The sequence below is a fragment of the Amblyomma mixtum genome, chromosome 4, assembly GCF_055824585.1.
Source record: "Amblyomma mixtum isolate Tamu chromosome 4, ASM5582458v1, whole genome shotgun sequence".
Classification (NCBI taxonomy): domain Eukaryota; kingdom Metazoa; phylum Arthropoda; class Arachnida; order Ixodida; family Ixodidae; genus Amblyomma; species Amblyomma mixtum.
Genome location: NC_143015.1, coordinates 36484126 through 36610577, shown reverse-complemented (window position 1 = coordinate 36610577; position 126452 = coordinate 36484126). Strand labels below are relative to the sequence as shown.

At 49.1% G+C, this 126452-nt stretch overlaps 8 protein-coding genes, 20 non-coding genes and 4 pseudogenes across 28 annotated transcripts; 30 read left to right on the top strand and 2 right to left on the bottom strand.

Annotated features, from left to right (window-relative positions):
- Window positions 1–3433: 3433 nt before the first annotated feature.
- LOC149346164 (uncharacterized) lies at window positions 3434–4945 on the bottom strand (annotated as a pseudogene).
- Window positions 4946–5510: 565 nt separating this feature from the next.
- Window positions 5511–6749, top strand: LOC149346163 (uncharacterized). The gene has a single exon (XM_089586004.1). The coding sequence runs from the start codon at window positions 5511–5513 to the stop codon at window positions 6747–6749; it is 1239 nt and encodes a 412-aa protein (XP_089442130.1).
- Window positions 6750–11689: 4940 nt separating this feature from the next.
- TRNAI-AAU (transfer RNA isoleucine (anticodon AAU)) lies at window positions 11690–11763 on the top strand. The gene has a single exon. It is a non-coding gene; the product is annotated as a tRNA-Ile (tRNA).
- Window positions 11764–16809: 5046 nt separating this feature from the next.
- TRNAI-AAU (transfer RNA isoleucine (anticodon AAU)) lies at window positions 16810–16883 on the top strand. The gene has a single exon. It is a non-coding gene; the product is annotated as a tRNA-Ile (tRNA).
- A 3914-nt stretch (window positions 16884–20797) lies between these two features.
- LOC149346160 (uncharacterized) lies at window positions 20798–21929 on the top strand. The gene has a single exon (XM_089585356.1). The coding sequence runs from the start codon at window positions 20813–20815 to the stop codon at window positions 21860–21862; it is 1050 nt and encodes a 349-aa protein (XP_089441482.1). The 5' UTR covers window positions 20798–20812; the 3' UTR covers window positions 21863–21929.
- Window positions 21930–22032: 103 nt separating this feature from the next.
- Window positions 22033–22106, top strand: TRNAI-AAU (transfer RNA isoleucine (anticodon AAU)). Its single transcript has one exon. It is a non-coding gene; the product is annotated as a tRNA-Ile (tRNA).
- A 3697-nt stretch (window positions 22107–25803) lies between these two features.
- Window positions 25804–27061, bottom strand: LOC149346158 (uncharacterized). The gene has a single exon (XM_089586003.1). It carries the CDS (start codon window positions 27040–27042, stop codon window positions 25804–25806), a length of 1239 nt encoding a protein of 412 aa, XP_089442129.1. The 5' UTR covers window positions 27043–27061.
- Window positions 27062–27213: 152 nt separating this feature from the next.
- LOC149346157 (uncharacterized) lies at window positions 27214–28890 on the top strand. Its single transcript, XM_089585355.1, has one exon. The coding sequence runs from the start codon at window positions 27234–27236 to the stop codon at window positions 28416–28418; it is 1185 nt and encodes a 394-aa protein (XP_089441481.1). The 5' UTR covers window positions 27214–27233; the 3' UTR covers window positions 28419–28890.
- A 3488-nt stretch (window positions 28891–32378) lies between these two features.
- TRNAI-AAU (transfer RNA isoleucine (anticodon AAU)) lies at window positions 32379–32452 on the top strand. Its single transcript has one exon. It is a non-coding gene; the product is annotated as a tRNA-Ile (tRNA).
- Window positions 32453–32600: 148 nt separating this feature from the next.
- TRNAI-AAU (transfer RNA isoleucine (anticodon AAU)) lies at window positions 32601–32674 on the top strand. Its single transcript has one exon. It is a non-coding gene; the product is annotated as a tRNA-Ile (tRNA).
- A 4998-nt stretch (window positions 32675–37672) lies between these two features.
- TRNAI-AAU (transfer RNA isoleucine (anticodon AAU)) lies at window positions 37673–37746 on the top strand. Its single transcript has one exon. It is a non-coding gene; the product is annotated as a tRNA-Ile (tRNA).
- Window positions 37747–37894: 148 nt separating this feature from the next.
- TRNAI-AAU (transfer RNA isoleucine (anticodon AAU)) lies at window positions 37895–37968 on the top strand. Its single transcript has one exon. It is a non-coding gene; the product is annotated as a tRNA-Ile (tRNA).
- A 148-nt stretch (window positions 37969–38116) lies between these two features.
- TRNAI-AAU (transfer RNA isoleucine (anticodon AAU)) lies at window positions 38117–38190 on the top strand. Its single transcript has one exon. It is a non-coding gene; the product is annotated as a tRNA-Ile (tRNA).
- Window positions 38191–38337: 147 nt separating this feature from the next.
- On the top strand, window positions 38338–38411 carry TRNAI-AAU (transfer RNA isoleucine (anticodon AAU)). The gene has a single exon. It is a non-coding gene; the product is annotated as a tRNA-Ile (tRNA).
- Window positions 38412–38559: 148 nt separating this feature from the next.
- TRNAI-AAU (transfer RNA isoleucine (anticodon AAU)) lies at window positions 38560–38633 on the top strand. The gene has a single exon. It is a non-coding gene; the product is annotated as a tRNA-Ile (tRNA).
- Window positions 38634–38781: 148 nt separating this feature from the next.
- TRNAI-AAU (transfer RNA isoleucine (anticodon AAU)) lies at window positions 38782–38855 on the top strand. Its single transcript has one exon. It is a non-coding gene; the product is annotated as a tRNA-Ile (tRNA).
- Window positions 38856–39003: 148 nt separating this feature from the next.
- TRNAI-AAU (transfer RNA isoleucine (anticodon AAU)) lies at window positions 39004–39077 on the top strand. The gene has a single exon. It is a non-coding gene; the product is annotated as a tRNA-Ile (tRNA).
- Window positions 39078–39225: 148 nt separating this feature from the next.
- Window positions 39226–39299, top strand: TRNAI-AAU (transfer RNA isoleucine (anticodon AAU)). The gene has a single exon. It is a non-coding gene; the product is annotated as a tRNA-Ile (tRNA).
- A 7940-nt stretch (window positions 39300–47239) lies between these two features.
- On the top strand, window positions 47240–47313 carry TRNAI-AAU (transfer RNA isoleucine (anticodon AAU)). The gene has a single exon. It is a non-coding gene; the product is annotated as a tRNA-Ile (tRNA).
- Window positions 47314–47800: 487 nt separating this feature from the next.
- Window positions 47801–49188, top strand: LOC149346145 (uncharacterized). The gene has a single exon (XM_089585354.1). The coding sequence runs from the start codon at window positions 47970–47972 to the stop codon at window positions 49131–49133; it is 1164 nt and encodes a 387-aa protein (XP_089441480.1). The 5' UTR covers window positions 47801–47969; the 3' UTR covers window positions 49134–49188.
- Window positions 49189–55561: 6373 nt separating this feature from the next.
- On the top strand, window positions 55562–56893 carry LOC149346144 (uncharacterized). The gene has a single exon (XM_089586002.1). It carries the CDS (start codon window positions 55562–55564, stop codon window positions 56741–56743), a length of 1182 nt encoding a protein of 393 aa, XP_089442128.1. The 3' UTR covers window positions 56744–56893.
- A 2030-nt stretch (window positions 56894–58923) lies between these two features.
- Window positions 58924–60417, top strand: LOC149346143 (uncharacterized). Its single transcript, XM_089585353.1, has one exon. The coding sequence runs from the start codon at window positions 59222–59224 to the stop codon at window positions 60359–60361; it is 1140 nt and encodes a 379-aa protein (XP_089441479.1). The 5' UTR covers window positions 58924–59221; the 3' UTR covers window positions 60362–60417.
- Window positions 60418–61201: 784 nt separating this feature from the next.
- Window positions 61202–62518, top strand: LOC149346142 (uncharacterized; annotated as a pseudogene).
- A 3454-nt stretch (window positions 62519–65972) lies between these two features.
- TRNAI-AAU (transfer RNA isoleucine (anticodon AAU)) lies at window positions 65973–66046 on the top strand. The gene has a single exon. It is a non-coding gene; the product is annotated as a tRNA-Ile (tRNA).
- A 6270-nt stretch (window positions 66047–72316) lies between these two features.
- On the top strand, window positions 72317–74498 carry LOC149346140 (uncharacterized; annotated as a pseudogene).
- A 358-nt stretch (window positions 74499–74856) lies between these two features.
- LOC149346139 (uncharacterized) lies at window positions 74857–76105 on the top strand (annotated as a pseudogene).
- A 5049-nt stretch (window positions 76106–81154) lies between these two features.
- On the top strand, window positions 81155–81228 carry TRNAI-AAU (transfer RNA isoleucine (anticodon AAU)). Its single transcript has one exon. It is a non-coding gene; the product is annotated as a tRNA-Ile (tRNA).
- A 184-nt stretch (window positions 81229–81412) lies between these two features.
- Window positions 81413–83076, top strand: LOC149346137 (uncharacterized). Its single transcript, XM_089585352.1, has one exon. It carries the CDS (start codon window positions 81433–81435, stop codon window positions 82615–82617), a length of 1185 nt encoding a protein of 394 aa, XP_089441478.1. The 5' UTR covers window positions 81413–81432; the 3' UTR covers window positions 82618–83076.
- Window positions 83077–86354: 3278 nt separating this feature from the next.
- On the top strand, window positions 86355–86428 carry TRNAI-AAU (transfer RNA isoleucine (anticodon AAU)). The gene has a single exon. It is a non-coding gene; the product is annotated as a tRNA-Ile (tRNA).
- Window positions 86429–86577: 149 nt separating this feature from the next.
- On the top strand, window positions 86578–86651 carry TRNAI-AAU (transfer RNA isoleucine (anticodon AAU)). The gene has a single exon. It is a non-coding gene; the product is annotated as a tRNA-Ile (tRNA).
- Window positions 86652–91688: 5037 nt separating this feature from the next.
- Window positions 91689–91762, top strand: TRNAI-AAU (transfer RNA isoleucine (anticodon AAU)). Its single transcript has one exon. It is a non-coding gene; the product is annotated as a tRNA-Ile (tRNA).
- Window positions 91763–91911: 149 nt separating this feature from the next.
- On the top strand, window positions 91912–91985 carry TRNAI-AAU (transfer RNA isoleucine (anticodon AAU)). The gene has a single exon. It is a non-coding gene; the product is annotated as a tRNA-Ile (tRNA).
- The last annotated feature ends 34467 nt before the right edge of the window (window positions 91986–126452 follow it).

Genomic DNA, 126452 nt, shown 5'->3' with positions numbered 1-126452 from the left:
GAAAAATGCTAAGGACACCTTCTTTAACAGTACTTTGCCTGCCTTGCTGATTAATAACCCTAGACAGTTTTGGAACACTGTGAACAAGAAAGATAGTTCGTCAATACTACTTACATCTTCTGACAGCGTTGCATTTTCACCTCATGAATGCGCTAGTGTTCTTAACAGTGTTTTTGTTGCTGCTTTTTCTGGCAATGTTTCCCTTACCAATCAGGAGTGTCCGGTATTGGATGCTTTTCCCATGGATCCAATTCTTTTTGAGACAACTGGCATCCTGAGGATAATTGAAAACCTTAAGATTTCTTCCTCCTGTGGCGTCGATAACATTAATTCGAAATTTCTAGTTAACACAAAGATGTACAGTTCCATGATCCTCACCAAACTGTTTGACCAGTCTCTGGAAACAGGCTGTATTCCTAATGACTGGAAGGTTGGGAGGGTGATTCCGCTGCATAAGTCTGGCGATAAACATTGCCCTGATAACTTTCGCCCTGTGTCGCTCACCAGCATTCCATGTAAAATCATGGAACATGTCATCTACACTCATCTTGTCAACTTTTTAGAATCCAATTGCTTTTTCACTAATGCCCAACACGGCTTCCGTAAATCATTTTCATGCGAAACGCAACTCATATGTTTCACAAATGACCTGCATTGCATTCTGGATCGTGGGTCCCATGCTGATTCTGTATTTATGGATCTTTCTAAAGCATTTGACAAGGTTTCACATGAGCTTCTTTTTCTTAAACTAAACAGCCTTAACATTGATTCCACATTGCTTGCATGGCTGCATTTTTTTCTTTCAAACCGAAGTCAGTTCGTAACAGCAAATAACGTCAATTCAGATTCCTCTCCTGTTTGCTCTGGCGTGCCTCAGGGGTCCGTTCTTGGGCCCCTCCTCTTTCTCATTTATATAAACGACTTACCAACTAATATATCGTCTTCCATTTGTCTTTTTGCCGATGACTGTGTTATTTACCGCGAAATTAATGATGATAATGATGTATGTGTTCTTCAGTCAGATATTAACAAGGTACTGGATTGGTGTAACCTGTGGAATATGAAGCTAAACATTACTAAATGCAAGCATTTGCCCATTTCTCGTCTATCTAATACACCCTCTACCTACTGCATCAATGGCATCACTCTTGAAACTGTGTCGTCTTATAAATATCTGGGTGTTCACGTCTCTTCTAACCTGTCTTGGAAAACTCATGTTGACTACATTACAAATAACGCCAATCGCATGCTTGGATACCTTCGCAGAAATTTTTCATGTGCACCGAGTTCATTAAAACTATTACTTTACAAAACATTGGTCCGCTCTAAATTGGAATATGCTTCATCGGTGTGGAACCCTGGGGTTGAATCTCTCATTTCTGACTTAGAATCTATTCAAAACCGCGGTTGTCGCTTCATACTTTCCAACTATCATCGTACTAGTAGTGTAACTGCCATGAAAACTAACCTTTCTCTACAGCTTCTTTCCCATCGCAGGTCAATAGCTTCATTATGTACTTTTCACAAAATTTATCATAATCCTTATCTTAAAGAGAAGTTACTAAAAAGACCACCCTATATTTCCGCACGCATTGATCACCGTCACAAAGTTTGGATCCCTCCTTGTCGTACAAGATGTTTTCACGATTCATTCATACCCAGAACTTGTGTCAGCTGGAACCACCTTCCCCAGAATATTGCTGTAATTACGGATACTTCTGCATTTCGTAACGCTGTTATTAATTTTATATAAGTATGTGTCTATAACTTTGTTAATTTATTAGCTGCTGCTTTCTTTTGTGTTTTGTTTTGTGTAATGCTGCCTTTTGTTAATTCTGTTATTGATTTTATACCAGTGTGTGCTGTAACTATATTCAATTTTTCTAGCTGCTGTTTTGTTTTTTATACTTGCATGTTATTCCCACTCCCCTCTGTAACGCCTAACGGCCCTGAGGGTAAATAAATAAATAAATAAATAAATCTGTAAACTTACATGAATGTGAAATTTTGTATCTAGATTCTTAACTTTCTTTTGCGTGCTTTTTGCGGGAAGCGCAGGCGCTTTGGGTTGTCAGATGTGTGCATATATTCTGTGTTTTTTCAAATAAATTTTCAGTTGTTAGTAGCGCTTGTCCTTGTCTTCCTTCTCTGTTTCTTGTTCCTAGTCGCAGCGCTGGTGAAATTTGAAAGCTCTTAAATGATTTGTAAAACGCCGCGCTCAACCCGTCTGGTCCTGGTGACCTCCCAGAATTTAAATTGTCTATTGCCATTTCTACCTCTGATTCGGTTATTGCCAGCTCTAAAACGTCTTTCTGCTCGTCGCTGAGTCGCGGCAGTGCTCCAAGAAACCTGTTCTTAAACGTATTTATGTCTGCATCCTGTAATGCGAAGAGCGCCTCATAGTACTCAAAAAACGCACGCTGTATATGTTCGCTTTCGTCTGATAAGATGCCACCCCATTCTATGCTATCAATGTGATTTCGCCGAGCATGAGCCTTTTCAATTCCCAACGCTCGTTTCGACGGCGTCTCCCCTGCTGCTATATCTTCCGCTCTGGCCCGCACCAATGCTCCACGATAACGGTCCTCTTCTATTAGTTGAATTTTCTGCTTTATTTTCCTAATGTCATCGACCCATTTACCTGGCGCCTCAATTTCCTTTTCTAGCAGTTTTGCAAGCATACATCTTAGATTGCGTTCGTTTAGATTCTCTTCGTACGCAATGGCACCAGATCGTTCGACTGCTTTAATTTTAACCTGTTCTTTGCAAAGTTCCCACTGTTGCCATATTCTCAGTTCACTACTAGGCTCTATTTTGCTTATTTCTTCAATTACTGCACAGCTAAATTCATCGTCCTCAATTAGCTTGTTATTTATTTTCCACATATCCCAACTAAAAGCACTGCCCCGTTTTTTCAATCCTATCCCACATACTACTAAACAGTGGTCCGAAAAAGCCACCGGCACTACATGGTAACTGTTACATTTTGGAATCACATCCAGCGATACATAAATGCGGTCAAGCCGAGCATGGCTTGTCCTCTGAAAGTGTGTGTACTTCACGCCGCGCGCGCCTTGCAAACACTCTGCCACATCCTCAAGGTTCCATTTATCTATGATTTGCGACAGTATCTTCGTACTCGCGTCCCTGAACACCCTTGCACTGGTCTTATCGCAGCCACTTAGGACGCAGTTGAAGTCGCCCATGATGATAAGCTGTTTCTCGGAACAAAGACGCTGTTCAACACTTTGAAAAAACGCAGCCCTTTCGTCCGTAACATTTGGTGCGTACACACAGACAATTCGCCACTCAATGTTCTTCAATGTAAAATCGATAGCGACACAGCGACCTGACGGACATGAGAAATGAGCTTGCACGACAAGACCCGGCAACTTCTTTACAAAAAGGACGCTGCCAGCAGATGTACCTATCGCATGACTCACTACAGCGTAGAATCTAGACGTGAAACGTCGCACCATGCTCCCGGTCTCTTCTTCCCCTTCTACTTTTGTCTCCTGCACGGCCAGTAAGTCAATATCGTGCTCTGTTAAAAGCCGGTAAACTTGGCTTTGCTTTTTCTTTCCTGCCAAGCCCCTAACATTGAGTGTGGCTACTTTCAACGGGGTTACAGAAGCCATTGTCGCAAATAGTGAAGAGGCCAAGAGCATGGTGCTTACCCCACCCGTCTAGCACATGGCTAGACGCCGTCGTTGCCACCGGAGCCATCCGGTGCAGGCCCCTGACCTTGCCGCGGGGCTGCCTTATCGCCGGCACGCTTGTCCGCCAAAACGTTGGGTTTCGGTCTGAAAGATGACCGTCGGGATTGAGCAGTTTTTGCTGGCGGCTCCTCACCACTGAGAGCTGCCGCCTTGTCCCCTTCGTTGTCGGTCAGGCCATGAGGGCGCTTGGCTGGGGCGGTGCCACTCACTGAACGGGCGGAGCTCTGGTCCTGCTGTTCCTCGTTGATCATTGGCTCGGCGTCCTTAGTTGCCAAGACGTTCTCCCCGTCTGCCGACGTGCTCGCCTGACTAGAAGGTAATTCTTCCTCTTCGAGTGGCTTCCTTTGGTTGCCGGGTCCACTAATGTCTCCGCTGGGAGGCCCTGATGCGTCGGTCGTCCCGGCAGCCTTGCCAACTTCCACTGCTCCTTTCGCCGCCTCCTCCGCCTCGACGACGTCCATCAGAAGCTCTGCCGTGTCGTCTCTCGATACCGCACCGGTAGCCACCACGTATGTGCGAACACACTCGCTGTCACCATGGCCATAACGCCTGCCTTTGGAGCACCGGGGTACCTTGCATTCACGTCGAACGTGACCCGTGCCGCGGCACCGTAAGCACTGCATAGGCCGCCCAGGCACCACAACAAGGGCCAGCTCGCCGGCGACGCGTAACTGGTGTGGCAGGTCGTCAACCTTCATACCGGGTTTCAGCTTGAGGAGAACCGTCCTGGTTGTAGACCCCTTCTCCTTGACGCCTGAAACACGCCAACGCTCCCGGGTCACCTCCGTTACATTCCCAAAACCCGCAAGAGCCGTCCGAATGTCGTCGTCGGCTACACCGTGCAGCATCCAGTGCAGCCGTAGTTTCACCTGTTGGTCGGCAGGATCGATGATAATGCAGCGCCGTCCTTTGACATCCAGTTCCTTTAACGCTGCCAACTTCTTCGTTGCCTCGGTGCTGTTGAGCGTAACCGCCCAAACGTGGTTTACCTGATACGCCCCCAACGCCACAACGTCGGGGAGCGCACCAGCGTTGGCGAGGGCGTCGCGGAAATCCTCGACCCTGTACGGCCTAACTCGCACGTCGCCGTGCAAAAACACGGTGTTTAGAACAACACGACCGGTAGGCAACGTAGGCAAAACGATTTCGTACTCCTGTCCTTCCTTATCTTCAATCCTGTTTCCGCGGCCATCGACGGCCGCTATCACCGCTCCGTGGGAGCTCATGATCCTGCGTCCGTACACGCCAGTGGCCGGAAGTAGAATGAGAGACAATCGATCATGTATTCTTGCACTGCTGGGAAGGCGTCTACTTCTGGGACGTCTTGCAAAGAACGCTGAAGAAAGACTTGCCTCTAGACACGTATGGAATACGGTATCTCCCTCTACAGAACGAAGAGGGAGTGCCTTATGATGCAATACTGCTGCTGGGCCTCCACGCTATTTGGCGCTCACGAATGGCTGGATGCCACTGTGAACCGGATGCGAGGCCTGCACGAATTTACTTGCGCGAGAGTGTGCACTGGTTTGTCGAAATACAGAAAACGGCTGCTCACGTTCCTGAGTGGCTCTCGAGGGTAGAGCCTTTGGTGTCCTTAAAGGACTTTTAGCATGACGATGCCTGCAGCAGACGGTTGAGTGTGAGTACCACCTGAAAGGGGTACAATGTAAATTTCCTTTAGTGTTTGTGTACCGTGTCGGAGCCCGGCAATAAAGAAAAAAAAAATGGCCTGCTAGCTCAGTTGGTTGGTGATTCCACTTCCGGTCGCGATAGCGAACGGACGCGTGTGAAATGGGCTCCGTTGGAGCGGTATCAGCGGCCGTGTTCGGCCGCGGTAACAGGTTTTCTTCTGCATCGGATGATGAGTATCGTGTTGTTTTGCCTAGTCTTCCTTCAGGGCGTTTGGTTTTGAATACCGTTTTTATGCATGCGGACGTGAGTGCACGGCCCTACCGAGTAGAAGACTTCAGGGATACGCTGGTGAATTTGAATCTGCTCCCCGAGGTTACGGCCTTGGGGGCGTATCAAATGAATCACGTGTGGGCAGTTACCTTCAAGTGTGACGCAGGTGTGCAAAGACTGCTCGCCAACAACGAAGTGCAAGTGAAGAACCATCGCTGCGTTCTCATCGACCCGTCTCACCAGGACCTACGGTTGAAACTGCACTGGCTGCTGCCCACCGTCCCCGACGACGACGTGCGGGCGGCTCTGCTAGTGTACGGGAAAGCGACAGATGTGGTCAAGGAGCGTTGGAGGGTGAATGGTGTGTCTCACAAGAGCTCGACAACCCGGACAGTGACTTTGAAGCTCAAGGCCGGTGTGAAGCCGGAAGATATACCGCATCAGCTTAGGACTGCTGGTGAGCTGGCCCTTGTCGTGGTGCCGGGCAGGGCACCCCTCTGCTTGCGATGCCAGAGCACAGGCCACATACGTCGTGACTGCAAGGTACCGCGCTGTGTGCTATGTCGTCGCTTTGGCCACGACGAGACCGAGTGCGTGCGTACCTACGCCAGCGTCGCAGGGCCCGCGAGGAGTGACGATAACTGGGAGCTCCTAATGGATGAAGCTGATGCTGAAGCAGCAGCCAAGGCGGAGTCGGAAGACAAAGCTACGGCTGGAAATGGGCCGGCTGAGCAAGCCTCGGGCGAAACAGTACGCCAAGGCACTCCGAACCTCGAAGAAAATGGCACACCTGAGAGAACAGAAGACCCATCGACGGCGAGGTCGGTTCAGGACGAGAAGATAAACGCGACCTCAATGGGAAGCGCCAGCGAGGGGGAGCAGAACATGGACACATCAAACGAGGGCACCGCCGCCGCGGCGACTAAACGCTCGCGCGAAGTCGTCGAGGAAGATGACACATCTTCTGGCCCGCCCGTCAACGGAGAGCCACCGTCAAAAGCAGCTCCCGTGCGTCGGTCGACGTTGCGACCTCGGCCGAACAACCCTCCAGACCGGAGGACGACGACGAGGGCGACGACGCCGCCGCCGACGCCGCCGACGCAGCCGCCGCCGCCGGCGGCCTCGTAGTTGTAAGTTCTGGGACTGGACGAGCGCTTGTTCTGGCGCTGAGGATGCTTCTTGTCAACGGTAAGCACCATCCTCTTGGTCTCCTTCCATACTACAATGGCGCTGCCAGATAGAGCTTTGCGATTCGCCACAATCAATGTCCGAGGGCTATGTGCGAGGAGGAGGCAACGGCAGTTATATAGGTTGTCAACGGAAAAAGATTTAGATATTATTGCCGTACAAGAGACGAAAATTGAAGGAGATGTTGAGACCGAGAGTATGATGCTCCCTTTCATGTCACATTACTACGCGTGTGTGAGCCATGCGGTTGGGAGATCCGCAGGCTGTGTTCTTTTTGTGCGCCAACATTTGGGGCTTGAGGTGCAGGCCGTACGGTCGGACATTGCAGGACGTATGGTTCTTTGCGATTTTAGTTTTGGTTCAGTGCTATGGCGGGTGATATGCTTGTATGCTCCTAATGTACTCGAGGAAAGACGACAGATTTTTGAGGGACTCAAAAATTATTGCGATGTCGATCGGAAACTAGTACTGATGGGAGACTTTAATTGTGTTTTAGCGGCGCGAGATAAAGCGAACGATACACCGTACAGAGACGCCAGCACGGCAGAACTTCGAAGCTTAATCGATGAATTTGGGCTCGAAGACGTAGCGGAATGCTTGGAAGACGACCACTGCGTTCGCTTTACGCATTTCCAAGGAGCCAGTCACGCCCGGCTTGATAGAATGTACGTTTCGGCCGAATTGACAGCGCTTTGGCGAGAGTACCATGTGCAGTCTGTGTCATTCAGCGACCACTGTCTTGTCTGGTTTGATAGTAAGAACAAGAAAGAAAATAAAAATAAATTCACATGGGAGTTATGGAAGTTTAACGCGAAGATTTTAGATGACGACGTTTTCAAGGAACAAGTGTCAAGTATGCTTGAAGAAATTAAGGATGATACAGCCACAGTGGTTTGCGAACAATGGGAGACTTTCAAGCAAAAAACTAAAATGAAAGCGTTGGAACGAGCTAACGCTATAAAGTACGAGAATGATAAGTATGAGACGAACTTACGAAAGAGCCTGCAAATGCTAATAAATCAAGAAAACTCAGCTCCAGGCACGTTCAAGGCTGACATCCGTTCGCTCAAACATAAGCTCGAACAGTTTGATATCGACCGATACCGCGGTGCGCTTGTACGAGCCAGAGCCGATAAAGAGATAACCGGTGAGGCACCAACTAAAAGAGCACTGGCAAGGGAAAGAAAATGCGCCCGCAAGAATGTGATTTCCGAAGTTGAACAAGACGGCATTATTTTGAACGAACAGAACGACATCGAAAATGCTTTCACCCTGTTTTACAAAGGTCTATTTGCGCTTAGAGCGGTAGACTTAGAAATCTTCAGGACAGAATTCCTGGCTTTAGTGCCTAAGATTAATGACAACTGAAAAGAGGTGTTAGAGCGCCCGATTTCTGTCGCTGAAATAGAGTTGGCTATCGATGACTTAAAACGAGGGAGGTCACCAGGACCAGATGGATTAGGCGCCGAATTCTACAAGACTTTCAAGAATGAATTAGCCCCTATAATAGCCCACCTTTTAGAAGACGCATATGAACGGAAGCGCCTACCGCCTTCTTTCCTGGCCACGCATACAGTTCTCATCCCCAAAACAGAGGATCCAATCGCTTTAAGGCAAGTAAAGTCCTATCGTCCAATCAGCTTAACGAACGTCGACTACAAGATCTATATGAAAGTACTGGCTAAAAGACTTCAAACGGTTATAAAAGAGATTGTTGGACCACACCAGACTTGCGGTATAAGGGATCGGTCAATATTCACTAACATTCACACGGCGAGATGCGTGCTGGAGTGCTGCGATGCACTAAACATGAACGTCGCAATGCTCCAGCTCGATTTGGAGAAAGCGTTCGATCGTGTACCACATGAAATCTTGTTTACACTTTTGCAACACGTCAACGTGGGAGCAGTTATCACAGAGGGTGTCGCAATGGCTTACAGGGGATGCACAACGCGCCTAGTAATCAACAAATCGGTAGGAGCACCGATCGAGGTGCAACGATCCGTGCGACAGGGTTGCCCCCTCTCACCATTACTTTTTGCCTTATATATCGAACCCTTCTGCCTTAGTATAATAGACACCAGCTACTTAAAAGGCTTTAAATTACAGCTACCCGAAGTGAAACTGTTGGCATACGCGGATGATGTGGCGGTTTTCTGCGTTGACAATGAGAGCATCTTGAAAACGTTGGAAATGGTTAAGCGTTTCTGTGATGCCAGCGGCAGCGCTGTTAACTGGGGCAAGTGCCTTGGATTCTGGCACGGTTCTTGGGCGACGAAACCAGGCACTTTCGCCAACATGCAATGGGCTGATAAACCAGCGAGGTACCTAGGTGCTCCTTTAGAGTTTTACCGCGACAGTGAGCCCTACTGGCGGAGCCAAGTTGCAGAAGTGCGTGAAAGAACGGAGAAGGTTAAAGGAGGGGACTTGTCTATTTTTGCTCGCAGCACTGTGTGCAATGTGTTTTTTGTTACCAAACTGTGGTATGTGCTAAGTGCTTTGCACTGCTCACGCGCCAATGTACAAAAGTTGCACCGTGTATTGGCCATCTTTGTGTGGGGGTCGGTATGGGAGAGGACAAGCCGTACCAACCTCTTCCGGAGAGTTAGTGAAGGAGGCCTGGGCTTGTCGCATTTATTCCTGAGGCAAGTGGTCAACCGTTTTTGTTTCCTTCGAGATGTGAAGGACCCGTTTTTGCGTACTGTAGTACAGATCAGATTGAGCAGACTTTTACCGGATTTTGTGGTATATACCGAGTGTATACCAGGAGGTGTTTTTGGATTCCTGAAGGAGGTTGCGGTTTCCTGTAACTTCCTCAGCGCACGATTTTCCTACCAATATCTCGCAAAAGTAAAACGCATACAGCTATACAAGCACCTTACAGACCTGGTTTTTCCTGTGCCACTGTATCGAACAATGTACAGCACCCATCCAGGCAGCGATGTTTTAAAGCGCGTGAAGCGAATGTACGTAGCTCCGGGAGCCAAGTCCTTTTTCTTCAGGCTGCACACCGGAACTTTGGAGGTAAAAACTTGGATGGCAGAGAAAGGATTGTATGTTCCATGGGGTGATCATTGCTTTATATGTAGAAAGCCAGAAACTATCGAGCTTGTTTTTTCGGACTGCTGGGGAGGAGTGTTCTTTTGGGACATTCTTCAAAGAACATTGAAAAAATTCAGAGGGCACTTTGACTGTCTAAAGTGGGTAGAGGCGGAAGCGTTTTCCGCACCACCTTCGCTGTTTCTGTGGCACCGGTGGCGTCACATATGATTGAGTACTAATTACTAAGTGATGACAAATCACTAATCAATGGTTAATTACTGATTAATGCCTGAATACTAATTAACTGCTAATTAATGAGGCTTAAGCTTCGCCTTTAGGAATGGAACACGACAGCGCGTTGTAGCGCTGCCAGGGAGTCCACGGAACACCACCCGTTCAGCGCGATGCCTTGCCCTTTGAACGCAACGCTTTTTGAGGAAAGGAAATGGCGCAGTAATTCTCTGTCATCTCGGTGGACACCTGAACCGCACCGTAGAGGAAGGGAGGAAGTGGGAGTGAAAGAAGATAGATAAAGAGGAGCCGTAATGAAGAAAATGAAAATTGTATTTGAGGAAAGGAAATTACGCAGTAACTGTCTCACAAAATTCAGGGGGGCACTTTTTTGACCTAAAGTGTGGTCACTGATGCCCCTAAGAGTGGAACGCGACAGCGTCTTGCAACGCTGCCAAGGAGTCCATAGAACGCCATCGCCAATTCGGATCTACGCCTCGCTCGTGAGTAAATTGGTTTTTGAGGAAAGGAAATCTATCTGTCTCTCATTTGTCGGTGGAAACCTAAACCTCGCGGGAAGGGAATGGAGGAGGATGAGAGTGAGTGAACACACCGTATTCACTAGACGCGCCTTTGTTCATTCCAAACCATCGAGCAGGCATGGCGGAGTGGGTAGCATGCTCGTCTCTCACGCCGAAGACCGGGGTTCGATTCCTGAGCTCGACCAATTTCTTAATCGGTTGTATTTATTTATATGGCCTGACTAGTAAAGCTAATTAGGCTAATTAGGTAATTAAGCAATTAAATAAGCTCAGTCCCACTCACTTGGAGCATCACTATACGATCCCTTCAATTGGTTGCATGGTTACTAGCCAAAGTACAATTGGCCCGGTTTGAAATTCGCGCACTGTGACGTCACGACCGTTTCCACCAATTGAAAAGCGTGACATTTTCTGTCGACAACTGCTGCTTACAACGATGAGACATTAAAGGCTTCCGCCTTAAAAAGATCTGCCCCTTGACCCCCGTGGGATTCGTTTCCTAGCAGTGGAAAATGAAGGTGTACCGTTCGACGCAGTAATGCTCATGGGATTGCACTGTATTTGGAAGGCCTGCATGGCGGCCCGACATGCTGACATCGATGCAAGGCCGGCGCAGGAGTACTTTCGCGAGTCTGTAGGCAGATTCTTGGAAACCTACAAAACTTTGAAACAAGTGCCTGAATGGGTACCGAGAATTGAGCCTCTTGTACATATGAAACGCTTTTAGCGCCTTACGTCAGCCAAGGTGTGGTTGATGGTTTTAGCCCATACCGACGCCATGTACCATTAAGTGTGTGTATACTTCTCTTGTTTTCTTGTGATGTATGTGTCTAAGCAGGCAATAAAAAAAAAAAGCTCAGTTGGTTAGAGCGTCGTGCTAATAACGCGAAGGTCGTAGGTTCAATCCCTGCGCAGGCCACGTTGTATTTTTTTATATTGCTCTCAACGCAGTTTAACGTCGATGGTGCAGGCACTTCCACTTTTACCTAGTGGTCCACGCAGCCGTAGTGTGTGCATAGCAGAAACACGAATGGCATGGGTTACCTTGATTTCTGAAGTAGTTCTGGCCTGCTAGCTCAGTTGGTTAGAGCGTCGTGCTAATAACGCGAAGGTCGTAGGTTCAATCCCTGCGCAGGTTACGTTGTATTTTTTTTCTATTGCTGTCAACGCAGTTTAACGTCGATGGTGCAGGCACTTCCACTTTTACCTGAGTGGTCCACGCAGCCGTACTGTGTGCATAGCAGAAACACGAATAGCATAGGTTACCTTGATTTCTGAAATAGTTCTGGCCTGCTAGCTCAGGGGGATTCTACTTCCGGCCACCGAGCGTGACGGACGTGTGTATCATGGGCTCCCAAGGAGCGGATTTAGCGGCCCAGCCGGGCCGCGGTATCAGGAGTACGATCAAACCGAACGAGGACTACCAGCTGATTTTGCCGCATTTGCCAACAGGTTCGAGCGTTTTGCATACTGTTTTTTTGCATGGCGACGTCCAAGCCAGGCCATACCGTGTTGAAAACTTTCGTGACGCTCTTGAGCGTCTGTCATTGCTGCCGGAAGTGATTGCCCTCGGGGCATATCAGATGAATCATGTTTGGGCCGTGACATTCTGCAATGAAGAAGGAAAAAACAAAATGCTACAGGCGGAGGCGTTCAACGTCAAGGACCACCGCTGTGTGGTCATTGACCCATGCAACCAGGGCGTCAGGCTGAAGCTGTTCTGGCTGCTACACGGCGTGAAAGATGACGACGTGAAGGCAGCTCTGGCGGCTTTTGGAAAAGTGACCGACATAACTCGGGACAAGTGGAGAGTCAAAGGCTGCGTCGACAAGTCGTCTACTACGCGCTCAGTGACATTGAAGCTGAAGGTGGGCGTTACCATCGAGGACTTACCGCACCAGCTGCGTGTTGGAGAGGACGTCGCACTCGTCCACGTTCCTGGCAGAGCTCCGCTCTGCCTCCGGTGCCGCGGCACCGGACACATACGTCGGGAGTGCCGTGTGCCACGTTGCGGGCTCTGTCGTCGCTTCGGCCACGACGACGCCCAGTGCGTGCGAACATATGCTACCGTAGCTGGTCCTGGTCGTAGGGATACTACTGAGGAGCACATTATGGACGAAGTCGACGCAGTAGAGGCGACCCGTGAGTGTCGGGAAGACGCAGTACCGAAAAGCATAGCCTCAGAAAAAGCAACGCTTCCCACGGAACATGAGGCTGCCAACTCAGAAGAACCGCCTGTGCCTGACACCAGAACTGAGGCGGACGCGGGAAAAGCAGATGATGCTGCGGTAGGTGCAGCCGAGACGGTTTTGGAATCGACCGACGAGAAGGACGTTGACACGGAGATGCCCGCGGCGTCAACTTTGCCAGCGAAGAGGACGCACGACGAAGCTGATGACAAGGCGACGAGCTACGACGGGACGCACCATGAGGAACCTCTTCCCAAAGCGCCTCCTGTTCGACGTGCGGCCTACAAGCCCAAGCCGAACATCCCTCCTGATCGTAGGACTTCGTCAGGTGTCCCTCCGCCTTAGCGGAGGTGCCTTGCAGGGTCTTCGTGTTGGTAACCCGGTCTTCGATCGGGTTCAGTGCTGACACCGCCGTACTTTGGAAGCTGGAAGGATTTTTGATGAGGTGAGCTGCAAACCGATGTCACTTTGAGAGCGGCGAATCCCAACCATTTAGATGGCGCCTCAACTAACATCTAGCTTGCGTATTGCCACACTGAACGTGAGAGGTTTTTCTGCGCGAAGAAGGCAAAATCAGCTTAAACGTCTCTTGTTCGAAAACGAAATCGATCTGTTGGCTGTTCAAGAGACAATAATTGAAAGCGAAGAGTTGACAGATGAGATGGCAGAAATTTACCGTGCACAGTTCAGTGTTTGCGTGTGCCATGCAAAAGGAAAGTCGGGAGGGTGTCTGATTTTAACTCGAAACGGCAAAGTCGCTGTGGAAACTGTGTTTTCCTGTGAAAGTGGCCGGATTGTAGCATGCGATTTTTACTTTTCTGGTGTAGAGTGGAGAGATGTGTGTGTATATACACCTAATAGAATTCCCAAACGAGATGCCTTTTTTCGCCGTGTTCAACCTTTCCTGCTGACAGAAAAGCGTGTACTATTGCTTGGAGATTTCAACTGCGTGTGTAGACCTGAAGATAGAACAACGAACAAAACCCTGCAGGACACGAGTGCCGAGCTACTGTCTGAGATGATTAATGAAGCAGAATTGGAAGATATTGGCATTATAATGCAAGGTTCAGAACAAGCACAGTACACGCATTTCCAAGGCGTTAGTCACGCAAGGCTGGACAGAATTTATGTTCCTTCTGAAGTTGTGCCCTTGTGTTCCCAGTACCAGACCGTGCACGTCAGCTTCAGTGATCATTCTTTAGTCGTGATCTCACTTGGGGAGAGGAAAAGGACTGTCAAGTTTAGTTGGGAATTATGGAAATTTAATGACTCATTGTTGGAGGATGACGAGTTTAGCAAGAAACTAAAAGACTCAGTCAAAAGCTTGTTAGAAAAAGAGACAGACTTTATACAAACATGGGAACAATTTAAATGCGACGTGAAAGTGGCCGCTATAGAAAGAGCATGTGTTTTAAAGCGTAAAGAAAAACATCAAGAAAAGGAACTTCGTACCGAGCTTGATTTCATGCTCAGCATGGAAGGCATCAAGCCGGGGTTCTACAGACAAGAAATAAAAGAGACCAAAACTAAGCTTGAACTAATAGATGAAACGAAATATCGAGGTGCTGTGATAAGGGCACGCAGCGAAAGATTTTGGCTTGGGGAGACGCCCACAAAAAGGGCGCTCAGCGACGAAAAACAGTATGCAGTCTCGAAAGAGATAAAGGAAATTTGTTATCGCAATGACGTAACTTCCGAATCTGAGGTGATTGAAAGGGCGTTTCTGGAATATTACCAAAACTTGTACAGCCTTAAAACGCCTGATGTTGAACATTACAAAACTGCATTCCTGTCGCTAATGCCAAGAGTCGAGGAGGACCTGGCGCAGGTACTTGAGGAGCCCATAACGGCAGCAGAAATCGAAGCTGCAATACAGCAGCTGAGCTTGAACAAGTCGCCTGGGCCGGACGGCCTCGGTGCCGCACTTTACAAGGCTTTGAAAACAGAAATGGCAATAGCATTACAGCGCGTAATAAGCGAGTTTTACGAAAGAAAGTTAACTCCGCCGTCTTTTCGAACTTCCCACGTGGTGTTGATCCCAAAATCGGACGACCCGAGTAGGTTGCAGTCAGTTGAGTGTTACCGCCCAATAAGCTTAACTAACGGAGACTACAAAATTTATATGAAAATTCTAGCCGGACGACTCCAAACAGTAATTAAAACCCTTGTTGGCCCACACCAGACCTGCGGCATAAAAGAAAGATCCATTTTTACTAACATACACGTAGCTAGAAGTGTCCTTGAATGCTGTGATGCAACGGAGGGTCGTGTCGCCATGATGCAACTGGACCTGCATAAGGCGTTTGATAAAGTTGTGCATGATATTTTGTTCGTGCTTTTGGAACATGTGAATGTAGGATGTATCATCACTGATGGCGTGAAAATGGTTTATGATGGCTGTACATCAAGGTTCATAATTAATAACCGCCTGAGTAATAGTATTCCTGTCTTGTCGTCAGTGAGGCAGGGTTGCCCTCTTTCTCCACTGCTTTTTGCACTTTACCTGGAGCCCTTTTGTTTAAAGCTGTTAACTACGCAAAACATTCGAGGTTACGCCTTTTGTCATAATGAAGTGAAGGTATTGGCATATGCAGATGATATAGCAGTGTTCTGCAGAGACCAGGAAAGCGTGCAAGAAGTGGTGAGAGAAGCCGTAAATTTTTGTGATGCAAGTGGCTGCGCGATAAGCTGGCAGAAATGTTTTGGTTTTTGGCATGGAAAGTGGCAGGCCACGCCAGAAGTATTCTGTCGAATGAAGTGGGTAGACACGCCAGGAAAGTACCTCGGCGTGCCGCTAACCAACTACAGAGAAAGCAAAGAATATTGGGCCCATGAAACCGAACGAGTCAAAGCTCAGACAAGCAAATGGGGCGGTCACAACTTTTCCATGTTCGCAAGAGCTACGGTGTGCAACATGTTTTTAGTAGCGAGGATTTTTTACGTTCTGCAAGCTTTAACTTTGCCAAGGACTTCAGTGCAAAGGTTGCACAGAGTGTTTGCAACATTTATTTGGGCGTCAACATGGGAGCGTACCAGCCGATGCAATCTGTTCCACAAGGTGCGGAACGGGGGGCTAGGGTTGTCAAATTTATTTCTGAGACTGATAGTCACTAGATTCTTTTTCTTGTGTCATGATAATGATTTTCTGCGAACTGTTATACAAGTGCGATTGTCAGAATCACTGCCTGATTATGTTGTGTCATCTATGTCTGCAGGGCGGAGTGGGTTAAGTGCTTTTTTGCAAGAAGTTGTTGCAGCAGTCCGTATTCTTCGGTCAAAATTTTCCGATGAGTATCAAACCATTGTAACAAGGAAAAAGATGTACAAGGACCTGCTTGATGTGTTTCTGCCAGTGCCTGTTTATCGTAGTGCTTATCTTCTGGGTCCCGAAAGGGATGTGCTAAAAAGAGTCAAAAGAATGCCGGTGAAGCCTTCAGTGCGTTCTTTCTTTTTTCAATTGCATACTGGAACCCTCCCAGTGAAGCCATGGTTGCAAAGCAAAGGCCTTTTTGTACCTTGGTCAGTAGAGTGTCTTATTTGCAAGAAAGTGGAAACTATAGAACATATCTTTCTCGACTGTCATGACGCTGTTTTTCTTTGGGATGTGTTGAAGCGCACACTGAAAAAAGATTTCCCCCTGACTCCTTTTGGAATACGCTTCCTACCATGTGCAGAGCCAGGTGAAGTGCCTTGCGACCTGCTAATGTTGCTCTGCATGCACAGCCTATGGCGTACGCGAATGGATGTCAGGCATGAACATGTTGTTGTGAATCCGGCTCATCAGTATTTCATTGAGAGCATCATGTATACTCAGGAAGTTTTCGGACAGCAAGCTCCTCAGCTTGAGTGGCTGCCTGTCCTGGACCAACTAAAATCATTTAACCCATTTTATCATCGTGCACTAGCTAGAAACTGACCTGTGCTTTTATTGTCATGTCATTATATTTTTGTTTTGTTTGCCCGGCCAAGTCGGTAATAAAGAAAAAGAAAAAAAAAGGCCTGCTAGCTCAGTTGGTTAGAGCGTCGTGCTAATAACGCGAAGGTCGTAGGTTCGGTCCCTGCGCAGGCCACGTTGTATTTTTTCTATTGCTCTGAACGCAGTTTAACGTCGATGGTGCAGGCACTTCCACTTTTACCAGAGTGGTCCACGCAGCCGTAGTGTGTGCATAGCAGAAACACGAATGGCATGGTTTACCACGATTCCTGGAATAGTTCTGGCCTGCTAGCTCAGTTGGATTCCATTTCCGGACGCCGAGGCGAACGGACGTGTGTGTCAGGGGCTCCGTAGGAACGGCTTCAGCGGCCCAGCAGGGCCGCGGTAACAGGATTTCTGGCTCTGATGACCGGAATTATCAAGTGCTTTTGCCTCAGCTACCTACAGGGTGAGTTGTTTCAAACACTCTTTTTTTGCATGCCGATGTGCGTGAAAGGCCATATCGTGTGGAAGACTTCCGTGACACACTGGCTAGCCTAGGCCTGCTGTCTGAAGTTATCGCCCGGGGGGCGTATCAGATGAGTCTTGTATGGGCCGTAACCTTCCAAAACGGAGACGACGTGCAAAAGCTTTTGGCTTTGAAGGAATTGCTTGTGAAGGAAAGGCGGTGCGTTGTGATAGACCCTAACAACCAAGCCTTGCGTATCAAGCTTCACTGGATGCTTCACAACGTACTGGCTGGATGATGACATACGTGCGGCGCTCTTGCCGTACGGAGGAGTGACGGACGTCTCCCGGGAACGGTGGCGTGCTCAAGTTGTGCAAGACAAGGCGTCCTCGACGCGCTTGGTGGCCTTAAATTTGAAGACGGGCGTGACGGTGGACGACTTGCCACATCAGATCCGTGTTGCAGGTGAACTGGCGCTTGTGGTGGTGCCCGGCCGGGCCCCGCTATGCTTGCGCTGTCGCAATACCGGCCACATTTGACGTGACTGCCACGTGCCACGCTGCGCACTATGCCACCGATACGGCCACGGAGAAGAGCAGTACGAGAAGACGTATGCCTCTGTCACGCAGAAAGCTACGAGGGAATTGGACGTCAACGACCTGTTGATGGATGAAGCCGAAGTTGAGGAATCTTTGAAATGAGCAGAGGAGAAGAGTGGCGAGGACGCGAAGTCTCCAGAACAGAAGTCCGGTGATGACCACAAGGCCAAGGCCAGTGATTCTGCGTCTCCCACTACTTCTAAACCGGAGCACGCTACGTCGAACGCGTCTACGGGTGCAAGTTCTCTAAGCTCGCACGGCGGAACAATTCCAACAGACGATGCTGAGGCAATGGACGCGAGCGAGAAAGGCACAAGTGTGGTGGTGAAGAGAACTCATGATGAGTTAGCTACCCAGGATGGACAACCAAACGAGCCGAATAACGATGAACCCCCGCCAAAGTCGCCGGGGCTGCGACGGGCGACGCTACGCCCGAAACCGAACATCCCACCGGATAGAAGTTCGGCGGTGACGCCCACTTAGCGGACAAGCTTGGTGCCGTCGAAGGTGCCGGACTTCTTCTGATTCGAAATGGAAGAAACAACGGAAACTTCGAGCAACACATTTGAGGTACGGTTGAAGACTTCACTGCTCTTGGTTATGCTGTGTCATTTTGTAATTTTCACCTTAGAATTGATAGAACAGTGTCAAACATGTTTGTAATGACACCATTCGTATCTTTCTGCTTGATTTACTTGATTCATAATGGCGAATGACTTAAATTCTTCCCTACGCATAGCGACAATTAATGTCAGAGGCTTGGCTGCAAGACAACGGCAATACCAGCTTAGCCGCCTTTGCATGGAAACCGAGCTAGATCTAATTGCAGTACAAGAAACAAAGGTGGAAGAACAAGAGCAGACTGATCGTATGGTGTCACCTTTCACAACGTGTTATAATGTCTGTGTATGCCATGCCGTAGGAAGATCTGCCGGCTGTGCTGTATTGATACGCAAAAGTGTGGGGATTATTGAGGAAATGATTACTGTGTCTGAAAATGGTCGCCTCATCGTCTTGGACTTTTCGTTGACGGGGGAAAAGTGGCGTCTGGTTTGTGTATGCCCCCAACAATGTCAATGAGAGATGTATTTTCTTTGAACAACTTAATCAGTATCTGCCTTGTGAAATAAATGTTATTCTGCTGGGAGACTAATTGGGTTTGCTTTTCGGAGTATAGATCGAAAGTGGCCTACGTACATGATCGAAGCGCCGACTTACTTAGGTCCTTGGTGGATGACTATAACTTGGAGGATGTAGGTCACACAATAACAAGCGGCGGGCGGCCACAATTCACTCACGCCCAGCAAGGTAGTCAAACAAGGCTTGACAGAGTTTACGTGTCCCTAGCTCTAATCCCCCCTGCAATAGCTACCTGTTTCATTCTCTGATCACAGCCTCGTAAATTTCGTCATTGGCAATAAGCAAAAGCAGCCACGATTTAACTGGCACCTGTGGAAGTTGAACACTAAATTGCTCAATGATGAACTCTTTGTTAAAGGAGTTGAAGGAAAATTAGGGCGGCTAGTGAATTCTGAGCCCTAAAATTACTCGGCTGCCTGGGAACAATTTAAAAATGAACTAAATATGGCAGCGATTGAAAGAGCAAGCATCAAGCTTCGAAATGAGATAAAGAAAGAGAAAGCTCTGCAGCGTCAGCCAGAATACTTTTAAACGCTGTGAGTTTGGAGCCTGGAAAAGTGGCAGACGAAATAAGAATAACTAAAAGTGAACTTGAGGTGATAGACAATGAAAGATATAAGGCAGCTATGATTAGTGCACGAGGCGAACGATTATGGCTTGGGGAAGCACCGAATAAACGCACTCTTACTGACGAGAAAAGGTATGCATCAAAAAATTCAAACAAACAGATCCGCTATAAGAACGAGGTGACGGGTGAGCAGAAAAAGATAGTGCAGGCGTTCGTGGAATATTATCGCGAGTTGTTTAGCAACGTTAATCGTGTCAGTGACACTTTCATCACAGAATTCATGACTGGTATGCCAAAGATAGCTGATGACGTCAGAGACAGTCTTGAGGAAGAGATAAGTGTCCGCGAAATCAGGGCCGCTATCGGCGAACTGCCGGCAGGAAAGTACCCTGGACCAGATGGCTTAGGAGCCACATTTTACAAAGCGTTCGCCCATCAACTAGCATATGTGTTGCATCGCGTTATGAATGAGGCGTATAAAACAAGGCGGGTGCCACCGTCCTTCAGAGCTGCTCATATCTTCTTGATTCCTAAGACGGATGATCGTGACATGCTGCTGTCAGTAGGTTCATACAGGCCTATCAGCCTTACGAACACCGATTACAAAGTGTTTATGAAAGTGCTCGCGAAGCGGGTGCAAGGTGTGATCAAGCACTTAGTTGGGCCGCATCAAACATGCGGCATCAAAGGTCGAACAATCTTCACGAACACTCACGTAGCCAGAAATGTGTTAGAATGCTGCGACGACATGGACGGCCAAGTTGCCATGTTGCAACTCGATTTGGCGAAAGCTTTTGACAGGGTGTCACACGAGGTCCTTTTCTGCATATTGAAGCATGCAAATGTAGGCAGCACAATTTTAGACGGTGTAATGATGGCCTATCGCGATTGTTGTACCCAGCTCATATTAAATAAGTCACTAACGGAAAGGGTTCCAGTGCAATCTTCAGTAAGACAGGGATGTCCACTGTCTCCTCTCCTGTTTGCTATATATGTCGAACCCTTTTGTGTAGCAGTAATTCATAAAACAGCAATACGAGGTTTCAGAATGCATTCTACTGGGGTAAAACTGTTGGCGCACGCTGACGGCATAGCCGTATTCTGTCAAGATCGCGAGAGTGTGTTGGAAGTGGTCAACCTCGCTAAGGCTTTCTGTAAGCTGACGGGCTCAGAGATGACACGGTAACTGGGACATTAAGCCAGAAAGGTTTGCTTGTACGACATGGACAGGCACACCTACGACGTATCTTGGTGTGCCATTCGAGCAATATCAGCAACCCGCAAGGTACTGGAATGATGCAACGGAGAGAATGAAGGAAAAGACGGGAAACTGGCAGGGTCGCGGCCTTTCAATGTTTGCGCGTGCCTCTGCTTGCAATTTGTTCTTGATAGCCAAAGTTTGGTATGTGTTGCAAGTGCTGTGTATGACCCGCGCAAATGTGCAGAAAATGCATCGGGTTTTTGCTGTGTTCATATGGGGCTCAACTTGGGAGAGGGTGAGTCGTACCAACCTTTTCCGCTCAGTCCGCGATGGAGGCCTGCGTCTTTCTCATTTGTTTATTAGGCAGATTGTGTCACGTTTCTTTTTTCTGCGCGACCAAAGCGACAGTTTCTTGCGCACAGTCATACAAGTTCGACTTGCGAAAGCGCTTCCTGAATTTATTGTGACTACAAGTGATATAAGATGTCGCCGTGTGTCTGGTTACTTCCATGAAATTGTTGCTTCCCTTCGCATGTTGCATTCAAGGTTTTCAATGGACTACCTCTGCTCTGTTACAAAAAAGCAACTGTATGCAGACTTAATTGAAAATCTACTGCCGACACCAATCTACAGGTCTGTTTACTGTGGGGGCCCAGGAAAGGACGTTTTAAAACGGGTTAAAAAAATGCCCGTAAGACCTTCAGTCAAATCCTTTTTCTTTAAGCTGCACACGAACACACTACCCGTAAAAGCATGGCTAGATCAGAAAGGGATATTTGTACCCTGGACAATTAACTGCTTACTCTGCAAAAAACCAGAAACTATTGAACACGTTTTTATTGACTGTTGGGACCCTATATTCCATTGGGACATACTGCAGCGAACTCTAAAGAAACAACTTCCAATAACGCCATACGGGATCCGGTTTCTCCCAGTCAAGTGTGATGAAGGCATTCCCTTTGATATGTTCATGCTACTGGGCCTCCACAGTCTGTGGCAAACCAGAATGGCAGTCCGCCATGCAGATGTTAATGTTCGGTCTGTACGCGAAAATTTCATTCAGCATATGGTCTACATGAGAGAAGTCTATCAGGCGTTACCCGAACCCCCTGAGTGGATTAATGTATTTGATGGAATGGTGTGTCTGAAGAAATTTTGACTGTATTCCGCCAACCGAAGTCAGGCTGGTGTGTTTTGTCTGTATATTGAGTGTCATGATACCGGTAATAAAGAAAAAAAAAACTTTTACCTGAGTGGTCCACGCAGCCGTAATGTGTGCATAGCAGAAACACGAATGGCATGGGTTACCTTGACTCCTGGAATAGTTCTGGCCTGCTAGCTCAGTTGGTTAGAGCGTCGTGCTAATAACGCGAAGGTCATAGGTTCAATCCCTGCGCAGGCCACGTTGTATTTTTTTTCTCCTGCTCTCAACGCAGTTTAACGTCGATGGTGCAGGCACTGCCACTTTTATTTTTTTTTTTTTTTTATTGCCTGCTTAGACACATACATCACAAGAAAACAAGAGAAGTATACACACACTCAATGGTACATGGCGTCGGTATGGGCTAAAACCATCAACCACACCTTGGCTGACGTAGGGCGCTAAAAGCGTTTCATATGGACTAGAGGCTCAATTCTCGGTATCCATTCAGGCACTTGTTTCAAAGTTTTGTAGGTTTCCAAGAATCTGCCTACAGACTCGCGAAAGTACTCCTGCGCCGGCCTTGCATCGATGTCAGCATGTCGGGCCGCCATGCAGGCCTTCCAAATACAGTGCAATCCCATGAGCATTACTGCGTCAAACGGTACACCTTCTTCATTTTCCACTGCTAGGAAACGAATCCCACGGGGGTCAAGGGGCAGATCTTTTTTCAATGTTCTTTGAAGAATGTCCCAAAAGAACACTCCTCCCCAGCAGTCCAAAAAAACATGCTCGATAGTTTCTGGCTTTCTACATATAAAGCAATGATCACCCCATGGAGCATACAATCCTTTCTCTGCCATCCAAGTTTTTACCTCCAACGTTCCGGTGTGCAGCCTGAAGAAAAAGGACTTGGCTCCCGGAGCTACATACATTCGCTTCACACGCTTTAAAACATCGCTGCCTGGATGGGTGCTGTACATTGTTCGATACAGTGGCACAGGAAAAACCAGGTCTGTAAGGTCCTTGTATAGCTGTATGCGTTTTACTTTTGCAAGATATTGGTAGGAAAATCGTGCGCTGAGGAAGTTGCAGGAAACCGCAACCTCCTTCAGGAATCCAAAAACACCTCCTGGTATACACTCGGTAGATACCACAAAATCCGGTAAAAGTCTGCTCAATCTGATCTGTACTACAGTACGCAAAAACGGGTCCTTCACATCTCGAAGGAAACAAAAACGGTTGACCACTTGCCTCAGGAATAAATGCGACAAGCCCAGGCCTCCTTGACTAACTCTCCGGAAGAGGTTGGTACGGCTTGTCCTCTCCCATACCGACCCCCACACAAAGATGGCCAATACACGGTGCAGCTTTTGTACATTGGCGCGTGAGCAGTGCAAAACACTTAGCACATACCACAGTTTGGTAACAAAAAACACATTGCACACAGTGCTGCGCGCAAACATAGACAAGTCCCCTCCTTTAACCTTCTCCGTTCTTTCACGCACTTCTGCAACTTGGCTCCGCCAGTAGGGCTCACTGTCGCGGTAAAACTCTAAAGGAGCACCTAGGTACCTCGCTGGTGTATCAGCCCATTGCATGATGGCGAAAGTGCCTGGTTTCGTCGCCCAAGAACCGTGCCAAAATCCAAGGCACTTGCCCCAGTTTACAGCGCTGCCGCTGGCATCACAGAAACGCTTAACAATTTCCACCGTTTTCAAGATGCTCTCATTGTCAACGCAGAAAACCGCCACATCATCCGCGTATGCCAACAGTTTCACTTCGGTTAGCTGTAATTTAAAGCCTTTTACGTAGCTGGTGTCTATTATACTAAGGCAGAAGGGTTCGATATATAAGGCAAAAAGTAATGGTGAGAGGGGGCAACCCTGTCGCACGGATCGTTGCACCTCGATCGGTGCTCCTACCGATTTGTTGATTACTAGGCGCGTTGTGCATCCCCTGTAAGCCATCGCGACACCCTCTGTGATAACTGCTCCCACGTTGACGTGTTGCAAAAGTGTAAACAAGATTTCATGTGGTACACGATCGAACGCTTTCTCCAAATCGAGCTGGAGCATTGCGACGTTCATGTTTAGTGCATCGCAGCACTCCAGCACGCATCTCGCCGTGTGAATGTTAGTGAATATTGACCGATCCCTTATACCGCAAGTCTGGTGTGGTCCAACAATCTCTTTTATAACCGTTTGAAGTCTTTTAGCCAGTACTTTCATATAGATCTTGTAGTCGACGTTCGTTAAGCTGATTGGACGATAGGACTTTACTTGCCTTAAAGCGATTGGATCCTCTGTTTTGGGGATGAGAACTGTATGCGTGGCCAGGAAAGAAGGCGGTAGGCGCTTCCGTTCATATGCGTCTTCTAAAAGGTGGGCTATTATAGGGGCTAATTCATTCTTGAAAGTCTTGTAGAATTCAGTGCCTAATCCATCTGGTCCTGGTGACTTCCCTCGTTTTAAGTCATCAATAGCCAACTCTATTTCAGCGACAGTAATCGGGCGCTCTAACACCTCTTTTGAGTTGTCATTAATCCTAGGCATTAAAGCCAAGAATTCTGTCCTGAAGCTTTCTAAGTCTACCACTCTACGCGCAAATAGACCTTTGTAAAACAGGGTGAAAGCATTTTCGATGTCGTTCTGTTCGTTCAAAATAATGCCGTCTTGTTCAACTTCGGAAATCACATTCTTGCGGGCCCATTTTCTTTCCCTTGCCAGTGCTCTTTTAGTTGGTGCCTCACCGGTTATCTCTTTATCGGCTCTGGCTCGTACAAGCGCACCGCGGTATCGGTCGATATCAAACTGTTCGAGCTTATGTTTGAGCGAACAGATGTCAGCCTTGAACGTGCCTGGAGCTGAGTTTTCTTGATTTATTAGCATTTGCAGGCTCTTTCGTAAGTTCGTCTCATACTTATCATTCTCGTACTTTATAGCGCTAGCTCGTTCCAACGCTTTCATTTTAGTTTTTTGCTTGAAAGTCTCCCATTGTTCGCAAACCACTGTGGCTGTATCATCCTTAATTTCTTCAAGCATACTTGACACTTGTTCCTTGAAAACGTCGTCATCTAAAATCTTCGCGTTAAACTTCCATAACTCCCATGTGAATTTGTTTTTATTTTCTTTCTTGTTCTTAATATCAAACCAGACAAGACAGTGGTCGCTGAATGACACAGACTGCACATGGTACTCTCGGCAAAGCGCTGTCAATTCGGCCGAAACGTACATTCTATCAAGCCGGGCGTGACTGGCTCCTTGGAAATGCGTAAAGCGAACGCAGTGGTCGTCTTCCAAGCATTCCGCTACGTCTTCGAGCCCAAATTCATCGATTAAGCTTCGAAGTTCTGCCGTGCTGGCGTCTCTGTACGGTGTATCGTTCGCTTTATCTCGCGCCGCTAAAACACAATTAAAGTCTCCCATCAGTACTAGTTTCCGATCGACATCGCAATAATTTTTGAGTCCCTCAAACATCTGTCGTCTTTCCTCGAGTACATTAGGAGCATACAAGCATATCACCCGCCATAGCACTGAACCAAAACTAAAATCGCAAAGAACCATACGTCCTGCAATATCCGACCGTACGGCCTGCACCTCAAGCCCCAAATGTTGGCGCACAAAAAGAACACAGCCTGCGGATCTCCCAACCGCATGGCTCACACACGCGTAGTAATGTGACATGAAAGGCAGCACCATACTCTCGGTCTCAACATCTCCTTCAATTTTCGTCTCTTGTACGGCAATAATATCTAAATTTTTTTCCGTTGACAACCTATATAACTGCCCTTGCCTCCTCCTCGCACATAGCCCTCGGACATTGATTGTGGCGAATCGCAAAGCTCTATCTGGCAGCGCCATTGTAGTATGGAAGGAGACCAAGAGGATGGTGCTTACCGTTGACAAGAAGCATCCTCAGCGCCAGAACAAGCGCTCGTCCAGTCCCAAAACTTACAACTACGAGGCCGCCGTCGGCGGCGGCTGCGTCGGCGGCGTCGGCGGCGGCGTCGTCGCCCTCGTCGTCGTCCTCCGGTCTGGAGGGATGTTCGGCCGAGGTCGCAACGTCGACCGACGCACGGGAGCTGCTTTTGACGGTGGCTCTCCGTTGACGGGCGGGCCAGAAGATGTGTCATCTTCCTCGACGACTTCGTGCGAGCGTTTAGTCGCCGCGGCGGCGGTGCCCTCGTTTGATGTGTCCATGTTCTGCTCCCCCTCGCTGGCGCTTCCCATCGAGGTCGCGTTTATCTTCTCGTCCTGAACCAACCTCGCTGTCGATGGGTCTTCTGTTCTCTCAGGTGTGCCATTTTCTTCGAGGTTCGGAGTGCCTTGGCGTACTGTTTCGCCCGAGGCTTGCTCAGCCGGCTCATTTCCAGCCGTAGCTTTGTCTTCCGACTCCGCCTTGGCTGCTGCTTCAGCATCAGCTTCATCCATTAGGAGCTCCGAGTTATCGTCACTCCTCGCGGGCCCTGCGACGCTGGCGTAGGTACGCACGCACTCGGTCTCGTCGTGGCCAAAGCGACGACATAGCACACAGCGCGGTACCTTGCAGTCACGCCGTATGTGGCCTGTGCTCTGGCATCGCAAGCAGAGGGGTGCCCTGCCCGGCACCACGACAAGGGCCAGCTCACCAGCAATCCTAAGCTGATGCGGTATATCTTCCGGCTTCACACCGGCCTTGAGCTTCAAAGTCACTGTCCGGGTCGTCGAGCTCTTGTCAGACACACCATTCACCCTCCAACGCTCCTTGACCACATCTGTCGCTTTCCCGTACACTAGCAAAGCCGCCCGCACGTCGTCGTCGGGGACGGTGGGCAGCAGCCAGTGCAGTTTCAACCGTAGGTCCTGGTGAGACGGGTCGATGAGAACGCAGCGATGGTTCTTCACTTGCACTTCGTTGTTGGCGAGCAGTCTTTGCACACCTGCGTCACACTTGAAGGTAACTGCCCACACGTGATTCATTTGATACGCCCCCAAGGCCGTAACCTCGGGGAGCAGATTCAAATTCGCCAGCGTATCCCTGAAGTCTTCTACTCGGTAGGGCCGTGCTCTCACGTCCGCATGCATAAAAACGGTATTCAAAACCAAACGCCCTGAAGGCAGACTAGGCAAAACAACACGATACTCATCATCCGATGCAGAAGAAAACCTGTTACCGCGGCCGGACACGGCCGCTGATACCGCTCCAACGGAGCCCATTTCACACGCGTCCGTTCGCTATCGCGGCCGGAAGTGGAATCGCACTGCCACTTTTACCTGAGTGGTCCACGCAGCCGTAGTGTGTGCATAGCAGAAACACGAATGGCATGGGTTACCTTGATTCCTGGAATAGTTCTGGCCTGCTAGCTCAGTTGATTTTCCGGCCACCGAGCGTGACGGACGTGTGTGTCATGGGCTCCGTAGGAGCGGCTTCAGCGGCCCAGCAGGGCCGCGGTAACAGGAATATTGCTTCAGACAATGAGTACCAAGTTGTTTTGCCTAGTTTGCCAACAGGGCGTTTTGTTTTGAACACCGTTTTTCTACACTGTGATGTTAGGGCCCGCCCGTATCGGGCAGAAGATTTTCGCGATGCGCTCGCCGAGTTATCGCTCCTGCCGGAAGTGATTGCCCTCGGAGCCTACCGCATGAGCCATGTGTGGGCGGTGACTTTCAAGGACGAAGATGCGGTGAAAAAGATTGTCGGCATGGGTGAGCTGCTGGTGAAAAAGTGCCGCTGTATCGTAATTGATCCTGCCAACCAGGACGTTCGCATGAAAGTGCATTGGTTGCTGCACAGCGTGCCCGACGACGACGTACGGTTTGCCTTCGAGCCGTACGGGAAGGTCACAGACGTCGGCCGAGAGCGGTGGCGGGTGCACGGCCTAGCAGATAAGGGCTCAACTACCAGACTGGTCACCTTGAAGTTGAAGCCGGGCGTAAAGTTGGACGACCTGCCGCACCAGGTGAGCGTCGCCGGAGAGTTGGCCCTCGTGGTCGTGCCAGGCAGGGCTCCGCTCTGCCTTCGGTGCCGTGGCACGGGCCACATTCGTCGCGACTGCCGCATCCCCAAGTGCAGTGCGTGCCGACGCTTCGGTCATGAGAGCAGCCAGTGCGAGCGGACGTATGCCAGCGTAACAGGACTGACAACCACCGACGACGCCTCAAACCTGCTCATGGACGAGGCGGACATGGACGATGCAGCATCGGTGGCAAGTGCAAGAACGGAGGTTGCCGAAAATACGGTGATTCCACTGCCGCAGCAGGAGCAACCCGGAACCGAAGCGGTTACTGCAGAGCAGCATCAACCGCCTTCGCAGAATTCTTCGACAGCTCCGAGCGCCGAGCTGAAAACCTCAGTTGATTATGAAGCGGCTCCCAGCACCTCAGAACCCGAGGTTATGGACATCCTTAGCGCTTCAGCCAGCCTGCTGGCGGGGAAACGACCACACGACAAGATCCTTAGCGTTGGGACGAAGGAGGACGGCGGGGGCGGAGACGAGCCACCCACCAAAGCCCCAGGTATGCGGAGGTCTACCTTGAAGCCGCGACCGAACATTCCGGTCGATTCGCGGCAGGCGGGTAAACCGCCCCCGTAAATTTAGTTTGTCTAGCTAAGGTGGGTTGGGAGGGGTTTCCGTAAACGCCATGGCCCTCATCATGAGCGGTTCGTTTTTCGTGTTCGGGCTTGGAAAGAGGTGCCAAGTTTACTTGGACTGTCCTTTTTTGTTGGTTAGAGTTTTATTTTTTTTTCCTGGCCTTCGACGCGCTTATCGCCACAGTATGATGACCACAGACCCTTGGGCTATTGTAATGGGCACCATTCTACCGTGTAGCCATGGCGGTTAATATCGAAAGAGCGCTACGGGTAGCGACGTTAAACGTACGGGGCCTTGGAGCAAGACGACGACAATGTCAGCTTAGTCGCCTTCTCTTAGATAATGACTTACATATAGTGGGAATCCAAGAGACAAAAATTGAGAGCCAGGAGCTCACCGACCGAATGGTGTCCAATTTTCGTGCTCATTTCGATGTGTGTATTTCTCACGCGATTGGTGGATCAGGTGGTTGCGCCATATTCATACGCAACAACTTTGGAATCTGCGTGCAGTCAGTATTTTCATGTGACAGTGGACGCCTCTTAATTGCTGATATCGTCTTTGGCGAATTGGAGTGTCGCGTCATCTGTGTATACGCGCCGAATATTGACATGGAACGGCGGGCATTCTTTGAAAGGCTTGAGGCGTACCTAAACTGTCAGAAAGTGATAATACTGCTAGGCGATTTTAACTGTGTTTGCAATGTTGATGACCGCGCAAAACATTCGCGTGTTCGTGACAAGAGTGCAGAATTTCTTAATACACTTGTGCACGAATATGACCTTGAAGACATTGGTAGCGTTTTCGCCAGCGGTACTCGTCCGCAGTTTACACACTTCCAGCAAGACAGCCATGCAAGGTTAGACAGATTATATGTCTCTGCCGAATTGATACCAATGTGTAGCGAGTACGAAGTGAAACCCATCGCATACAGCGATCACTGCTTGGTAACGGCCGCCTTTGGAAAGACGCAGAGGAAACGAATCTTTAGCTGGGACTTGTGGAAAATGAATGCGCAGCTGTTGGATGACGAAGCTTTTGTCGACGCTGTAACGAAAGAACTGAAAAATTTGACTGCAAGCGAGCCAGAATGTTACGCCATTCGTTGGGAAGATTTTAAGCAGAAAGTAAAAACAATGGCTATTGAAAGAAGTAGTGCAATTCGACGCAATCAGAAAGAAGCAGAGACAAAGCTTCGCCAGCAACTGCAGTTTTTTGTTAGTATGGAGAATGTCGAACCTGGTCTGTGTGTTAGAGGAATAAAGGAAGTGAAAACTGAACTTGAACGGATAGATTCGGAGAAGTACAAGGCGGCAGTAGTGAGATCAAGGTCCGAGAAGCTGTGGGCGGGAGAAATGCCAACCAAGCGGGCTCTCTCAGATGAAAAAAGATACGCATGTCAAAAAGAAATCCGCCAACTAGCTATAGGTGAAAACGTCACGTCTAACAGAAATGAAATTAAGCATGCGATTGCCGAGCACTTTAAAGAAATTCTAAGCCATCCACGGGACCTTAAAGATTGTTTCCAAAAAGAATTCCTTCCGTTGATGCCAAAGCTTGACGAAGAAGTAAGGACACAGCTAGAACAACCAATCACACCAAGTGAGATAGAATGCGCAATAAATGAGCTGGCAGTCGGGAAAGCACCTGGGCCGGATGGCTTAGGGGCCATTTTCTATAAAACCTTCCGGTCTGAGGTTGCCCAAGTTCTTTATCACGTTGTTAGCGAAGCGTATGACCAGAAAAGACTACCCTTGTCCTTCACAACCTCGCATATCGTGCTAATCCCGAAGAGTGATGATGCTCAGAAACGTTTGTTGCCAGGCTCATATCGCCCAATAACTCTTGCTAACGTCGACTATAAAATATTCACCAAAGTTCTAGCAAAGCGACTGCAAGGTGTTATTAACAAGTTGGTTGGACCACACCAGACTTGTGGCATTAAAGGCCGCACTATCGCGACGAATGTGCACGTGGCTCGAAGCGTGCTCGAGTGTTGCGATGCGCTGGGCGATCACGTCGCGATGATGCAGCTTGACCTGGCAAAAGCCTTCGACCGTGTCTCGCACAAGGCATTGCTCTGCATACTTGAACACACGAATGTGGGCAGTGTGATTACGGAAGGCGTCACGATGGCGTACAAAAAATGTACAACGCGTATTATTGTTAACGGTGAGCTCACTGATAGCTTGTGCGTGCTCTCGTCGGTGAGGCAGGGATGCCCCCTTTCACCACTGCTGTTTGCCGCTTATCTTGAGCCACTCTGTCTGGCGATGGAACATAATGCGCTCATAACAGGTTACAGACTACAGGCTGCCGAAGTCAAAATTCTGGCGTACGCGGATGACATCGCGGTGTTCTGCGCCAGCAAAGATAGCATTAGAGAGGCAACTAATGTCGTCGAGAAGTTTTGTGATGCGAGTGGAGCCCAGATAAACTGGGATAAAAGTCATGGCTTCTGGCATGGCGATTGGGTGGACACACCAGAAGCCTTTTGTCGGCTCACCTGGTCAATGGTGCCAACGCAGTACCTTGGTGTGCCTCTCGGAAATTATCGCGACCCTGAACCGTACTGGAGGGATCAAGCCTTGATGGCTAAAGAAAAGGCGAACGGGTGGCAAGGCAAGCAACTGTCGATGTTTTCTAGAGCCACTGTCTGCAACCTTTTTTTGATATCAAAAATCTGGTACGTCATGAATGTGTTGTGTGCGGCGAGGATGAGCATTCAAAAAATGCATCGGGTTTTTGCTATTTTTATTTGGGCCTCGACTTGGGAGCGGTCCAGTCGAACGAATTTGTTTTTGCCTGTAAAGAAAGGAGGTCTTGGCCTGGCTCACTTGTTTCTGCGACAAATTGTGGCACGCTTTGTTTTTTTACGAGATCAGAATGATATCTTCCTGCGCACAGTTATACAAGTAAGACTGTATAGACTTCTGCCTGGATTCGTAGTCTCGTCTGTGCAAAATATGTGCGGAAGGGTGACTGGATACCTGCATGAAGTTGTTTTATCGTATAGGCTGTTGAATGTACGTTTTTCCCAGCAGTACCTGTCAACCGTTACAAAGAAAAAACTCTACAGAGACCTTGTAGATGTCATGCTCCCTGTACCTTTGTACCGTTCTCCACATCGCGGTGGCCCAGGACAGGACGTCCTAAAAAGAGTGAAGAAAATGCCTATACTACCCTCCGCCAAATCGTTCTTTTTCAAGTTACATACAAACACCCTCCCAGTTAAGACCTGGCTTCACGATAAAGGACTCTTCATTCCCTGGAACACTGACTGCTTTTTATGCAAGAAACCCGAAACAATAGAACACGTATTTCTAGACTGCTGGGACCCGATCTTTCATTGGGATGTACTCCAAAGAACTTTAAAAAAACAGTTACCCCTGGATCCGTACGGCATACGTTTCTTGCCTGTGAATCCCTCAGAGGAAATACCTTATGACCTCATTATGGTCCTGGGCCTCCACGCGGTGTGGAAAACACGAATGTAGTTTGAACACGCGGACTTGGTTGTTCGCCCGGTTCGCGAACATTTCATTGAGAGCGTTGTGCGCTTAAGAAATGTGTACAACGCACTGCCTGATCCACCACAATGGATAACTGTACTAGATGGATTAATGTCGCTCAAAAAATTTTAAAGTCGTGTCGGCCGAAGTGTGGCCGCCATGTTTTATTTCTTGTAACCTCTTGATTTGTACGTCAAAATCGGCAATAAAGAAAAAAAAAAAAAAAAAGCCTGCTAGCTCAGTTGGTTAGAGCGTCGTGCTAATAACGTGAAGGTCATAGGTTCAATTCCTGCGTAGGCCACGTTGTATTTTTTTTCTCCTGCTCTCGACGCATTTTAACATCAATGGTGCAGGCACTGCCACTTTTATCTGAGTGGTCCACGCAGCCGAGTGTGTGCATAGCAGAAACACGAATGGTATGGGTTACCTTGACTCCTGGAATAGTTCTGGCCTGCTAGCTCAGTTGGTTAGAGCGTCGTGCTAATAACGCGAAGGTCATAGGTTCAATCCCTGCGCAGGTCACGTTGTATTTTTTTTCTCCTGCTCTCAACGTAGTTTAACGTCGATGGTGCAGGCACTGCCACTTTTACCTGAGTGGTCCACGGAGCCGTAGTGTGTGCATAGCAGAAACCCGGATGGCATGGGTTACCTTGATTCCTGGAATAGTTCTGGCCTGCTAGCTCAGTTGGTTAGAGCGTCGTGCTAATAACGCGAAGGTCATAGGTTCAATCCCTGCGCAGGCCACGTTGTATTTTTTTTCTCCTGCTCTCGACGCATTTTAACATCAATGGTGCAGGCACTGCCACTTTTACCTGAGTGGTCCACGGAGCCGTAGTGTGTGCATAGCAGAAACACGAATGGTATGGGTTACCTTGATTCCTGGAATAGTTCTGGCCTGCTAGCTCAGCATTCTACTTCCGGCCACCGAGCGTGACGGACGCAGGATCATGAGCTCCAGCGGAGCGGCGATAGCGGCCCTTTCCAGCCGCGGAAACAGGCTCGAGGACAATGAAGATAGCGACTATCAGATTATTCTGCCAACTTTGCCCACCGGACGCGTTGTTTTTAACACGCTTTTTTTGCACGGCGATGTGCGGGTTAGGCCATACAGGGTCGAGGATTTCCGCGACGCCCTTGCCAACGTTGGTGCGCTCCCCGACGTGTTTGCGTTGGGGGCGTATCAGATCAACCATGTGTGGGCTGTCACCTTAACCAGCACAGAAGCAACAAAGAAGCTGGCGGCGTTCAAGGAACTGGAAGTTAAAGGTCGCCGCTGCCTCATCATCGATCCTGAAGACCAACAAGTGAAGCTGCGACTCCACTGGATGTTGCACGGCGTGGCAGATGATGACATCCGGACGGCCTTTGCGGCTTTTGGGAACGTGACCGAAGTGACCCGGGAGAGGCGGCGAGTTCAAGGCGTCAAGGAGAAGGGGTCCACCACGAGGGCGGTGCTCCTGAAATTGAAGCCGGGCATCAAGGTAGATGACTTACCGCACCAGCTGCGAGTCGCCGGGGAATTAGCCCTTGTCGTTGTGCCTGGGCGGGCGATGCAGTGCTTACGCTGTCGAGGCACGGGACACGTCCGCCGCGAATGTAAGGTGCCCCGATGTTCGAAATGTAGGCGCTACGGACATGAGGAGGCTGACTGTGTGCTCACGTACGCTTCGGCCGCGGGACCTGGAACGAGGGAGCGGTCGGCAGAGCTCACTATGGACGTAGTCGAGGCAGAGGAGGCGGCAAAGGGAACCGGAGAAGAGCGTACGCAGGCACAGGAGACAGACTCGTCGGGAGACTCCCCTCGAGACATCAATGCTGCCAGCGGTGCGGGGAGGAGTGACGCTACACCTGACCTCCCTAGGTCAGAGGAAGAGACGTCACCTCAGCCGGCAGACGACATGGAGCAGGATAACGGTGAGGAGCACCCGGACACCAGCGGTACTCGTTCGCCAAGCGTCACAGCCCCAGCCAAGCGACCCCACACACAGACCGATCTCGAAGGTGACAAGGCAACAGTCCCCGGTGTCGACGAGCCGCCAGCAAAAACAGTCCAACCCCGACGGTCCACACTACGTCCGCGGCCAAACCTTTCTTCGGAGAGGCGTGCAGCGGACAAAGCGCCCCCGCTGCCAGTTCAGCCGCTCGCACCAGACGGAGGCGGTTCCAACGACGGCGTCTAGCCGCGCGCTAGACGAGGAAGGTAAGCACCATGCTCTCGGTCTTTTCACCCTTTATGAAAATGGCGCCTGAAACCCCTTTGAGTGTAGCCACGTTAAATGTCAGGGGACTGGCAGCCAAAAAGAAGCAGAGCCAAGTACACCGCCTGCTAAGTGACCATGATATCGACGTGCTTGCCGTACAAGAAACAAAGGTTAATGGGGAGGAAGAGACCGGGAGCATGGTGCAGCGTTTCACGGCTAGATTTTACGCCATTGTGAGCCACGCGGTAGGGACATCGGCTGGGTGTGTATTGTTTGTTAAAAAGCTGCCCGGACTGATTGTACAGGCTCACTACTCATGTCTGTCAGGACGGTGTGTTGTAGCCGATTTTGCATATTCCAATGCTGAGTGGCGCATTATTTGTGTGTATGCCCCTAACATTGTTGAGGAAAGAGCAGTGTTTTTCGAGAATGTTATGCAGCAGTTAAGTACGGAGAGGCAGGTTCTAATGCTGGGCGATTTCAACTGTGTACTGAATGCTCGGGACAAAACCAGCACACGCGGCTTCAGAGACAAGAGTACTGATGTGTTGTGCCAGTTAACAAGCGAGTGGAATATGGAAGATGTGGCTGAGTACCTGGGGGGAGCGCGCGCCGTACAGTACACGCACTTCCAAGGTGCGAGCCACGCGCGCCTTGACAGAATTTATGTGTCGCTGGATTTGATTCCCGTATGTAATGAATACCAAGTTGTGCCCATGACATTCACGGATCACTGCTTAGTGAAATGCGTATTCGGCACCAGAAAACGAAGGAATGCATTTAGCTGGGAGTTATGGAAATTTAACAACAAATTGCTCAGTGATGAAGCCTTTAGACAGGTTGTACTAAATGAACTCATTAAAGTAAGGCCGGGCACATTGTACGAAATCTGGAAGCAATGGGAGATGTGCAAAGAACAGATTAAAATAAAGGCCATTGATAGGTCCAGTTGCCTGCGGTATCAGGAGAAAATTAAAGAAACCCAGCTAAAGGCTTTGCTGGAAAAACTACATGAGCAAGAATGTAAGGCACCCGGCAAATGGATAGAAGATATTAGGAAAATAAAAGAACAGCTTGCGTTGATGGAAGAAGACAGATACCAAGGAGCGTTAGTGAGGGCAAGGGCGGAAAGCTGGAGCATGGGCGAGACGCCCTCGAAAAGAGCACTGGCATTAGAAAAGGCTCATGCAGAGAAAAATCATATTGATAAGATTGCATGGGGTGGCATGCTATCGTCAGATGACGAACATATCAGACAAGGCTTCTTCCAATATTATCAGCAGCTTTTTAACAAACAGGACGTCGACATAAACTTGTTCAAAGAAAAGTTTCTTAAGGCTATGCCACGACTAGACGAGGACACGAAGAAAAGATTAGAGATGCCAATCACAGAACTCGAGGTCGAAAGAGCAATCGATAGTTTAAATATGGGAAAGTCGCCTGGGCCAGACGGCTTAAGTGCAGCTTTCTATAAGGGGTTTAAGAACGAAATAGCGCCAATATTGACTGCGTTGTTCCAAGAAGCCTACGAAATAAACAGATTGCCGCTGTCATACGGGTTATCTCACACTATTCTAATTCCCAAGACAAATAACGAGGAAAAGCTCCAGCAGGTCACAGCTTACAGGCCAATTTCCTTGACTAATGTCGATTATAAAATTTTAATGAAAGTGCTAGCAAGGAGGCTGCAGTCAGTAATTCAGGATATTGTCGGCCCTCATCAAACGTGCGGGATAAAGGGGAGATCAATTATGACTAACATACACACGGCAAGATCGGTTCTGGAGTGTTGTGATCTGACTAATGAATGTGTGGCCATCCTCCAACTAGACCTCGAAAAAGCATTTGACTGTGTCGCCCACGAAATTTTGCTCAGTATTCTGGACCACGCGAATGTAGGTTCCGTAATTCGAGAGGGCGTGGCCATGGCGTACCGCAGCTGCACTACGAGATTAATTATAAACAAGAGTCTGGGGGCCCCCATTCGGGTGCAACGTTCGGTACGCCAGGGCTGCCCCCTCAGTCCACTTTTGTTTGCCATTTACATAGAGACACTATGTTTGAACATTATTAAGAACGAGGCTGTTCAAGGTTTTAGGTTGCAGGCAGCTGAAGTCAAGTTGCTTGCGTACGCGGATGACCTAGCGGTGTTTGCTGTGAATCAGCAGAGCATACGGGAGGCTGTTGTGTCAGTTGACAGTTTCAGGAAGGCAACCGGAAGTAAAGTGAACTGGGCAAAGTGCCAGGGACTTTGGCATGGGGGTTGGCCATCAACCCCAGATCTTTTTGCAAATGTGACCTGGGTAACTATCCCCCCAAAATACCTAGGAGTGCCACTAAATTGCTACCGGGACAGTGATGCATATTGGAAAGAACAAGCGAACGAACTACGGGAAAAATCAGATAGATGGAGGGGGGCACATTTATCAATCTTTGCGAGAGCGACGGTGTGTAACTTGTTCTTTTTAAGCAAACTGTGGTACGTCATGCAAGTGTTGCACTGTTCCCGGGCAAATGTACAGAAGATACATCGCATTTTAGCTGTTTTTGTTTGGTCCTCGACCTGGGAACGGTGCAGACGGACGAATTTGTTTAGACGTGTGAAAGATGGTGGCCTTGGGCTAGGACATCTGTTTCTGCGCCAGCTTGTAAACAGGTTTTTCTTTTTTCGAGATGTGCGTGACCCTTTTTTGAGAACTATGTGTCAACTGAGGTTGACCCGTGTTTTGCCTGATTTTGTTGTGGGAACAAATTATTTTTCCGGAAGAACTTTAGGTTACTTCAGAGAAGTTGCTGATAGCGTTAAATTTCTTGTTGTGCGTTTTTCGAGAGAATATTTAAGTGACGTGAAGCGGAAAAAGCTATACGCAGATCTGTGTGATGTTGTTTTTCCAGTGCCCATGTACAGAGCTTTGTACGATGGAGGCCACGGAGGGGATGTTCTGAAAAGAGTAAAAAGAATGCAAGTACAGCCAGGAACCAAAACTTTCTTCTTCAAGTTGCATACCGAGACACTATCAGTTAAAGGGTTTTTGGAGGGAAGAGGTTTATTCCTACCGTGGGGTTCGCATTGCCTAATATGCAAGTGCCCCGAAACAATAGACCATGTGTTTCTTCACTGTTGGGAGGGTGTGTTTTTTTGGGACGTTTTGCAACGAACACTTAAAAGAGAACTGCCGCTTCATCCCCACGGTATCAGATATTTGGCAATTGAAAACCTGGACGGGTTCCCGTTTGATCAGGTAATGCTCTGGGGCCTCCATAGTATATGGCGCTCCAGAATGGCGGGGTATTACTGCGACTCTGACGCTAGACCAGCCCGCATGTATTTTCGGGAAAACGTACGTAGATTTGTGGAAGTGATGAAACTGCAAGCATGTGTACCCGATTGGCTACCCAGGATGGAAAATTTGACTCTGTTGAGAGAATTTTAAACTTGACATGGCCAGCCAGGAAGATCTGGCAGGTTGCTGGTTTTCAAAGTTTGGTGTCTGTATTTTTGTGTTGTTTTCTTGAAGGCAATAAAGAAAAAAAAAAAAAAGGCCTGCTAGCTCAGTTGGTTAGAGCGTCGTGCTAATAACGCGAAGGTCATAGGTTCAATCCCTGCGCAGGCCACGTTGTATTTTTTTTCTCCTGCTCTCAACGTAGTTTAACGTCGATGGTGCAGGCACTGCCACTTTTACCTGAGTGGTCCACGGAGCCGTAGTGTGTGCATAGCAGAAACCCGGATGGCATGGGTTACCTTGATTCCTGGAATAGTTCTGGCCTGCTAGCTCAGTTGGTTAGAGCGTCGTGCTAATAACGCGAAGGTCATAGGTTCAATCCCTGCGCAGGCCACGTTGTATTTTTTTTCTCCTGCTCTCAACGTAGTTTAACGTCGATGGTGCAGGCACTGCCACTTTTACCTGAGTGGTCCACGGAGCCGTAGTGTGTGCATAGCAGAAACCCGGATGGCATGGGTTACCTTGATTCCTGGAATAGTTCTGGCCTGCTAGCTCAGTTGGTTAGAGCGTCGTGCTAATAACGCGAAGGTCATAGGTTCAATCCCTGCGCAGGCCACGTTGTATTTTTTTTCTCCTGCTCTCGACGCATTTTAACATCAATGGTGCAGGCACTGCCACTTTTACCTGAGTGGTCCACGCAGCCGAGTGTGTGCATAGCAGAAACACGAATGGTATGGGTTACCTTGACTCCTGGAATAGTTCTGGCCTGCTAGCTCAGTTGGTTAGAGCGTCGTGCTAATAACGCGAAGGTCATAGGTTCAATCCCTGCGCAGGTCACGTTGTATTTTTTTTCTCCTGCTCTCAACGTAGTTTAACGTCGATGGTGCAGGCACTGCCACTTTTACCTGAGTGGTCCACGGAGCCGTAGTGTGTGCATAGCAGAAACCCGGATGGCATGGGTTACCTTGATTCCTGGAATAGTTCTGGCCTGCTAGCTCAGTTGGTTAGAGCGTCGTGCTAATAACGCGAAGGTCATAGGTTCAATCCCTGCGCAGGCCACGTTGTATTTTTTTTCTCCTGCTCTCAACGCAGTTTAACGTCGATGGTGCAGGCACTGCCACTTTTACCTGAGTGGTCCACGGAGCCGTAGTGTGTGCATAGCAGAAACCCGGATGGCATGGGTTACCTTGATTCCTGGAATAGTTCTGGCCTGCTAGCTCAGTTGGTTAGAGCGTCGTGCTAATAACGCGAAGGTCGTAGGTTCAATCCCTGCGCAGGCCACGTTGTATTTTTTTTCTCCTGCTCTCAACGCAGTTTAACGTCGATGGTGCAGGCACTGCCACTTTTACCTGAGTGGTCCACGGAGCCGTAGTGTGTGCATAGCAGAAACCCGGATGGCATGGGTTACCTTGATTCCTGGAATAGTTCTGGCCTGCTAGCTCAGTTGGTTAGAGCGTCGTGCTAATAACGCGAAGGTCATAGGTTCAATCCCTGCGCAGGCCACGTTGTATTTTTTTTCTCCTGCTCTCAACGCAGTTTAACGTCGATGGTGCAGGCACTGCCACTTTTACCTGAGTGGTCCACGGAGCCGTAGTGTGTGCATAGCAGAAACCCGGATGGCATGGGTTACCTTGATTCCTGGAATAGTTCTGGCCTGCTAGCTCAGTTGGTTAGAGCGTCGTGCTAATAACGCGAAGGTCGTAGGTTCAATCCCTGCGCAGGCCACGTTGTATTTTTTTTCTCCTGCTCTCAACGCAGTTTAACGTCGATGGTGCAGGCACTGCCACTTTTACCTGAGTGGTCCACGCAGCCGTAGTGTGTGCATTAGTGCACTGCACGGGCCCGGCCCGGCCCGCGGGCCGGGCCGGGCCGGGACATGATTTGTTTTGCCGGGCCTGGGCCGGGCCCGGGCCTGAAGTTGCGGGCCCGGGCCGGGCTCGGGCTTAAACCTGCGGACCCGAGCCGGGCTTCGGTCCGTATAGAAACGGCTGGTGTCCGACTATTTATTCACTATTGCAGAGTGAAGTACACAATTGCGGCATTGGAGCAGCGGCACAGGTGAGCTATGGGTTATAGTACGCGCTGAGAAAAGAACTAAGCTTTATTGATTGACTTATTTATTTCCTTGTTTCCGCACCGCGGTGGCTTAGTGGATAAGATGTTGATTACTGAGCCGGGGAACCAGGATTTGCTCCTAGCCTCGGCGGCCGCATTTCTATTTAGGAGGCAAGCATGACAGCCATGTACTTTGTATTATCATTGCTATTTGAAGAAACCTATTTGGTCGAAATGATCCGGAGCTCTCTGCTTCGCTGTCTCTCACAGCCTGACTCCCCTTGGGCCCTTAAGCCCCAAAAACATCGCTTTCATTTTATAGCTATATTTTTCTCGTGTGAGAAAATTCACAAACTAAAGCGCGTTTGGTTTTCTTTTTGATCAGCTGACCGGAACGTCTCGTAAATGAAATAGTCACAAAAGCTCGCGAGAGTTTGTAAATCTCATCTGATAACCACATCTATCCCTCCTTGCTTCTTCAGCCTGGTTGACATGAAAAGTGTTTTGCCCTGTAAGTTATCACGTGGTTCGCGCGTTATTTTCTGCTCCACCAACGAGAGTAAAATTTAACCGGTCTTAATCGCCCATTGATCGTTCGTCATCCCAAAACATACCTATACACTATTAGAATTGCATTCGGGAAGGACATATTAGTTTAGGACGCTTATAGTCTTCAAAACACACACCGTGAAATACTCAAGCGTTTTAGCTTTTCGTTTCTGCTGAAAAGCGACTAGTTCGGCTAAGAGTTAAACCTGTGAGATCGCGTTCACTAAAAAAATGTCACCCCACTGCTGGCTAGGCAGCTTTAATGTTTATACTTCGCGGGCGGCAAAATATAACTGATTAAAATCATAGGGGAATGCAAAGTAGTCTATTACGCGCGTATGCAGCCCTTTTTATTTGGTTCTCGGAACTTCCGAGTTTACCTTTGCGCACGTACACGAGATCAGTGTCCAGAAGAGGGCCTGGCGAGCACTACTCTTAATCACTTCCTTCTGGGTCAAAAAGAACCAAGTTTCTGCAAGCCAAACTCAGAACCTTTGTCGGCCAGTTTCTTATCGGTCTAGTACCAGTCTACTTGCTCAGAGTGAGCAGTATACCTCAAGCGGTACTGTGAAGCGCGCCGGGCCGGGCCCGGGCTGGGCTTCACTCCGGGATTCACGGGCCGGGCCGGGCTCACTAGAGCGATAATTTAGCGGGCCTGGGCCGGGCCCGGGCTTGAAGCCGCGGGCCTGGGCCGGGCTCGGGCTTCAGGTCGCGGGCCCGGGCCGGGCTCGGGCCTCAAATTCAGGCCCGTGCAGTGCTCTAGTGTGCATAGCAGAAACACGAATGGCATGGGTTACCTTGATTCCTGGAATAGTTCTGGCCTGCTAGCTCTGTCATTCTACTTCCGGCCACCGGCGTGTACGGACGAGGAATCATGAGCTCCGACGGAGCGGCGATAGCGGCCCAGGCTGGCCGCGGTAAGAGGCTTGAAGCAAACGATGATAAGGAATATCAGATCATTGTGCCGAACCTGCCCACCGGACGTGTTGTTTTGAACACTGTTTTTTTGCACGGAGACGTATGTGTGCGACCTTTTAGGGTTGAAGATTTCCGGGACGCCTTGGCGAAGACTGGTACGCTCCCAGACGTGGTGGCTCTGGGGGCGTATCAAATAAACCACGTGTGAGCCGTGACTTTGAGCAACGTCGAAGCATCCGAGCGGCTGCTTGCCGTCAAAGATCTTCTGGTGAAAGGGCGCCGGTGCATCATCATCGACCCTGAGGATCAACAGGTGAAGCTCCGGCTTCATTGGATGTTTGCATGGAGTTGCCGATGAAGACATCCGAACTGCGTTGGCGGCTTTCGGTCAGGTGACCGAAGTTACCCGTGAGAGGTGGCGCGTCCAAGGCGTTCACGAAAAGGGTTCAACTACGAGGACCGTGCTCCTAAAGTTGAAGCCTGGGATGAAGATAGAGGACCTGCCCCACCAGATAAGAGTTGCAGGAGAGCTGGCGCTCGTGGTTGCGCCTGGTCGGCCAATGCAGTGCCTGCGCTGCCACGGGACCGGTCATGTACGCCGGGAATGTAAGATTCCGCGCTGCTCGATATGTAAGCGGTTCGGCCACGTTGGGTCTGAATGCGTACGAACCTACGCGGTGGCTACAGGAACTTCAGCGAGGGAGGCCTCGGCGGAGCACCAAATGGATGTCGCTGAGACTTAAGAAGCAGCAAGTGGCGTTGGTGAAGCGGGAAAGCCAGCTGTAACTACGGGCAAGCAAGTGCTTCCGGGGGGTGGGAACGAGGCACCCTGTCTGTCAGGTAAGGGAGCCACAACACCTGGCAACGAAGATTCGGGGGAAGGCATGGAGAGCGAGGCTGAGCGCTTTCCAAACGCTGAGGTAACGGAGTCAACGAGTGAGCTGGAACCTCTTGAGAAGAGTGGCGGCCGAGCGACCAGCGTGCCCGGACCGGCGAAGCGAGCCCACGACGAGAGCGGCAGCGAAAAGGAAAAGGCGGAGGCAGCTAGCATCGAGGAGCCGCCAGCGAAAGCGCCACTAGGGAGGAGACCGACTTTCAAACCCAAACCGAATGTCCCGACGGACAAGAGAGCCGTCGAAAAACCGCCCCCAACGCAAGGTCCGCCAGTCCAAGGGCATTGCTCTGGCACCAACGAAGACGTCTAGCTTTATGCTAGACGTGAAAGGTAAGCACCATGCTCTCGGCCTTTTTTCTCTGTAACAAAATGGCTTCTGCACAGTCGCTAAAAATTGCCACATTTAACGTACGGGGTTTAGCCACGAAAAGGAAGCAGAACAAAGTGTTGCGCCTCTTAAATGACTACGACATCGATATTCTAGGTGTTCAAGAGACGAAGGTCGAGGGCGAGAGAAAGACCGAGAGCATGGTGCAGCGTTTCACATCCCGGTTTTATGCAGTTGTGAGTCACGCGGTTGGCACTTCGGGAGGGTGTGTCTTGTTCGTCAGAAAGCTGCCAGGTCTTGTTTTACAAGCGCACGCGTCTTTTCTGTCGGGTAGGGGAGTGGTCCTCGATTTTAGTCTCTGGTCTACCCAATGGCGTGTTGTATGTGTATATGCATATACTTTTCTCGATGAAAGGGCAGCTCTGTTTGATTTAGTGCAGCAGTACGTAAACACGGACAAGCAACTTGTCTTTATGGGTGACTTCAATTGCGTTTTGAGCTCCGCTGATAAAACTAGCCCGCGTGCTTTTAGAGATAAGAGCACAGAAATTTTGTCTCGCACGATTGACGAGTTTAGCGGTCTAGTCACGCCCGCCTTGACAGGATTTACATATCTGCAGAACTGGTACCAAAGTGCCAATGTTATGAAGTTCCGCCCGCAACATATTCGGATCACTGCGTGGTTCAGTGTACGATTGGAACCAGAAAGAGAGGCGGTTGTTTTCAGTGGGGCCTTTGGAAGATGAACAATAAACTTTTAGAGGATGAACAGTTTAGTAGACTCGTAGAAGTGGAAATTAATAACGTTGCTCTGGATACCGAGCAAGAACTGGGTCAAGAATGGGAACTTTGCAAACAACAAATTAAGATAAAAGCTATTGAACAATCCAGCTGTATACGGTATAAAGAAATACAAAATGAAATGATTTTAAAGACACTCCTTGAGAAATTGCTAGCTCTGGAGTGTAATGCGCCGGGTTTGTACATGGACGATGTCAGAAAAATAAAACAAAAGCTTCAGCTGATTGACGAAGACCGTTATCGCGGGGCACTTGTGAGCGCGAGAGCGGAGAAACTGGCCATGGGCGAGACGCCAACAAAAAGATCTTTTGGAATTGAAAAGGCGAACGCAAGACGTAATCACGTGGGAGAGATTGAATGGGCGGGCGGCACAGAAACAGATAACGAAGGAATCGCGAAAGCTTTCTTTGAACACTACCAACAGCTCTTTTCTTGCCACAGTGTCAAGTTGGATCGATTTAAAGAATCCTTTCTTGAGGCGATGCCAAAAATTGACGACGAGCTAAAAGCCTACCTTGAGCGGCCAATAAGTGAACAAGAAGTGCAGCAGGCAATTAATAACTTAAATCCTGGAAAATCACCCGGGCCCGATGGCCTGAGTGCAGCTTTCTACAAAGCATTCAAGGAACAGTTATCACCATTGTTGTGTGCCTTATTTAATGAGGCCTATGAACTGAAGTCGTTGCCAGCATCGTTCGGGCCGTCGCATACTGTGCTTATCCCAAAAACTGACCAACCATATAAGCTGAAGTAGGTGTCGTCATACAGGCCCATTGCTCTGACGAACGTTGATAATAAGATTTATATGAAGGTGCTTGCTGGCAGGCTACAAACAGGTATAGCCGAAATAGTTGGCCCCCACCAAACGTGTGGGATCAAAGGACGATCTTTGTTTCAGAACATCCATAAAGCAAGATGTGTGCTCGAATGCTGTGATGCTACACGCGAACGTGTTGCATTACTGCAGTTGGACTTGGAAAAGGCTTTCGATTGCGTGTCACATAACATTCTGTTTAGTATCTTAGACTACATTAATGTTGGTACAGTTATTCGAGAGGGAGTGGCTTTGGCGTACCGTAACTGTACTACGAGATTAATTGTCAATAAGTCATTGGGGGCCCCCATCAACGTACTACGTTCGGTGCGCCAAGGTTGCCCCCTCAGCCCTCTTTTGTTCTGTATTTATATTGAAGCTTTGTGTTTAAGCATTCTACAAAACAGAGGCATTGATGGTTTCCGACTGCAGTCTACTGAAATTAAACTACTTGCCTACGCAGATGATGTCGCGGTATTTTGTGTAAATGAGGAAAGTATAGAGACGACAGTCGATACTGTGAAGCATTTTAGTGAAGTCACAGGAAGCCAAGTTAACTGGGGTAAGTTTCTGGGGTTTTGGCATGGAGAATGGCCGTCAACCCTCGAGACATTTGCTAATATGTCATGGGCTACAACGCCTGTCAAATACCTGAGTGCCTTTAGAGTTTTATAAGGATACCGAGCCATACTGGACACAGCAGATCCAAGAAACCCGCGAGAAAGTGGAGAAATGGAAAAACGCCCTCTTGTCAATATTTGCAAGATCAACAGTTTGTAGCCTTTTTTTAAGAAGCAAGTTATGGTATGTGATGCAAGTGTTGCATTGTTCTCGTGTTAATGTGCAAAAACTGCACCGAATTTTTGCCGTGTTCATTTGGGCCTCCACTTGGGAGAGGTGCAGGAGGACAAATTTGTTTAGGCAGGAGAAGTATGGCGGGCTTCGGTTAGGCCATTTATTTTTACGCCAGATCGGGAACCGGTTTATTTTTTTTAGGGATGTAATAGACCCACTCCTGCGAGCTTTTTGCCAACAAAGGCTAGGTTGAGCGTTGCCTGATGTTGTGGTTCACACCGGATGGTATGCCTGGCCGTATTTTTGGATTCTTTAGAGAGATTGTTCTAAGTGTGAAATTCCTTAGCGTACGTTTTTCGATGAAGTATTTAAGTAAAGTTGACAAGAAAACATTATACAAGAATCTTTGTGATGTAGTGTTCCCGGTGCCCTTGTACAGGGCCTTATACTCTGGAGGCAAAGGCAGTAATATGTTGAAACGTGTAAAGAAAATGAAAGTGTCAGCTGGAGCAAAAACATTTTTCTTCATGTTACACACCGGAATATTGACGGTAAAATCCTTTCTGGAGAAAAAGGGCTTGTTCCTTCCGTGGGGCGCCCACTGTCTCATTTGTAAACAGCCGGAGACAATAGATCATGTGTTTCTTCATTGCTGGGAGGGGGTGTATTTGTGGGATGTGCTTCAAAGGAAACTCAAAAGAGTTGCCACTCGATGCTCATGGCATTATATACTTGCCATCGGATAACCAGGATGACGTCCCATTAGACCAAGTAATGCTAATGTGCCTCCACAGTATATGGCGCTCTCGAATGGCCGGTTATCACTGCGATTCAGATGCAAGACCGGCACGCATGTACGAGGTCTGTTAGAAAAGTATCCAACTTTATTTTTTTTGCGAACACCTGATGGATATGAAACAAGCGCGCTTGCATCAGGCGACCTTGAACCTTCATGCGCATGCATGAATTTTTTCCCCCTGCCGATAGCGTCAGTCGCTGGGAAGCAGCGTTTGAGTGAGGCAGTGCGCAGTGCTCCCGTCGATTTTTTATTGCAAGGAAAATGGCGGAGTGAAAGAAGCAGCGCTACTGCATCAAATTTTGCCATAAACTGGGCGACAGCCAAGTGGAAACCATTCGAAATATTCAGTTCGGCAATGACCTGGTCATTGCCGAACTGAACGCTATGGTGATGCGGGACCGTCGCGTGACTATCCGAGAAATTTAGAAAGAGGTGGACATGAGCAATTTCTCCGCACGTTCCATTATCACCGAAGATTTGGCCATGGAGAGAGTTGCGACGAAATTCGTGCCGAAGCTGCTCACGGTGGAGCAAAATCAGCTCGTGTTGAAGTCTCACAGGACATGCTGGATTCCGCAAACAGTGACCCCGACTTCATCAACATCATAATCACTGGTGACGAGCCTTGGGTGTACAGGTACGACCCGGAAACCAGATCCCAGTCGTCACAGTGCAAACATTCCACGTCACCAAGACTTAAGAAGGCCCGCCAAGTGCGCAGCAATGTGAAAGTGATGCTGACTGCTTTCTTTGACCCCCTCTGTGTGGCAGACCACGAGTACGCACTCCACAGGGTCAAACAATGACCAAAGAGTACTACAGGGATGTCCTCTGTTGCCTACGTGATGCTGTGGGGCGCAAGAATCTGGAGCTGAGGTCAACAGGAAATTGGCGCACCAATCGCGACAATGCTCCTGCACATTCCTCGCACTCCATTCAGATTTTTTGGCGAAAACCCAGACTCCTGTAGTTCAACAGATTCCTTACTGTCCTGATATGGCCCCTGCGACTCCTGGCTGGTTCCCAAAATTAAAAGGCCATTGAAAGGAGCGCGATTTCAGACAAGGAAGAACATTATGGCTGCAACGACAGCTGAGCTAAACTCCATTCCGAAAAGGGCCTTTTCGGAATACTTCGCACAATGGCAGCACCGCTGGGAGAAGTGCGTGGAGTCCCAAGTAGACTACTTTGAAGGTGACTAGGTTTGCAACGCTCCAGTTATGCAAGTTTTTTTTCTACGGATAAAGGTCGGATACTTTTCTAACAGACCTCATATTTCCGAGAAAGCGTACAGATATGGCTGGAGACGGCGAAATTACAAACTTGTGTTCCCGAGTGGCTGTCAAGGCTGGAGCCCTTGACGGTACTCAAGGAATTTTAACATGACAATGCCTGCCCCTTGTGGGTACAGGCTATTTGAACGCTGTGTATATATGTTCGCGTGTGTTACTGTTATTTTTGTGTCTAAGCCAGGAAATAAAGAAAAAAAAAGGCCTGCTAGCTCAGTTGATTAGAACGTCGTGCTAATAACGCGAAGGTCGTAGGTTCAATCCCTGCGCCGGCAACGTTGTATTTTTTCTCCTGCTCTCAACGCAGTTTAACGTCCATGGTGCAGGCACTGCCACTTTTACCTGAGTGGTGAACGAAGCCGTAGTGTGTGCATAGCAGAAACACGAATGGCATGGGTTACCACGATTCCTGCAACAGTTCTGGCCTGCTAGCTCAGTTGGTTAGAGCGTCGTGCTAATAACGCGAAGGTCGTAGGTTCAATCCCTGCGCAGGCCACGTTGTAGTTTTTTTTCTCCTGCTCTCAACTCATTTTAACGTCCATGGTGCAGCCACTGCCACTTTTACCTGAGTGGTGAACGAAGCCGTAGTGTGGCATAGCAGAAACACGAATGGCATGGGTTACCACGATTCCTGGAACAGTTCTGGCCTGCTATACCGTGCTGGAATGTTGCGATGTGCTCGGGGACCGCATCGCTATGATGCAGCTAGATCTGGCGAAAGCCTTCGATCGCGTTTCCCATGATGTCATTTTCAGCATTTTGGAGCACGCTAATGTAGGCCGTATTATTGCAGAAGGTGTTAAGATGGCATATGCAAACTGCACCACGCGCATTATTGTTAATGGTGACCTCACAGACAGGATAGCAGTTCATTCGTCAGTAAGGCAGGGATGCCCGCTATCGCCTCTGCTGTTTGCGGCCTACTTGGAGCCACTGTGCTTAGCTATGATCAAAAGTGAGAGCATCACGGGCTTTCGATTGCAGTCGACTCACGTCAAAATCCTTGCTTATGCGGACGATATTGCGGTATTCTGTTCAGACAGAGGCAGCATTACTGAGGTGATCAGCACGGTGGATAAATTCTGCAAACAAACGGGGTGTCTCATAAACTGGGACAAAAGCTCTGGCTTTTGGCATGGCGACTGGGAAGCGATGCCTGAACACTTTTCCAGGATGCGATGGTCGTCTTTGCCGACGCAATATCTCGGCGTCCCCCTAGTGCATTATCGCGATGCAAGTGAACACTGGAATGAAGATACGTCAAGGGCGAGGGAGAAAGCAGATGCCTGGAAAGGGAGGCAGTTATCAATGTTTGCGCGAGCCTCCGTCTGCAATCTTTTCCTTGTATCCAAAATATGGTATTTGATGAATGTGCTGTGCGCATCTCGGGCCAGTATTCAAAAGATGCATCGAGTGTTTGCTGTTTTTATTTGGTCGTCAAACTGGGAGAGAACCAGCCGTACCAATTTGTTTCTTTCAGTGAAAAAAGGAGGCCTCGGCCTTGTGCATTTTTTTCTGCGTCAAGTTGTTTCGCGTTTTTTCTTTCTACGAAATCAAAGGGATAATTTTCTTATGACTGTTATCCAAGTGCGGTTGCAGAGACTTCTTCCTGAATTTGTCGTCTCATCTTGTGCGAATATGTGTGGCACTGTCAATGGGTACATGCGAGAAGCTGTACTCTCTTTTAGGCTGCTCCATGTGCGATTTTCCCTTGAGTACTTATCTAAAGTATCAAAGCAAAAGCTGTATAAGGATCTGGTGGACACCATGTTACCGACCCCAATCTACCGGTTACCTTATCGTGGAGGCCCAGGGCACGATGTATTAAAGAGAGTTAAAAATATGCCTGTGAACCCATCTACGAAATCTTTTTTCTTTAAATTGCACTCGAATACACTTCCTGTTAAAACGTGGCTGCACGAAAAGGGGATTTTTGTCCCATGGACCACAAACTGTCTCTTATGCAAAAAACCTGAGACAGTAGAACATGTATTTCTGGACTGTTGGGACCCCATTTTCTATTGGGATGTGCTACAACGAACAGTCAAAAAAGATTTTCCCCTGGACCCCTACGGCATCAGATTCCTGCCAATTCAGAATGAAGCAGGAGTACCGTATGATTTAATCATGCTTCTGGGCCTCCACAGCATTTGGAGGACACGGATGCAAGTGCGACACGCGGATGTTAACGTTCGCTCGGTGCGCGAAAACTTTATTGAAAGTGTTGCGAGCTTGAGAGAAATGTACCGAGCACAAGCTGACCCACCTGAATGGATTACTGTATTTGATGAACTGGTCGCATTGAGAAGATTTTAAGCCCTGATACGTCAGCCGAATTAGGCTGATGTTTTTATCATTTGTACATTTTTGTTTTCATGTCACAGACGGCAATAAAGAAAAAAAAATTCTGGCCTGCTAGCTCAGTGGTGGCCGTGTGATTCCACTTCCGGCTTCCGTGGGAGACGGTCGTGTGATGGGAAGCTCTGAGCGCGCTTCGTTATCGGTCATGTCTGGCCGAGGTTTCGGTGAGCGACGCCCACCAGTTGGCTATCGCTTAGTTTTGCCTACGCTGCCTTCGGGAGACGCAATGAAGACAGCGGTTTTCCTTCACTGCGATATTGCCGGGCGGCCTTATCGCATACAGGATTTTCGTGAGCCTTTGGAAACTGCCGGTGTTCTACCTTTCGTGGCTGGCATTGGGCCCTTTCAAATGTCGCATGTGTGGATGTTGAAGCTGAAAACTTCGGAAGCGAAGGAACGACTGCTGACAGAAGGAGCACTTGAAGTGAAAAAACGCTATTGTGCGGTCATAGACCCCAACAAACGTGAGTTGGCCTTCAGGGTGCACTGGGTGCCCTTCTACGTGTCGAATGATTCTGTGCAGAAGGCTTTTGAAGAATTTGGAGAGGTGACAGACGTCAACCGCGAGCAGTGGAACAGTCCCGGTTTCGAAGACGTCGAATCGACCACCCGTCTGGTGCGTATGGTTCTGAAGGAGGGGCTCTCTATCGATGATTTGCCCCACATGCTCAAGTTCTACGGAGGACAAGTGTTGGTGGTGGTACCTGGACGGCCACCAATATGCCTACGGTGCAAAAGGACGGGACATATTCGACGCGACTGCCGCACGCCAAGATGCAGTTTGTGTCACGCCTTCGGACACGAACGGGAAGGGTGCGTTCGCACGTATGCGCGTGTGGCCACGGGTACTGCTCCGCCGCAAGACGACGGCAGCGAGCTGCTCATGGACCAGGAGGAACTGGAGAACGCCGGAGCCCCGCCCCCTTCAGGACTCAGCGACGGCCCTGCTTCCCAGCAGCCGGAGCTGCCCGCTGGCGACGAGAAGTCACAAGGTGACCCCGCTGCAGAAACGACTGGCAAGAAGGCGGATGGTGCTGCGGCGCCAGAAGAGCCAACGAGGGAGAGCACTTCAGGCTACCACGACTCCGAGGCGCCGATGGATGCGACAGTCGCTTCCATTAAGCGACCTCGTGACTACGAAAAGGCACCGGCTACGGAACGAGAACTGCGTCGGCTAGAAAGGCATTGGAGAGGGGAGGGAGCCAAGAAAGGCAAGTTAGCCTTGTCGCGGTCCTCGTCGCTAACTCGCGACGAGAGGCCGAAGCAGTGAGCCTTAGTCACTGTTGTTTGTTTGCTGAGTGCACGCTATGGCTTATTTGAAGAAACCGCTAAAAGTTGGCACTCTGAACGTACGAGGGCTTGCCTCGAAGCGTAAGCAAGTGCAGTTGAACCGACTGTTCGGGGAGTTAGATCTAGATATCGCGGCTATTCAAGAAACAAAAGTTGAGGATGAGCAGCAAACAGATAACATGGTGCTTGGTTTTCGTTCGCATTTCAATGTTTGTGTAAGCCATGCGGCTGGTTTGTCGGCGGGATGCTGTCTTTTCCTGAGGAAAAACAGGCATAGTAGAAGAACAAATAATAACTTGTGCAAGGGGGCGGTTTATCGTGTGTGACTTCACATATGAAACATTCGCGGTGAGGGTTGTTGTCCTGTATGCTCCCACGATACAAAAGGAACGGCGCGGTTTTTTTGAACAGTTAGCCTCGTTCCTTGATTGCAGTCGAGTGCTCATACTATTGGGAGACTTCAATTGCGTTTTGGACCCTAAAGATCGTTCAAATGTAAAGGATGTAAAAGACCCGAGTGTTGATTTCTTGAAGAGTGTCCTCAACGAGTGCAGCTTGGAGGATGTAATAGGTCTGGCGAAGAGTCAGAATCACGTGCATTTTACGCATTTTCAAGGTAGTAGCCACGCACGACTGGACAGAATATATGTGTCGCCGGAGTTTTCACCTTCCTGTGAGCAGTATGAAGTGAAGCAAGTGTCATTTAGTGACCACTGCCTAGTTACGGTAACTTTGGGAGGAAGGAAGCAGCGTAAAGCAAAAATGAACTGGGATATGTGGAAACTAAACTCAAGGCTTATAGAAGACATATTTTTAAGAAAAGTTAAGGAAAGCATTGATATGTTTAATAATAGTAAAAGAGGACGTATTGAATCTTGGGAATGCTTTAAGCAGGAGTTGAAAATGCATGCCATTGAGCGTTCAACGATAAGAAAATATGAGGAAAAAAAAGAAGAAAAGCATTTGCGTGAGCTTTTGGCGAATTTAGGGCACGAAGAGGAAAAAACGCCGGGCATGTTCATGCATGATATAAAAGGCGTCAAAGTTAGGCTAGAAGCTTTAGATGCTCAGAAGTACAGAGGAGCAGCGATAAGAGCACGCACGGAAAAATGGCTTACTGGTGAAATGCCTACAAAACGCGCGCTCACAGATGAAAAGCGATACGCGCGGTCAAACGAGATATCAGTTATCGAATACAAAGGACGAACCCTCAGTGAACAAAGTGAAATTTCGAGTGCATTCGTGGAACAGTACCGTGAGCTGTTTTCATGCAAAGCACCAAGTGAAGAAGGGTTTCGGGAAAACTTTTTGCCACTTATGCCAATATTAGGAAATGAGATAACTGAAGAACTAGAGAGCGAAATAAGTATTAAGGAAATAGAGACAGCAATTGAGGAATTGAATGCCGGAAAGTCGCCGGGACCTGACGGTTTGAGTGCTGCCTTTTATAAGAGCTTTAAATATGACATTGCTGCTATGCTACATAAGCTTTTCAAAGAGTGTTTTGAGGTCGGTAGGCTGCCACCTTCGTTTAGCAATGCTCATACGGTCTTAATTCCTAAGACAGATGACCCTGCCAAGCTGGTAAAAGTAACAAGCTATAGACCGATCACATTAACAAACGTTGATTATAAAATCCTGATGAAAGTGTTAGCTAAGCGATTGCAATACGTCATAAAGGATATTGTAGGGCCTCACCAAACGTGTGGCATAAAAACAAGAAGCATATTTAAAAATATTCATGTAGCACGCAGCGTGCTCGAGTGCTGCGATGCTTTAAATAAGAAAGTGGCTATGGTTCAAATTGACTTTGAAAAAGCATTTGATCGGGTGTCTCATGAAATACTCTATTGTTTGTTGGAACATATTGGTATTGGTTCGGTTGTTCTCAATGGGGTAAAAATGGCTTATGCATGTTGCTCGACACGACTTATGGTAAACAAAATATTATCTGAAAGAATTGATGTGAGGGCTTCTGTTCGACAAGGATGTCCACTGTCCACTCTACTTTTTGCAATTTATTTGGAGCCTTTTTGTAGGATGATAACTGCGAGCGAGCACATCCGAGGTTTTAGGTTGGGAGCGTGTGAGGTGCGAATACTGGCATATGCAGATGATGTTGCCCTCGTTTGTGAAGATCGTAAAGTATTGTAGAAGCGTTACAAGTAACCGAAAGGTTTTGCAGGCAAACTGGTAGTGCTGTTAATCTAGATAAATGCCTCGGAGTCTGGCATGGACAATGGGACTTAGAACCAGAATCGTTCTGCGGGGTTCGATGGGCTACAACTCCCGGGGTTTATTTGGGAGTCCCGCTGGACAGATATGGGGAAAATACCAATTACTGGAATGAAAAAGCGGAAGAAATGCGGGACCGGACCAAAGGATGGATGGGCCGTAATCTTTCTATTTTCGCGCGTGCAACTGTATGTAACACCTTTCTTGTGGCAAAGATCATGTATTTACTTCAAGTATTATATTGTGCACGAACCAATATCCAAAGGTTTCATCGGGTTTTTGCGGTTTTCATTTGGGCGTCTAATTGGGAACGCATTCGCAGAGATAATCTCTTCCGGAGAGTAAAGGTCGGGGACTGTCTCTGATGCATCTCTATGTGCGGCAGGTTGTTTTAAGGTTTTGTTTCCTGCGTGACCAAAATGACGCCTTTCTGAGAACATTCATACAAATCATGTTATCCAGTGCACTTCCAGAATTCATTGTCTCTTCTGGCAGTGCTCGGCGGTACACAGTGTCTCGCTTCCTGCGAGAGGTTGTCTGGTCGTTCAGGTTTTTGAAAGTGCGGTTCTCTCTAGAGTATTTAGCGAATGTAACGCCGAAGCGATTATACAAGGATCTCATTGAACAGTTGTTTCCAGCGCCACTGTACAGAACCTTATACTGTGAAGGCCCTGGGAAAGACGTTCTCAGGCGAGTTAAAAAGATGACTGTTGCACCTGGCGTCAAAACTTTCTTTTTCAAACTGCACACCGGAACCCTTCCAGTAAAAACATGGCTAGAGGAAAAGGGCCTTTTTGTTCCTTGGGGCTCGAACTGTCTCCTGTGTAGAAAACCGGAGACGGTAGAACATGTGTTCCTGGATTGCTGGGATGCGGTGTTCTACTGGGATGTTTTGCAAAGAACACTAAAAAAGGACTTGCCATTGACACCGCGCGGAATTCGGTACTTGACTACTGAAAGTGATGTTGCACAGTACGACCAGATTATGTTATTGGGCCTTCACAGCATTTGGAGGAGTAGAATGGCTGTTCGACACTGTGACTTGGATGCACGATCGGTATGTGATTATTTTGTGGAACATGTGTATAAATTAAGAGAAGTCTTGAAGCAACAAGATTACGCTGATGATGTATTGAGTCTGATGGACCAACTTGTGTTAATGAAAGTCCATTAGACACGGTTGTCTGCCAAGGGGCATGACAACTACGATATTTTAGTTATGTATTCATTCATGCAATAAAGAAAAAAAAAAGCCTGCTAGCTCAGTTGGTTAGAGCGTCGTGCTAATAACGCGAAGGTCGTCGGTTCAATCCCTGCGCAGGCCACGTTGTATTTTTTTTTCTCCTGCTCTCAACTCATTTTAACGTCCATGGTGCAGCCACTGCCACTTTTACCTGAGTGGTGAACGAAGCCGTAGTGTGGCATAGCAGAAACACGAATGGCATGGGTTACCACGATTCCTGGAACAGTTCTGGCCTGCTAGCTCAGTTGGTTAGAGCGTCGTGCTAATAACGCGAAGGTCGTCGGTTCAATCCCTGCGCAGACCACGTTGTATATTTTTTCTCCTGCTCTCAACTCATTTTAACGTCCATGGTGCAGCCACTGCCACTTTTACCTGAGTGGTGAACGAAGCCGTAGTGTGGCATAGCAGAAACACGAATGGCATGGGTTACCACGATTCCTAGAATAGTTCTGGCCTGCTAGCTCAGTTGGTTAGAGCGTCGTGCTAATAACGCGAAGGTCGTCGGTTCAATCCCTGCGCAGGCCACGTTGTAGTTTTTTTTCTCCTGCTCTCAACTCATTTTAACGTCCATGGTGCAGCCACTGCCACTTTTACCTGAGTGGTGAACGAAGCCGTAGTGTGGCATAGCAGAAACACGAATGGCATGGGTTACCACGATTCCTAGAATAGTTCTGGCCTGCTAGCTCAGTTGGTTAGAGCGTCGTGCTAATAACGCGAAGGTCGTCGGTTCAATCCCTGCGCAGGCCACGTTGTAGTTTTTTTTCTCCTGCTCTCAACTCATTTTAACGTCCATGGTGCAGCCACTGCCACTTTTACCTGAGTGGTGAACGAAGCCGTAGTGTGGCATAGCAGAAACACGAATGGCATGGGTTACCACGATTCCTGGAACAGTTCTGGCCTGCTAGCTCAGTTGGTTAGAGCGTCGTGCTAATAACGCGAAGGTCGTCGGTTCAATCCCTGCGCAGACCACGTTGTATATTTTTTTCTCCTGCTCTCAACTCATTTTAACGTCCATGGTGCAGCCACTGCCACTTTTACCTGAGTGGTGAACGAAGCCGTAGTGTGGCATAGCAGAAACACGAATGGCATGGGTTACCACGATTGCTAGAATAGTTCTGGCCTGCTAGCTCAGTTGGTTAGAGCGTCGTGCTAATAACGCGAAGGTCGTCGGTTCAATCCCTGCGCAGGCCACGTTGTAGTTTTTTTTCTCCTGCTCTCAACTCATTTTAACGTCCATGGTGCAGCCACTGTCACTTTTACCTGAGTGGTGAACGAAGCCGTAGTGTGGCATAGCAGAAACACGAATGGCATGGGTTACCACGATTCCTAGAATAGTTCTGGCCTGCTAGCTCAGTTGGTTAGAGCGTCGTGCTAATAACGCGAAGGTCGTCGGTTCAATCCCTGCGCAGGCCACGTTGTAGTTTTTTTTCTCCTGCTCTCAACTCATTTTAACGTCCATGGTGCAGCCACTGCCACTTTTACCTGAGTGGTGAACGAAGCCGTAGTGTGGCATAGCAGAAACACGAATGGCATGGGTTACCACGATTCCTGAAACAGTTCTGGCCTGCTAGCTCAGGGGATTCGGCTTCCGGCCACCGAGCGTGACGGACGTGCGATGACGGGCTCCGTTGGAGCGGCTACAGCGGCCATGTCTGGCCGCGGAAACAGGATTTTCGCCTCGGAAGATGAATATCAGGTGATTCTGCCTACCCTTCCTACAGGAAATGTTGTGTTAAACACAGTCTTTTTGCACGCTGACGTGCGGGCCCGCCCCTATCGGGTCGAAGATTTCAGGGATGCGCTGGCTCAGCTGATGCTGCTCCCCGAGGTTATCGCCTTGGGGGCGTATCGCATGAGCCATGTGTGGGCTATTACCTTCACCAGTGCTGATGCGGTGAAGAAAATTCTTGCTGCCCGGGAAGTAAAAGTGAAGGACCGCCGCTGTCTAGTTATTGACCCGGCAAACCAAGACGTCCGCGTCAAGCTACACTGGCTGCTGCACAACGTGCCCGACGAAGACGTGAGGGTAGCCCTCGCCCCGTACGGCAAGGTGAGCGAAGTCACCAAGGAACGGTGGCGCGTCCAGGGTGTCGCCAGCAAGGGGTCGACGACGCGCTTGGTTTCATTGAAAATGAATCCTGGCGTGAAACTGGAAGACCTCCCTCACGAAGTCAGGGTTGGCGGTGAGCTGGCTCTCGTGGTTGTACCGGGCAGAGCTCCGCTCTGTCTGCGCTGCCACGGTACTGGGCACATTCGCCGTGAGTGCAAAGTTCCAAGGTGCGGCGCCTGTCGCCGTTACGGACATGAGGATAGCAGCTGTGTACGCACGTACGCGAGCGCTGCCGTCCCAGTCAACAATGACATCTCGTCCGAGCTTGTCATGGACGAGGCTGACGCGGAAGACGCTGCAGCAGAGGCAGGCGACGGAGCGGAGAAGGAAAAATCCCCGGCTGTGTCGACTCCTGGAACATCCGCAACCGCGGAGACGCTCAGCAGTAAGCTGCAGCAACAGGAAGCGCCGCCTGCAGATGTTAAGACGTCAAAGAGCGAAGTCCTCTCGGGGAGTGGGGCGTCAGTTCCCGTCGTTCCCCAACATGCTGAAAGCATGGAAGTTACGGATGCGTCAACCAGCAACCAGGGAGGAAAGCGACCGCACGAGCACAGTGGGAACGGAGAGCCTAAGGCGAGCGAGGGCGACGAGCCACCGCCGAAGACTGTTGGTGTGAGGCGAGCGACGCTGAAACCGCGGCCGAATATACCGGCCGATCAACGAGCGGCGGCTAAGCCGCCGCCTTAGTTGAGTGAGTGCGTTGTGTGTGGCTTCTGTGGACGCGAGATGGCCTTTTTTGGTGACGGACTGCATGGGCTGGGTCTCCAGTCCGTACGCATGAGGCAGAGGTGCAAGAGACGTTGGAATACCGGCACTGTACCCATCGAGCACCATGGACTAGGCAAGTCGCCCTCCGCCGACGCTTTGTGTCCTCAGGTACGCACCATACGGCTCCTGTACTTAAACTAGATGGCTTCGACACCTGTTGGAGCGTTGCGCATTGCAACAATTAATGTCAGGGGACTGGCTTCTAAAAAACGTCAGTACCAACTAAGCCGGTTGTTCCTCGATAATGACCTCGACATAATAGCCGTCCAGGAGACCAAAGTCGAAGGACAGGAACAGACGGACCGTATGGTGCAGCCTTTTACGACACGTTACAATATTTGTGTGTGCCATTCGTCTGGCACATCGGGGGGTTGTGCTGTCTTTATTAGGAATTCCATGGGGATTGTCGAACAGAATTTAACTGTGTGTCTAACTGGCCGTTTGCTTGTAGTTGATTTTCTTTATTGCAATTTACTGTGGAGGATCATATGTGTGTATGCCCCTAACAAAGAGAACGAGCGCGAGGGATTTTTTGAGCGTCTTGAACAATACGTATGCTGTGAGCGGTTAATTGTGCTGTTGGGTGACTTTAACTGCGTATGTAAAGCAGAGGACAGAACTACAAAAAGACTTGTCCACGACAAAAGTGCGGAATTGTTGAATTCGCTTGTACACGAAAATGGTTTAGATGATGTTGCTGAAGTTCTGTCGGTAGCATCGCATTTTACTCACTTTCAGGGTGAAAGTCACGCGAGATTGGACAGAGCGTATGTGTCCCTTGATCTTGTTCCTTTGTGCAACAGCTACGAGGTGAAAAACATGTCTTTTACCGACCACAGCTTAGTTGCGTTTACCCTGGGAAAAAAAGAAAAGAAATCTCGTTTCTCGTGGGATCTTTGGAAGTTTAATGCACAGTTACTCGAGGATGAACTTTTTGGTAGTAAAGTTAATGAATGTATTAAAGCATTGCTATCAGCAGAGCCTGGGAACTGGGTAATTAGATGGGAAGATTTCAAACAGCAAGTGAAAATGAACGCGATTGAAAGAGCAAGCGTTATTTGCCATGATAAACGTGTTAAAGAAAAAGAACTACATTGCCAACTTGTCTTGCTCGTAAGCCTGGAAAGTTCCCAGCCGGGAAGATATAAGAAAGAGATAAGAGAAACAAAAAGTAAACTTGAGATTATCGAAAAAAACAAGTATGCAGCTGCCGTGATAAGGGCGCGTGCTGAACGTCTCTGGCTTGACCAAGTGCCTACTAAACGCTCGCTTAGTGACGAAAAGAAGTATGCGACTCAAAATGAAATAAAACAAATTAGGTACAGAAACGAGGTAACGAATGATAGCAAGATGATTCAGTTAGCTTTTGTTGAACAGTATAGGGAATTGTTTGGGCGCCGTCAGCTTGAAGAAGAGGGCTTTACAGAAACGTTCTTGTCTCGTATGCCAAAGCTTGGAGATGAAATAAAACAAGAGCTGGAGGTACCATTCAGCGTAAGCGAAGTGGGAAGAGCGATCGAAGAACTGAGTACCGGAAAATCTCCTGGTCCTGACGGCCTAGGCAGTGATTTTTATAAGAGTTTCAAAGCCGAACTCACTTACGCTCTGCACTGCGTCTTCACCGAAATGTATGAAACAAAGAAAATACCGCCGTCATTTAAAACAGCACACGTGGTTTTAGTGCCCAAGAGTGAAGACCAGGCTAAACTGCTGTCCGTTGGGGCTTATCGGCCGATAAGCCTGACCAACGTCGACTATAAAGTGTTTATGAAGATTCTTGCCAATAGACTGCAAAAGGTTATAAAGGACCTTGTAGGGCCGCACCAAACGTGCGGTATTAAAGGTCGCACCATTGGAACGAATGTGCACATTGCTAGAACTGTTCTTGAATGTTGCGATGCGTTCGTGGGACGAGTTGCCATGATGCAGCTTGACTTGGCGAAGGCCTTCGATCGCGTGTCACACGAAATTCTTTTCGCCGTTCTAGAATATGCCAACGTCGGCTCTGTAATATTACAAGGTGTACAGATGGCGTACGAAAACTGTGTTACGCGTATTATAGTGAACAAACAGGTTACTGAACCTGTGCCTGTCTGTTCCTCGGTCAGGCAGGGCTGCCCGCTCTCGCCTCTGCTCTTTGCGATCTATCTTGAGCCTTTTCTGTTATCGCTGTTACACAATGATGGGATCTGTGGTTTCACTCTTCAGTCGGTGCAAGTAAAAGTGCTTGCTTACGCTGATGATATTGCTGTTTTTTGCGCGGACCAAGAAAGCGTTAAAGAAGTTGTCAAAGTTGCGCGGGCCTATTGCAAAAAGACCGGGTGCGAAGTTAACTGGGATAAGTGCATTGGATTTTGGCACGGTGATTGGGAGAGCACACCCGCAGTGTTTGCTAACATGCAATGGACGACCTCCCCTGCGAAGTATTTGGGGGTACCCTTAGAGCACTATAAGAACAGTACAGAGTTGTGGGGTGAGGTAACGCAGAGTGCAAGGAAAAAAGCGGATGGATGGAAAGGACGTGACCTTTCTGTTTTCGCGCGTGCAAGTGTGTGCAATGTATTTTTGATAGCCAGAATTTGGTATTTTTTGCAGTTTTTGCTCATCACCAGAGCAAACGTGCAGAAGCTGCATAGAGTGTTTGCTGTTTTTATTTGGAGCTCGAATTGGGAGCGAACTAGTCGAGCTAATTTGTTCCTACCGGTCAAAAGAGGTGGCCTTGGACTTTCCAACTTGTTTCTGAAACAAGTTGTCTCAAGATTTTTGTTTCTACGTGATCAAACCGATCCTTTGTTGCGCACAATGTTGCAGGTGCGCTTAGGAAATGTGTTACCGGAATTTGTTGTGTCCAGTTTCCCAGCCACGAATCGTGCTGTAACTGGGTTTTTACGTGAAGTTGTGGCTGCCTTTCACATTTTGAGCTCTCATTTTTCGACTGAATATCTGGCTGCTGTACCCAGGAAAAAATTGTACAAGGATTTGTTAGATATCTTTATACCTGTACCCTTATACCGATCCATTTACTGCGGAGGCCCAGGCAAAGATGTGCTAAATCGAGTTAAGAAGATGCCGGTAAGACCGAACGTCAAATCCTTTTTCTTTAAATTACACTCGGGTACCCTTCCGGTGAAAACATGGCTAAACGATAAAGGCATTTTCGTACCATGGAACGTCGACTGCACACTGTGCAAAAAACCCGAGACCATCGAACATGTCTTTATCGACTGCTGGGACCCGGTTTTCCACTGGGATATCTTGCAAAGAACTTTAAAAATAGAGCTACCTGTTACTGCATATGGCATCCGGTTCCTGCCTATAGAAAGTGGCGAAGTGCCATACGATATGTTTATGCTACTGGGCCTCCACAGCATCTGGAAAACTAGGATGGCGGCTAGGCACGCAGACGCAAATGTAAAACCAGTCAGGGAAAACTTTATAGAAAGTGTAGTTTCTCTGAGAGATGTTCTCCGCAGTCAACCTCAGCCACCGGAGTGGGTGGCAGTTATGGACAAATTGATCGAAATGAAAATGTTTTAATCCGTCGCCTTAGCCAAAGTCTGGCTAGCGACTTTTTATGCCTGCGCATGTATTGTTTTCCGGCAATAAAGAAAAAAAAAAAAAAGGCCTGCTAGCTCAGTTGGTTACAGCGTCGTGCTAATAACGCGAAGGTCGTCGGTTCAATCCCTGCGCAGGCCACGTTGTATTTTTTTTTCTCCTGCTCTCAACTCATTTTAACGTCCATGGTGCAGCCACTGCCACTTTTACCTGAGTGGTGAACGAAGCCGTAGTGTGGCATAGCAGAAACACGAATGGCATGGGTTACCACGATTCCTGGAACAGTTCTGGCCTGCTAGCTCAGTTGGTCAGAGCGTCGTACTAATAACGCGAAGGTCGTCGGTTCAATCCCTGCGCAGGCCACGTTGTAGTTTTTTTTCTCCTGCTCTCAACTCATTTTAACGTCCATGGTGCAGCCACTGCCACGTTTACCTGAGTGGTGAACGAAGCCGTAGTGTGGCATAGCAGAAACACGAATGGCATGGGTTACCACGATTCCTAGAATAGTTCTGGCCTGCTAGCTCAGTTGGTTAGAGCGTCGTGCTAATAACGCGAAGGTCGTCGGTTCAATCCTTGCGCAGGCCACGTTGTAGTTTTTTTTCTCCTGCTCTCAACTCATTTTAACGTCCATGGTGCAGCCACTGCCACTTTTACCTGAGTGGTGAACGAAGCCGTAGTGTGTGTACATAGCAGAAACACGAATGGCATGGGTTACCACGATTCCTGGAACAGTTCTGGCCTGCTAGCTCATTCTACTTCCGGCCACTGGCGTGTACGGACGCAGGATCGTGAGCTCCCACGGAGCGGCGATAGCGGCCGTCGATGGCCGCGGAAACAGGATTGAAGATAAGGAAGGACAGGAGTACGAAATCGTTTTGCCTACGTTGCTTACCGGTCGTGTTGTTCTAAACACCGTGTTTTTGCACGGCGACGTGCGAGTTAGGCCCTACAGGGTCGAGGATTTCCGCGACGCCCTCGCCAACGCTGGTGCGCTCCCCGACGTTGTGGCGTTGGGGGCGTATCAGGTAAACCACGTTTGGGCGGTTACGCTCAACAGCACCGAGGCAACGAAGAAGTTGGCAGCGTTAAAGGAACTGGATGTCAAAGGACGGCGCTGCATTATCATCGATCCTGCCGACCAACAGATGAACCTACGGCTGCACTGGATGCTGCACGGTGTAGCCGACGACGACATTCGGACGGCTCTTGCGGCTTTTGGGAATGTAACGGAGGTGACCCGGGAGCGTTGGCGTGTTTCAGGCGTCAAGGAGAAGGGGTCTACAACCAGGACTGTTCTCCTGAAGCTGAAACCCGGTATGAAGGTTGACGACCTGCCACACCAGTTATGCGTCGCCGGCGAGCTGGCCCTTGTTGTGGTGCCTGGGCGGCCTATGCAGTGCTTACGGTGCCGCGGCACGGGACACGTTCGACGTGAATGCAAGGTACCCCGGTGCTCCAAATGCAGGCGTTATGGCCACGGTGACAGCGAGTGTGTTCGCACATACGCGGTGGCTACCGGTGCGGTATCGAGAGACGACACGGCAGAGCTTCTGATGGACGTCGTCGAGGCGGAGGAGGCGGCGAAAGGAGCCGTGGAAGTTGGCAAGGCTGCCGGGATGACCGACGCATCAGGGCCTCCCAGCGGAGACATTAGTGGACCCGGCAATCAAAGGAAGCCACTCGAAGAGGAAGAATTACCTTCGAGTCAGGCGAGCACGTCGGCAGATGGGGAGAACGTCTTGGCAACTAAGGACGCCGAGCCAATGATCAGCGAGGAACAGCAGGACCAGAGCTGCGCCCGTTCAGCGAGCGGCACCGCCCCAGCCAAGCGCCCTCATGGCCTGACCGACAACGAAGGGGACAAGGCGGCAGCTCTCAGCGGTGAGGAGCCGCCAGCAAAAACTGCTCAATCCCGACGGTCATCTTTCAGACCGAAACCCAACGTTTTGGCGGACAAGCGTGCCGGCGATAAGGCAGCCCCGCGGCAAGGTCAGGGGCCTGCACCGGATGGCTCCGGTGGCAACGACGGCGTCTAGCCATGTGCTAGACGGGTGGGGTAAGCACCATGCTCTTGGCCTCTTCACTATTTGCGACAATGGCTTCTCTAACCCCGTTGAAAGTAGCCACTCTCAATGTTAGGGGCTTGGCAGGAAAGAAAAAGCAAAGCCAAGTTTACCGGCTTTTAACAGAGCACGATATTGACTTACTGGCCGTGCAGGAGACAAAAGTAGAAGGGGAAGAAGAGACCGGGAGCATGGTGCGACGTTTCACGTCTAGATTCTACGCTGTAGTGAGTCATGCGATAGGTACATCTGCTGGCAGCGTCCTTTTTGTAAAGAAGTTGCCGGGTCTTGTCGTGCAAGCTCATTTCTCGTGTCCGTCAGGTCGCTGTGTCGCTATCGATTTTACATTGAAGAACATTGAGTGGCGAATTGTCTGTGTGTACGCACCAAATGTTACGGACGAAAGGGCTGCGTTTTTTCAAAGTGTTGAACAGCGTCTTTGTTCCGAGAAACAGCTCATCATCATGGGCGACTTCAACTGCGTCCTAAGTGGCTGCGATAAGACCAGTGCAAGGGTGTTCAGGGACGCAAGTACGAAGATACTGTCGCAAATCATAGATAAATGGAACCTTGAGGATGTGGCAGAGTGTTTGCAAGGCGCGTGCGGCGTGAAGTACACACACTTTCAGAGGACAAGCCATGCTCGGCTTGACCGCATTTATGTATCGCTGGATGTGATTCCAAAATGTAACAGCTACCATGTAGTGCCGGTGGCTTTTTCGGACCACTGTTTAGTAGTATGTGGGATAGGATTGAAAAAACGGGGCAGTGCTTTTAGTTGGGATATGTGGAAAATAAATAAGCTAATTAAGGACGATGAATTTAGCTGTGCAGTAATTGAAGAAATAAGCAAAATAGAGCCTAGTAGTGAACTGAGAATATGGCAACAGTGGGAACTTTGCAAAGAACAGGTTAAAATTAAAGCAGTCGAACGATCTAGTGCCATTGCGTACGAAGAGAATCTAAACGAACGCAATCTAAGATGTATGCTTGCAAAACTGCTAGAAAAGGAAAGTGAAGCGCCTGGTAAATGGATCGATGACATTAGGAAAATAAAGCAGAAAATTCAACTAATAGAAGAGGACCGTTATCGTGGAGCGTTGGTGCGGGCCAGAGCGGAAGATATAGCAGCAGGGGAGACGCCGTCGAAACGAGCGTTGGGAATTGAAAAGGCTCATGCGCGGCGAAATCACATTGATAGCATAGAATGGGGTGGCATCTTATCAGACGAAAACGAACATATACAGCGGGCGTTTTTTGAGTACTATGAGGCGCTCTTCGCATTACAGGATGCAGACATAAATACGTTTAAGAACAGGTTTCTTGGGGCACTGCCGCGACTCAGCGACGAGCAGAAAGACGTTTTAGAGCTGGCAATAACCGAATCAGAGGTAGAAATGGCAATAGACAATTTAAATTCTGGGAGATCACCAGGACCAGACGGGTTAAGCGCGGCGTTTTACAAATCATTTAAGAGCAGAATCGCGCCAGTGCTGAAGACGGTCTTTAATGAAGCTTACGACGTACGTGAATTGCCTCCGTCTTATGGTAAATCACATACTGTCCTAATTCCGAAAACGGATGAAGCTGACAAGTTAAGACACGTACCAGGGTACAGGCCAATTGCTCTCACAAATGTCGATTATAAAATTTATATGAAGGTGTTGGCGCAAAGGTTACAGAGTGTAATCCAGGAAATTGTTGGCCCCCACCAAACGTGCGGGATAAAAGGCCGGTCTATTCTTTCTAACATACACAAGGCAAGATGTGTGCTCGAGTGCTGTGATTTTACAAATAGTCGCGTTGCCATCTTGCAGCTTGATCTCGAAAAGGCGTTCGACTGTGTCGCGCATAAAATTTTGCTGTGCATACTTGATTATGTGAAGGTTGGGTATGTTATCCGGGAGGGAGTCGCCTTGGCGTATCGGAACTGTACGACGAGATTGATTGTTAACCAGAGTCTGGGGGCCCCCATTCGTGTGCAGTGTTCGGTACGTCAAGGCTGCCCCCTCAGCCCTCTTCTGTTTGCTATCTACATCGAGACTGTGTTTAGACATCACCGAAAACGAGAGAATAACTGGTTTTCGGCTGCAAGCTGCGGAGGTGAAGCTGCTGGCATATGCGGATGATTTAGCGGTTTTTTCCGTTAATCGAGAAGGTGTAACAGAGGCCGTTGAATGTGTCGCTGAATTCTGCAAAACCTCTGGCAGCAGAGTGAACTGGTCTAAGTCAGAGGGGCTCTGGCACGGAGCATGGCAAACGACGATGGACCACTTTGCAAACGTACCCTGGGTGATGACCCCAACGAAGTACCTTGGAGTACCGCTAGAAAGCTATCGCGATAGCGAAACATATTGGAGAGTGCAGACCCAGGATGCGCGTGAGAAGGCGGAAAGATGGAAAGGAACAGGCTTATCAATTTTCGCTAGAGCCACCGTGTGCAACCTTTTCTTTATCAGTAAGGTGTGGTATGCGATGCAAGTGTTGCATTGTGGAAGAATGAGCATACAAAAGCTACATCGAATTTTTGCTGTTTTTGTGTGGGCTGCACAATGGGAAAGGTGCAGCCGGACGAATTTGTTTAGAAAAGTGAAGGATGGTGGAGTGGGCCTGGGACACCTTTTCTTGCGGCAGATTGTTAACAGATTTATATTTCTGCGTGATGTCAGTGATCCGTTTTTGCGCACCGTGTGCCAAGTAAGGCTGGGGCGCGCGCTGCCTGACTTTGTTGTTGCAACCGAAACCCTATCGGGCGGAATTTTTGGGTACTTCAGAGAAGTTGTCGCAAGTGTCCGATTTCTCTCAACGAGGTTTTCCAACGAATATTTATCTACAGTGAACAAGCAAAAATTGTATAAGGATTTATGTGAAGTTGTCTTGCCGGAACCCATGTATAGGGCCTTGTACAGTGGAGGCCATGGAAGGAATGTGTTAAAGAGGGTAAAGGGAGTGCCCAGGGTTGACCCAGGGGTTAAAACTTTTTTTTCAAGTTGCACACTGGAACGTTATCAGTCAAAATGTTTTTACAGGATAAGGGCTTATTTCTTCCGTGGGGTCATCACTGCCTTATCTGCAAGCAACCAGAAACGATAGATCACGTTTTTCTGCATTGTTGGGAAGGGGTTTACTTTTGGGACGTACTTCAAAGGACTATAAAGAAACAATTTCCACTTCACCCCCATGGAATACGGTATCTGCCCATTGAAAACGAGGACGGAGTACCTTTCGATCTGATAATGTTACTGGGCCTCCACAGTATTTGGCGCGCGAGAATGGCAGGATATTACTGTGATCCCGACGCGAGGCCAGCACGAATTTATTTTCGTGAAACTGTGCACCGGTTTGTTGAGAGTGTCAAATCTGTTGGCGAGGCTCCCGAGTGGCTGTCAAGAGTGGAGCCTTTGATGGCCCTAAAGGAATTTTAATGTGACGAAGCCAGCCCCTGGCAGGCTGACTATATCAACACCAGGTGTTCATTGTGTCCCGCCATTTTGTTGTGTAATGTCAAAGCCAGGCAATAGAAAAAAAAAAGCCTGCTAGCTCAGTTGGTTAGAGCGTCGTGCTAATAACGCGAAGGTCGTAGGTTCAATCCCTGCGCAGGCCACGTTGTATTTTTTTTCTATTGCTCTCAACTCAGTTTAACGTCGATGGTGCAGGCACTTCCACTTTTACCTGAGTGGTCCACGCAGCCGTAGTATGTATAGCAGAAACACGAATGGCATGGTTTACCACGATTCCTGGAATAGTTCTGGCCTGCTAGCTCAGTTGGATTCCATTTCCGGACGCCGAGGCGAACGGACGTGTGTGTCAGGGGCTCCGTAGGAACGGCTAAAGCGGCCCAGCAGGGCCGCGGTAACAGGATTTCTGGCTCTGATGACCGGAATTATCAAGTGCTTTTGCCTCAGCTACCTACAGGGTGAGTTGTTTTAAACACTCTTTTTTTGCATGCCGATGTGCGTGAAAGGCCATATCGTGTGGAAGACTTCCGTGACACACTGGCTAGCCTAGGCCTGCTGTCTGAAGTTATCGCCCTGGAGGCGTATCAGATGAGTCTTGTATGGGCCGTAACCTTCAAAAACGGAGGCGACGTGCAAAAGCTTTTGGCTTTGAAGGAATTGCTTGTGAAGGAAAGGCGGTGTGTTGTGATAGACCCTAACAACCAAGCCTTGCGTATCAAGCTTCACTGGATGCTTCACAACGTACTGGACGATGACATACGTGCGGCGCTCTTGCCGTACGGAAGAGTGACGGACGTCTCCCGGGAACGGTGGCGTGCTCAAGGTGTGCAAGACAAGGCGTCCTCGACGAGCTTGGTGGCCTTAAATTTGAAGACGGGCGTGACGGTGGACGACTTGCCACATCAGATCCGTGTTGCAGGTGAACTGGCGCTTGTGGTGGTGCCCGGCCGGGCCCCGCTATGCTTGCGCTGTCGCAATACCGGCCACATTTGACGTGACTGCCACGTGCCACGCTGCGCACTATGCCACCGATACGGCCACGGAGAAGAGCAGTACGAGAAGACGTATGCCTCTGTCACGCAGAAAGCTACGAGGGAATTGGACGTCAACGACCTGTTGATGGATGAAGCCGAAGTTGAGGAATCTTTGAAATGAGCAGATGAGAAGAGTGGCGAGGACGCGAAGTCTCCAGAACAGAAGTCCGGTGATGACCACAAGGCCAAGGCCAGTGATTCTGCGTCTCCCACTACTTCTAAACCGGAGCACGCTACGTCGAACGCGTCTACGGGTGCAAGCTCTCTAAGCTCGCACGGCGGAACAATTCCAACAGACGATGCTGAGGCAATGGACGCGAGCGAGAAAGGCACAAGTGTGGTGGTGAAGAGAACTCATGATGAGTTAGCTACCCAGGATGGACAACCAAACGAGCCGAATAACGATGAACCCCCGCCAAAGACGCCGGGGCTGCGACGGGCGACGCTACGCCCGAAACCGAACATCCCACCGGATAGAAGTTCGGCGGTGACGCCCACTTAGCGGACAAGCTTGGTGCCGTCGAAGGTGCCGGACTTCTTCTGATTCGAAATGGAAGAAACAACAGAAACTTCGAGCAACACATTTGAGGTACGGTTGAAGACTTCACTGCTCTTGGTTATTTATTTTTATTTCTTGGTTATTTATGCTGTGTCATTTTGTAAATTTCACCTTAGAATTGATAGAACAGTGTCAAACATGTTTGTAATGACACCATTCGTATCTTTCTGCTTGATTTACTTGATTCATAATGGCGAATGACTTAAATTCTTCCCTACGCATAGCGACAATTAATGTCAGAGGTTTGGCTGCAAGACAACGGCAATACCAGCTTAGCTGCCTTTGCATGGAAACCGAGCTAGATCTAATTGCAGTACAAGAAACAAAGGTGGAAGAACAAGAGCAGACTGATCGTATGGTGTCACCTTTCAAAACGTGTTATAATGTCTGTGTATGCCATGCCGTAGGAAGATCTGCCGGCTGTGCTGTATTGATACGCAAAAGTGTGGGGATTATTGAGGAAATGATTACTGTGTCTGAAAATGGTCGCCTCATCGTCTTGGACTTTTCGTTGACGGGGGAAAAGTGGCGTCTGGTTTGTGTCTATGCCCCCAACAATGTCAATGAGAGATGTATTTTCTTTGAACAACTTAATCAGTATCTGCCTTGTGAAATGTTATTCTACTGGGAGACCTTAATTGTGTTTGCTTTTCGGAGGATAGATCGAAAGTGGCCTACGTACATGATCGAAGCGCCGACTTACTTAGGTCCTTTGGTGGATGACTATAACTTGGAGGATGTAGGCCACACAATAACAAGCGGCGGGCGGCCACAATTCACTCACGCCCAGCAAGGTAGTCAAACAAGGCTTGACAGAGTTTACGTGTCCCTAGCTCTAATCCCCCCCCTGCAATAGCTACAATGTTATACCTGTTTCATTCTCTGATCACAGCCTCGTAAGTTTCGTCATTGGCAATAAGCAAAAGCAGCCACGATTTAACTGGCACCTGTGGAAGTTGAACGCTAAATTGATCAATGATGAACCCTTTGTTAAAGGAGTTGAAGGAAAACTAGGGCGGCTAGTGAATTCTGAGCCCGAAAATTACTCGGCTGCCTGGGAACAATTTAAAAATGAAGTAAAAATGGCAGCGATTGAAAGAGCAAGCATCAAGCGTCGAAATGAGATGAAGAAAGAGAAAGCTCTGCAGCGTCAGCTAGAATACTTTTAAACGCTGTGAGTTTGGAGCCTGGAAAAGTGGCAGACGAAATAAGAATAACCAAAAGTGAACTTGAGGTGATAGACAATGAAAGATATAAGGCAGCTGATTCGTGCACGAGACGAACGATTATGGCTTGGGGAAGCACCGAATAAACGCACTCTTACTGACGAGAAAAGGTATGCATCAAAAAATTCAAACAAACAGATCCGCTATAAGAACGAGGTGACGGGTGAGCAGAAAAAGATAGTGCAGGCGTTCGTGGAATATTATCGCGAGTTGTTTAGCAACGTTAATCGTGTCAGCGACACTTTCATCACAGAATTCATGACTGGTATGCCAAAGATAGCAGATGACGTCAGAGACAGTCTTGAGGAAGAGATAAGTGTCCGCGAAATCGAGGCCGCTATCGGCGAACTGCCGGCAGGAAAGTCCCCTGGACCAGATGGCTTAGGAGCCACATTTTACAAAGCGTTCGCCCATCAACTAGCATATGTGTTGCATCGCGTTATCAATGAGGCGTATAAAATAAATAAAGGCGGGTGCCACCGTCCTTCAGAGCTGCTCATATCGTCTTGATTCCTAAGACGAATGATCGTGACATGCTGCTGTCAGTAGGTTCATACAGGCCTATCAGCCTTACGAACACCGATTACAAAGTGTTTATGAAAATGCTCGCGAAGCGGGTGCAAGGTGTGATCAAGCACTTAGTTAGGCCACATCAAACATGCGGGATCAAAGGTCGAACAATCTTCACGAACGCCGCCGCGGTGGCTCTCTGGCTATGGTGCTCGGCTGCTGACCCAAAAGACGCGGGTTCGATGCCGGTCGCGGCTGCTAGAATTTCTTTGGAGGAGAAATTCTGAGAGGCCCGTGTACTGTGCGATGTCAGTGCACGTTAAAGAACCCCAGGTGGTCGAAATTTCCGGAGCCCTTCACTACGGCGTCACCGACCGACCGACCGACCGACCGACCGACCGACCGACCGACCGACCGACCGACCGACCGACCGACCGACCGACCGACCGACCGACCGACCGACCGACCGACCGACCGACCGACCGACCGACCGACCGACCGACCGACCGACCGACCGACCGACCGACCGACCGACCGACCGACCGACCGACCGACCGACCGACCGACCGACCGACCGACCGACCGACCGACCGACCGACCGACCGACCGACCGACCGACCGACCGACCGACCGACCGACCGACCGACCGACCGACCGACCGACCGACCGACCGACCGACCGACCGACCGACCGACCGACCGACCGACCGACCGACCGACCGACCGACCGACCGACCGACCGACCGACCGACCGACCGACCGACCGACCGACCGACCGACCGACCGACCGACCGACCGACCGACCGACCGACCGACCGACCGACCGACCGACCGACCGACCGACCGACCGACCGACCGACCGACCGACCGACCGACCGACCGACCGACCGACCGACCGACCGACCGACCGACCGACCGACCGACCGACCGACCGACCGACCGACCGACCGACCGACCGACCGACCGACCGACCGACCGACCGACCGACCGACCGACCGACCGACCGACCGACCGACCGACCGACCGACCGACCGACCGACCGACCGACCGACCGACCGACCGACCGACCGACCGACCGACCGACCGACCGACCGACCGACCGACCGACCGACCGACCGACCGACCGACCGACCGACCGACCGACCGACCGACCGACCGACCGACCGACCGACCGACCGACCGACCGACCGACCGACCGACCGACCGACCGACCGACCGACCGACCGACCGACCGACCGACCGACCGACCGACCGACCGACCGACCGACCGACCGACCGACCGACCGACCGACCGACCGACCGACCGACCGACCGACCGACCGACCGACCGACCGACCGACCGACCGACCGACCGACCGACCGACCGACCGACCGACCGACCGACCGACCGACCGACCGACCGACCGACCGACCGACCGACCGACCGACCGACCGACCGACCGACCGACCGACCGACCGACCGACCGACCGACCGACCGACCGACCGACCGACCGACCGACCGACCGACCGACCGACCGACCGACCGACCGACCGACCGACCGACCGACCGACCGACCGACCGACCGACCGACCGACCGACCGACCGACCGACCGACCGACCGACCGACCGACCGACCGACCGACCGACCGACCGACCGACCGACCGACCGACCGACCGACCGACCGACCGACCGACCGACCGACCGACCGACCGACCGACCGACCGACCGACCGACCGACCGACCGACCGACCGACCGACCGACCGACCGACCGACCGACCGACCGACCGACCGACCGACCGACCGACCGACCGACCGACCGACCGACCGACCGACCGACCGACCGACCGACCGACCGACCGACCGACCGACCGACCGACCGACCGACCGACCGACCGACCGACCGACCGACCGACCGACCGACCGACCGACCGACCGACCGACCGACCGACCGACCGACCGACCGACCGACCGACCGACCGACCGACCGACCGACCGACCGACCGACCGACCGACCGACCGACCGACCGACCGACCGACCGACCGACCGACCGACCGACCGACCGACCGACCGACCGACCGACCGACCGACCGACCGACCGACCGACCGACCGACCGACCGACCGACCGACCGACCGACCGACCGACCGACCGACCGACCGACCGACCGACCGACCGACCGACCGACCGACCGACCGACCGACCGACCGACCGACCGACCGACCGACCGACCGACCGACCGACCGACCGACCGACCGACCGACCGACCGACCGACCGACCGACCGACCGACCGACCGACCGACCGACCGACCGACCGACCGACCGACCGACCGACCGACCGACCGACCGACCGACCGACCGGCCGACCGGCCGACCGGCCGACCGGCCGACCGGCCGACCGGCCGACCGGCCGACCGGCCGACCGGCCGACCGGCCGACCGGCCGGCCAGCCAGCCAGCCAGCCAGCCAATCTTCACGAACACTCACGTAGCCAGAAATGTGTTAGAATGCTGCGACGACATGGACGGCCAAGTTGCCATGTTGCAACTCGATTTGGCGAAAGCTTTCGACAGGGTGTCACACGAAGTCCTCTTCTGCATATTGAAGCATGCAAATGTAGGCAGCACAATTTTAGACGGTGTAATGATGGCCTATCGCGATTGTTGTACCAAGCTCATAGTAAATAAGTCACTAACGGAAAGGGTTCCAGTGCAAACTTCAGTAAGACAAGGATGTCCACTGTCTCCTCTTCTGTTTGCTATATATGTCGAACCCTTTTGTTTAGCAGTGATTCATCAAACAGTAATACGAGGTTTCAGAATGCATTCTACTGAGGTAAAACTGTTGGCGCACGCTGACGGCATAGCCATATTCTGTCAAGATCGCGAGAGTGTGTTGGAAGTGGTCAACCTCGCTAAGGCTTTCTGTAAGCTGACGGGCTCAGAGATAAACTGGGAAAAAGTGTTGGTATATGGCATGGTAACTGGGACATCAAGCCAGAAAGGTTTGCTTGTACGACATGGACAGGCACACCTACGACGTATCTTGGTGTGCCATTCGAGCACTCTCAGGAACCCGCAAGGTACTGGAGTGATGCAACGGAGAGAATGAAGGAGAGGACGGAAAACTGGCAGGGTCGCGGCCTTTCAATGTTTGCACGTGCCTCTGCTTGCAATTTGTTCTTGATAGCCAAAGTTTGGTATGTGTTGCAAGTGCTGTGTATGACCCGCGCAAATGTGCAGAAAATGCATCGGGTTTTTGCTGTGTTCATATGGGGCTCAACTTCGGAGAGGGTGTGTCGTACCAACCTTTTCCGCTCAGTCCGCGGTGGAGGCCTGGGTCTTTCTCATTTGTTTATTAGGCAGATTGTGTCACGTTTCTTTTTTCTGCGCGACCAAAGCGACAGTTTTTTGCGCACAGTCATACACGTTCAACTTGCGAAAGCGCTTCCTGAATTTATTGTGACTACAAGTGATATAAGATGTCGCCGTGTGACTGGTTACTTCCATGAAATTGTTGTTTCCCTCTGCATGTTGCATTCAAGGTTTTCAATGGACTACCTCTGCTCTGTTACAAAAAAGCAACTGTATGCAGACTTAAGTGAAAATCTACTGCCGACACCGATGTACCGTCTTTGTCAAAAGTAACCAGGCTCCCGCGACGGCTGCGGGAGCAGGCGCGCGGCCGTGCGGCGGCGTTGCGCTCGCTGTCGCTGGCCGGCGCTCGCCCGCTCCGAGGGTGCAGCTGCGACGTAACTCTGCACCCTCACTCTCGTTTCTTAGATATGATAAAACTAGCCGCGTAAGATGTGCGCGCTGCGCTTTCGCGTGTTGGGAGCATGGTTGCGCCGACCGAGGGCGCACTGCATAGCAGCGGTGCTCGTCTTTCGTTACGGGCAACTGCGCTGGAGGGGATTCCTCGCGTTTTTCGCTGTATAATTATGCCTGCTTATGTTCTATGAAATGGATAAGAAAAGTATCATTTTTTCTGCTCGGATGCGTCTTAATTAAATTTAAAAAAAAAACTTACCAACAAGCAAATCCAAGAAATTATTCCAATGAAACATTGCAGTGACCCCGCTGCGGTCGCTCAGTGGTTAAGACGCTCGGCTGCTGACCCAAAAGACGCGGGTTCGATCCTGGCAGCAGCGGGCGAATTTCGATGGAGGCGAAATTCTGGAGGCCCGTGTACTGTGCGATGTCAGTGCACGTTAAAGAACCCCAGGTGGTCGAAATTTCCGGAGCCCTTCACTACGGCGTCCATCATAGCCTGAGTCGCTTTGGGACGTTAAACCCTAATAAACCCAACCGAAGGATTGCAGTCAATTATAGGCATAGTAACCAGGGTGCTAATAGAAACGATTTGCGGATAAAACAAAAACAGATAAGTGGCCTCGAAAACCGCCAAAGGCTAAAAAGCTTCCCCGTATGCGTGCACACAAGCAGCGGTACGCAACACATCCCAGAAAAAGCGTATTTAAATTTTGAGGACCGTTACCCTGCTTTAATTAAGACGCATCAAAACGAGCAGGAAAATGATACTTTTCTTATCCATTTCATAGAACATAAGCAAGCATAATTACACAGCGAAAAACGCGAGGAATCCCCTCCAGCGCAGTTGCCCGTAACGAAAGACGAGCACCGCTGCACCCTCGGAGCGGGCGAGCGCCGGCCAGCGACAGCGAGCGCAACGCCGCCGCACGGCCGCGCGCCTGCTCCCGCAGCCGTCGCGGGAGCCTGGTTACTTTTGACAAAGACGGTACAGGTCTGTTTACTGTGGAGGCCCAGGAAAGGACGTTTTAAAACGGGTAAAAAAAATGCCGGTAAGCCCTGCAGTCAAATCCTTTTTCTTTAAGCTGCACACGAACACACTGCCCGTAAAAGCATGGCTAGATCAGAAAGGGATATTTGTACCCTGGATAATTAACTGCTTACTCTGCAAAAAGCCATAAACTATTGAACACGTATTTATTGACTGCTGGGACCCTATATTTCATTTGGACATACTGCAGCGAACTTTAAAGAAACAGCTACCTATAACGCCATACGGGATCCGGTTTCTCCCAGTCAAGTGTGATGAAGGCATTCCCTTTGATATGTTTATGCTACTGGGCCTCCACAGTCTCTGGCAAACCAGAATGGCAGTCCGCCATGCAGATGTTAATGTTCGGTCTGTACGCGAAAATTTTATTCAGCATATGGTATACATGAGAGAAATCTATCAGTGTTACCCGAGCCCCCTGAATGGATCAATGTATTTGATGGAATGGTGTGTCTGAAGAAATTTTGACTGCATTCCGCCAACCGAAGTCAGGCTGGTGTGTTTTGTCTGTATATTGAGTGTCATGATACCAGTAACAAAGAAAAAAAAGCCTGCTAGCTCAGTTGGTTAGAGCGTCGTGCTAATAACGCCAAGGTCGTAGGTTCAATCCCTCCGCAGGCCACGTTGTATTTTTTTTCTTCTGCTCTCAACGCAGTTTAACGTCGATGGTGCAGGCACTGCCACTTTTACCTGAGTGGTCCACGGAGCCGTAGTGTGTGCATAGCAGAAACCCGATTGGCATGGGTTACCTTGATTCCTGGAATAGTTCTGGCCTGCTAGCTCTGTCATTCTACTTCCGGCCACCGGCGTGTACGGACGAGGAATCATGAGCTCCGGCGGAGCGGCGATAGCGGCCCAGGCTGGCCGCGGTAAGAGGCTTGAAGCAAACGATGATAAGGAATATCAGATCATTGTGCCGAACCTGCCCACCGGACGTGTTGTTTTGAACACTGTTTTTTTGCACGGAGACGTATGTGTGCGACCTTTTAGGGTTGAAGATTTCCGGGACGCCTTGGCGAAGACTGGTACGCTCCCAGACGTGGTGGCTCTGGGGGCGTATCAAATAAACCACGTGTGGGCCGTGACTTTGAGCAACGTCGAAGCATCCGAGCGGCTGCTTGCCGTCAAAGATCTTTTGGTGAAAGGGCGCCGGTGCATCATCATCGACCCTGAGGATCAACAGGTGAAGCTCCGGCTTCATTGGATGTTTGCATGGAGTTGCCGATGAAGACATCCGAACTGCGTTGGCGGCTTTCGGTCAGGTGACCGAAGTTACCCGTGAGAGGTGGCGCGTCCAAGGCGTTCACGAAAAGGGTTCAACTACGAGGACCGTGCTCCTAAAGTTGAAGCCTGGGATGAAGATAGAGGACCTGCCCCACCAGATAAGAGTTGCAGGAGAGCTGGCGCTCGTGGTTGCGCCTGGTCGGCCAATGCAGTGCCTGCGCTGCCACGGGACCGGTCATGTACGCCGGGAATGTAAGATTCCGCGCTGCTCGATATGTAAGCGGTTCGGCCACGTTGGGTCTGAATGCGTACGAACCTACGCGGTGGCTACAGGAACTTCAGCGAGGGAGGCCTCGGCGGAGCACCAAATGGATGTCGCTGAGACTTAAGAAGCAGCAAGTGGCGTTGGTGAAGCGGGAAAGCCAGCTGTAACTACGGGCAAGCAAGTGCTTCCGGGGGGTGGGAACGAGGCACCCTGTCTGTCAGGTAAGGGAGCCACAACACCTGGCAACGAAGATTCGGGGGAAGGCATGGAGAGCGAGGCTGAGCGCTTTCCAAACGCTGAGGTAACGGAGTCAACGAGTGAGCTGGAACCTCTTGAGAAGAGTGGCGGCCGAGCGACCAGCGTGCCCGGACCGGCGAAGCGAGCCCACGACGAGAGCGGCAGCGAAAAGGAAAAGGCGGAGGCAGCTAGCATCGAGGAGCCGCCAGCGAAAGCGCCACTAGGGAGGAGACCGACTTTCAAACCCAAACCGAATGTCCCGACGGACAAGAGAGCCGTCGAAAAACCGCCCCCAACGCAAGGTCCGCCAGTCCAAGGGCATTGCTCTGGCACCAACGAAGGCGTCTAGCTTTATGCTAGACGTGAAAGGTAAGCACCATGCTCTCGGCCTTTTTTCTCTGTAACAAAATGGCTTCTGCACAGTCGCTAAAAATTGCCACATTTAACGTACGGGGTTTAGCCACGAAAAGGAAGCAGAACAAAGTGTTGCGCCTCTTAAATGACTACGACATCGATATTCTAGGTGTTCAAGAGACGAAGGTCGAGGGCGAAAGAAAGACCGAGAGCATGGTGCAGCGTTTCAGGTCCCGGTTTTATGCAGTTGTGAGTCACGCGGTTGGCACTTCGGGAGGGTGTGTCTTGTTCGTCAGAAAGCTGCCAGGTCTTGTTTTACAAGCGCACGCGTCTTTTCTGTCGGGTAGGGGAGTGGTCCTCGATTTTAGTCTCTGGTCTACCCAATGGCGTGTTGTATGTGTATATGCATCTACTTTTGTCGATGAAAGGGCAGCTCTGTTTGATTTAGTGCAGCAGTACGTAAACACGGACAAGCAATTTGTCTTTATGGGTGACTTCAATTGCGTTTTGAGCTCCGCTGATAAAACTAGCCCGCGTGCTTTTAGAGATAAGAGCACAGAAATTTTGTCTCGCACGATTGACGAGTTTAGCGGTCTAGTCACGCCCGCCTTGACAGGATTTACATATCTGCAGAACTGGTCCCAAAGTGCCAATGTTATGAAGTTCTGCCGGTAACATATTCGGATCACTGCGTGGTTCAGTGTACGATTGGAACCAGAAAGAGAGGCGGTTGTTTTCAGTGGGGCCTTTGGAAGATGAACAATAAACTTTTAGAGGATGAACAGTTTAGTAGACTCGTAGAAGTGGAAATTAATAACGTTGCTCTGGATACCGAGCAAGAACTGGGTCAAGAATGGGAACTTTGCAAACAACAAATTAAGATAAAAGCTATTGAACAATCCAGCTGTATACGGTATAAAGAAATACAAAATGAAATGATTTTAAAGACACTCCTTGAGAAATTGCTAGCTCTGGAGTGTAATGCGCCGGGTTTGTACATGGACGATGTCAGAAAAATAAAACAAAAGCTTCAGCTGATTGACGAAGACCGTTATCGCGGGGCACTTGTGAGCGCGAGAGCGGAGAAACTGGCCATGGGCAAGACGCCAACAAAAAGATCTTTCGGAATTGAAAAAGCGAACGCAAGACGTAATTACGTGGGATAGATTGAATGGGCGGACGGCACAGAAACAGATAACGAAGGAATCGCGAAAGCTTTCTATGAACACTACCAACAGCTCTTTTCTTGCCACAGTGTCAAGTTGGATCGATTTAAAGAATCCTTTCTTGAGGCGATGCCAAAAATTGACGACGAGCAAAAAGCCAACCTTGAGCGGCCAATAAGTGAACAAGAAGTGCAGCAGGCAATTAATAACTTAAATCCTGGAAAATCACCCGGGCCCGATGGCCTCAGTGCAGCTTTCTACAAAGCATTCAAGGAACAGTTATCACCATTGTTGTGTGGCTTATTTAATGAGGCCTATGAACTGAAGTCGTTGCCAGCATCGTTCGGGTCATCGCATACTGTGCTTATCCCAAAAACTGACCAACCATATAAGCTGAAGTCGGTGTCGTCATACAGGCCCATTGCTCTGACGAACGTTGATAATAAGATTTATATGAAGGTGCTTGCTGGCAGGCTACAAACAGTTATAGCCGAAATAGTTGGCCCCCACCAAACGTGTGGGATCAAAGGACGATCTTTGTTTCAGAACATCCATAAAGCAAGATGTGTGCTCGAATGCTGTGATGCTACACGCGAACGTGTTGCATTACTGTAGTTGGACTTGGAAAAGGCTTTCGATTGCGTGTCACATAACATTCTGTTTAGTATCTTAGACTACATTAATGTTGGTACAGTTATTCGAGAGGGAGTGGCTTTGGCGTACCGTAATTGTACTACGAGATTAGTTGTCAATAAGTCATTGGGGGCCCCCATCAACGTACTACGTTCGGTGCGCCAAGGTTTCCCCCTCAGCCCTCTTTTGTTCTGTATTTATATTGAAGCTTTGTGTTTAAGCATTCTACAGAACAAAGGCATTGATGGTTTCCGACTGCAGTCTACTGAAATTAAACTACTTGCCTACGCATATGAGGTCGATATTTTGTGTAAATGAGGAAAGTATAGAGACGACAGTCGATACTGTGAAGCAGTTTAGTGAAGTCACAGAAAGCCAAGTTAACTGGGGTAAGTTTCTGGGGTTTTGGCATGGAGAATGGCCGTAAACCTTCGAAACATTTGCTAATATGTCATGGGCTACAACGCCTGTCAAATACCTGAGTGCCTTTAGAGTTTTATAAGGATACCGAGCCATACTGGACACAGCAGATCCAAGAAACCCGCGAGAAAGTGAAGAAATGGAAAAACGCCCACTTGTCAATATTTGCAAGATAAACAGTTTGTAGCCTTTTTTTAAGAAGCAAGTTATGGTATGTGATGCAAGTGTTGCATTGTTCTCGTGTTAATGTGCAAAAACTGCACCGAATTTTTGCCGTGTTCATTTGGGCCTTCACTTGGGAGAGGTGGAGGAGGACAAATTTGTTTAGGCAGGTGAAGTATGGCGGGCTTCGGTTAGGCCATTTATTTTTACGCCAGATCGTGAACCGGTTTATTTTTTTAGGGATGTAAGAGACCCACTCCTGCGAGCTGTTTGCCAACAAAGGCTAGGTTGAGCGTTGCCTGATGTTGTGGTTCACAACGGATGGTATGCCTGGCCGTATTTTTGGATTCTTTAGAGAGATTGTTCTAAGTGTGAAATTCCTTAGCGTACGTTTTTCGATGGAGTATTTAAGTAAAGTTGACAAGAAAATATTATACAAGAATCTTTGTGATGTAGTGTTCCCGGTGCCCTTGTACAGGGCCTTATACTCTGGAGGCAAAGGCAGTAATATATTGAAACGTGTAAAGAAAATGAAAGTGTCAGCTGGAGCAAAAATATTTTTCTTCATGTTACACACCGGAATATTGACGGTAAAATCATTTCTGGAGAAAAAGGGCTTGTTCCTTCCGTGGGGCGCCCACTGTCTCATTTGTAAACAGCCGGAGACAATAGATCATGTGTTTCTTCACACGCTGGGAGGGGGTGTATTTGTGGGATGTGCTTCAAAGGAAACTCAAAAGAGTTGCCACTCGATGCTCATGGCATTAGATACTTGTCAACGGATAACCAGGATGACGTCCCATTAGACCAAGTAATGCTAATGTGCCTCCACAGTATATGGCGCTCTCGAATGGCCTGTTATCACTGCGATTCAGATGCAAGACCGGCACGCATGTAAGAGGTCTGTTAGAAAAGTATCCAAGCTTATTTTTTTTGCGAACACCTGATGCATATGAAACAAGCGCGCTTGCATCAGGCGACCTTGAACCTTCATGCGCATGCACGAATTTTTTCCCGCCTGCCGATAGCGTCAGTCGCTGGGACGCAGCATTTGAGTGAGGCAGTGCGCAGTGCTCTCGTCGATTTTTTATTGCAAGGAAAATGGCGGAGTGAAAGAAGCAGCGCTACTGCATCAAATTTTGCTATAAACTGGGCGACAGCCAAGTGGAAGCCATTCGAAATATTCAGACGGCTTTCGGTGACGAGGCTATGAGCAGCCCACAGATTAAGCAATGGTGAAATTGATTTAAAGATGGCCGCCCATCGGTGGAGAACGAGCCAGGCTCCAATCGGCCATCAACATGCCAAAATGACCAGGTCATTGCCGAACTGAAGGCTATGGTGATGCGGGACCGTCGCGTGACTATCCGAGAAATTGAGAAAGAGGTGGACGTGAGCAATTTCTCCGCACATTCCATTATCACCGAAGATTTGGCCATGGAGAGAGTTGCGACGAAATTCGTGCCGAAGCTGCTCACGGTGGAGCAAAATCAGCTCGTGTTGAAGTCTCACAGGACATGCTGGATTCCGCAAACAGTGACCCCGACTTCTTCAACATCATAATCACTGGTGACGAGCCTTGGGTGTACGGGTACGACCCGGAAACCAGATCCCAGTCGTCACAGTGCAAACATTCCACGTCACCAAGACTTAAGAAGGCCCGCCAAGTGCGCAGCAATGTGAAAGTGATGCTGACTGCTTTCTTTGACCCCCTCTGTGTGGCAGACCACGAGTACGCACTCCACAGGGTCAAACAATGACCAAAGAGTACTACAGGGATGTCCTCTGTTGCCTACGTGATGCTGTGGGGCGCAAGAATCTGGAGCTGAGGTCAACAGGAAATTGGCGCACCAATCGCGACAATGCTCCTGCACATTCCTCGCACTCCATTCAGATTTTTTGGCGAAAACACAGACTCCTGTAGTTCAACAGATTCCTTACTGTCCTGATATGGCCCCTGCGACTTCTGGCTGGTTCCCAAAATTAAAAGGCCATTGAAAGGAGCGCGATTTCAGACAAGGAAGAACATTATGGCTGCAACGACAGCTGAGCTAAACTCCATTCCGAAAGGAGCCTTTTCGGAATACTTCGCACAATGGCAGCACCGCTGAGAGAAGTGCGTGGAGTCCCAAGTAGACTACTTTGAAGGTGCCTAGGTTTGCAACGCTCCAGTTATGCAAGTTTTTTTTCTACGGCCAAAGGTCGGATACTTTTCTAACAGACCTCGTATTTCCGAGAAAGCGTACAGATATGGCTGGAGACGGCGAAATTACAAACTTGTGTTCCCGAGTGGCTGTAAAGGCTGGAGCCCTTGACGGTAGTCAAGGAATTTTAACATGACAATGCCTGCCCTTTGTGGGTACAGGCTATTTGAACGCTGTGTATATATGTTCGCGTGTGTTACTGTTATTTTTGTGTCTAAGCCAGGCTAAAAAAGAAAAAAAGGCCTGCTAGCTCAGTTGATTAGAACGTCGTGCTAATAACGCGAAGGTCGTAGGTTCAGTCCCTGCGCAGGCAACGTTGTATTTTTTTCCTGCTCTCAACGCAGTTTAACGTCCATGGTGCAGGCACTGCCACTTTTACCTGAGTGGTGAACGAAGCCGTAGTGTGTGCACAGCAGTAACACGAACGGCATGGGTTACCACGATTCCTGGAACAGTTCTGGCCTGCTAGCTCAGTTGGTTAGAGCGTCGTGCTAATAACGCGAAGGTCGTAGGTTCAATCCCTGCGCAGGCCACGTTATATTTTTTTTTCTCCTGCTCTCAACGCATTTTAACGTCCATGGTGCAGGCACTGCCACTTTTACCTGAGTGGTGAACGAAGCCGTAGTGTGTGCACAGCAGTAACACGAACGGCATGGGTTACCACGATTCCTGGAACAGTTCTGGCCTGCTAGCTCGGATTCCATTTCCGGCCACCGAGCGTGACGGACGTGTGTGTCATGGGCTCCGTAGGAGCGGCTTCAGCGGCCCAGCAGGGCCGCGGTAACAGGAATATTGCTTCAGACAATGAGTACCAAGTTGTTTTGCCTAGTTTGCCAACAGGGCGTTTTGTTTTGAACACCGTTTTTCTACACTGTGATGTTAGGGCCCGCCCGTATCGGGCAGAAGATTTTCGCGATGCGCTCGCCGAGTTATCGCTCCTGCCGGAAGTGATTGCCTTCGGAGCCTACCGCATGAGCCATGTGTGGGCGGTGACTTTCAAGGACGAAGATGCGGTGAAAAAGATTGTCGGCATGGGTGAGCTGCTGGTGAAAAAGTGCCGCTGTATCGTAATTGATCCTGCCAACCAGGACGTTCGCATGAAAGTGCATTGGTTGCTGCACAGCGTGCCCGACGACGACGTACGGTTTGCCTTCGAGCCGTACGGGAAGGTCACAGACGTCGGCCGAGAGCGGTGGCGGGTGCACGGCCTAGCAGATAAGGGCTCAACTACCAGACTGGTCACCTTGAAGTTGAAGCCGGGCGTAAAGTTGGACGACCTGCCGCACCAGGTGAGCGTCGCCGGAGAGTTGGCCCTCGTGGTCGTGCCAGGCAGGGCTCCGCTCTGCCTTCGGTGCCGTGGCACGGGCCACATTCGTCGCGACTGCCGCATCCCCAAGTGCAGTGCGTGCCGACGCTTCGGTCATGAGAGCAGCCAGTGCGAGCGGACGTATGCCAGCGTAACAGGACTGACAACCACCGACGACGCCTCAAACCTGCTCATGGACGAGGCGGACATGGACGATGCAGCATCGGTGGCAAGTGCAAGAACGGAGGTTGCCGAAAATACGGTGATTCCACTGCCGCAGCAGGAGCAACCCGGAACCGAAGCGGTTACTGCAGAGCAGCATCAACCGCCTTCGCAGGATTCTTCGACAGCTCCGAGCGCCGAGCTGAAAACCTCAGTTGATTATGAAGCGGCTCCCAGCACCTCAGAACCCGAGGTTATGGACATCCTTAGCGCTTCAGCCAGCCCGCTGGCGGGGAAACGACCACACGACAAGATCCTTAGCGTTGGGACGAAGGAGGACGGCGGGGGCGGAGACGAGCCACCCACCAAAGCCCCAGGTATGCGGAGGTCTACCTTGAAGCCGCGACCGAACATTCCGGTCGATTCGCGGCAGGCGGGTAAACCGCCCCCGTAAATTTAGTTTGTCTAGCTAAGGTGGGTTGGGAGGGGTTTCCGTAAACGCCATGGCCCTCATCATGAGCGGTTCGTTTTTCGTGTTCGGGCTTGGAAAGAGGTGCCAAGTTTACTTGGACTGTCCTTTTTTGTTGGTTAGAGTTTTATTTTTTTTTCCTGGCCTTCGACGCGCTTATCGCCACAGTATGATGACCACAGACCCTTGGGCTATTGTAATGGGCACCATTCTACCGTGTAGCCATGGCGGTTAATATCGAAAGAGCGCTACGGGTAGCGACGTTAAACGTACGGGGCCTTGGAGCAAGACGACGACAATGTCAGCTTAGTCGCCTTCTCTTAGATAATGACTTACATATAGTGGGAATCCAAGAGACAAAAATTGAGAGCCAGGAGCTCACCGACCGAATGGTGTCCAATTTTCGTGCTCATTTCGATGTGTGTATTTCTCACGCGATTGGTGGATCAGGTGGTTGCGCCATATTCATACGCAACAAATTTGGAATCTGCGTGCAGTCAGTATTTTCATGTGACAGTGGACGCCTCTTAATCGCTGATATCGTCTTTGGCGAATTGGAGTGTCGCGTCATCTGTGTATACGCGCCGAATATTGACATGGAGCGGCGGGCATTCTTTGAAAGGCTTGAGGCGTACCTAAACTGTCAGAAAGTGATAATACTGCTAGGCGATTTTAACTGTGTTTGCAATGTTGATGACCGCGCAAAACATTCGCGTGTTCGTGACAAGAGTGCAGAATTTCTTAATACACTTGTGCACGAATATGACCTTGAAGACATTGGTAGCGTTTTCGCCAGCGGTACTCGTCCGCAGTTTACACACTTCCAGCAAGACAGCCATGCAAGGTTAGACAGATTATATGTCTCTGCCGAATTGATACCAATGTGTAGCGAGTACGAAGTGAAACCCATCGCATACAGCGATCACTGCTTGGTAACGGCCGCCTTTGGAAAGACGCAGAGGAAACGAATCTTTAGCTGGGACTTGTGGAAAATGAATGCGCAGCTGGTGGATGACGAAGCTTTTGTCGACGCTGTAACGAAAGAACTGAAAAATTTGGCTGCAAGCGAGCCAGAATGTTACGCCATTCGTTGGGAAGATTTTAAGCAGAAAGTAAAAACAATGGCTATTGAAAGAAGTAGTGCAATTCGACGCAATCAGAAAGAAGCAGAGACAAAGCTTCGCCAGCAACTGCAGTTTTTTGTTAGTATGGAGAATGTCGAACCTGGTCTGTGTGTTAGAGGAATAAAGGAAGTGAAAACTGAACTTGAACGGATAGATTCGGAGAAGTACAAGGCGGCAGTAGTGAGATCAAGGTCCGAGAAGCTGTGGGCGGGAGAAATGCCAACCAAGCGGGCTCTCTCAGATGAAAAAAGATACGCATGTCAAAAAGAAATCCGCCAACTAGCTATAGGTGAAAACGTCACGTCTAACAGAAATGAAATTAAGCATGCGATTGCCGAGCACTTTAAAGAAATTCTAAGCCATCCACGGGACCTTAAAGATTGTTTCCAAAAAGAATTCCTTCCGTTGATGCCAAAGCTTGACGAAGAAGTAAGGACACAGCTAGAACAACCAATCACACCAAGTGAGATAGAATGCGCAATAAATGAGCTGGCAGTCGGGAAAGCACCTGGGCCGGATGGCTTAGGGGCCATTTTCTATAAAACCTTCCGGTCTGAGGTTGCCCAAGTTCTTTATCACGTTGTTAGCGAAGCGTATGACCAGAAAAGACTACCCTTGTCCTTCACAACCTCGCATATCGTGCTAATCCCGAAGAGTGATGATGCTCAGAAACGTTTGTTGCCAGGCTCATATCGCCCAATAACTCTCGCTAACGTCGACTATAAAATATTCACCAAAGTTCTAGCAAAGCGACTGCAAGGTGTTATTAACAAGTTGGTTGGACCACACCAGACTTGTGGCATTAAAGGCCGCACTATCGCGACGAATGTGCACGTGGCTCGAAGCGTGCTCGAGTGTTGCGATGCGCTGGGCGATCACGTCGCGATGATGCAGCTTGACCTGGCAAAAGCCTTCGACCGTGTCTCGCACAAGGCATTGCTCTGCATACTTGAACACACGAATGTGGGCAGTGTGATTACGGAAGGCGTCACGATGGCGTACAAAAAATGTACAACGCGTATTATTGTTAACGGTGAGCTCACTGATAGCTTGTGCGTGCTCTCGTCGGTGAGGCAGGGATGCCCCCTTTCACCACTGCTGTTTGCCGCTTATCTTGAGCCACTCTGTCTGGCGATGGAACATAATGCGCGCATAACAGGTTACAGACTACAGGCTGCCGAAGTCAAAATTCTGGCGTACGCGGATGACATCGCGGTGTTCTGCGCCAGCAAAGATAGCATTAGAGAGGCAACTAATGTCGTCGAGAAGTTTTGTGATGCGAGTGGAGCCCAGATAAACTGGGATAAAAGTCATGGCTTCTGGCATGGCGATTGGGTGGACACACCAGAAGCCTTTTGTCGGCTCACCTGGTCAATGGTGCCAACGCAGTACCTTGGTGTGCCTCTCGGAAATTATCGCGACCCTGAACCGTACTGGAGGGATCAAGCCTTGATGGCTAAAGAAAAGGCGAACGGGTGGCAAGGCAAGCAACTGTCGATGTTTTCTAGAGCCACTGTCTGCAACCTTTTTTTGATATCAAAAATCTGGTACGTCATGAATGTGTTGTGTGCGGCGAGGATGAGCATTCAAAAAATGCATCGGGTTTTTGCTATTTTTATTTGGGCCTCGACTTGGGAGCGGTCCAGTCGAACGAATTTGTTTTTGCCTGTAAAGAAAGGAGGTCTTGGCCTGGCTCACTTGTTTCTGCGACAAATTGTGGCACGCTTTGTTTTTTTACGAGATCAGAATGATATCTTCCTGCGCACAGTTATACAAGTAAGACTGTATAGACTTCTGCCTGGATTCGTAGTCTCGTCTGTGCAAAATATGTGCGGAAGGGTGACTGGATACCTGCATGAAGTTGTTTTATCGTATAGGCTGTTGAATGTACGTTTTTCCCAGCAGTACCTGTCAACCGTTACAAAGAAAGAACTCTACAGAGACCTTGTAGATGTCATGCTCCCTGTACCTTTGTACCGTTCTCCACATCGCGGTGGCCCAGGAGAGGACGTCCTAAAAAGAGTGAAGAAAATGCCTATACTACCCTCCGCCAAATCGTTCTTTTTCAAGTTACATACAAACACCCTCCCAGTTAAGACCTGGCTTCACGATAAAGGACTCTTCATTCCCTGGAACACTGACTGCTTTTTATGCAAGAAACCCGAAACAATAGAACACGTATTTCTAGACTGCTGGGACCCGATCTTTCATTGGGATGTACTCCAAAGAACTTTAAAAAAACAGTTACCCCTGGATCCGTACGGCATACGTTTCTTGCCTGTGAATCCCTCAGAGGAAATACCTTATGACCTCATTATGGTCCTGGGCCTCCACGCGGTGTGGAAAACACGAATGCAGTTTGAACACGCGGACTTGGTTGTTCGCCCGGTTCGCGAACATTTCATTGAGAGCGTTGTGCGCTTAAGAAATGTGTACAACGCACTGCCTGATCCACCACAATGGATAACTGTACTAGATGGATTAATGTCGCTCAAAAAATTTTAAAGTCGTGTCGGCCGATGTGTGGCCGCCATGTTTTATTTCTTGTAACCTCTTGATTTGTACGTCAAAATCGGCAATAAAGAAAAAAAAAAAAATGGCCTGCTAGCTCAGTTGGTTAGAGCGTCGTGCTAATAACGCGAAGGTCGTAGGTTCAATCCCTGCGCAGGCCACGTTATATTTTTTTTTCTCCCGCTCTCAACGCATTTTAACGTCCATGGTGCAGGCACTGCCACTTTTACCTGAGTGGTGAACGAAGCCGTAGTGTGTGCACAGCAGTAACACGAACGGCATGGGTTACCACGATTCCTGGAACAGTTCTGGCCTGCTAGCTCAGTTGGTTAGAGCGTCGTGCTAATAACGCGAAGGTCGTAGGTTCAATCCCTGCGCAGGCCACGTTATATTTTTTTTTCTCCCGCTCTCAACGCATTTTAACGTCCATGGTGCAGGCACTGCCACTTTTACCTGAGTGGTGAACGAAGCCGTAGTGTGTGCATAGCAGAAACACGAATGGCATGGGTTACCACGATTCCTGGAACAGTTCTGGGATGCTAGCGGATTCTACTTCCGGCCACCGAGCGTGACGGACCTGTGTATCATGGGCTCCCAAGGAGCGGATTTAGCGGCCCAGCCGGGCCGCGGTATCAGGAGTACGATCAAACCGAACGAGGACTACCAGCTGATTTTGCCGCATTTGCCAACAGGTTCGAGCGTTTTGCATACTGTTTTTTTGCATGGCGACGTCTAAGCCAGGCCATACCGTGTTGAAAACTTTCGTGACGCTCTTGAGCGTCTGTCATTGCTGCCGGAAGTGGTTGCCCTCGGGGCATATCAGATGAATCATGTTTGGGCCGTGACATTCTGCAATGAAGAAGGAAAAAACAAAATGCTACAGGCGGAGGCGTTCAACGTCAAGGACCACCGCTGTGTGGTCATTGACCCATGCAACCAGGGCGTCAGGCTGAAGCTGTTCTGGCTGCTACACGGCGTGAAAGATGACGACGTGAAGGCAGCTCTGGCGGCTTTTGGAAAAGTGATCGACATAACTCGGGACAAGTGGAGAGTCAAAGGCTGCGTCGACAAGTCGTCTACTACGCGCTCAGTGACATTGAAGCTGAAGGTGGGCGTTACCATCGAGGACTTACCGCACCAGCTGCGTGTTGGAGAGGACGTCGCACTCGTCCACGTTCCTGGCAGAGCTCCGCTCTGCCTCCGGTGCCGCGGCACCGGACACATACGTCGGGAGTGCCGTGTGCCACGTTGCGGGCTCTGTCGTCGCTTCGGCCACGACGACGCCCAGTGCGTGCGAACATATGCTACCGTAGGTGGTCCTGGTCGTAGGGATACTACTGAGGAGCATATTATGGACGAAGTCGACGCAGTAGAGGCGACCCGTGAGAGTCGGGAAGACGCAGTACCGAAAAGCACAGCCTAAGAAAAAGCAACGCTTCCCACGGAACATGAGGCTGCCAACTCAGAAGAACCGCCTGTGCCTGACACCAGAACTGAGGCGGACGCGGGAAAAGCAGATGATGATGCGGTAGGTGCAGCTGAGACGGTTTTGGAATCGACCGATGAGAAGGACGTTGACACGGAGATGCCCGCGTCGTCAACTTTGCCAGCGAAGAGGACGCACGACGAAGCTTATGACAAGGCGACGAGCTACGACGGGACGTACCATGAGGAACCTCTTCCCAAAGCGCCTCCTGTTCGACGTGCGGCCTACAAGCCCAAGCCGAACATCCCTCCTGATCGTAGGACTTCGTCGGGTGTCCATCCGCCTTAGCGGAGGTGCCTTGCAGGGTCTTCGTATTGGTAACCCGGTCTTCGATCGGGTTCAGTGCTGACACCGCCGTACTTTGCAAGGTGGAAGGATTTTTGATGAGGTGAGCTGCAAACCGATGTCACTTTGAGAGCGACGAATCCCAACCATTTAGATGGCGCCTCAACTAACATCTAGCTTGCGTATTGCCACACTGAACGTGAGAGGTCTTTCTGCGCGAAGAAGGCAAAATCAGCTTAAACGTCTCTTGTTCGAAAACGAAATCGATCTGTTGGCTGTTCAAGAGACATAAATTGAAAGCGAAGAGTTGACAGATGCGATGGCAGAAATTTACCGTGCACAGTTCAGTGTTTGCGTATGCCATGCAAAAGGAAAGTCGGGAGGGTGTCTGATTTTAACTCGAAACGGCAAAGTCGCTGTGGAAACTGTATTTTCCTGTGAAAGTGGCCGGATTGTAGCATGCGATTTTTACTTTTCTGGTGTAGAGTGGAGAGCTGTGTGTGTATATGCACCTAATAGAATTCCCGAACGAGATGCCTTTTTTCGCCGTGTTCAACCTTTCCTGCTGACAGAAAAGCGTGTACTATTGCTTGCAGATTTCAACTGCGTGTGTAGACCTGAGGATAGAACAAGCAACAAAACCCTGCAGGACACGAGTGCCGAGCTACTGTCTGAGATGATTAATGAAGCAGAATTGGAAGATATTGGCATTATAATGCAAGGTTCAGAACAAGCACAGTACACGCATTTCCAAGGCGTTAGTCACGCAAGGCTGGACAGAATTTATGTTCCTTCTGAAGTTGTGCCCTTGTGTTCCCAGTACCAGACTGTGCACGTCAGCTTCAGTGATCATTCTTTAGTCGTGATCACACTTGGGGAGAGGAAAAGGACTGTCAAGTTTAGTTGGGAATTATGGAAATTTAATGACTCATTGTTGGAGGATGACGAGTTTAGCAAGAAACTAAAAGACTCAGTCAAAAGCTTGTTAGAAAAAGAGACAGACTTTATACAAACATGGGAACAATTTAAATGCGACGTGAAAGTGGCCGCTATAGAAAGAGCATGTGTTTTAAAGCGTAAAGAAAAACAGCAAGAAAAGGAACTTCGTACCGAGCTTGATTTCATGCTCAGCATGGAAGGCCTCAAGCCGGGGTTGTACAGACAAGAAATAAAAGAGACCAAAACTAAGCTTGAACTAATAGATGAAACGAAATATCGAGGTGCTGTGATAAGGGCACGCAGCGAAAGATTTTGGCTTGGGGAGACGCCCACAAGAAGGGCGCTCAGCGACGAAAAACAGTATGCAGTATCGAAAGAGATAAAGGAAATTTGTTATCGCAATGACGTAACTTCCGAATCTGAGGTGATTGAAAGGGCGTTTCTGGAATATTACCAAAACTTGTTCAGCCTTAAAACGCCTGATGTTGAACATTACAAAACTGCATTCCTGTCGCTAATGCCAAGAGTCGAGGAGGACCTGGCGCAGGTACTTGAGGAGCCCATAACGGCAGCAGAAATCGAAGCTGCAATACACCAGCTGAGCTTGAACAAGTCGCCTGGGCCGGACGGCCTCGGTGCCGCACTTTACAAGGCTTTGAAAACAGAAATGGCAATAGCATTACAGCGCGTAATAAGCGAGTGTTAAGAAAAGAAAGTTAACTCCGCCGTCTTTTCGAACTTCCCACGTGGTGTTGATCCCAAAATCGGACGACCCGAGTAGGTTGCAGTCAGTTGAGTGTTACCGCCCAATAAGCTTAACTAACGTAGACTACAAAATTTATATGAAAGTGCTAGCCGGACGACTCCAAACAGTAATTAAAACCCTTGTTGGCCCACACCAGACCTGCGGCATAAAACAAAGATCCATTTTTACTAACATACACGTAGCTAGAAGTGTCCTTGAATGCTGTGATGCTACGGAGGGTCGTGTCGTCATGATGCAACTGGGCCTGCATAAGGCGTTTGATAAAGTTGTGCGTGAAATTTTGTTCGTGCTCTTGGAACATGTGAATGTAGGATGTATCATCACTGATGGCGTGAAAATGGTTTATGATGGCTGTACATCAAGGTTCATAATTAATAACCGCCTGAGTAATAGTATTCCTGTCTTGTCGTCAGTGAGGCAGGGTTGCCCTCTTTCTCCACTGCTTTTTGCACTTTACCTGGAGCCCTTTTGTTTAAAGCTGTTAACTACGCAAAACATTCGAGGTTACGCCTTGTCATAATGAAGTGAAGGTATTGGCATATGCAGATGATATAGCAGTGTTCTGCAGAGACCAGGAAAGCGTGCAAGAAGTGGTGAGAGAAGCCGTCAACTTTTGTGATGCAAGTGGCTGCGCGATAAGCTGGCAGAAATGTTTTGGTTTTTGGCATGGAAAGTGGCAGGCCACGCCAGAAGTATTCTGTCGAATGAAGTGGGTAGACACGCCAGGAAAGTACCTCGGCGTGCCGCTAACCAACTACACAGAAAGCAAAGAATATTGGGCCCATGAAACCGAACGAGTCAAAGCTCAGACAAGCAAATGGGGCGGTCACAACTTTTCCATGTTCGCAAGAGCTACGGTGTGCAACATGTTTTTAGTAGCGAGGATTTTTTACGTTCTGCAAGCGTTAACTTTGCCAAGGACTTCAGTGCGAAGGTTGCACAGAGTGTTTGCAACATTTATTTGGGCGTCAACATGGGAACGTACCAGCCGATGCAATCTGTTCCACAAGGTGCGGAACGGGGGGCTAGGGTTGTCAAATTTATTTCTGAGACAGATAGTCACTAGATTCTTTTTCTTGCGTCAAGATAATGATTTTCTGCGAACTGTTATACAAGTGCGATTGTCAGAATCACTGCCTGATTATGTTGTGTCATCTATGTCTGCAGGGCGGAGTGGGTTAAGTGCTTTTTTGCAAGAAGTTGTTGCAGCAGTCCGTATTCTTCGGTCAAAATTTTCCGATGAGTATCAAACCATTGTAACAAGGAAAAAGATGTACAAGGACCTGCTTGATGTGTTTCTGCCAGTGCCTGTTTATCGTAGTGCTTATCTTCTGGGTCCCGAAAGGGATGTGCTAAAAAGAGTCAAAAGAATGCCGGTGAAGCCTTCAGTGCGTTCTTTCTTTTTTCAATTGCATACTGGAACCCTCCCAGTGAAGCCATGGCTGCAAAGCAAAGGCCTTTTTGTACCTTGGTCAGTAGAGTGTCTTATTTGCAAGAAAGTGGAAACTATAGAACATATCTTTCTCGACTGTCATGACGCTGTTTTTCTTTGGGATGTGTTGAAGCGCACACTGAAAAAAGATTTCCCCCTGACTCCTTTTGGAATACGCTTCCTACCATGTGCAGAGCCAGGTGAAGTGCCTTGCGACCTGCTAATGTTGCTCTGCATGCACAGCCTATGGCGTACGCGAATGGATGTCAGGCATGAACATGTTGTGAATCCGGCTCATCAGTATTTCATTGAGAGCATCATGTATACTCAGGAAGTTTTCGGACAGCAAGCTCCTCAGCCTGAGTGGCTGCCTGTCCTCGACCAACTAAAATCATTTAACCCATTTTATCATCGTGCACTAGCTAGAAACTGACCAGTGCTTTTATTGTCATGTCATTGTATTTTTGTTTTGTTTGCCCGGCCAAGTCGGTAATAAAGAAAAAGAAAAGTTCTGGCCTGCTAGCTCAGTTGGTTAGAGCGTCGTGCTAATAACGCGAAGGTCGTAGGTTCAATCCCTGCGCAGGCCACGTTATATGTTTTTTTCTCCTGCTCTCAACGCATTTTAACGTCCATGGTGCAGGCACTGCCACTTTTACCTGAGTGGTGAACGAAGCCGTAGTGTGTGCACAGCAGAAACACGAACGGCATGGGTTACCACGATTCCTGGAACAGTTCTGGCCTGCTAGCTCAGTTGGTTAGAGCGTTGTGCTAATAACGCGAAGGTCGTAGGTTCAATCCCTGCGCAGGCCACGTTATATTTTTTTTTTCTCCTGCTCTCAACGCATTTTAACGTCCATGGTGCAGGCACTGCCACTTTTACCTGAGTGGTGAACGAAGCCGTAGTGTGTGCACAGCAGAAACACGAACGGCATGGGTTACCACGATTCCTGGAACAGTTCTGGCCTGCCAGCTCAGGGAGGATTCCTTTTCCGACTTTCGAGCAGGACGGTCACGGAATGTCAGGCTCCTCAGGAGCGGTTTCAGCGGCCCAGCCGGGCCGCGGTACTAGGGGTGTTGCCAACGACGACAAGGAATATCAAGTGCGTCTTTCGCAGCTACCAACAGGTCGTGTTGTTTTAAATACCATTTTTTTGCATGCAGATGTGCGGTATCGACCGTATCGTGGGGAACATTTCCGATATGCGCTGGCTGGCTTATCGCTGCTGTCCGAGGTAGTCGCCCTGGGGGCGTATGAAATGAGCCATGTGTGGGCAGTGACATTCAAAAGCGGCGACGGTGTGAAGAAGATACTCAGCGAGGGCGACATCAAAGTGAAAGAGCGGCGCTGTGTGGTCATCGACCCCACCAATCAAGACAATCACCTGAAGCTACACTGGATGCTGCATAACGTGCCAGATGAAGACATACGCCATGCCTTTTCATCATATGGAAAGGTCACTGAAGTTGCAAGGGAACGGTGGCGAGTTCAAGGCGTACAGGATAAAGGGTCGTCGACGCGACTGGTGACTCTTAGGCTCAAAACGGGCCTGTCGGTCGACGATTTGCCCCATCAGGTGCGCATTGCTGGGGAGCAGGCACTAGTTGTTGTCCCGGGGAGGGCTCCGCTTTGCCTTCGGTGCCGCAACACAGGCCACGTACGGCGAGAATGTCGTGTACCACGTTGTGCGCTTTGCCGGCGCTACGGGCATGACGAGTCCGAGTGTGTCAGGACGTACGCCAGTGTCATTGGACTGAGAGGGAAAGAGGATGTTTCCGAACTCCTCATGGATGAGGCTGACGCCGAAGAAGCTTCAGGTGGTAACGACAGCGTGTCGAAGGCTGCACCTGAACTGCCTCCTGAGAGAGCCAATACGGAGAAAAAGCAGGAGGATGTCGAGCACTGCAAAGAAGGTCCCAGCAACCAAGCAGTCAAAAGCGTAGGTGAGCCGGAAGAGACACCCGAGGTTGAGGAGGGCGTGGTCGATATGGACGGCGTCGAGGCAAGCGGAGCAACTGGTAAAAGATCGAGCAAGGAAATGTTAAACGACGGCGAGCTACTTTCTCCCAGCAACGATGAACCACCACCTAAAACGGTGGGGGGACGCCGGGCGTCACTACGCCCGAAACCTAACATCCCGCCGGACAGAAGACCGGCGGCACAACCGCCCCCGTAGACGCTGGGACCTGTGCCTCAGAGGGCTCCTAGGAGCACAACGCCAAGCAATGGACGGTCAAGCAGCGGTGTGCTCGCGCGACGCTACCAAGGTACGAGAGAGGAGACAGTGTTGGGCATTTTGTACTGTATGCTGCGCGCAAAGAGCATTTCTGGCTACTGCTACGCGTCACATGTCTGTCTCCACTGCACGATCTGTCTGTTCCTGCTCTTAAATGATAGCTAAAATGGAGAAAACACTAAGGATTGCCACCATTAATGTTCGAGGTCTTTCAGCAAGGCGGCGAAAATACCAGCTCAGCCGCATCTGCCTAGACAATGAGCTTGACATTGTGGCTGTGCAAGAAACGAAAGTTGAGAGCCAGGAGCAGACAGAACGTATGGTTGCAGCGTTTACAGCGCATTATAATGTTTCTATTTGCCATGCTGTAGGTACATCTGGTGGTTGTGCCGTCTTAACACGTAAATGCGCTGGCATTTTTGAGGAGTCGCTAACTGTCAGTGAAAATGGGCGTCTGATTATTTTAAATTTTCTTTTTGCCGGTTCGCAATGGCGACTGATATGTGTGTATGCACCAAATGATATGCAAGACCGACTTATTTTTTTCGAAAACCTTGAACCCTACATCAAATGTAATAGTGCTGTTATTTTTCTGGATGATTTCAACTGTGTCTGTTGTGTGGACGATCGTGCAAACAACCCCCACGTTAGAGACAACAGCGCTGAACTATTGAACACGCTAATCAAACGTCTTTGCTTTCATTTCACCGTTGGAAAAACTATCAGGCATCAAGTTACACCATTTGTGGCTCGGTAATCTCATCTGTCCACTCTTACAAATACCTTGGCGTCACCCTTTCAGATACACTAACCTGGTCAGAGCATATAATGAACATTACTAACGAAGCCAATCGCACTCTTGGTTGCCTCCGTCGAAACTTGCGCCTAGCCTCTGCATCCGTGAAAACACTTCCTTATCTTACATTTATCAGACCTAAAATAGAATACGCATGCTCAGTCTGGGATCCCCATCAAGCTAATCTTTCTAACACCCTCGAAGCTCTAAAAAATCGCACTGCAAGGTTTATTTTCTCAGACTACTCCTATCATTCCAGTGTCACTGCACTCAAATCACGGGCTAATCTTACTAATCTTGAAAAGCGACGCTGCATCTTCAGGCTGTGCCTTTTTCACAAATTCTACCATACGCCACTCAATGTTTCAGCAATCTTACCACTTCATCGACAGTCAAGCCGCACCAGCCATCCTAAAGCCGTCTATCCGCCCCCAGCACAGACCACAGCACATCTTCGTTCGTTTTTGTTCAGACCGCTCGGGACTGGAACAAACTGCCTGTCGACGCTGTGCGCCACTCCGACCCACATTCCTTCAAGACTGCCATCGAACCACTCTTCACTTGAGCATTATGCCCATCCCTCATGTAATACCCGATACCAAGGGGCATTTGAGGTACTAATAATAATAAAAAAAACATAACCTTGAAGATGTTGGCATGGTTTTATCAAACGCGGGAAAACGACAATACACACATTTTCAGGGGAAAAGTCATGCGAGACTAGACCGAGTGTATCTGTCACTGGATCTGATACCTCTTTGTAACTGTTATTCCGTTACACCTGTATGCTTTAGTGACCACTGTATGGTGTCCTTTACGCTAGGGACGAAAATAAAGTAATCAAAGTTTAATTGGCAACAGAGGAAGCTTAATGCTAAACTGCTCGAAGATGACACTTTCGTTAATAGCGTAAAAGAAAAGATTGACGATGTGTTGACAAGGGAGCCCGCGCAGTACGCGGTCGCGTGGGAGGAACTAAAAATCCAAGTAAAAATGATGGCGATTGAAAGGGGCACTATCCGACGCTACAACGAAACGTTAAAGGAAAATGAGCTCAAACGGCAGCTTGAATGGCTAGTAAGGATGGAAGGAGAGGAACCCGGCGCATACACTACTGAAGTAAGCAAAGTTAAAAGCGAATTGGAAGTGCTTGATGTGGAAAAATACAAAGCAGCAGTGATTCGCGCATGCGCAGAAAGGTTATGGCTGGGGGAAAGCTCAAATAGGCGGGCGCTGGGCGATGAAAAACGATACGCTACGAAGAAGGACATCAAACAGATATCTTATCAAAATGAAATCAGTTCTGATAGCGCGGTAATTGCAAGGGCATTCGTCGAGCACTATAGGTATCTTTTTGGCGGCGCAAAAAAAGTGCGAAGTGGATTTGAAGAAGAGTTTCTTGCTGACATGCCGAAGTTAGAAGATGAAACTAAAGAGTGCCTAGAAGGTGCTATAAGCACGGACGAAATTGTGACGGCGATAAAGGAATTACCTGTAGGCAAGTCACCCGGGCCCGATGGCTTAAGTGCAGCCTTTTACAAGGCTTTTACGCCCGAACTGTCAGTGATTTTACAGCGTGTGTACGCAGAAGCGTACGAGGAAAATACACTGCCCCCTTCTTTTAGGACAAGTCACATGGTGCTAATACCAAAAACAGAAGACCCAGAGAAGCTGTTGTCGGTTGAGTCATACAGGCCAATTACATTAACAAACACCGATTATAAAATTTTAATGAAAGTTTTGGCGAAGAGAACACAAACAGTAATTAAAAGTCTTGTGGGGCCTCCCAAACATGCGGAATAAAGGGCCGCACGATCACAACTAATACTCATATTGCGAGAAGTGTTTTAGAGTGCTGCGACGCGTTCACAGGCCGAGTTGCTATGCTGCAGCTCGACCTGGCGAAGGCTTTTGACCAGGTCTCGCACGAAATAAAGTTTGAGGTACTAAAACATACCAATATCGGCAGCGTGATTATTGAAGGTGTCACGATGGCTTACAGCGACTGTACAACGCGTATTGTAATAAACAGGACGCTCAGCGAACTTTTTCCTGTCCAATCATCAGTGAGGCAAGGCTGCCCACTCTCCCCACTCCCCACAAGGCAGGGGGAGGGGGAAATGGCTCGAGTTCAGAGAAAGCCAAAAGAGAGCCCCCCCCCCCCCCCCCCCCCTGCCTTGTCCTTCCTTGGAAATGCCCCTCCTTCCAGTGCCAGCCTATGTTGTTTGCCTTCTTCTCATTTCCCTGTACCACGCTGACTAATCCTCTTATCTGACTTTTTCAGGTCCTACAGCGCCTCCCCCCCCCCCTGTGGGGAGGTGGGGAGGTTCTGTGGGGAGGTGGCTGACACCTTCCACATGGTTTGGGCGTGTCAATCAAACCGATCTATCCCCCTCAACCCCAACCCCACCAGAGAGGACTGGGAGGCGGCCCTGCTCGGCTGTCAGGGCCTAAAGACCCAAAAGGCCTAGGTTCACCGGACGCGGGCGGCGTTGCTTGCCAATGGGCTCCACCTAGTATTGTTAGGGGAAAGGGCCAATAGGGTCTACCCCAATCACCTCTCTGTAAACATTTAATGCACGATAAATGTTTTTCACCACCACCACCCTTTCCTTACGGCGAGGTTCAGGTGTCCACCGAGACATGCGAGACAGATACATTTCCTTTCCTCAAAAACTAATTTTCCGACGAGCAAAGCGTACAGCCGAACGAGCGATGGCTTTCTGTGGACTCCCTGACAGCGTTGCATGACGCTCTCGCGTTCCGCTCTTAGAGGCGAGGCTTTACATGTTAACATCAGTGACACAAGCATCAACACCACTCTCAAGGCTTCCGCCTCACTACAGTTTAGGTTAACGAAGTGCCCTCGTGAATTTTTTTTCCCGAGATCTGGGGATAAAATCGGGCATGTGGCCATTACACGGAGAAAAATAAAACAAAAAATATTTGTGGTGGTACCTGTCGGGATTTCGGGCTCGTCCGTGTCCAAAACATCATTCCTCGCCGTCGTCCTCCTCCTCCGAACTCGTCGGGACCTCAGTTTCGTCCTTGTTCCAGATGAAGTCATCATCCGGGCCGTCCAGCTTCTTGGATATGCCTGTCACCTAGAAACGTTTTTCCATGGTCTCGAACAAAACCGCGGCCCACGCTTCGAGTATCCAGTGGCACACGGGTATACACGGGATGTCTTTTTCAGCCAGCCGGTCGGAGTCTTCTGGTGGACGGCCGTTGCCATCCACTCACTGTATGCACGGTGAAATCCGCACTTACAAGGGCGGTTGACGGAGACGTCCAGCGGCTGAAGCATGCCGGTCATACCTCCAGGTATGACGGCCAAGTCGGTCTTAGATGCGCGAAGCTGTTGCCGCACGCTCTCTGTCAGGTGTCCTCTGAAGCAGTCCAGGACAAGTAGAGAACGCGTCGCAATATTCGCACCCAATCGCTTCTCCCAATCGCAATTCAACCAGTCCGTGACCAGGCTATCCGACATCCATCCTTTGTCTTGTGCCCTAACAAAGATGCCGTCACGGAATTCCTTCGCGGGCCGACGATTCCGCTTAAAAACTACGCAAGGCGATAGTTTTCGTCCATCCGCTCTGAAAAGCATGGCCGTGCATCGCTGTCTTTCGCTCCCCGTTGTAAGCACATGCACGCTCTTCTTCCTTTTCGCCTCGACTGTCATATTCTCGGGAGCGTCAAACCAAACTGTGTTTTGATCGGCGTTACCAATCTGAGAGAGTAGGTACTCATGCTATCTGCGCTTATTGGTAATGAACTTCTATAACTACAGAAGCTTTTCACCATACTCCTCGGGCAGACGTTGACACATCATCATGCGGCGACGAAGAGAAATCTTAATTCGCGTCAGGAAGCGCCGAACCCATCCATTCCTGGCTTTAAACACAGTAGCCGCTACCCCCTTGCTGCGTGCAATGCCGAGCGCTTTCATGCGCAGCATCTCAGTTGAAACAGCGAAGCCGTTCCGCCGCGTCCCCATCACGTACTCGAGAAGTGAGTCTTCGACTTCGGGGAACATACTCTGCTGCCCTCGGAAAGCGCGCCTCTGAAGATTTGTTCTCCTGAGAGCATTTTCTTGGGTGAACCATCGTAGTACGCATTTTTCATCAACACCGAACTTTCGTACAGCAGGTCTTCTTCCTTCCTCTTTTGCGTAGTCAATCACTTTCATGTTAAAGTGAGCGGTACATCTTACGTATTTCCCATTGAGAAAAAAAAAACTTCAGCTCATGAGCGCAGGACAAATCAGGGCAGCCATGCGTTCCGATTTCGAGATTGCACGTTACTGGCCTTGGGCGAGCGAGGTAATCATGGAGAGGTAATGGTAGTAAAACGAGAAGCGCAAACAGACGGCTGTGTCTGGAAGTGGCTTTGGCTATTCTTGGCTGTTCTCGATCTGCGCAGCGCTTGATTTTTTAGCCCCACCTGGCAGTAGTAACCACAACTTTCTGGGCTTCTTGCGCAGCACAGTAGATGGCACTGACCATTTCCTGAAATTCTTGGCCCCGCTTCCACTCGGGTAATTTTTAAATATATCTTTAGCGATTTCTTTTTTAAATTAAGCGAGTGGTCATACATGAATGCGGCCATTACATGATCAATGGTACGGCAAAACAGCGCTGACGGACGGGACGGAAGAAGATGAGACAAACACATGCGCTGAACTAACCATCGTAGTACGTAGAAGAGGGTTCGCAGCCGTCTGACACGTAGCTTCCAGCTTCGCTGAAGCTATTAGGTTCACGCGCTCACCAGTCAGCCTTCGATTTTGTTCCTGCTCCCTTCTTCAATACTCGTCCCCTAGGCCTAGCTTCGAATCCGGGCAAGTGAACTGCGGGGTGGCGGCTGAGTACCTGGCGGTGTTGTGCTAGCTTGCCAAATTTCTCCTTCTTGTTTTCTGTGCCTGCTCCTGTTATAGGGTGATTGGGCGCGGGACGACGGCTTAATGTCTACCTCTTCTCCCGGCCAAGGTTTTCCCCTTGGTCGGCCTCTCTTCCACAGGACCAGCTCCCAATCGATGTCTTTTTTCGCAGTGGAGTAACCAGCATTCATGTGGCTTTAGTTCCTGCTGATGGAGGCGCGATTCGTTTGAACAACCCGGAAGCAGTGCAGGTGGCCCTTCAGACTACATCGCCTCACTACATGCGAATCACAGATGTGCGGCAGTTCGGCAAGGGTGGGATATTGTGCAGGTCACCGGACAAGGATTGTGTCGCCGACCTTTTGAAGTGTACCTCCTTCGCCAACCACCCGGTGAGCGCATTTATTCCGCCTCATCTAGCATGTTCCAAGGGCTTAGACCGAGGTGTTGACTCTCGATTGAGCCCTTCGGAAACGCTGGAGAACCTCTCGTCTGCGGGCGTCATTGCGGTCCATCGTTGCAGCAGAATGGTAGAGGGGGTGAATATACCTACAGAGTCCGTCATAGCCACATTCGCAGGAGTAGTGTGCCCTTCAGAAATCAAAGTGTGGCCACTATTGTTTCGAGTTGACGCATTTAACTCTCGTCCCCTTCAGTGTCAGAACTTTTGGAGATTTGGCCACAGCGCCAAAGCCTGCAAATCGGGCTCACGATGCTGTGCATGCGGCGAAAGCCATGCTAGAGAAGAATGCCCTGAACAGCAAGAAAAATGTTGCCTGTGTGGTGGTGCCCATTCTGCCAACTGTCCTGATTGTCCTGCACGAGCTCAAAAAGTCCAAGTTCTAGAGATTATAGATAAACGTCGATGCACGCGACGAGAGGCCTTTGCCGCAGTCAAAGATAGAGCCTCATGTTATTCTAGTGCGGCTGCCAAATGTCCACCTGCAATGGACGCCTCTTGGACACAAGCCATTACCGCTGCGGTTGAAAAAGCAGTGGCGAATGCAATGGAACGCATTATGGAAACTGTATCCACGTGCATTTCACAGGTAGTAGCTACCCAGATGACTAATCTGCTGCAAGCGCACGCCGCTCCGCTCTTGTCCTCTATGGTTTCGGCTGCTCCTCCACCATCTGTGGACATCAATAGCGCTCTACAGGGCCAAAGTCAGCATGAGCGACAAATGACTCCTGAAAAATCTCTCCCGAACAGCGTTAAGGACGCATCCTCTGATGAATGTGTTGAGATGGAATTCGATACCCGCGCCCAAAAACGAAGTGGGTCTCCTTTGAGTGTCCCGGATCCATCTTGTCACCAGTCGAAGTCCAAGAAAAGTCATGGAAACCAAAACCCTAAGACCAGGATTATCGAAGCGGCAGTTGCCGCTGCAGCACTCCCGCCAAGATAGGGTCGTTAAGTGTTCTCCAATAGAATTGCCGATCTATATCCTCAGCTTCAACAGATTTAATATGCCTATGCAATCAACTTCAACCGGATGTAATTGCGTTACAGGAAACATGGCTTACTACAGATATTAATTATCATCTTAAAGATTTCCGTTCGTTCCGGCTAGACAGGTCTTCACGAGGGGGAGGGTTGTTGTTGCTGATTTCCTTAAAGCTTTGTCACAGGGCCTTGATTTCTTTTCAGTATGCGGACAGTCAGTGCGAAATACTTGCGGTTGATCTCAATATCCCAGGTCAACAGCCCTTTACTGTAGCTAACGCATATTTCCCTTCAGGTGTGCATGACACTCGGCCCCTTGACTCATTGATGTCTAGCAGCAGATCTCAGGTTTTATTAGTTGGGGATTTTAATTCGCACCACGTGACGTGGGGGTTTAAAACAGATTGTTTCGGCTCTAGACTATTTGATTGGGTTTGCGACAACAACATAGTCTGCAACAACTCAGGAATGCCTACATTTGTACGTGGTATGTGCGGTCTGTGTTAGACTTAACTTTTTCCTCCCCAGGAGTCTCTGTCACGTCTTGGGCACCTGTTGACTGCGCGACAAACAGTGATCATCTACCGATTAGTTTCAGGGTTGCGTGTAACTTAACTCTTCCCGAACGACAACAGCGCACTTTCATAAATTACAGTCGCTTTAAAGACACTCTCAAATGAGCTCTCACAATCGATTCGGACCGAAACACACCTACAAATTCCGAATGTAAAGCTACACATATATGCACAGTGTTGGAACGCGCAAGACAACAGTCTCAATTCATTGTCACAGGATCCAAGGATGCATTCACCAATAATTGGTGGAATGCAGAGTGCACGCGTGCCTATAGACGGCGGAAAGCAGCCTGGAAGAAACTCCTCCTAAATCAATGCCCAAAAAATTGGTTAGATTATAAGTATGTCGCAGCAACATTTAAGCGCACTATCTCCCGCGCGAAGGAGGAGTATATTACAAGTCATTATGATTTTCTTTCTCAGTCAGGGAATAAACGGGCCTTGTTTAATTTTATGAGGAGAAGGAAAGTGATTCCACCGGCTGTCAATATTGAATCCCTCGTTCAATCCCTTGCTGACATCGCTAAGGCCTTAGAGGGAATTGCGGGTGGCCTAGAACGTCGATTCACATCTGCACTTCATTCTCCACCTACATTCTCATACATTTCAAGTGATTTCATTGAGGTCACTATGCCTGAGCTTTCGCAAATCGTTCTGCGCTTATCACCAGCGGCTCCTGGTTTTTTTTACCGAATCTCCTGAAGATCTATTGGCTCTGGTTAACCATTTCCTTAAAGGTCCATGGATACCCCATCAGTGGCGTCTTGCGGAAATAGTTTCACTACTTAAAAAACAAGGGGAGGGTTTCACTTCTGACAACATACGCCCGATTTCATTAACATCGAATTTAGTGAAATTGGTGGAACGGGTCCTGCTTCGTCGTATCATGTCTTTCATTTCTGCAAATGATATCTTGAATCCTTGTCAAATTGGTTTCAGGCCGGGCTGTTCGATTTGGTGTGCTCATACTGACCTTGAGAGCCGTATTAAATTAGCTCGCAGCACTAAACAGTTTGCCGCGCTTGTCACTCTGGATATCAGTAAAGCCTACGACAGCGTCGAGTACTCGATGCTGTTACACAGATTACAGGTCCTTAATTTCCCAAACTATTTCGTAGCCTGGATCTTTGCTTTCCTGGAAAACAGAGAATTTTATTGCTGCCGAAATTGTGTTTCTTCAAGGAAATTTCGACAGACAAGAGGTGTACCGCAAGGCTCAGTTCTTTCCCCTGTTCTTTTTAACATTTTTCTAAGCTCCATTCCATGCATCCATAATGTGACAACTTACGTGTACGCTGACGACATCGCATTTTTTGCTTCTGCAAAAGATATTCACTCTCTGTATCAGATCTTGCAGGATTACCTCAATATTCTTGACAACTGGTTAGGAAGTATTCATCTGTCCCTCAATGCGAACAAATGCGCCTTGTTGGTCTTCCCGGTTTCTCATCCTGTACATATCTGCGTTGCTTATAGAAATCATATAATTCCTCAGGTTCAAACAGTGAAGTATTGTGGAGTGATATATGACTCTACTCTTTCCTGGCGGGCTCACATTGAGCAAGTTTTTGTAAAAGGAGTTCGGGCCATTGGCATCCTGCGTCGGCTTTGCAGCGCTAGGTCAGGGATGAGAAGGCACACACTTCTGCTGATCTATTAAATGTATGTCCGCCCAATTTTGGAGTTCGGATGTGTTTTGTTCTCAGGAGCTCCTGCCTATAAACTTCGACCGCTTGTGCTCTTGGAGCGTGAGGCGTTGCGCCTCTGCTTGGGACTTCCAAAGTATGTAGCTAATGTTGTCCTGCACCTTGAGGCGCGAATTCCATCTTTATTAGCCAGATTTCGCCTTTTAACAGTCCAACCCTTTTTAAAATTGTGCGACTCTCCTCTCCACACATCCAATGTAATATTTCGTAGTCAACCCGCAGTCTTTTTAAATGCCACCTGGTCTCGTTTGCATACTCCGCAGATATGTTTCGTGCAGTCTCTCCTCGATCCCTTAAACATTAAGCTCACAGATATCCATCCACTGCATAACATCTCACCTTCAGTCGAGATTGCATTTGATAACATTTTCCCATCGCATGCCAAGCTCCAGCCCTTTCCTCTCCTTCACGGTTTGTTACAGGACCACCTAAGGTCCTTTCCTTTTCATATTCTCATTGCTACCGATGCCTCGCAGGATCGTGAAAAGGCAGGTGTGGGCATTTTTTCACCTGCATTGGGATGGTCCTTTTCTCTCCGTCTCCCTGACTTCACTCCAATTTATCTGGCCGAATTATTAGCTGTCATTCTAGCCTTACGTAAATTAGATCCTGCCGTTTCCCAAGTCATGGTTATGACGGACTCTCTATCTATTTGCTTTTCATTATCATCACCCTCTGAGTCTCGGGCATTACGCCTCTTTAAGCAGCTGATCCCGCTCCATCTAAATTCGGTGAGGTTGTTTTGGGTACCGGGTCATGTGGGCATTCAGTTAAATGAGGTTGCTGATTCATTAGCAAGGGCCTCTCTCTGTGGCCCAATAATTGCTGTCCTGCCAACCTGCGCATATACAGCTGCGGTGAGGTTTCGTAGTTACAGAATATTTCAGGAAATTTCAGCCTCGGCGCTTACTTCATCTCCCGAATATAAGCACCTTCTGCACCCTTGGAGCAGCAAATATTGGAGTTCGCGCAGACTGGAGGTCTCTTTCACGCGTTTGCGATGCCGAGTTCCTCTGCTAAATTTCTACCTTCACAGATCTGGTCTGGCGGTTTCTCCACTGTGCCCATTTTGTGCCGAGCCTGAGACAGTGGATCACTACCTGCTGTTCTGCCGCCGATTCTCTTCATTGAGGAGGCGCCTATTAGAAATTCCGTTTCACCAGCTGGGTCTGCCTGTGACCACTGAGGTTGTTCTTTCCTTTGGCGCTACTTCGCTTGGACGAAGCAACAGGAGTGCGCGCTGGGCAGTTCAAAAATTTCTTCTAGAAACACAGCGACTCCCATGCTAATGTAAATTTTTTATTTATTTATTTTTCTATTTGTTTTCATTTTTCTGATTATCAAACAGTTCATTTATTATTATTATTATTATTATTATATTTTTATTTTATTTTATTTTATTTCATTTTTTTCTGTCTCTCTTTCAGTCAATACAGAATTGAACCATTCCATATGATGCATTCAAATTTGCACATAAAGCCGTCGTCCCATCTTCGATCTCCCAGCTAACAGGACCCCTTTCGTTGCGTCGTCCAATCTGTCAGCCTATACCCTATTAATTCTCCTTTTCCTCTAAAACTCCTAATCATTTTACCATTTAAACAGTTTACCGCCTGTGTCTTGGCCACTCCCCCGTAGTGGGTATGTGCCATTCTACTTGAGGCCAACCAACCAACCAACTAACAAAGTTCAGCGCATGTGTTTGTCTCATCTTCTTCCGTCCCGTCCGTCAGCGCTGTTTTGCCGTACCATTCAACATGAACCAACCAGCCCGACTCAGCCCTCTCCTTGAATCCATTACATGAGTCTATACGGTACTTACCTTGATTCAGTAGTGACCTAATGCATTTTCAAATTTTGGTTTCCTTCATTTTTGTGTTAATTTCTCTTACTTGCTTTTTCAATCCCGTTTGTCTTCATGTTTTTTATGTGGTCTTTGCTATTTAATCTGTACACTTTTTATCAATAGATTCTATTTTGAGACAGCGCTTGTCATTGTTCTCATGCTTACGCCCCGTTCTTCTTTCTCGCTGGTTTTTTCCAAACAAGCATCCTCTCCAACTTGCACAGTTCATCATCCTTGTGTGGTTAATGGTTGGTTAAGCGTTGTCCAAGTTTTTCTTGTGTTCCATAGAAAAACTATTAAATTGGCTTTCTTTAGCCAAGATATACTGCTTAAATTGAGAGGCTTGTTCTAAATCAAAATTGTAGATTGTTTAAAGTGTTTAGCCGATAAGTTGGCGGTAACATTAGAGGGGGCATTTGAGTGCGTTGATAGGTTCACCGCCTTCTTTTAAGTGCTTGTGCATGATAACCTTGTTATTTAGAAGTTATGAAACAAGCATGAATGCCACTAAACAGGTTTTCAGAAGCTATAATGTTGGTGCATGGTATTGAGAAGACAGGAATATGGGAATCTTGTCAACACAAAAATAAATTCAAGACGGGGCGGAAGGCAAGACTCAGGCAGCGAACTTGCCTTTGTTTGGTGGAACAGGATCCTTTGTCGAAACATTAACTAGCGGTATAGGCACCCTTTCCACCACTTCATTAATTTTTTGGTGTCATTTATCGCTGGTTCTTTAATCACTCCGAGGAGAAAAATTCTTCTCCTCGTCTTCCTTCCTCCCTGCCGAAGCTGGAGTGAACACGCCGTCTAATTATAAAGACAGTTTGGATGAATTACGGGCTGCAGTGAAGAGAAAAGTGACCCAATAAAGTGTAGTACTCTGTTTACTTCGACTGCTCAGTCGGATGTTTCATTCGTGTGCAAAGGCACTTAGCATAACAAGATAGGTCAAGCTGAGTCTCATTTCTATAAAATTTCCTATGTTAAAGGTGCTCTGAAAGGGGCTCTAATAAATTGCAGCTTGTCTAGGATAATAAGGCCGCGTCTTCACAAATATTCTCCAACAAGAATTGTTTAATGCGCTTTGTGTATTTTTACAGTAGTTACGAGTGGGAGATATTTCTCGTAATTGGTTTTAATAAGGGGTACAAGCTGACGGTTCAGCAGACCTCCGCAGCAGCATCCATTCACGATGACGAGGTGGTCAAAGCCTAACGCGAAACCGGCAAAGAATAGAACAAAAACGCCGTACACGATAGGCTGCTACAGTACCATGGTGGGCTGTTGTCGAGTAGCCCTTAGGAAAGTAAGCCTCCTCATTGCTTGAAAAGTGTAAGGGTTACAAAATTCCACTAGAGATTGCCTTATTGAATGCTTTGTAACCAACGAACACTAAGTGACGAGTCTATTTTTTACGTATTTTTTGCCTCATTTCCAATAGGTTTGGACAAAGTGTATGTTCTCCTATAATTGCAATACTCTAGAGGTCGTGAGGCAAGATTTAAAGACGATCAAAAGTCCTTTTAGGAATAACTGCCGTCATCCGTCAACAAACCAGGCTCCTAAATAGCCGCTTTTGCCCTTTGCATTGCATGTAACACTTTCTTTAGTTGCTCTAAAATTACTCGGGTATTTCAACTGTCTAGGCGAAAATCCTATTACCAGCCACCCACTGAGCAGCACCCACTAAAGCGCATCGTTATGGCTATATTGAACCATTACCAAAATGCCTAAGACTAAGCACACAAGCAATAGCACGCTGTATGCACTGGGGCCTGCACCACCGCAGTCCTTAATGACTTTATACTTACTGTTTTTAGTCTTCAACTTTGAGCCTCACTCATGAACAAAGTATGTTCGTAAAGTCTTTCGCTTTGTGAATGATTATCTAGTTTTTTGAATTGCGAAGCGCGCACAATTGAATATGAAAGCGGAATGTGTTTGATGTGTTTGAAAAGGTGATGAGCCACCTTTTCCTAAGGCACGAATATTCTGTCAATGACCAAAGTTTAATTTGTAGTTCCGTTTTAAACTTGTTGGCAAGTGCTGCTGCTATAAACAACACGCCAGAAACAACTTCATGCGTTCCGCCCATTCTAACCTCGTGTCACTTTGTGCCTGAAGAACGCTCTCGGCAAATATTGTCCGCACCTTATTCCAGGTGCATTCAACCACGAAACCGAAAGACTGTTTAGCACCGGATATCCTCAGCAGCTCCTCAATTCTGTCGCGAAAGACCCCAAAAAAGACATACACATGAAAGCCGGAAACACGTGACACGCACAAACAGAGCACGCAGAAGGTACCGTGATACGTTTACACGTTATCGCATGATCTGAAAAATTGGCTAGCTGGCGTTTTCTATAGCCAGAAACCAGTCATAGCTCTCCAGAATCACAGACACAGAGACAACCTAGCAACATGACCACGGCAAGAAGCCCAGGCGGCTTTTGTTGATTGCTGTGAAAGTGCAGTATACGAAATTCCCTCAAGGTACAGAAAATTGCACTTTGGCCAAACTCGGAGATGGGTTAACAATAGGTTAACGGACCACGCAAACAACGTAAAAATGCGCGTGAAGATTTTCAAGGATTCTAGTCAGTCATAGTCTGACTTGCAAGGACTCTTCGCCCGACCTAGATAACTCTTCGCCGTCGAAGAATCACAACGGATATTGTAAGGGATCGGTAGTGTACGCGGGGTCATCGGAACGCGGCTGGGGGCGCGTTCCGATTCGCGCACGTGCTGGCACGAATGTGTATTTGTGTTTGTTTTTACTTTTATTTTGCAATGGAAAGGGCGTTTTGCCCTACGGAAGCTGGAGGGCTGGCCATGCTCTCGGTAAACCAATTATGTGAGCAGTGTAACATGATTGGAAGCTACCAAACCTGGGCCGGGCCTTTAAGACTTTAAAAGCGGGCCTCGGAGCCGGAAGCGGGGTTCTGGGCTAAGGTGAGATGCTACGCATCTTCGGCTACGCCGAGTAGGGGCCTCCCCTAGTGTTAGCCAGTTCCACCTTTTTGCTGTTTTGTATCGTTTTGCCGTTTAATTTGTCTCTAGTGCCTGAACTTGTATGCAATGTAAATAGCTGTACATAAACTTCAAGTATTCGCCTTACCCCTGCGTCTCAACTCATCACGAGAGCGTCTCTGACGGGGCACCCCTGGTGCAGAGATCAAGCTTCAGTCTTCGAGTGAACAAACCGTCTCTGGCGGGGCACCTCTGGTGCAAGGAAAGAGAACCTGTGAAATTTACTGGCGCAGTCGACAGGATCGTGCGGTCATCGGAAGACGGCGCAGGAAGAAGGCCGAAGGCAGGGAGAAAGGTGACCGTCAGGCAACAGCAGCGTTTGAGAAAGGACCTGCGGAGACACGGCGGCAAGGACGCAAGGACCACGGCAGTAGTTCAGCGACGCGGGACTGCATCCGATCAAGGAAAGCAGCGCGTCGAGAACTCGACGGTCACCGGCGGGTCGCAGCAAGTGACGACAGCGGGCACAGGACCAGCGGCGTGTGACAGCTCATCGCAGCGTCCGGTGAAAGTGGCGGTGGACGGTAACCGAAGGGGAGGAGCTGGCCGTAGCTCTAGCGGCGGTAGCCGGTTATCGAAGCAACATGTCCCTTACCATCCTTACAGATTCGAGAGAAGCGTGCCGTAAATACATGAACGACCGCATAGGTCGCGCCGCGCTCCGGCTCCTCCAGAGCGAGACCCCACCAGAAGTCACACATAGCATTTACTGGGTGCCAGGACACACCGACATAGCGGGGAACGAACGTGCCGACGAGGTAGCTCGAGGGTATACGAGCAGAGCTTCCTCCCAATCGGACGATCTACCCGACAGACATTCTCAACTACTATAAGGGGGTACGGATCCGCTATCCGCCGCCTCATCCTGATCTAAATCAACTAGAGGCAGCGTATTGGCGAAGATTGTAGACAGGAACATTCCCAAACCTGCATATCCTTAGCAAGATTTACCCGACGCAATATCGGGACACTTGCCCGTGGTGTGGCAGCAAACCATCGTTGTACCACATCACGTGGGAATGATGTAAGAACGACAGCTTTCGCAAAGAACCAAGTGCAGAACAGTGCGAGAGCCGGCTCTCCAGCGGCGATCTGGGCTGCCAACAAGGTCTGATCCAGCACGCCCAACGAGCAGCGAAGCTCAGCGGCGCCCTGGAATAGGGGTACCGACCCTGTGAGAAGAAGAAAGATGGACCTCTTCTTTCTCGTCTGCTACTAGCACCTTTCTAGAGCAATACCTACCTCCGACGCCAAGGAGCGGGCAATGCGGATCGACGCATCGAAACTGCGAGTTTCCTTCGGCGCATTGTTTACGTCCCTGTGCATGTGTTCGAGCCGGTAGGACAGTTGATTGTTTTGTTTTTGTGGGGTTTAACGTCCCAAAGCGACTAAGGCTATGAGAGACGCCGTAGTGAAGGGCTCCGGAAATTTCGACCACCTGGGGTTCTTTAACGTGCACTGAAATCGCACAGCACACGGGCCTCTAGAATTTCTCCTACAAAGAAATTCTAGCCACCGCGGCCGGGATCGAACCCGCGTCTTTTGGGCCAGCAGCCGAGCACCATAGCCACTGAGCCACCGCGGCGGCGGTAGGACAGTTGAGGGGTACAGATGGCGGTATGGAAGGTTATCCATACCGGCCCTCACTCGATGTGAGGTACCGAGTGGAACTGGCGAAGGCGCGCTTAGCGTATTTTCAGGCTGAACTTGCAAAAGTGAATGGAGGAAAGACGCCGCTATGCGAGGAAAAACCTCCGGATTTGCAGGTGTTAGAAGCAAGGCGCCAGCAGCTAGAGCTCAAGCTGGCTAAGCTGAAAGAGTCTAGGAGAGTTAGTGAACTAGCCAGGGGGAACTGCTCCGAGTCCAGACAGCCTGCGCTGGAAGGCAAAGGCTTGTGCTCGTCAAGCACAGGTGAAGGAAGCAGCAGCCAGGTGGCTGTAAACAACCAGCTGATATGCAAGAACGCCTCTTCGCTAGGAAAGGCGGCGAAAAGCGCAGGAAGTGAAAATAAGATTCCTGAAGGGCGCGAAAATGTCACAGCTCCTCCGCCACCGCGAGTGGCTAGCAGCGAAAAGGAACAACTAAATTCCGATGTTCCGGGTCAATCGAGACCAAGCTGTCCGATAGCAATGAGGGCAGCGATATAATTCCTGCAGGCTCTATGAATGAGAGTGTGACCTCGGACACGGAGCTAGTGTCAGGAGGAAGTCTAACGTTGCCGCAACGGTAGACGGTGTCGGGCAGGTGGCAGGAAGTGCCTCGTAGCGTTGGTGATGGCAGGAGCGTTCCATCCGAGCAAGAGAACGGAGGTGGGCCTCTTGCACCTACCGGGCGGAGCGCCGCGCAATTGTCGAACACACCCGATGAGCGTCCGATCAGGTCCTTCGAGGAGAACGAAATGCGTGACGACTTGACTCAAGGCAAATTCGGATCAAGTGACTACGAGTCACCTCATACAGCCTCAGAGTCAGATGATGCCGTGAAGCCGGCAAGCTCCTATAAAGTAGGGAGCGGCAATTTCAATGTTTGCCCTTGCAGGAACGAGGCAAATGGCTCGAAGCGAGGCAAAGTACCAGGAGGCAAGGGCGAGGCTTTCAAATTGAAAGTCGGTGCGAGGAACAGTACGCTCCGTGCTACAGGTCGCCATATCAAGTGTAGCAAGACTGACCGTACTGATATATTTGGACGGGCCAGGGGCTATGCTCCTTGTGCAGCACGCGGTTCGTACCGGCGCGCCGGAGAGAGCGTGCCCTTAGGTGCGTTGTGTGATCAGGGGTTTGGACCCATCGAGAACCGGGACGTGTTTGATCCTGGAGGGCACCAGCTGTTGAGTTCTTGCCCCGCTGTGGCACCAGTCTAATGAGCGTAGCGGCCATTAGGCGTTAATCGTGTCGATCGAGACACCTGTTGGCTCGAACGCACGCAGGGACGCGCGGTGCGACTAAGGAGGCTCACGTGGCCGCTTACGGACCCAATATGAGTGCCAATGAACGCTCCGGTTGCGAGTGTCTGTGTGCATGTGTGCCCATTCGCGAGGACGAGTGTGGACTTGGATGTGGTGAATTGGGTGCAACCCACCAACTTGGACGCCGTGTTACGGCGCACGGCAGGCATGCCACTGTGTGTATTAGAGTGTGCATTTTGCTTATGCTTTCTTGGTGCCCCTAAGCATTTTGCGTAATGTTGTGTTGTTGCCCGTGTACATTTTTTGTTTTTGGTTTTGTTGGTGCCAGTGCTGGTGTAGCTGCGGCATGTCACCCACAGGGTGGTTTTGTGACCTGTACCGATCCCTTCTTTGTTTTAATTCTAAAAGTGGCATTTGAGCCCTTTGTATAATCTTGGGAAGGGCGTGTAAGGGATCGGTAGTGTACGCGGGGCCTTCGGAACCAGTAATTCTCCCTCAAAGCGAAGCGTCTCGTTTTTCGGAACGCGACCGCTCGCGAAAGCGCCGGTAAATACGGGTGTCCCCCCCGCCCCGCGGTACCGATTCACGCGCGTGCTGGCACGAATGTATATTTGTGTTTGTTTTTATTTTATTTTGTAGTGGAGAGAATGTTCGACTCCGCATGTGCTGGCACGACCGTGCGTTTGTGTTTGTGGAAAGGGCGTTTTGCCCTACGGAAGCTGGAGGGCTAGCTAGCCATGCTCTCGGTAAACCAATCATGTGAGCAGGGCAACATGATTGGAAGCTACCAAATGTGGGCCGGGCCTTTAAGGCTTTAAAACCGGGCCCGGGAGCCGGAACAGGGGTTCTGAGCTAAGGTCAGGTGCTGTGCATCTTCGGCTATGCCGAGTAGGGGCCTCCCCTAGTGTTAGCCAGATCCACCTTTTTGTTGTTTTGTATCTTTTTGCCGTTTAATTCGTCTCTAGTGCCTTAACTTGTATATGCTGTAAATATCTGTATATAAATCTTTAAGTTTCCCTTTATCCCTGCGTGGCAACTCATCGCGAGAGCGTCTCTGACGGGGCATCCCTGGTGCGAAGGAACGCTTCAGTCTTCAAGTTAAACCAACCGTCTCTGGCGGGGCACCTCTGGTGTAAGGAAGGAAGAGAACCTGTGAAATTTACTGGAGGCTTCCAGCACTGCTGCATCTTGTCCTCCTCCTCCACCTCCCGTACCAAATCAACTGAGTACGGCGGTTGATAATGCCGGACTTGCTGCTTCGGCCGTTACCTGGCCGTCACTCCTGAAATCTTGCACGTCCACTGGGGCTGGAAACTCAATGTCATCTCTAAGTTCTGCCCCTACCGTTGATCTGAATGCCATCAGTGCTGTGCTGGCAGGCCTGCGCACGCCAGCAGCACAGAATGCGCTGCAAGTATGGGACGCGCTAACTGCAGTTGTAGCGGCTCTATACAGTATCAGGAACAAAGGCTTCCCCAGCACTGCTGCATCGACAGCAAACATCGTCAGTGGGCGCGGAGAGGACGCACGGCAGCGAACGTTCACCATGCGTCTTTTCTTTGTGGCGCAGGCTTTGCTGCTTTCGGGCAATGTATCAGCGTGGCTTCACATCACGCCTACCACACCCTTGTCAGGCTTCAGCGGGACGCAAGCTGGGAACCATTCCCTTATCAGCGACGACACAGTTACAATTCATAATCAAAGCTGGAATACGTCATCAGGATGGCAGACGTCATCAGGATCGACGCCTATAAAGACTGCATCGACAGCAAACATCGTCAGTGGGCGCGGAGAGGACGCACGGCAGCGGACGTTCACCATGCGTCTTTTCTTTGTGGCGCAGGTTAGTTATTGCTCTTCCTTACGTAGTGACGATAGATTTCTTGTAGTCCTCCCGTGCCCACGCATGTGTTTGAATATTGCCTACAACTGTTTCTGTTCCTGTATGCTGGTGTTGTGCGGGGATATCGAGGTAAACCCTGGTCCCCCACTGGAGGAAACTTATCTCAGAATTATTGATGGGCAACAGGCCATTAGGGCTGACATTCAGACATCAAAGCATGCCTTGAACGCACTGAAGAAATCGTGTCTGGTTTTGGTAGGCGTCTGATTAACCTTGAAGTAAGCATCAATGAGTTGCAATCAAATGGGGCGGGGACGGAGCAACTAAACGCTTTCACAGCTAATGTTAGAGATACCCTGAGGAACCAGCACGAAATATTTCCCAATTTTGAAGACCGTGATCGTAAATCTAACCTTGTTGTTTTTGGGATTTCAGAGCTCGAAAATGAATCTGAACTTGAATTGCGTAATGCAATTTTTCAAGCACGATGTTTTCAAGCATAGATTGGGAGTGACCTGTTCTTCTATTGCGAAAATTCAAAGACTAGGAAGGGTTCGTTGGCAAGGCCGGTTATTTTAAGTTTTCACAACTATGCAGACAAACAAGAAGTTTTGCGAAATGCTTGGAAGCTGAAAGGAACTGGAATAAGTTTGCAGAATGATTACACCGCTGGCACACAGCGCAAACGCAAGCAGCTGTGGGAAAGCGCTAGAGCAGATAAGGCAGCCGGGAAAAAGGTGTCACTGAAACACGATAAGCTCCGAATTGATGGAAAAGTTTACACGTGGGATGAAAAGACAGGCTCTCGCCGTTTGGTTCCTGATTTGTGCAGTGCGCTTTCCCAAAGCTAGCAACGAAAGTCACACCAGCTCCGTCTGATTTCTCTGAATGCTAGAAGTATAGTTAATAAGGTGAATGAACTTGAACACGTGTTATTGCAGTATGATCCGCACATCTGCGTGCTAACTGAAACCTGGTTGCACGATATGATTAGAGATGATGAGATTATACCACCAGGATATAAAATGCAAAGAAGAGATAGGGCTTCCCGTGGTGGGGGAGTAGCGATCATTCTAAAAAACAGTATCGATGTCTTTGAAATCGACCAGTTGTAAGACCATGAAAGTTTGTGTTTGAAGGTTTCTATTTGGGGGGACACGTTTGTTCTTTGTGCAGTTTATCGTGCGCCGGATTCGGATGATTTCTTTTTGTGCAAGCTATACGATTATTTGCTGAAATTTCGTGGTAAGAATATAATTATTACCGGTGACTTTAATTTGCCGTCTGTTAACTGGAATGACTTGAACTATGACCTCTCTTCGTCTAATGATTTCATTTTAGATATGATGTTCTCGCTCAATCTTGAACAGATTGTGAATGACTGTACACGGGGATCAGCGATCTTGGACCTGTTGTTTGTGAGCGAGTCGTTCAGTAATGGCACTGTTCACGTAGAGCGCGGCATCTCCGACCACAAATTAATATGCTTTTGCGGGAAAATCACTGGTGATAAGACCGAAAAAACCGTTAAAGTGATCAGCTTCAGAGATTTTAGCAGAGCTGATGATGTCGCGATTCTTGATTATTTGGAATGTCACCTTAGCTCTGTTACCAGTGATGTTGAGGGTTGTTGGACACAATTCTGCAATGCAGTTATGTTTTGTATTGACAAATTTGTTCCGCTCAAGAAAGTCGTTAAACGCAGTGAAAATCCTTGGATTAATCGAGAGATAATTCATGTTAAACGGAAACTTAAAAGACTTAGGAAACAGCACAGGACAAGAACTCCACTGTTTGAGTCATTAAAAAGCAAGATGACAGACAAAGTAAGAGAAGCCAGAAATAGCTTTTTCAAAAACAGGCTTGAAGAGTTCATGAGGTCGGACCCATCAAAGTTCTGGCGCCATTTGAATCCTTCCAGGCACGAAATCACGAAGATAAAAATTGACGAGGTGACTATAACAGACGCTAATGAGATTGCAACGCATTTTAACAATTACTTCCAGAGTGTCTTCACGAAGCTAGATGATTTTAAACCTCAGTGTGTTTGTAGTAATGATTATTCTTTTGTTTGTAGTAACGAACTGATAATTAGTCGCGAAGGAGTTTTAGCAATGTTACTTAAACTTAACACACAAAAATCTTCCGGACCCGATGGTGTTCCGAATTCATTTCTTAAACGCTACGCGGAACAAATATCTCAATACTTAACTGATATGTTTAACTTGTCCTTGACAACAGGTGTTATACCGTCTGATTGGCATAAGGCTCGAGTTGTCCCTATTCTTAAGAAAGGTGACTGCCAACTAGTTACGAATTATCGCCCTGTTTCATTGACGAACAATTGCTGTAAGTTGTTAGAGCATGCTATTTTTTGTTATATTGTAAAATTTTTAGAGGACCGTAATATTTTGACAGCTTACCAACATGGTTTTAGGAGAGGTATGTCTACTGTTACCCAACTTTTATCTGTAGTGCATGAATTTTCAAGAGTCCTGGATGCTTCCGGACAAACAGACGTCTTATTTTTTGACTTTAGTAAAGCATTTGACAAGGTGCCTCACGGAAAATTATTGTTTAAACTTCAATCGATTGGACTTCCCTCTTTTATAATTCAGTGGGTGCATGCCTATCTTACAGATAGGCAGCAATTTGTAGCAATCCAGGACTCTTGTTCTGACATGCTGCATGTGACTTCAGGGGTTCCTCAAGGCAGTGTCTTGGGACCCCTGTTATTTTTAATCTATGTGAATGACCTAGTGGATATTGTTGAAAAGGATGTAGAGGTGAGGCTGTTTGCCGATGATTGTATAATTTTTAAAGAGGTAGTAAGTGATTCTGACCACTTGTCACTTCAAAAAACTGTGCTAGCAACTGCAGACTGGTGTGAGCGCTGGGGCATGGATATTAACCCAAACAAAACCGTATTATTAAGAATCACAAGAAAAAGAGCACCCAAATTTCACAGTTATATACTTCACAATCATCCCATTTTAGAAGTAGAAAGCTATAAGTACCTCGGAGTAACCCTCACGAACAAACTTACTTGGTCCACTCATATAGCTGACATCTGCTCATCAGCAGTAAAGAAATTATGGTTTATTAAAAGAAAACTCAAACTCTCCCGTGAGTACCAGAATCACTGCATACAAGGCCTGTGTTAGGTCCCGACTTGAATATGCGGCAGCAGTGTGGGACCCACATAACAAGAAAGACATTGCTCAACTGGAGCGTTTTCAGCGAAAAGCAGTTCGTTTTATTTATGGGAAATATAGAAGGATAGACTCTACAAGTGCATTAATTCGAAAGAGTAATTTACAGTTCTTGGCAATAAGAAGAAAAGTTACCCGTCTAGTACTGCTTCATAATTACATGTCTGGAAATTTGAAGGCAGATCTTCCTGATTGTGTGAAGCTGGCGAGCACTAGGAGAACACGTCATGTACATGAGCAGTCATTAGCACCAATTTTTGCACGAACTAGTGGGTTTAAGAACAGTTTTTTTCCGAACACTGTCGCGGAGTGGAATGGCCTTCCTTCGGGTCTATGTAAGTCTAGAAATTTTGAGAAGGAGCTCAAGAACTTATTGTATGGCTCCTAGTATCTTGTTTGATGACTCTGGATTTGTGTCCTGTTTACTGACTCGCGGTGTTGTAGCTGATGCTCTTTTAGAAATTTTTTTAGTTGTATGCCCCTCCTGCTTGGGCCAACTCTGGCTTGCAGTATACTGAAATAAATAAATAAAATTTGGAAAGCAGCTGAAGCAAGCCTGTATTTTTTAATAGAAAAATAAATTCGCCATCTGCCCCCGGCCTCAGATCCCGAATTTCAGAATTTCGGCAATATGTTTACGTCAATCATTCACCCATGCTTGTCATTTGTGAGCCGAATTTACCAAAGATATTGAGATTGTCTGGCTACGAGGCGTTTGCATCTCCCACGCACCGAGGGAACAGTAAAGTCGTCGTCTACAGTCGGCGTGAAATTACGTATGTGCTTCATCCAGTTCCCCCTAATAACGACAATCAATACGTTTGCATAACAATGAAGAGGCATAATATCACTTGTGCACTTGTGGGCGCATATATGTCGCCATCAAGTTGATTTGACGCCGCACGATTCAGTGAACTGATGGCGGTTACATTAGGTCTTTGGATCGTCATGAGCGACTTTAACGCTCACCACATCATTTGGGGAGGTGTTAGAATGAACATTAGGGGACGAAAACTTGTGTTCTTCGCCTCTGACCATCACCTTCAGTGTTTAAATGACGGCTCCACAACCTATATTCGGCGGACAACTTAGAGCAGCTGCCTTGACTTGGCTTTCGTTTCTCGATGCCTTATCACCAATGTCCGGTGGTTTCCGGATATTGAAACTCGGGGAAGTGACCATCCCTTACACATCTGATCATTACTAGCCTTTGCACATTCACCTCTTCCACAGGCATGCAACGCATCGATTGGTCAGTGTTTCAAGCACTTCTGGCTTCTGGAAGACGGCTGCGGAGAAGGTTCATCCGCTAGTTTGGAAGGCAAAATTAAGGGGGCCATGGGAAACGCGACACGGTTATTAACCCCTATTACAAAGTACACGGAATTCGATATGGAATTGCAGCGCCTGCGATCACTGCGACGGAGGGCAGAGCGCAGATACCGACGCACAACGTCGAGGCTTGGCCTCAGAGATGAGAGGCTGATGCAAAAGACAAGCGCAGAATTCAAGCCCTCCAGGCACAACGCTGGAGGTCTTTCTGTGAAACGCTTGATCCACGGAAGCCTTTGTCACGCATCTGGAATGTCGTTCGTGGCCTTCGAGCATCCCCACACGAGCTGCACCCTTTCAAGTCTCTTCCACTCTTCCAACGTGGTGGGGAGGTCGAGGTAGCTGAGGATATCTGCGCTAGGGCAACAGGACCATTCACCTCATCTGCAACGCTATATTGCAGCTATGTTCCCGCATCTCGGGATTCCCGGATGGGCCTACCCTTCTCCGCGGAGGAACATGACGCCGCGCTGGCTTGTTGCAGACGGTCATCCTCGCTGGGACCACATGGTGTGTGATACACTGCACTTGCAAAACTTGGACAAGAAGCTAGGCGTGTCTTTTTGGTTTATTGCAACGAATCATGGAATAAGGGCTAAGTTCCACACGAGTGGAAGTCCAGTCGTCTAGTTTTGCTCCTGAAACCAGGGAAATCGCCTCTTGACCTGACATCATACCGTCCAATTGCGCTGGCTAGTTGCGTTGGCAAAGTACTGGAAAGGATGGTACTTACCCGTATTGAGTGGTATCTGGAGTGCTACCGCATATATCCGGCTATAAAGCCCGGGCTTTGACGTGGACGCTCTTCAATGACAACTTGGTCGACCTGGTGTCATCCGACCAGCGCCAAAAAGATTTCCAGCGCTTGACCACGGCATTGTTCCAGGATATAAAGGGCACATATGACAGTCTAATTCACGAGGCAATTTCGGACGCTCTGGAAGCTGCCGAGCTTGGTGGTCGCGTATTCTGCTGGATACGCAGTTATTTATCCGACAGACCTCTCTTTGTGCACACCGAGGATGGCCCAACACCTTTTCATTTCACTTCCCCTGTGTAGTCCCGCAGGGTGCAGTGCTCAGCCTAACGCTGTTGAGCCCTACACTTGTCGGACTTCTCGATATATTACCACAGTGGGCGCAACTCTCCAGCTATGCGGACGACTTCTGTATCTGGGCAGCAGGAGTTGCGCGCCCACAAGTTCGAGCGAGACTTTGAATATTTCCTTTTTTTTTCCGGGTTCAAAGTAGACACAAGATGGTTTGTTATGAATACGTTTTATTGTTCCTGTTGTTTATTTTCTTTGCCTATTACTACAAGCCACTTATTTTAGCTATTTTTTTTCTCGCAATATGACTTAGCCATGTATGCTATGCTATCTTAATATGTTCCTTTTATGGTGGTGATTACTGATCGAAACCTTGTTCAATGACGGCACTGTAACTGCTGTTGAGTGTTGTGTTTGGGAAGGGGAAAAGGGGCCGACACTGAGTCAGGCATTAATTTGCTTTTGTGTCTGCCTCCTAGGCACCTATTACTGCTGCCTGAATAAAGTGACTTTGACTTTCACTTCAAAAGTTGTCGAGTATACTTGCGGCCTACCTTCACCTACAAGGCCTACAGATTTCCTTCGAAAAGTGTTCGCTTTTTGCCTTTACAGGCGAGAACATGAACATGAACACGCAAGAACTATCTTGAGGACAGCGAGCTTCCGCCACACACGATGTTTGTATTCAGGGTACACTTGTCTGGCCATGGTATGCTTCTGCAAATCAAACACGAAATCAATGATCGCGCATGCACAAACACTAACCGAGCGCTTCTAACCCTCGACCTTAAGGGAGCGTTCGACAATTTCAAGCACTCGACAATTGTCAACAACTTCGACACCACGAACTGTGACCAGTGAGTCTACTCGTCCATCTGCGATTTCGTTACGGACAGAACCGTCAACATCAGCACCGGCTCAAAATATGCAATGTAAGTGAATATGGACACGAGAGGCATTCCGCAAGGGGCAGTACTATCCACACTTCTCTTCAACATTGCACTCCTAGATCTCCCACCTCTTTTCAATTAGGTACAGGGCATACGCCACGCCCTGTACGCTGCTGTTATAACCATCTGGACAACCACGGGGAGTATGGGAATGATTGAAAAAAAAAAGTACAAACAGTGGCGACAACAGTTCAAAATTATGCACGGGCGTGTCGACTAACGTGCTCACCCGAACAATCTGAACTCATAGCCTTCCGTCAACGCAAGAATCAGGACACCATCGACACATGCTTTGACAACTCACCCATCAAGGAAGTTCAGACCCTCAAGATACTAACTGGGTCTGTACATAAATAACAACGGCAACAACCTCCTTACCATAGAGAAACTACGGCTCGTGCGCGAGCTGGTCGCTAGAGGATGATCGCCAGGATAACGACGTGGAAATCAGGGATCCAAGAAGAAGATACTCTGCGACTGGCGCAGGCTTTCGTCGTAACCGCGTCGCTTACGCAGCGCACTACCTCCGCCTCTAGAAGCGTGACATCAAAAACCTAGACGTCGTAATCAGAATAGCCTACAAGAAGGCCCTGGGGCTCCCTCTTGCGACATCGACTGACCCCCTCTCACGACTAAGTGTGCACAACGCGACAGACGAGCTGATAGAGGCACACCTCACAGCGCAGGTGGTGCGGCTGTCCACTACTCGGACTGGCCGACAAGTCCTCAGTGATTTAAACATCAATTGCCCCCGACAGATAGACAACAAAACCGACATCCCAGCCTCATGAAGAGGAAAATTCAAGGCAGCTCCACTACCCAGGAATGTGCACCCCGACTTTCACCAGTCATGACGACAAGCACGAGCCGAAGCCATGCAAATGTACTACGGTGGGCGCGAGGGCGTGTTCTATGTTGATGCTGCCGGTTCCTGAGCAGGCAATGACGGCCGTCGCGGAAGTGCACCAAAATAAAACAATGGACGGACTAGTACTGGCTAGCCAGGACATACTGGCTGCGGAAGAAGTGGCGATTGCTAGCTGCAACACACACTAGCTCAGAATACATTCACACAGATTCACAAAGAGAGTATCGCAATTACCTCAGGGGCAGGGTCGCACCGCTAGCAGCTAAAATCCTGCAAGATAGTTGCACCCGTGGCTACCAACTCACACAAAACACATAATATGGGTACCAGGTCACCACGGCATCCCAGCGAACGAGAGCGCTCATGCTTCTGCCCGAGGATTTCTCCCCCGGAAACCCTGTACGGATGCCGTGGAACCTCCTACCCCACACTAACTTACACCGACATACTTCAGCACTTAAGATTATCCCGTCGGCTCTACCCTCCGCCGGCTAAGACACTGGACAAAGGGGAGGAACTACACCTCCGAAAGCTACAGACCAACGCTTACAACAACCCACGAAGACTACACGCAATAGGCCCGGAGTCATTTGACTCACAATGCAAATTCTGCGGGGAGAACGCGAACCTGTACCATATGTTATGAGCCTGCCAACGACATCAGGCGATCACTTTTAATAACCAGCCAAAGCAGGAAAGATTGGAGGCAGCTCTGACCAGCTCGGACGAAATGAGTGAAAAGCCGCTCATCGAAAGAGCCCGAACAGCAGCCTACGCCAATGGGGTTGCGGACTGAGAGCTCCAACTGCCGCTACAGCCTCCTAAACTATTTAAATAAAATATTTTCACCACCACCTACGTTACTTACTAATGCGAAATTTGAGCGCAGCTCATCAGCTGTTCCAGCTTTTTGATAGATTGAGGCAAATTAATGCCAGTATGAAAAACTGTACCGCTCGAGACGAGGACACAACGAAGACGACAACACATGCGCTAACTTTCAACTCAATCTTTATTCAATGTACAAACAGTTTTTAAATACTGCGCAAGCATCAAAATATCTTCCCACGAGCCTCAAGAAAAATCATCTCCTTCTTTGATAAATATACAGATGGGATGCTTACGCATTTATCTTCCAAATTTTTTATTCGTCTTGCTTCAACAATCTCCCGTGTTAGCTGTTTCCTGCTTTTGTTAATCACCTGGCATTCATCGAACTTCGGCATGCATGCATCTGGTTTACATTCCTCAGAGTGTTCCGAAAGATTACCTTTTTATTTTCTATATTCCTATTGTGCTCCCGTAGCCTCTCGTTTAGGCACCTCCCGGTTTGGCCTACGTACACCTTACCATCTTCCTTTCCATCTGATGTAACAGAAGTTTTTAACGAATGCCTCGACCCACTTCAGCTGACCTCTGAATATCCTGAAAACAAAGAAATTCGCTTCCTTGATATTAAACTCGTATGTGATCAAGAACACACTTGCTGGAGCTATGCCCCTCGTGCCAACAAATCCTTGCTTGCTTACAATTCGGCGCACTCTAAGTTGATAAAAAGAGGCATTGTCAACACGCGCTTCAAAAAGGCTCTGGAGAAGTCGTGTGGGCACCAGGTGAACAGTAGTTTTCAGGAACAGGTAAAACGGTTACAAGAGGCTGGGTATCCTAAAGCCATTTTGGTGTCAGTGGCTGAGGGGATGATTCGTAAGACAAATTCCAAATGTCATGCTCTGCCTGAGAAATGAAGAAAAACAGCAGTAATTCCGTACATGCACATGATTTGCCATAATCTAAAAAAGATAGGTCAACGAGTAGGCGTTCAGGTAGTGTTTTCGGCCCCAGATAAACTGGCAAAACTATGTAAGATGACAAATCCGTACTCTGTGAAACCTCAAAGTTGTACAAAGAATCACAGCAAGAAATTTGTTGACTGCGCAGAAGGTGTTGTGTATTCCTTGCCACTGTCATGTGGTAAGGTGTACATAGGCCAAACCGGGAGGTGCCTTAACGAGAGGCTACGGGAGCACAATAGGAATATAGAAAATAAAAAGGTAATCTTTCAGAACGCTGTGAGGAATGTAAACCAGACGCATTTATCTTCCAAATTTTTTATTCGTCTTGCTTCAACAATCTCCCGTGTTAGCTGTTTCCTGCTTTTGTTAATCACCTGGCATTCATCGAACTTCGGCATGCATGCATCTGGTTTACATTCCTCACAGCGTTCTGAAAGATTACCTTTCTATTTCCTATATTCATATTGTGCTCCCGTAGCCTCTCGTTAAGGCACCTCCCGGTTTGGCCTATGTACACCTTACCACATGACAGTGGCAAAGAATACACAACACCTTCTGCGCAGTCAACAAATTTCTTGCTGTGATTCTTTGTACAACTTTGAGGTTTCACAGAGTACGGATTTGTCATCTTACATAGTTTTGCCAGTTTATCTGGGGCCGAAAACACTACCTGAACGCCTACTCGTTGACCTATCTTTTTAGATTATGGCAAATCCTGTGCATGTACGGAATTACTGCTGTTTTTCTTCATTTCTCAGGCAGAGCATGACATTTGGAATTTGTCTTACGAATCATCCCCTCAGCCACTGACACCAAAATGGCTTTAGGATACCCAGCCTCTTGTAACCGTTTTACCTGTTCCTGAAAACTACTGTTCACCTGGTGCCCACACGACTTCTCCAGAGCCTTTTTGAAGCGCGTGTTGACAATGCCTCTCTTTATCAACTTAGAGTGCGCCGAATTGTAAGCAAGCAAGGATTTGTTGGCACGAGGGGCATAGCTCCAGCAAGTGTGTTCTTGATCACATACGAGTTTAATATCAAGGAAGCGAATTTCTTTGTTTTCAGGATATTCAGAGGTCAGCTGAAGTGGGTCGAGGCATTCGTTAAAAACTTCTGTTACATCAGATGGAAAGGAAGATGGTAAGGTGTACGTAGGCCAAACCGGGAGGTGCCTAAACGAGAGGCTACGGGAGCACAATAGGAATATAGAAAATAAAAAAGGTAATCTTTCGGAACGCTGTGAGGAATGTAAACCAGATGCATGCATGCCGAAGTTCGATGAATGCCAGGTGATTAACAAAAGCAGGAAACAGCTAACACGGGAGATTGTTGAAGCAAGACGAATAAAAAACTTAGAAGATAAGTGTATAAGCATCCAATATGTATATTTATCAAAGAAGGAGATGATTTTTCTTGATGGCTTGTACAAAATGTGAAAAGTGACTTGCGATGTGATAGGCACGTGGGAAGATATTTTGATGCTTGCGCAGTATTTAAAAACTGTTCGTGCATTGAATAAAGATTGAGTTGAAAGTTAGCGCATGTGTTGTCGTCTTCGTTGTGTCCTCGTCTCGAGCGCTACAGTTTTTCATCATGAGCAACCAACTCGCCCAAACATCCGCCCTGATCAAATTCCAGTAAGACATGTATGTACAATTACAGACCACTTGTTATTTTTCACAGATTTTTCTCCTGTAAGAAACACTCCACTAACCGTTCTTGATTGTCATTCATGACATCGCATGATTTGTGGTCGGGGAACTAGATGGATATAGGCTCGGCTTGCTGCACCAAAGCCTGGTTCTCAAAGAAGAGGACTGTGCAAGTGTGTCGCGAGCTTGTCACAGCCGTGGGAGGCGTTACGAGCGAGAGGAACCGTGCGTTTTTCCGTTTAAGTCTTAAGAAATTCCTGTTTGTCTTTATTGTACATAAATTGAGCACCCACCCTGCCACCCTGGCAGGTGGCAGTTTATGGTTGATCGCGAGAGTTCGCTCACCGTTGTCAGCGCTAACGCCTGCAGTCCAAACCTCTCTCTCATCCCCCCCCCCCCTCCCACAAGTACCTATAAGCGCGATTCAGGCGTCCATTGGCCCAGGGACCCAGTGATGCGCTCTTCCTTTCCTTAAAATGGTTTGGTTTGGTTTATGGGGTTTAACGTCCCAAAGCGACTGAGGCTATGAGAGACGCCGGAGTGGAGGGCTCCGGAAATTTCGACCACCTGGGGTTCTTTAACGTGCACTGACATCGCACAGTACACGGGCCTCTAGAATTTCTCCTCCAAAGAAATTCCAGCCGCCGCGGCCGGGATCGAACCCGCGTCTTTTGGGACAGCAGCCGAGCACCATAGCCACTGAGCCACCGCGGCGGCTCCTTAAAATGGCCCAACCTTGTTAGTGCCAACGCATGCAGCGCACATGTATCACTACCGCCACGTTACTTAAAGCACAATTGAAGTGTTCACGGTTCCAAGAGGGCAGTAATGCGCCTTTCCTCGCTTTCCAAGCTCCCGTTTCATTGGTTTTGCAGCTTAAAGCTCGACTAAGGCGTCCACTGCTGGTTACAACGGACAACGGCGATGGCAACGGTGACAGTAACGGCGTCGGCGACGGGAGGCGCTGCGAGCGAGGAGCGAGAGGACTTGCAGTGCATAGGCTCCACGAACTTTTGACTGGAATCGTAGAATTTCGACCGGAACCTCATCAACAAAGCGGCGTCTGTCTTCGTGAAGTCCACAGCTACCTGTGAATACGACTCGCACACTGGTGGGACTACATTTAGGCCTTCTTAGGGCTGCTCTTCACTTGCGTATCGTGGCGGTGACGTTAGGCCTAACGCCTACGCCGGCGCCCGGCCGTGAGTGAATCGCCCACCTGCGTCAAGCTGGCTGTCCAAAATGTCCCGAAGACATCGTCATCACCCTAAAGCCCCCAGTGACCGTCGCTCTTAAGGATGTGTACAAACATGGCGAGCTGAGAGCAGCTTTCGTGGCCTGGGTGCCAAGGCGGCAGCTTCTGCCAGCCTGCTCCCCACATTGGAGCAAACCTGATTGTCGCAGACACCCGAGAGCCGCAGGTCACGGACAAGTTCCTGCGAGGCTTTGGAAGGACCGTTTCTGCAAGTACAGCTAGTTGAAACTCACTGTCGACGTGTGCCGCGGCGTCATCACCGTGGCCAAGCACGAGAGCAGTGAGTCCCTCCAAAACAAGATCCAGTGGCGTGCTGGAGAGCTTTTCGATATCCGCAACCGTGGCAAATCAGATGTCGAGGTACTCACCTTCGTGGGCAATGCGGTGCCGCGATACGTGCCTTATAACTCTGAAGTGACTCTTGTGCGTGCGTACAAGAAATCGATCCCGGCCTGCGTGCACTGTGGCACTGAGGGTAACCGTGCGAGCACATGCCCCTGCCCGGGTGAAAAGTGTGGCCAAGCGGTGCCGACCGTTGACGGGGTCAAGACATCGCATGAATGTGCTCTGTCCTGCGCAGTCTGTGGGCAAGCCCACGTTACCAGCTCCCACGACTGCACGGGAAAATTCCGGCAGCTCAAGGTGCCCTGCTCCAAGGCTCAACACCCAGAGCTCCCAGCAAGCCGGTGACCTGGCAGGCTGCCAAGTCATCTAAATTGAGATGCCATTGGCGGAACGCCGCGTGGTGCTCACGGCACCGACCAGAAAAAGCCGTCACCTTCTTCATCGTCGGCGAAGTCAGTGCCCTGGAAGAAAACGGCGCCTCCACCGCCCAGCGGAAGGGACTATAGCCACTTCCCGGTCCTCAAGACAAATGGTCCTCTCGGCGACCGGGTATCAGAACCCCAACACGGCAAACAACAGATGAGCAGCTGGGCTGAGATCGCCTCCTCCTCCTCACTTCCCCCCTCCTGCCCAGTAACCGTCTCCGCACTCGACGCGGAATAAAAAAAAACAGATTAACGTGCTCCGGTGGCAGAATGAGCTTTCGCTTAACAAATTTAAAAATTTTGAATCAACATTGGCGTCCGCCGCTCCGAGCCCGCAAAACTCGGACGCAATGGAGAGCGACGCGTAGATCTCGCCTGCACTCGTGACAGCCAGCTCCGCAATGGAGGGGCGCGTGACCTCTAACTGCGATCTATGATCGAGGCTGCCATGAACCAGATCTTGAACAATCTCGACCAAGGTCAAGATCTGGTCAAGATATGGTCAAGGTCAAGATCTGTGACCAAGGTCTCAAAAACATCTCAGACAAGCCCCGCCTACTCCATCGGACGGGGCCCATTAGGGACTTAACCCGTCCTTCAAAATTTAACCATCTAATTATTGATTCGCACGATGAGGACGGCTGCCCCGCTCCTTCCGTCGTCACCCCCTTGATGAAGCAGGTAGTTCGCTACGGGGCACACAATTCCTCTTCGTCCCCCCTAAAAATTTTAAATCATGGCCAGCCATGTTGTACAAAGGGTTATCGCCATCTCCAATTAGGCTATGTCAACTTGAACAACACAATGGAACTATTGCGGCTTTAAAAACCGCACTAAGCGGGCCAAATTCCACCTCTACCTTGAAACCTTCGAGTCCCTACCAGCTCTCCAGGAGCAAGGCCTGGGCGCCACACATTCAAATTACACGACGTTCCAACAGGATCCCGCGTCTTGCCTTCTCGTTCAGAAAGCCTACACAGTCAACATAGTGGATCTCGACCACCAGCTCGAGTATTCCTATGTAATGGTGGCTATCCTACCCCTGCGCCGCGCGTACCCGCCGTTGCTTTTACTCAACGTGTACTGCTCTCTCAAACTCAAGCGAGTGACTTTTGCGAACGTCTGTAGCCG

Bases quoted from the DNA above. Each gene is read 5' to 3' on its own strand.
- LOC149346145 (XM_089585354.1), top strand. From the start codon at position 47,970: ATGCCTGAACACTTTTCCAGGATGCGATGGTCGTCTTTGCCGACGCAA.
- LOC149346157 (XM_089585355.1), top strand. From the start codon at position 27,234: ATGGGCTCCGTAGGAGCGGCTTCAGCGGCCCAGCAGGGCCGCGGTAAC.
- LOC149346163 (XM_089586004.1), top strand. From the start codon at position 5,511: ATGGGCTCCGTTGGAGCGGTATCAGCGGCCGTGTTCGGCCGCGGTAAC.
- LOC149346144 (XM_089586002.1), top strand. From the start codon at position 55,562: ATGACGGGCTCCGTTGGAGCGGCTACAGCGGCCATGTCTGGCCGCGGA.
- LOC149346158 (XM_089586003.1), bottom strand. From the start codon at position 27,042: ATGGGCTCCGTTGGAGCGGTATCAGCGGCCGTGTCCGGCCGCGGTAAC.
- LOC149346160 (XM_089585356.1), top strand. From the start codon at position 20,813: ATGAAGGAAAAGACGGGAAACTGGCAGGGTCGCGGCCTTTCAATGTTT.
- LOC149346137 (XM_089585352.1), top strand. From the start codon at position 81,433: ATGGGCTCCGTAGGAGCGGCTTCAGCGGCCCAGCAGGGCCGCGGTAAC.
- LOC149346143 (XM_089585353.1), top strand. From the start codon at position 59,222: ATGCAATGGACGACCTCCCCTGCGAAGTATTTGGGGGTACCCTTAGAG.